The sequence below is a fragment of the Heterocephalus glaber genome, unplaced genomic scaffold (assembly GCF_053883595.1).
Source record: "Heterocephalus glaber isolate CG9 unplaced genomic scaffold, H.glaber_assembly_v1.0 deba00001608, whole genome shotgun sequence".
NCBI classification, from domain to species: Eukaryota; Metazoa; Chordata; class Mammalia; order Rodentia; family Bathyergidae; genus Heterocephalus; species Heterocephalus glaber.
In genome coordinates, this window is record NW_028258379.1 from 36839564 (window position 1) to 36970639 (window position 131076).

General features: G+C 51.2%; 1 protein-coding gene across 6 annotated transcripts; it reads right to left on the bottom strand.

Annotated features, from left to right (window-relative positions):
- Positions 1-4374: 4374 nt before the first annotated feature.
- Bcl11b (BCL11 transcription factor B) lies at positions 4375-94236 on the bottom strand. Of its 6 annotated transcripts, none has more exons than XM_004836983.3 (4): positions 93055-94226; positions 79867-80232; positions 55957-56172; positions 4375-11601 (listed from the first exon to the last, which is right to left on the bottom strand). In XM_004836983.3, the coding sequence occupies exons 1-4, from the start codon at positions 93110-93112 to the stop codon at positions 9548-9550; spliced, it is 2694 nt and encodes an 897-aa protein (XP_004837040.1). In that variant the 5' UTR covers positions 93113-94226; the 3' UTR covers positions 4375-9547. The 6 variants fall into 6 exon arrangements, with proteins under 6 accessions (XP_004837040.1, XP_004837039.1, XP_087051679.1 ...); XM_004836982.3 differs by having other exon boundaries at positions 79867-80235; positions 93055-94223; XM_087195553.1 differs by lacking the exon at positions 79867-80232 and having other exon boundaries at positions 93055-94236.
- Positions 94237-131076: the final 36840 nt, after the last annotated feature.

The window sequence follows — 131076 nt, forward strand, 5'->3', positions numbered from 1 at the left end:
CTGAGCTCTTCATACCCCTCCATCTCCGCCTCTTCCAATGTAAGTCCAAGACACTCTCCTCTCTTTGGACAGCCCCTGCTCTACTTCCTGCAATGGCGATCCATCCTCCACATGCAACCTGAGGGCTTAAATTGTCCTGAAGACCTTATTTTTTAAAACTTCGTTATTTTTGAAAACTTCATTTCATTGGATGGACATCCTCTCCATTGCTTACCTAATCCCACATTATGAGGGCATTGCTTTATTTCCAGTTTTTCCTTCTGTAAAGACTGCTACACCACACATCTCTATGGCTAATGCTTTGACTGGATTACAGCTTCCCTAGGATGATTTTCTAAAAAGGAATTGTTTCAGATTAAGAAAAAAAGACAAGATTGCTGCTCCTGTGATGAGGGCTAGGTTTGGGTGAGGAAGGCATTTCCACACGATTGAGGGGTGACTGTACAGAGTCTGCGCACCTCATCATTAGCTGCAGCAACTGGCTGTGAGAGGTGGCCAGTGTCAGAGTGAGACTCTCAGCACACACTGATTACTTTAATTGCAAAGGTGAGAGGACTAACTTCCTGTGATGCTGGGTGGGGGCGGGAGAAGCACCTTTCTGGCACTGATCTCCCATGAGCACCTGCGCCTGGGGCCCATCTAGGTCCACGTGCTGAGCCAGGTTATTCAGAATCTTAGTGAACATTTTCTATCTTTTAAAAAGTTGACATCCTCTCACAGTTTTCCTGTTCCTTCCAAAGTAGGACAGATGGACGCAAATATTCCATTAATAAGCAAGCTTTTCTTTGTTTATTCACTCTTTGATTGCTGAACAGGTGCTTCCAAAACTTTACTGTCATGTGAACCATTTACATATGAATAATAGTCAGTGTGTCTATGCTTCTTTTTCTCTTTGGCTACCAGGAAGCTTAGACTGAAATTTATGATTTAAATATAGCAAAGGCCTTCTTCCGTAGGCTATATTCCCCCCACCCTCGGTACCAGGGATTGAACTCCCATCCTTGAGCTTGCACAGCAGGCGGCAAAACCACTGAGCTAAATCCCTGGCCCTTGTAGGCTCTATTTTTGCAAAGTGTGTATCTCTTCCTTCCTCTTTTAATCCCTCTGGTCCTGATGCTTCACTGTTTACATATTTTTTTATCAGGTTTCCTATTGTTCTGCTCAGAGCCTTATAGAATGAGGAAGGGCATAATTATTACTAAAGTATTTCATGAAATGCTGAAGTAAACCTCTACTGGCATGAGCTTTTCTCCTCTCCAGGAATCACCAATTAGTACATTTGGTATAGCTTTCAAGACCTCACCAGATCAATCACTCAGAATAGCATTTGGGCCATGGGTACACTCCACCCAGAGCTTTCCAAGGAGAAGGGGGGAACATGGTTGAAACACCATGGAGGTACAAAAACTGAACTCTAAACTATACCTCCAATTATGGCCAGAAGGGCCAGGTCACACTGAGTGTGGGAGGAAGCTGTGAGTCTGAGGGTCACCTGTGGCATCTGCCTCATGATTTCCTTCCTTCACTCATCAGCCTCTGAGTTCTGCACAGTGGCCTCCTTGGACATGGACCAGGTGCCTCGGATGCTCTTAATGGTGGACAGGAGGACAAAGGGCAAAAAAAAAGAGCAGCAGGAAGGGGGCAGACTGACCCACCCTGCAGCTCCTCGCTTTGCTGAGCCTCTGGCCCAGACCCTCACCAACTGCAGTCTGCAGTGCATTTTGAGCCCCACAAGCCCCGTGTGGCCTGGCCCAGGAGTGACAAACCAGCATCATCACCATCTGCCTTGGGAACTGGGCAGTGAGTGGCCACTCACATCCTCTAGAAGGGACCCCTGGGCTCATATCCAGGGTATGTCCTAAAATGGACAGTTTCTTATTTTTAATTTTTTTCATTATAAAAGGTCACAGAAACATAATTTCATTTTTATTATGGCCTGTGAGAAATAAACCATAGTAAAAAGAGGGAAGGTGGGCTGTGGCAAAGTGCAGTGGGACATTGTTCTCCTCTGAAATGAAGGGCATGAACCTCTCCTCCAGCTTCCTGCTCCCAGTGCTCCAGTCCCACAGACTTAGCCTGGATTCTTCCCTCACTGCCTTCCCAGCTAACAGGCACCACGCCAGGCTAGGGGCTGCATCCCCAGACCAGAAATGTGGGGGTCCTCATAGGAACTCCAGGATAAGGAAGGGACTGCATGACTGATGGCTGGGGGGATGTCGTATCCTGCCCTCCTAGAAGATAAGGAAGGATCTTACTTATCTTTAGCATCCCATCAGAGTCGATGATACACTGTGGACATTTGGTAAATGTTTATTAAATGAACACATTTGTGGATGGATGGATGGATGGATGCATGCATGCGTGCATGTATGCATGCATGGATGCATGGATGCATGGATGCATGGCTGGATGGGTGGATGGGTGGATGGGTGGACGGATGGGTGGGTGGATGGGTGGATGGATGGACTTTTAAGGCTTCCAGTCAGCCCTAGGGTTCTGCTTCTCCATGGGCTTGACCGGGCTTTTCTAACCTCCCTGCCTTTTCCCATATCATATCCTCTGCAGGACACACCATGCCTCCCTTTACCCTCATCTTCCGGGTGAATCCTTACTCAGTTTTTGAAAAACAGCGCAATTTGCCTAATCCTTCTCTCTGATTGATTCATCTCTCTCTTCACTTTCACAACCTACATTACCCCCTCCTGTGGTCCTGTTTTATATCATGCTTCCCTCCTTAAGGGCAAAGGCCAGGCAGAGACTCCTTTTGTGCCCAATTCAGACACCCAGCTAAGTCTTTGCTTTGAGAATTAAATTGACTTTCAAGTTCAACCTGTTTTGACTTCTTTCAAGGATCCCTGGTGGTCTGTAATCAGAATCCTGTAAAACTGTTTTGGAGATTATCCACAGCAGGACAATAGTGACTAAGGCTTCACTTACACAGAGAAAATTAGAATTTTCACCCTCCCTGACTTGAAAGTTACATGAGATTCACTACGTATCTCCATTACATTAACATTAAAAGTTTATTCACCCAGTTTTATTTCCAAAGCAGAGAGGGACACTTTCTGGTTTAATTGCTGGACCTAGAGTTTAGAGTGGAAAGGGCAGCTGCCTCCAGAGCCCTGAACCACATTTGGGACAGCTTGGAAAATGTGGACGCCTATGACCTAAACTCACAAGGCTAATCACACTGACACTGGTGAGAGCAGAGCTGAGCCTTTCCCTACTGATGATCCCCAAATTTTGTCAGACTGTCACCATGAATGTCAAGTATCCTTGAGAGGGAACTGACTCATTTAAGCAATTTCTGGGACTCAGTCTAGGTGTTTGTTCTCCCATCCTAAAATAAAGAGTGTTTCCCAAAACAGCAGTGAATCCCAATCAGAATGTGAGCATTTCCATTCTGATATCTCCCCAGTTTTCTGGGTGGGACACACGAAGGCTCAACTGGGGAAATGACTGGAAGAGAATTTCCTCCTTGGGAAAGTTTCTTTGACCCCCTAAAAAGCAGGGCAGGTCTTCTGAATAAATGTTAACTCTACTTGCAATGTTGGAATAAAATCCCTTTCATCCTGTCCAGGGGTGAGACATGGCCTTGGGAGAATGGTGCCATATTTGGGGTGAGGATGGGACATAGAGGATTGTGCTCCCTCTGTCTCTTGGCATCTCCGTGGGCAGAATCCACAGAGCACCTTAGCAAGCATGGCTGGGTGTTTCCATTCTTTGGAGTCTCCCTGCCAGCTTGGTACCTGGTTCAAGGTCAATGCCTATGGGAACTTTTAAGAGTAGTTTTAGTAGGTTCTCTGTCCCTGTAAGAGCAGGATGGATGGATGGATGGATGCATGCATGCATGGATGGATGACTGGATGGATGGGAAGAGAACCCAGTGTGCCCTTAGTTCCTTCATACTGGGGGCGGGCTCTGGCTTTCATGCACATGGAAGAAAACAAAGGCACTTTTGTGCCTAAGTAGCCAGAACCCTACAGAACATGGCTTATTCCCATTCCCATCTTGTGGACTGCTCTGGGCCCAGCACTGGGAAGAGCCAAGGAAAAGGCCATTTTGAAAGGCCTGACTTTGATCATCCTTAAAGGAACTTCCTCAACTTTGTTAACATTCAGCACAGGAGAAAAGGAGTCTTGTGAAGTTTTGTTAAAATTCATGGATGGCCAAAGACGCTATCCTGTCCAATAACCTCATTTCATGTATGGGGAAACCATGAATGCCTGCTCAACTGCAGAGCCATGGTGACCCTTGAGGCAGAACTATATCTCACTGATTCTGATTCCTGGATGGTTTACCAGGTGTTTAGGAATCTTAGCCAAAGTAAGCTAGACCTGAGTCTAATACCTCCAGCTAGGGCCCTTTCTAAAAAAAAAAAAAAAAAAACACGATTCAGTTGAAAAATCCTCTGAATCATTTTCAAAAATGCCAGTGCTGGGACCCAGTTCAGATGCTGACAACATTGGTTCTGGTGCTGCCAGGCACAGATTTTTTAAGCTCCGAGGATATTCTAGTGTGCAAATAGGGCTGGGAACTGAGAACTGTGTTCTAAATCTCACCACTTCGCTGCGGCAGAGAACTGCTGGTGTCTGGTGGTTTATTTCCCTTCCTCTTGGATATAGGCTCAGGGCTTTGGGTCAACAGGAAAATAGAGAAAGACCTCCAGCTCACCCCTGGAAATAAGCTGTCCACTCCCCACCTTTAAAAGACACAGAGAAGGACAAGGTTTGGAGATCAAGTTAAATGTCCAATTTATTTTTATAACTTGAAACCAGAACAAACTTGGCTTTGAACAAGCGTACAAATGAAATGGTAGACACATGCTGAACTCAACATTGTGACATTAAGGGAAAAAAGAGGCCCCAAATCTTGTACAGAGAATAAAAAGAACAATAAATATTTTACTAAGCCATATTGAAATGACCTCCTGTCATCTCAACATTTTATCCATAATTAAAAAAAAAGTGCCCATTTCTTAAACAGAGCACAAATACCAAGCAATAATAAATAGTTCCAAACTTGTAGTAAAAGACAAAACCTCCAAGTAAACAACAAAAGCTCATACAATAAGTAATAGAAAAGGTAATAAAAATATTTTGCCTTGCCAGTACAAATGCAAACAACTGAAATCAATGTAACTTTGCTTTGCAGGGCTGAGATACAAAGAGCACCAAATCACAGATTTGCCTGTGTTCAACAAAACTCCCGGCTGATGGATGAGCCGGGATGCAGGGCTGATTTCCTTACTTTTCACATTTTGCTTAGAGTAATTCAGTCTCCTCTCCCCTTGAGACTCTCCAATGGCAAGTGGCAGGTTCCAATGGGGGGCAACTTTGGGCAAAGTTGTGGCAGTGTGGAACCCAGGCTGAGGTTGGTGGGGTCACCCAGGCCAGAGCCCTCTCTCTGGGTCACCTGCTTTGGGGTGCATTATTTACTTATTTTTAATACAGAAGAGAAGCAAAATTCTCTTCTCTCTGCAGTCCACAGAGACACACAAGCCTTGTGCTTTAGGATGGCTTCGTCCTGGCATTCTGGTGATTGTGTGTGAGCTGGTGAGCACTGGCTACCAGTGAAGGCCGCAGGACACCACCGTGGGGACTCCGCAGCCGCTAACACGGCAGGGGCAGGGCCCGGGGCAGGGAAGGCAGCCCTGGTGCCCAGGCTGGGCAGGTGGGGAACTCAAACTTGCCCACTCCCCTGCCCCTCTCTTTTAACCTTGCAAAGGGGAGTGGAAAGGGGAAACAGCGCAAACAGAAAAGCTCCCAGGACGATTTCTGCATTTGGTAAAGAATTGCCTAGCAGGATGCTTGGTTATACTCCCATAACCTGAAGTAATGGTTTCTTACATTTCCTGAAATTAAAAAAATGGCTTCCTGATATAGGTATTTGTTAAAAATGTATTATTCCCTCCAAAAGACCACTACTTTTATTATCTTAAAGCTACTTGGCTTTACAAAAAAAAAAAAGAGGGGCAGGGTCGGGAGGGACAGAGAGAAAGAAAAGAAATTAAATAAAAATGAAATGAACAGTTACAAGACAGACAGAGGCTGGAGGCTGGAGGCTGGAGGGGAATGGAGGGGAATGGAGGGGAATGGAGGGGAATGGAGGGGAATGGAGGGGAATGGAGGGGAATGGAGGGGAACGCAGAGGAAGGAAAGAGGCGAAAAGGCACCGAATTCATTCATCCCAGGCCCTCGGCATTCGGAAATGGACGGGAATGTAGGTTTCGGAGAGAAAAGCAGCAAAGTAGGGAAGAAAAATAGGCCAACGTCTCCATGGAACGGAAGATCCTGGTTGAAAGGCTCCCTCCCCACACCCCGCCTGCACCAGCCGCCGGGGACCTGGACCTGGCCGGCTAGCGTTTGTTTCCTGTTTTCTCAAGGAAGACAGCAGCTTGGTTTACACTTCTCTGCCACGGAGGCCAGCAGAGGTGGTGCTGACCACCACAGAGGCGACAGCAGAGAAGGAAGGGGACCTCGAGCGTCTCTCCTGAACACCTGCCGCCTCACAGATGGCCTGTGAGAGGAAGGGAGGACACTGTGGAATGTGGCCGACATCTTAACACAAACTGATTTTTCCACTCAAGACAAATAAAGCGTTTCCCATCCAGTCTGCTGCGGCCACACCAAGGTGCCCTGGGACAAAGTTCGGCCTTGAGCTCGAAGCCCACCTCGAACCCTTCTTTGTGTAGGCCAATTCCAACAAAAAATATATGCAACTGAAACGATCTGCGAACCAAAGTACTGAACTACTTCCTTCTGTCTCTTTCACAAAGGTTGTCAAACAACCCCTTTTTTTCTCCTGTACAATAGGACTTAACATACAAATTTTTTTGCAATATTTTATCCTGCCAAATTAAAAAAATATATTATGGCAGCCTGTTTGTTTTTGTTTTTTTTTTCTTTTTATTTCCAAATTCACTAACAAAAAGGTACATTAAATCCCTTTAAAAGGACAAGCTTACAGTTAAAAAATTACAAGCTCCAGTAAAAATACAGCAAGTGCCTACATCATACGAACCAACCAATATATCCATTCCAGAGGGAGGTGGGGAGAGAAAAATAAGTACAGGTCAGAAATGTGATTTTTTTTTCTGCAAAGCAATAACAATATTAAGCACTTTTTTCTACATACTTTTTCTACATGGTGTAGCAATCCCCTTTTAATCCCCAAATACAAGTTTCTATACATCTTTTTTGAAATAAAAATTCAACACCCAAGGCAGAAAAAAATTTACTAAAACTCCGACTTTACAGTTACTGTGACAAGAACAAATTGATAGACCCACCATTTAAATTTTACTGCAACATTTTCAAGGAAAAAAAAGTTTTTTTTTTCTTTCTTGTTTTGTAAAATGCCCAGGCATTCTCAATTATTACAAATACTGGTCCACTTTTACAGTAATCAAGAAATTTTAATATATATAATATATACTAAAACCCCGTCACCAAAAGAAAACAATATACACGCAGCCATTGTGGCATTTTTGTAGAATCTATTAAGCAAACTTTGAAAAAAAAAAATGATCGCGCCAACACACATACACACAATTTTTTTTACCCTTGTATGTATCCAATACTGTAAACGTATTTTTAAGACAGAGTGCACTAAATTTAACTTTAGAAAAAATTAGCCATTGCTCCTGAATTGTTTTTTGTTTTGTTTTTTCATTCAACGATATCAACTTGTGTCACTTGAGTTTTAATTCAGCAGTAAATCACCTCCACTCCAATATCTAAGCAGCGCTGTCCCAAAAACAAAAGGAGCTGAAGATAATTCAGCTAATGGATGTCCACGGTTGTGCTGGGTTTAATTCTTCATTTGATTGGGTCTTATGGCATTTCATGTCCTCTATCTTCAACCAGGATTTTTTTAAATTAAAGTAAATGTGGCTTTGTTTGTTTCTAAAGAATGTACTTTTCTTGTTTTACTTTTTTTAAAAAGTCTTTTCATTTCAAAAAAAAAGTTTTGCATTTGTCTCAAGAGACTCAAATAGGAAGATCAGTTTTCAAGGCACTCACATCAAATTGAATGGCAGTAGAAAAACTGTCCAATAAATTATTATTTTATTTTGTTCTTTATAGTGCCAGTATTGTGAATGCCACGCTTAGCAACACTGACACTCAATCTCAGCTGTCCCTTAGGGTTTAACCCACCTCTGGGCCAAAGAGCAGATGTTGCAATTTCTTGTTTAGAAGCCATTTAATTTAAATGCAAACAAAAGCTTTAAAGTGCGGGTCAACAGAATTCAAATGTCTAATCCTAACAGTCCAACGTTTTGTACCTTTCAACCTAATCAGAGAAAAAAAAATTGGGAAATAGCGCTGGGCACCTCCGGATGGAACTCTTCCCCTGCTTCTCCAGGAAAAGGGAGCAGAAATTTGCAAGGTTTTCCCTGTCTCTACAAGGTCACCAGTGTGCATCGAGCAAGAGGACACTAACTTCCCAATTTACCATCAGGGCGTCTGCCTGCTTGAGAAATAAATGGTCATTTACCAGTTGTAGCAACATACACTTGGGAATTACAACATGGGGTGAGAAAAAGGGAGAAGTCGTCGTTAAATCAGAAGCCTGGAAGAACACCAGGGGACACTTCCTTTCTGTGTCACTGCAGGCCACCACCATCTACCCAATAAAAAGTACCCTCGACCCATTTAATGCAGCCAAATCTACAGCACAGGGCAGAGCTGGCATCGGGGGCATCAGCATGCCAAGAAGTGGCCGTGTCTGCTGGTAACGCACACCTGCGGGCCGTCTACTCAGCACAGCCTGGAAGCCGTGCCTGGCTTGTGCAGTTCCTCCCGCACCCGGCCCCCTGCAAGCTTCCCTTGTCACCACTCGACAGTTGAAACCAACACAGAAAAGGCCTCTATGACTTGTCGTCAGTGCTACATCTCCATTCCAGTTCTGAAACAAAGTGCTACGATTTTAAAGATTGTTATCCGCTGTACATCCACACCCCCCCTCAAAAAAATGCATGCCACATTTTATTTTAGGACCAAAAAACAAAAAAAAAAGGGAAAAAATTAGAAAGTAAACAACTTTAAAAGTCATGTAAGTGTTGGCTTCTTCACAAGAAATTACACATGCTTAGCTTAAATTTTAAAAAAGCAGCGCCCTCCCCCCCCAAAAATTATAATTTAAAAGATATGCTTCCCATCTACATTGCTTGCGAGTCATTGCCCAGACTACTGGGTTAAAAAAAAAAAAAAAATGAAGGGATGGATACCCAACAAAATCTTTTAAAGGAACTTTAACAGAAAGAATAATAATAAAAAGTACCTGCACATGCCAAAAAAAAAAATTACAAAACCCAATAAATACAGAAATTATTGCACAGTTAAAAGGCTCCACAATTTTTACTGCCTTAATCAACCCTCGGGTTTCCGTAGGACTTCGCAGACACAGGTTAGGTTGGGGTGCCGCCTCCCTGGGCCCCGGGGACACGCAGGGGCAGGGGCTCGGTGGCGATGGCGGTGGCGGTGACGGAGACAAGTCAGGCAGGCTTTCCCTGGGGTGGCCGCGGCGCGCCAGGCCCACGCACTTAGCTCCTCTCCGCCTGCTCGATTTTGACGTCGTTAGTTAGCAAGTGCTCGCCGTGCCACTTTTTCATGTGTTTCTCCAGGGTGCTGTAGACGCTGAAGGGCATCTGGCAGATGTCGCAGCGGTACACCTCCTTGCCGATCTGCCCGTGCGTCTTCATGTGGCGCGTGAGCTTGCTGCTCTGCGCGCACGCGTAGTTGCACAGCTCGCACTTGTAAGGCCGCTCGCCGGTGTGGCTCCGCCGGTGCACCGTCAGGTTGCTGCAGTTCTTGAACACCTTGCCGCAGTACTCGCATGTATCGCTGCGCCGGCCCTCCTTGGAGCTCGGCCGACCAGGGCCCGGGCCGCCCAGGTGCGGGGTGCTGCCCCCGCTGGCCGTGCCGCTGCGCCCCGACAGCCCGCCGTCCAGCAGGTCCCCGGGCGGCGTGGAGAAGCGCAGGCTGCCGTTCTCGGACGAGTGCTCGGAGGACGTGGCGAAGGGCGACTGGCGCGCGTCCGTGAAGCCCAGGAAGGGGTCCTTCATGAAGTGCCGTGACGCCGCATAGCCCACGAGCCACTGCGAGTACACGTTCTCCGAGGGGATGAGCGCGGCGGGTGGCAGCTCCAGGTCCTTCTCCACCTTAATGCGCTTGCTGTTGTGCCCGGGGCTGGGCATGGGCGCGGGCTTGCGCGGAAACAGGCCCGGGAAGGGCTCGGTGCCCGGCGCGAAGCCGCCGCCACGCCCGTTCACCGCGCCAGTCGCGCCCGAGTCCCCACAGCCGCCCGCGTCGTCCTCGTCGCCCGCGTCCCCGCCGCCGGCTGCGCGTTTCAGGAAGGCGCCACGCTTCTGCTTGTCGGCCAGGAGGTCGCCGTACTGCGGGGGCAGCGCGCCCAGGCCCACGTTCTCCATGACCTTGCCCAGCACCAGCGCCTTCTCATCAGCCAGCGCCTTGGCCGCGCCGCCCACGCCCACGCCGCCCGCGCCCGCCACGCCGGCCACCACGCCGCCGCCATTCTCGCGATTGCGGCTCAGCTCCGAGTCCATGCTGAAGCTCGACTCGGGCCGGCTCTCGTTCTCCAGCAGCAGCTCCTCTTCCTCCTCCTCCTCCTCCTCGTCCTCCTCCTCGGGCTCATGGCCCAGCGACGGGTCGCTCTCGTGGTGGCGGAAGTCGCCGTCGGCCGCCTTGAGGCCCTCGCCGGCCAGCTCGCTGGTGCCGGGCTCGGGGGAGCTGGCGACTGACAGCCCGTCGTCGGAGCGGCCGGCCAGCGAGCCCGCCTTGTGCATGTGCGTCTTCATGTGGCGCTTGAGCTTGCTCGCCTGCGAGCACGCGTGGTCGCACAGCTGGCACTTGTAGGGCTTCTCCCCCGTGTGACTGCGACGGTGCACAATGAGATTGCTCTGGAACTTGAAGGTCTTGCCGCAGAACTCGCACGACTTGCTCTTGGTCGGCGGCTGCGGCGGGGGCGTGCCGCCGGGGGCCATGGGGGGCAGCGGCGGCGTGCTCAGGAACGGGGACTTGGGGCTGGGCTGAAACGGGTTCAGGAGCCGGTGCATAGGGTTGCCGCGGCCCGGCGACACGGGCGGCGGGGTGGCGCTGTTGCCCGCCAGCTCGCGGAGCCGCCGCGAGAAGTCCATGGCGGGCGAGTCGATGGCCAGGGGGTTCAGGCGCATGACTCGGTCGAAGGCACTGGGGTGCTGGGCCACGAGCCCCATCTCCTCGGCGCTGAGGCGGTGCGGGTCCAGGTGGTGTCGCGGCGGCGGGCTGAAGAGCGGCGGCGTGCCGGGCAGGCGGCCCTCGCCGAAGCCCGGGTGGTCTCGCAGGATGGGGCCCGTCATACGCAGCAGGTTGAAGGGGTTGCTGTCTCCGAGGAAATTCATGAGCGGGGACTGCGCCACGGCCTCGGGCCCGAGCGGCGGAGGGATGGTGAGGCGCGGCGTGAGCGAGCTGCTGGCCGGCCCAGGCTCCAGGTAGATGCGGAATCCGTGCGTGTTCTGCGCGTGCTGCAGCAGGAACCACGCGCTGTTGAAGGGCTGCTTGCATGTTGTGCAAATGTAGCTGGAAGGCTCATCTTTACCTGGGGAGACAGACACACGGACAGAAAGGCAGAGAGCGTGAGAAGGGGCAGGCGGGGCGCGGGCACGTGGGGCCGCAGACCTGCAGGCGCGGGGGCTGGGCACATGTGCGCAGGTGGCCTGGCGACAGGACCCGGGCCTTGCTTCCATTCTGCAGCCTGGCTTTGCTGCCGTAGAGGTGTCCTCTCCTTCCTATCTCAGGCCAGAGGGTCGGGCTGAGAAGGCCCGACCCTATTAACAGGAAGCAGAAAGAACAGACTGACATTTAGACCCCGGGAATTCGCAGTTGAGGTCGGGAGGGTTGCCTGGGCATTGTGGGGCCTCCACCTTCTAGAAGTCAGGAGCACCCCCTTCTCCAGTGCTGAAGACCCAGAATGTCTCCTGACATTCCCAGATGTCCCTGAGGCAGGGGGTCTCGTCCTCCCCGCTTGGGAACCAGTGTTTCAGACAATATTTGGTTCAAGGGAAACGCACATATTGTCTTGACAACTTTTTCCCCCTCTAAGAGAAATGAATGGTTCCTCTGGAACACTGGGGATTTCAGCTAGAGGAAAGCCTGTGTCATGTTCCACCACTGTGCAGAAAGCACCATCCAGCCAAACAGATATGAAGAACCAGAAACAAGGAATTTCACGCGTTGCAGAGACCCTCCGCTGTGCGACAGCTATCACACCCGGTGTCCTCTCACACACACCCAGCCGGAGTGGAATTCGGCCTCCATGCACCCCTGGTGCAGCTCAACAGGGACACTGGCCTAGTGGAGTATTTTGAAATCCTTTGTCAGAGTAGTAAGGAATGAAACACAGAATGTCAGCCGCCGACGCTGACTTGTTAAGAGTCTGGCTCTGGTGACATCGGCAGTTGTAGTGGACACTGGTGGCCCTGAGCCAAGCCATCACGGTCTTCGTCCGTCATTGGAGTAGTCACAAAATGGAGCCCGAGCCTTTCACCCGGAACCACCTCCGGGCGGCCCGCATTGACCTGCGGGTGAAGCCGGCCGCCCCGCCAGCCAGAGCCCTGCTAAGGCTTCGCACAAGAGACAGGTGCAGACAGGCCTTGTCATCTGTCAGCAGCCACACCAGCCCGGAAGGGAAGAACAGGCCCCGCAGGAAACGCCACAACTGCGAAGCCCCTTTTGTTTTCTCAGACTTCCCTGTACCTGGGAGAGTTTAATGCTGATATTAAAGGCAGCCACAGCAGACTCCCTGGTGAAGCCAAACGTGGGGAGATCAGGCTTTCGCTCTGCACCCACTAATTGTGGGGGATTGGGGCCGGGGCCTGCAAACCCCACAGTGTTGATAGCCACATTAACTGTCCTCTGGAAACCATCTATGCAAAAGCCACACAACTCGGAGACCAAGAGCCCTGAATTTCCTCTGAGGGCTTCGTCTCTAGTTTGCGTCTCTCTCAGCCAGGCTTCCCGGCTTCTGTGTGGTCAGAACCTCCCAGGACACTCCGTGTGCACTGTCACAGCAGCTGTCCAGAGGGCAGGGCGCCTCCCCCGGGACACCCGGCGCTGGAAGCCAAGGCCTATTGTTACAAGTCTGATACCACACAGGCGGACTCTGCTCCACCTTCATTTGGGGTTTGTGAGTTTGGTGGCAAGAAGACACCAGGTAGGACACAAGTAATGTGGGGGGATTCTGTCCCCCACACAAGAGCCCCTCATGGGACCCTCCAACCTGGAAAAAGGCAGGGAGGCCTTTGAGCCCTGACACCCCAGCTTCCCCTCTGCAAACCACCCCTAATAGAGAAGGGCCTGGCTTCTCAGTCACCATCTCCTGTCCCCAGCATGTTAGTTAATGAATGCCCTTGGGGACAGGACACCTTACCTCAGCTCACAGAAGAGCTGGCCAGAAGCCACCCTGAGACTCACCTTCATATCCTTTTTTTTTTTTTCTTAGCAAGACAAACTATATAAGTAATAAAAAAGATAAATACAAGTCCCTTTCAGACCCAGGAGCTAATAACACAAATGAAGTGCCATGCCCTGGGAGGTCATAGATCTTCACATTAAAGAGCATTTCTGTATCCTTCACCTGTGAGTCACTCTAATTAATCGATTAATGGCATACAGCACCCTGGTTCTGTGTGTCTTTAAGTTGGGCCCCCTCCTGTCCCCCCATCTTTACTTCCTTGGGCAGCTCCAGATCACTTCCTGTTTGTTTCTGATGCCCACATGTTTTCTAGAACGTTCTGTGGTGAGCAATATGGATACCAGAGGTAAAGGCAGAAGTCCCAGGCAGGCAGGGAAGAAGAGACTGTTCAGAGCCGAAATGGCCCATTACATTTTTCTTTCTTTCTTTTTTAAACTCAGAATGCAACTGCCAGGAAGCATGTCACTACAAGTTCTAAAGAGCTCTGATGTTTCCACTTCGTTTTGGTTTTGGTTTTTTTGGGGAAAAAAAAAGGACATTTTTAAAACTCCATCTTGAAGGTGCATAGGGAATGAGGTTACCTGTCCCATAACTCACCGTGAAGTGTCAAAGAGCTATGTGTACTCATCAGGTTAGATCTAGGAGCCATTTGTCATTCCAGGGAGAGCTCTCTCCTTGCCTGGACCCCAGAACCACTCTGGCCCAAAGAACATGATTCACTGCAGGCAGTGGCATCCCCAGGGTCTCCTAGCTACTGAGTTTTGCAACTCTCCCAGGCCTCAAAGGCCCTCCATCGACAACTGTCTATCCTGCCTCACCTTTCTTTTTTGTTGAATAAAGTGTTTATTACCACCATAGCTCGACTTTATGGTTATGTCTCGCCTAGAAGTAGCCCTGAGCATGGGGCTACTTCCCCTTAAGAACTGAACGAAGTCAGAAAGTCTTTGGCGAGCCACTTGGAACATTTTTATATTAGAAAACCCAATAATATTTTTAAAGCACAGCAAGTAGAACTGATTTTTAAATGCAGCAGAGAGAAGGCCCTTGGACAGCAGGCTGCTTCTGACTTAGGGCTGGCCTGCTCCCCTTCTGGGGCTGCGTGCTTCCTCACCATCACCCCATCCTTGAACTCGGAGCCACCTGCCCATGGGAGCTGGTGGCTGCCCTCCAGCATGGGGTGAGTGCTTCGCTGGCAAGAGACAGAATCTTCCTGCACCACAAGGCTGCTGTGGCCGCAGGGTCCCAGGTGCAGGCCTACATTACTGAGAAGCAGTAGAAATGCCAGGTGCATGCTGGGTGACTCAGAACCCGGAGCCGTGTCCTTCCTCCTTTACTTCCTTCCTTGCCCCTTCCTTTCTTGGGAGAAATATACCTGCCTCCAAAGAGGGCTGGGGGACCCGGAGAGCTCCTGTCCCTTTAAATCGCAGGACCCTGTGCAGACACTGCAGTGGAGTTAGTACGATTTGGTTTTTGTTATGCATCCTTGTACCTGGCTGTGGATGTTTCAGGATAACTCTGGCAGTAATAAAACCCTGGAGGAATTTTAATGCAGCCTGCTTCGTGTGTTAGAGGTTCCAGGAAACTAGAAACTTGCAAACATTTAGAAAACAAGATATTTTATTGTGACACTTGGGAACCGACAGGCAACTGGACCACTGCGATGAAATGCTCTCCCTCTGCTAGGAGGCTTTTTTTTAATGAGCATTTAAATAATTGTTCCTCCTTATTACATCAGCTACTCTAATAATACCAATAAAGGCACCAGGGATGTTCAATAAAAAGTACACCTTTAATTGAATTATTATCCGCCAAAAAGGCCATAACTGAGAGCACTGATCCTCCTAAGGCCAAGAAGGTGAGGGGTCTAGGCTTTGCGGGACCCTCTGCAGGCTGCAAAGCGTTTAGCAGCTGCTTTGGCATTTGCACCTGCATCCGCTCACTTCATCACTGCTCTCCGAGGGATGCTAGGTGGGGACCACACCCCTCTTGGTTCAAAAGGACCCTGAAGCTGAGCAAAGCCATGCTGCACAGCCAGGAAGTGGCAGGGTCTTGCGCCTTCTCAGATTTCCCAACCCTGGGCACCCAATCGGCAAGCACCCCTGGAGGGATTTATTGTCCTCTCCATACTTGTCATGGTGAAGCGGCCAGGACAGAGGTTCCCACACACACACATTGTGTGTGTCCTCTAAGGAGGGGCACTGTTTGTCCTTGGACGGACGGGGGACAGGTCCACCACGGGCCTTGACCCTGGAGAGGAGCTTTTCACAGAGCCAGTGAGGCCCCAGTGCCATGGCCCCCATGAGCACAGTGACATGGACACAGATGCCCAGGCGACTGCACCCAGGGTGCCCTGTGGCAAGTTCTCTGTCCTATCTGCACTTCAGGATGCACAGGACCAGCGAGGGCTGTCTTTGCTGGGTGATCAATTAATTCTCCTCCACAAGCTGACTGCCAAGGACGCCATCTCCACGCCGTCTCCAGAGTTCTCAGATGATCACAGGTATCATTGTCGTCCCTCAGCTGTGTAGATCCCTTATTCACTTAAAACCCTTTCCCCAGGCCAGGGGTGTAGCTCAGTGATAGAGCCCTTGCCTAGCGCACAAGAGGCCCTGGGTTCAATCCCTAGTGTCAAAAAATAAATAAAAATAAAATCCATCTTTCTTTTCATGATGTCAGAAAGAAAAATCTCAACTGGGCACCTTGGGGGTCTGTGCAGGTTTCATTTTTGTATCATTCCTGAGAGTGGTCATCATCGGCAAAATCAGTAAGCAGCCGTACTTGTTCTAAATGCCTCCCATCAACCCTCAGCCCTCTCCGCTGTGGAAGTGGGGAACTGGAGGAATAGGAGCAGTGGGAACAAAAACCTTAGGAAATGGGTACCACGAGCCAGGCCCTGCACCAAGCACCTGGGGGACCTCACACAACGCCCCCAGCAGCCCTGAAGTACCAACTGCCATCCCTGCCATGTTACAGGTGCAGAAACTGAGGACTGGAAGAGAGGGGATGTGTCAGCCCACCCAGCTGACAAGGGGCATGTGTCCACTGGTGATATCGAGATAAAAGCTGGATCAAGAGAAAAGTGGATAGATTTGGGGTCCATGGAACCTCCATCCAGGGTCAGATGGGTGCGGCCCACTGCATGTGGCTTAGGAACAAAAACATCGAGATGTGTTGCTTTGGGCTAGAACTGCAGTAACTCAGTGAAATCACATTGATTATTTCATGGGAAGATAATAGATGCAGTTTGTTTAGAAGAGAAAAATCTTTCAGAGCAGGCGGTCCAGAGAGGGGTGCTGGAGCTGTGGTGGTAGTGATGGCGGCTGTGCTGGTACTGACTGGTAATCCATGGTCTCCCCTGAGGATGACACACAGAGCTAGCATCCATCTAGCAGATCTCTTCCCCTACACCAGTGCCTATGGCAGGCATCACCAATCCACCCCAATACTCTCCCTCCGGGCCTGAGGATCTTTTCAACCCTATGCTGCAGACAGCAATTACCAAATGCAGCACTCTTGGGCCTTTCTGCTGTCCCTGGATTCCAGCACACATAAGCTGAGGTGGAGGGGACCTGAACAGACGGGGCTGAATAAATGTGGGCACAGTGATACACTTGCCTTTCATTCATATTCATTCCCTGGACAAACAGGCTGGACACCCAACCTGAACTAGCGACTCTGCAGACAGCCAGGGACAAGCTGCCCACCCACAGGGAGGCAGAAGTACCTGATAACCTGCTGGGTTATTTAATGAAAATTAGGAGTGGTGCTCAGGGAAGTCTGGGAAAGAAGGCAGGCACTTGGTTGAACTTTGGGGGATCAGAAGCTGCACTGTACAGAATTCTTAGCTACATGGCCTCATTCAGCCTCATGATAACTACACACTGTGTACGGACTAAAGGGGGCTCAGGAACCCATCATTGGCCTTGGAGTATTTATTTAAAATTCCTTCTCTGAGCTGGGTGTGATGGCATACACCTGCAATACCAATACTCTATGAGGCTGAGACAGGAGGGTCACATGTTCAAGTTCAAGCCCAGCCTAGACGGCTTAGTGACTCAGCAAGACCTTGTCTCAGAAAATAACAAAGAAAGCAAAATAAAAAGGGCTGGGGCCAGGGATTTAGCCCAGTGCCGCCGTGTCTGTCTGGCAAGCGAGTCCGATTCCTGGTACCAAAATAAATAAATAAAAATAAAAACAAAAGGGGCTGGTGGTGTAGGTCAGTGTGAAGGCACTGGGCTCAACCCTCAGTACTGCCCCAAAAAGCTTTTTTAATTAAAAAAATAAAAATTCCCCCTCTGGTTGGATTCCAACTGCCTGAGCACAGGTCCAAGCTGCTGTCCTCAACTCCTGGGGCTCCAGCCCCCAGCTCAGGCACTGCCACAGATGGCCCTCTGTGGTCAGTGGCCTCGGGTAATGGGGCGTCCAGCAGCCCCGGCGCTGTCTGCACGGTGAAGGCAGCACGACCTTCCTGGCGCTGTCACTGTGGGAGCAGAGGGGACACTGGAAAAGTGCCCCAAACAGGGTCCCCAAGCAGCAGGCACCAGGTACCCAGAGGCGACATGGAGAGAGGCAGCAGATGCCGACCCGAAGCCCTGAGCTTCGCGCTCTGTGTGTTTTCCGACGTCACCAGCCTCAGCACCGGGGCACCTGCCCAGACCTAGGGAACCTCTGACTCTACATGTGACCCACGCCCTCCACACTCGGCCGGCACCCCCAGCAGGGCTCCGCCCAGCAGTCACACCCACAGCCCCTTGCCCTGAGCAGAGGGTCCAAGGGGCACCACCCCTGCCTCTCGGCACCAACACACCAACGAGAGCACCTCAGGACCCCAGGGGACACTAAGCACAACCAAGATGTCCCACCACTTCGGCCCTACCCACTGTGGAACAAGGGGCAATCTCCCTAACTCGCAGGGTGGACAACAGCCTCTGCTGCCCTGAGGATGCACCAGGCGCCCATATTCAGCTGCCACACTGCCCTGGCCACTTGCCCTCCTCGCCCCTCTTTAGGGGCTGCCTAGTTTCACGCCTTCCAGCCCTGGCCAGTGCTGTTCCTACTGATCGCCATGCTGGATCCTCATCCTTGGCCTTGGCCATGACCACAGTATGTCCAACCTGCCTAGAGCCTGCCTGTGCCCAGGCTGGGACTTCTGCAGTGCTCTGAGTATCGGGTGGATGCTGCAGGCCCCTTAGGAAGGAAATTCGAATCAGACCTTCTAGAAAAGGAAACTAAGTCCCATCACAGCCAAGTAAGGGGCCCGAGGTCTCTCAGTTTAATAAATGGCAGAACCAGGATTCACACCCTGGTCCAGCTGACCCAGGGCTGGTGTCATCAGGACGCCCTGCTGGCGCCCTCACCCTGGAGCCTCCAACTCTGCAGAGCCAGCCATGCCCAATCATTCCACCTGCACCTGTGAGTGCCAGCCAGGGCGGCACAAGAGGCCAAGTGGCAGGACTAAAGGACAGGAAATGGCCGAGAAGAGACAGGCCTCACACACCAGGAAAACGCTGCTCAGCCTCAAGGTGTCTGTGACATCCAGTTACCTGGATGGGCTTGGTGCTCCTCCCGCCTGGATTAACTCCGCCTGGGAGGAAAAATCCTGGCTTGCAACCACCACGGCAGCCTCCAACAAACAGCTCAAGCCCTGGGCAGCCGGGTTTGTCCAGAGATGCCAGTAAGCCTGGTTCCCCCCGACCAGGAGGCACATGGAGGGTTAGGGAGTGGGCATACTGAGCAGTGCACACAGAGTCCTAAGGGAACAGAAGCCACTGCAGGGCCTGGCACGAGAGGAGGGCTCGGGAGGCTGGGCCTGTGAGGCTCTAGCAGGGCCAGGACTTGGGCTACATGGAGGAAGTGCAGGCTGTGCTGCAGGCCAAAAGGAGAGCAGGAGAGGGGATGGCATCAGAAGGGGTCCCGTGCGGCCCGGGCCCCCATATTCTGCAGGGCTGCCTGCCTGCCTGTCTGTCTCCATCTGACTGCCCATGCCCCCCACACACACCTGGGGTGAAGACAGAGGAATACGAGGACAACTCAAGGCTATTCCACAGCTGCTGAGACAGGTACTGACACGACAAATGGTGATGGCACCTTCCTGTTTACTCCCGCAGGTCCCAGGCACAGGGCCGTGTCCTCAGGAGGCCCACAGTCCAGGGCAGGAAGCTCATGATGAGGGGAACATCTGGGAACAGCTGGACCCACTTGGTCACTAACAGAGGCTGTACTGCATGGTGGGACCCAGGGAATGAAGAGCCTGGGGCGGCCAGGGGGCACCCTTCGTGGAGGAGCAGGTGGGTGGCACGGATTCAGAAGGAAGAGTGTGGTCACCTTGCAGAGCAGGGAGTGAAGGGCGTGGCCAGCAGAGGAAACACGAGCACAGGGTGTGCAGGTGGCAGAACTGGAGGTGGAACTGAGAAGGGGTTTGGAACCTGCCTGAGGGGGCTCTGAAAACATGTGAGGAAACTTAGCTGGACATTGAGCAAATTCCAATGGCTAGAAATCCCATCACAGGGAAAACGTTCATATTAAAAATGAAAAACAGATTTCCAAGCCCACACTCAAGGCCTGCTCGAGAAGTGTTCAGCAGAACAAAATCCCAGCAGAAAGAAAGATATTTGTTTCTAACCAGCCCTGCCCTTCCCAAATAATCAAACAAGCATGGGATATAAGCAAATGAAACTCAAAAGCCAATCTGTGAAGATCGCTAGCAAGGAGGTGGCTTCTGCATCATCCTCTTGACCAGGAGTTCAATTATCCCAGCAATCCTCTCATCTGAATACCCTAGGACTTCGAATCTACCTTCAGGAACAGGGCAGTCCAGACTCTTGACAGAATGCAAAAGGGTTAAAATGGAACTAGTGCTGCAGGCACCACATAGCCCAGATTTCCCCAGTCTTCGTGTCAAGGCTCAGTTTTGTCATCAAACCAGGGACCAGGTGTTCAGTTTCAGGCTCAGGAAACAGACACCCAGCCCCAAAGAAAATGAAATCCCTGACCAGCGGGGCCATCTTGGTGCAGGCGAGAATAGCAGTGTTTGTCAGTGCGATGGGAGAGCGATTTCACAGGTGCCAAGTCGTGTGCAGTGCTCAAAAAAAGATGGCACCTTCCCCGAGGTCATCTTTAGAGGCTGCCTGCCCCTCTCCCCCAGTCAGGGGCTCAAATGCACCGGAAGCAGTGTCAGTCTTCCAGGAAAGAGACCAATGGGCCCTCAGATTCCCCTGAACTCAGCTTTCCATAGAGGACCCTCCATTTTCCCAGTAGATTTGGAGGGGGGCTGTTAGATGGTCTCCTTTTGGTGGTATTGTCCCCCACCCCTACCCAACATGGAGGTTCCGGAGAGGATTTCAGAACTCTGGGAATGGACACCGAACAGAAAATGGGTCAGAGAAGCAAGAAGCAAACCTCCCTCATCGTTCCATGGACGAAAAGGAATGAATTAGGAAATAAGCAGGAGCCAGCTGCAAATGTGTGCGGGCACCCGAGCGTGCACACGGCTCACTCTCACGTGGCATCCAGCCTCCTCCTCTGCGTGCCACGTGGGCCTTTCTCCCTCCGCAGCGACATGACACAGGAAGTCTCCCTCCTCCATAAGTCACGACTTCCTCCACAAGCCAGCCTCCATCTTTCCTGTCCTTAAATCCTCAAAAATCTCCACTTTCCACCCCAAGAAGTATGGGAAGGGCAGTAAATCTCGTTTTAATGGAGTGTACGTTTAGCTCTGAGGAGATAATTGACGTTATGGAGAGCTTTGACGCCAAGTTATATAGGTTAGCAAATGCAGAGGGGACTCATTACCGACACACTACAAACAAGTAGTAATATATGTATATTGTTCTGAGTGGTGTTATAGCAAAAGTGTTCCGGTCCGCGGGGATTGATAAAGCACAAGAAAACAGCAGATATGCACTTGTAAATTTGTCTCATTTGTCTCTGAAGTTAAAGGTTATTCCCTTGTTCTGAATTTGTAATAAAAACAAGCTAGCCCAGGGTTTGTGGAGAATGTTTGAATATTTAAATTGTGTATAATGATAGGCAATTATAGGGTAAGAACTGGACCTTAGGAATCTCGGTGGGGTGGGGGGCGCCGTGTGGATCTACCAGTGCTTACCCCTGACGGCTCAGGACAGGTCTCAGGCCACTCCACAGGGACCAGCCCAGCTTGGGTTTTGTCTCATTAAATATGCATAACATCTCTGGGGCTGGCAGGGAGCGGGTGGCTGAGGCTGCGGCAGGGCCCCCCTTCCACAGCTGGTCAGAACGTGGGTGTCGCGGGGAGGAGTCTGCAGGCTGCAGTGTGAGTTTCCTCTGACCCCAAGCAGGGTGCCCTTCCTCCACCTCCCCATCCCCCCAGGAGCCAGGGAGGCTGGCAGGGAGCCCCAGCTGTACCGGACGCCCAGGGCGGCGGGCAGCGGCGGCACTGCAGCTCGGGCACTGGAGCCCAGGTGCCCACCCGGCCTTGGCTGCCCAGGTTAACCAACTGCAGTGTTAGAGTAACTCCAGCCAGCTTGTCACCGACACAAAAGTCATCAGCCAGTGAATGTTCTTTTCTGCACCACAATTAAGACGAATCAATACGACCTGCCACAAATGGTATTTTACTCTCAATAAGAACTCGAGCTGAGTTTATTCAGAATATTTTAGCGCTTCCCCGGGGGATTTTGGGCCGACGCAGATGGCAAATAAAGTACTCAGCCTAAGGCTACAGCACATTATGGTAATTCTAATGTCAGATGTACTTTAATATACAGCTCTATTTAATCACCCCATTATTTCACATTTCCATATGAAAAACCTGCGGCACTTCTGCAGCTCTTTGCCTCTGCCACGGTGCCAAGCTTCCTCCAGCCGCTGCCGGCAGCCAGGCCGTGGTCATCCTCGCCAGACTCAGGCTGATAGCGCGGAGGCTTCCGGGCGCCCGGATGTGCCGTTAGGGAACCGGAGGATTCAGAGGTGCCAGCAGCACCAGGGAGGTGACGGGAGAGAGACGCTGAGTACAGATTCGCACAGAAAGGCAGGGTGTGTGACACACACACAAACACACAAACACACACACACACGCATGCACGAGGGGGAGAGACGCCCATGTCAGCCGGGAGCCATCACAGCCAGGCTCACAGGCCCTCTCCAAACACCAACAGCCACCACAGCCACTGGACAGCTCAGTGGCCAGGTCCAACACGGCACTGGCTCTGGGCTGACTCATGGTGCCACAGCAGCTGGGCCTCCCCACAAGGCAGGCTACCAGCACCAGGAGCAGGTGCCAGGGGGCAGGAGGAAATGTGCACGGGCAGGGCTGGCTGGGCTGGTGACAAAGGAGGAGGAGCACTGGTGGGGAAGGGCCGGGAAACCAACCGCAGCCTGAACTGCACCTTCTGCAGCCAGGAGACCCCAGGATGGCCCTGTCTGGTCCAGCTCTGTCAAGAACCTGAAGGCCAGAAGCCCAGGCCCTGGGGAGCAAAGCCCCATGAATTCCAGGGGTCTGCAGCGCCACCAGGCTAGCTGGGCAGGCCGCCTGGTGGGACCGGCCAGCAGAAGCCTGGGTTTTGGCCAAGCCCCGGAAATCACTCTTACAAAGTCACACCGCGTTCCGAGGGAGCCCAGCACGGAACCCACCAACTGCCCCACTCTAGATTTCTCAGAGACAGTCCGCTGGGGGATCAGGGACATCTGCACCGGACTCCACCGGGGGCCCCAGAAATGAGTCAACATTTCAAGCCACAAAACAAGATTCTTGTAAATGATCACAGCCAGGTCATTAAAGTAAGGCACTTGCCTGGAGCAGGCTGAGTCCGATTCCTAACACTGAACCAACATAAAATCTCTGAGGAAGGAGGGGAGTGGATAGACAGGCGGGAGGGAGGGAAGATAAAACGGAAGGAGGGAGGGAAAAACAGAAAGCACCAGAGCAACGGCCATAAGTGCTGGGAAATTCCTCCAAAATCCATTCACTCCTGAGACTTGACTACTGAGAAGCTGGGCCGGGAGAATTCTCTAGAGAAACAGAGGGATGGGACTCCTCCGAACCTGGAGTCCTGCCTGTGACCGACAGCTCGCCACTGGACCCTGGCTGCCCACAATGGTCACATCAAGGTCAGCTTCAAATCAGGGTTGACCTTCTTTAAAACATACACTTTGGGGATAAAATTCGACATCAGAATTCATTCTCAATTTCCCAAGACTTTAGATTCCACTTTTTTGTTTTTTGGGTTTTTCTCCCCCAGTGCTGGGGATTGAACCCAGGGCCTTCACACTGAGCTAAATCCCCAGCCCTTTTCCTTTTCTTTTATAATTTTGAGACAGGTTCTTGCTAAGTCACTAAGTTGCCCAGGCTGGGCTTAAACCTGTGCTCTTCCTAATTCAGCCCCGCAGAGTGCTGAAATTACAGGTCTCTGCTTCCACGTCTAGCTATTATTGGTTTTCTGGGGGGGGGGGGGTGTGTACCGGGGATCGAGCTTGGGTCCTTGCACTTTTGAGGCAGGCGGTGAAACCACTGAGCTAAATCCCCAGCGTGGTTATTCTTAAACATAAAAATGATAGTGATATTCCCTCAGCCAGTAATGGCGAACCTTTTAGAGCTTTCAATGATACAAACAACCCACTGTGGCACGTATGCCATAGGTTTGCCACCACCGCCCCTAGGCCTTTTTCTGGTGTTGCCAGTTTGGAAAAACAGGCTAGACTGGCAGTTTTCGATAGAGGGCTATTTGTTCCACTGGGAGACATCATGACTGTCATTATTAAGGGGCTCAGTGCTCCCAGCACCTAGTGGGTAGAGGCTAGGCAGGCTGCTAAAAATCCTACTGTGCAGGCTGGGGATTCAGCTCAGTGGTTTCGCCACCTGCTGCCCAAGTGTAAGGACCTGAGTTCGATCCCCGGTGCAAAAAAAAAAAATTCCACTGTGCACAGGACACCCCACCCCCAAGAGAGATCAGGCCCCAAGAGCTGTACCCCCAAGGGTGAGCAGCCACGGGCTGGACCCTTTCACTGAACAGCGGCTTCCTGTGAGCCCAGGAATACGGACTGAAAGAGAAAACCAAGGCAAGGGCTGAGGAGGAGAGCGAAAAGGGGTGGAGACAGGAGAGAAAGAGGAGACCCGGAGGGGAGGAGGGCCCACATCATCTACTTTTGGCAGTACGCGCACTGTGGAATCCCAGTCAGTTTCATCACTGCAGAAGTCATGTGAATTCCAGAGCTGCCTGGAAGCGGAGGATCTGGAGCTCTGAGGGTCTCCGTGCCTCGGAAAGGGAAGCAATCTGGCCTGAACTGGAGGAGGGAGCAAGGCATCCATTCGTCAGCACCCTGGGACCCCTGCAGGTGGCTGCCACCAGCAATCCAATCGCCCTCTGCCTGAGGGTTCCTCCCTCCAGAGCTGGCCCAGCCACCGGGCCAGGGACGTCAGGGGCTGCCCTAGATCGGGCGGCTCAGCAGCAAGCCCTGCAACAGCAGCTGCAGGAGCTGAGAACCCAAATACACTTCCTGAAGTCAAAGAGATAAAACTACAGTTTCTGCTGTGTGTGCCACTCCTTCAGGCTGTGGCCGTTCTCGGGTGTGGTGGAGGTGGGTGATCACCAAGCCCAAGTGAGTTTTTTAAACATGACCCAGAGAGATTACATAAAAAGCACAATGAGGGGTCGCCCAGCGTCCGTCCCCGAGGCCTTTGAGAACGTGCTGCTGCTGGGATATTTTTAGGACAATCACTGGAGTGATTCTTCTTAGTTGTAGAAACACTCCAAATCAGAAAGTCAGTTTTTCCTCTATTTGCAGAAGTGAGCTGGCTGCTCTGGACGCGATGCGCGTGTTTTGCTTGGCGGCTGTTCATAATACTGTCTTGGCAGCCTTCCCTTGGAACACGCACCGTGAACCTGGCTCTCACATACAGTAGCACTTGCATTTCAAGCGCCCCAGCCACGCTTCCCTAATAACAGCCTGAGAACTGCAAAACCCCTGTAAGCCCAGCCCTTTAAATCGGGAACAGAGCAGGGCTTTTGGGCCGCTCTCACCACAATAGGGGCTGTAAACCCGGGGCTGAGGCTTTCAATCCAGAAACGTGGCTCTAGTTAAAAGCGGAAGACGAAACAATGCCGGGCACGTTCTGGGGACAGCAGCGTTTGCCAGCAGTGCTGCACCTCATCCCCGCCACGCACGGGCCAGCCCGCCAGCTCCTCCTCCCTTCCCTCTGCTCCCACAGGTACCAGGTACTGTCGCCAGTTAGGATGGGAAGGGACCAGGTGGCCTCAGAATCATCCCAGCCTGGGGCTGTGGATGCACAGACCTGGCCTGGGGCTGTGGATGCACAGACCTGGTCCCCGGCTCCCCAGGTCGAGCTGAACTTGGGGGAGTAGGGGCCACTCTGACCTCTAGTTTCCTTATCCACAAATGGGAAAGGGAGGATCCCAGAGCATGCGCATAGGAGCCTTGCATCCGGTTGGTGCCCAGGAGCTATTTAAAGCTAAGAGTGTGAATGACCAAAGGAGTCAGTGAATGACTGCATGAATGCAAGCAGGATGGGCCTCCGAGGGTCCCACCTCAGGACCACTCCTGAGCAAACCCCTCCCATTCCTGCTCAAAGCCCCCTGGGCCGTGCCCTGAATGAAGTCTGCATGCAAACAGGGGACTTCCAGGTACAGTTTCAGCTCCTCCCTGGCACCAAGAAATGTAGTTCTTCGGGCTCTTAGAACTGCTCCTCACCACTGTCTCTGTTTCACACGTCCTCCTTTCTTTCTTTCTGTGTTGTTTACAAAGGTTTCATTATGTTTTCAACTAATCAGAAAGGCCCCGCTAATACACAATTAACATGTGATTATAAAAAAAAATTAAAATAGCTTCCAGAAGAAGGAAATGTAATTAAGTAGAGAATGCTTTTCAATAAGTGCTTGCTTTAACCCATCGTCAGAACACAGTCTCGGTTCGTCCACAATGCCTGGAACAGATGCCAAGGGCAGAATGTTAAAAGCAAGTGAAAAAGGACATTATTTTCTAGGGGAATAATAACCATCACTTGGCATATTACCCTGGAGAACTCAGATTCTGGCTGCAGAGGGGTCACCTCCCCTCAATTCTCTCACCACTCTTTTCTGTAAAAATGTTTCCCTCTAAACACAAAATAAACAATTATACCCAAACCTAAGACAAAAGGAGTCAGCGTAACTAGGTGAAGAAACAATACTCAAACACACATACACTTACTAAGCCCACTGTCGACAGAAGTTCTAGTCCAGGCCCTGGGATCACCACTTTTTAATCATGTGTGTTTATTTTTTTATATCCCTCAGGGCCAAATTTCAGAAGGGACTGGTCTTTAAAAGCTCCCAATCCAAACTGAATTTTTAACCTCCGGTCTAAGAAGCCAGCAGATAAATCAGAAGGATTCTGTTACTTTTCCTCTTTCCTGAATTATCCCCAATCCATTCCCGTATTGTTTACTGGCCCCAAGGCTGGTTAGTCAACATGAATTCAGCACTGGGGTTTTGATGGCTTCTCCCCATCAATATGGCCCCAAAGCAAACTGCAAATTTAACAATCTCCCAAGGAAATGGGAATTTTACAAGAAATGTGGATGGGCTGGCCCATGAAGCATCCAGTCCTCACACTTCTCCCAAACTCAATGGAGAAGAAGCTAAACCCGGAAGCTCAGGGGCTCTGGCCGAGCTCCTGGCAGGGACCTGTCCTCCTCTGCTGACTCCTTGCCTAGCAAGCTCCTGCCCTGATGCCTCCAGCACCCTCCAGACTGGTGCCACAGCGTAGGCTGCCAAGGAGCTGGGCAGCACCAGGAAGAGGCCCGGCGGCAAAGCTGGCACTCAGTCCTTCTGCCTCTGGGCCACTCAGGACCCTGCCACTGCTGCTCCATGTGCCTCGGGTAAAGGCTGTGGCACTACAGGTTTCAGCCCCAGCTGGGGGACCCTTAGCAGACCCCTCACCCCTGAGTCTGTCCCTCAGAGTGAAGTTCCTTTGCTGTACAGTGGCCCCATCATACTGGGGAGAGTCCGGGGGTTTGCATGGCTGGTCATAGACAACGTGGAGGGGCCTTGAGCCTAGGGAATTATTTGTCTTCTCCTTCACCATGGACCAATGACCTTCCGTCACCACACGCAGGGTGGAAGCTTCGCACTGCCTCGTGCGCATCTTCTCACAGCTCCCAAATACAAAATGAAGGGCAGCCCACCAGCAGAGGCTTACAGAGCACTCTCCCCAGAGAGCACAGCAGGGGAAACTGAGGCTGTCCAAAGCAGGAAAGGACTTCCCAACCTGGAGGACCCAGGTCTTTGGACGCCTTTTCTGCCCACTGATAAGACTGAAAATCACCAAGCCAAAGCCAAGCTGGACCCTCGGGGAACATGTGCTGGTTTCCTGACCTGCTCTTCTGAGTCCTCAGTCAGCACATCCACCCCAGGCGCCAACAGTGGTCCACCCTGACCCACAGCTCCTCTGGAAACAAGATGGGCCACCAGGGCTGGGCACCCAGAAGCAACAGCCTGCCCTGGTTGAGCACTCGCTGTGTCTCACTGTGTTCTCCGTAACCCCTATGAAGTCTGTCCACCACGGATTTCAAACAGAGGAGCTAAAGCTCATAGAGGTAAAAGCAACCTTCCTGTGGCCACACCGCTCCCTCTACCCTCGGCCCAGTAACAAGCAAAATCCAACATAAACGGGTTGCAGGAGACAGACACCACCCTGGGACAACATGCCATGTCCAGTTCGTTCCTCCCTATGCAGCGAGGCCTGACACACAGTGGGTGCTCTGCCCACACTCGCAGGACCCAACTGAGCAGCCCTCCTGCCCGCCGCCCGGTGGAGCCATTGAAATCCTAAAGTTGGCGCCCACCCCGCACGTCTGCACGGTGCAGCGAGAACTGACAATTCTTCCTAGATAAATATCTGGAAAGAAGTCGGGAAACAATTAAAACTAGAAGCTAATAAATGATGAAGAAGCCCAGGAGCCAAGTTCTGGCCCACTTCCCAGTCTTCATTCATGCATCAAAAAAGCCCCAGCAGTCCGAGGCTCTGAGGGCAGCTGGGCAGTGGGGCTGTCCGGCGCGATATAAATGGGGATTTGATATGATCGAATGTACTCGCCGCGTTCCCGACAGCAGACACTGTATCTCCCGGCGCCCCGCCACCGCCTGCATCTCCCCAGCCAAGTCCTCTTCTCGGGGGACACATGACAGATGATCGTGTAACCAGGCAACCAGGGGAGGAAAGGTTCCAAAGTTCCTCCACAGGAGCCAGCCAGAACCATCACACTCTGCTTCCTGGTGGCCACTGGCCCTGATACCCTCATCTGCACCTCAAAACACTGAGGGTTGGGGGTGTGCCAGCCACATCTCCAACACCACCATCTAAATGCCCTGGTTTCCTTTCCTCCCCACCTGTGCCAGGTGGCCCAGCACGCTGTGCAGGAGGAAGACAGTCCCACGCCCTCTCCAATGACCACCAGGGTCGCAGCGGGCCCTGGCAGTGTCCACGGGAGGTCCCAGGCCCCAGTCTTCTCAGAGTGGCTCTCAGCTTGTGGTGGCTCATCTTCCCCGGCCATCCCCAGGCCCCAGCCACAGGGAGGCACACAGGTGGCTCTGCAACACTCTGGCAGGGTCTCCCGACCGTGGCAGTGCCCGTGTCCAGGGGGAGGGGTGGGAGAAGAGGACTGGCAGCTCTTGCAAATGACACAGGAGCCAGTGCAGTGCGCAGTGGAACTGTGCAGCCGCCCGCTCTGAAAACCCACAGTGCTTTGCAGGCCGCCTGAGACACCTGGAAAGCCATGTTCCTGGAGGGGGCACCTCACAGGCCAGGTGATCCCAGGCGTTTCTGCATCCTCCCCAGGGAGGAGGGCCTTGGGGTTATCATGCTAATCCGGGCTGGAAGGGGCAAAGGGAACTTTCACCAAGAACCTACTATGTGCTGGAAGGTTCCACACACAGTCTCAGGAGTTTTACTCATACCTGGGAGTCTACTGGATTTTTTCTTTTTTAAACAAGCGAAAGGACTGAGGTCCAGGCCCAGAATCAGAATCAAAAACCTGTCTTTCTGCCTGCCTAGCCTGGGCCCATCTCAGGCAGCACAGTGGACCATTTTGCCAACTGCCACCTGGTTCAGGGACACTGTCTGGGGATAGGGAGAGTGAAAGAGAAAGGCCACGGGGAAGGCATCTCCACAAGGGCTGGGCATGCACCAGCTCTCACCAGCCAGCTGAAGTCAGTATGCAAAGCAGGGTCCCCGCTCTGAATTCAGGGCACAACTGTCATTTTCTCTCTCTCTCTCTCCAATATCCACAGCACACTTAATAAAGAAAATGAGTGAAGTTGGGAAATTGAAAATTGGAAAGAGTATTTTTTTTTTCACCAGGCGAGCCTCCGGTCCCTCTGGGTGGTGAGGGACCCTCCAGGGAGGAAATGAAGAACTTGCCGGGGGACATGGGTGGGGGAGATGATCCACGTGTCTCATAAGGTTCTTCTGACAACACCGAGATACACACTCGCTGCCACTCTTCCTAGCTGCATGAATAGAATATGACTGCTCCTCACATCTCTATCTGAATGGAAATGACCACAACCAGAGACTGCTGGGCTGCAGGGTGGAGGAGGCCAGGAGACAGAGCTGCAGTTCAACAGCAGGCAGGAGGGGCCCAAGACACGTGCCCTCAGTCCCAGGTGAGGAGGCTCTGCCCCCACCCCCGAGGCCCCCTGACTCCCAAGACAAAGCCCCCGGCAGAGTGTGGAAGTGACAGCAATAAACTGAGCCGCCTCTCAGGGCACAGGGCGCCAGCGGTATCGGGAAGCCATCCGTCACCGCCTGACACCAGCATCTTCTGCATGTATCCCCCTGTTGCAGCTGAGGGCTGAATGGTTTTCTGGGAAGTGGAGGGAGGAGCTAATGAAGCCACAGGCTTGGCAGAGGCTGCCCGGCTAGAAACCTCTTTCCCATCAGAGAAGGCACGGCAACTTCTGAGGTCACTGTCCCTGCGTTTTCTGGTTTTTCAAGAGCTACTTTCTTCTTGTAGAAGATGTAGAAGATACGGACAAGGATGGGGAAGGAAATGTAAGCCGCCAACATCACTTCTTTTGAAATGCTCCAGTTTCTTTCGGGTCCCTTTCCTTGGGATTGAGACACACCAGCACACCCAGGCCTCTACCAATTGTGTGCCGACTGTGGACAGTTTCGCTTGGTATCCTTCTCGCTGGACATTTCCTTCAACACTAGAAACGTCAGGAAACATCAATTTGGGTTTTTCTGGCATTGGCAAAGGAACCCAGGTCCTTTACACTAAACTACATCCTCAGCCTTCTTTCTTTGATTATTCTATTTTGAGCCAGGGTCTCACTAAGTCACTAAGTTACCCAGGCTAGGGTCTAACTCGTGATCCTCCTGTCTCAGCCTCCCAGAGTGCTGGGATCACAGGTGTGTGCCACCACTCCCAGCTCATCGGTATGTTTAACTGCTGTGTAATGCTCCCTCCATTGGCTGGCACCACGTTTATCTTATCATGTTCTTCCTTTGTGAATCTACTGGCTTCCAGTTCTGCACTGTCACAGGCTGCCCCTGTGGGTACACGTTTTTATGTGTATAGTCTTCACAGCATCCCGGAAGCACAATTCCTGGGTCCCTGCCATTCTATACTTACCCGAAGAGCCCACGGGAGCTACCCCGACAGCATGCTTCACCCAACTCTCAATCAGAACATCAAGAAAATTTTCCATGTGATCAATCATTTTGGAACAACGGTGCCCAGCTGAGGCTGACAGGATATCAGCTGTCCTCATCCCTCCCGGCCAGACTACAACGCCGGCCCACAACGCCGGCCCAGGTGACATAGCTGAGCGCCTCACCAGACTCCCAAGCCACGGAAGATGCTTTCCACGGGACACTGTCCACAAACAATCGTGAAACACAAAACAAACAGAAAGAGCACTGTGATACTTTGTGCAATACTTGTCCGCTTGCTGAAAATGTGAGATAATGAATAAAAATGTTCATTACTGAATTATTCACTTTTCCTCCCTGATTCACGTCCTGGTAATTACCATGACCAGCCTAATAAAAACTGCTACAAACCGAAGGTCAACTGGCAGTTAGAAGTGTTCATTTTCATTTCAATGTATTCATCTCTGGTTCCTAATGGCCTCATTTTCTCCCATGCTCCTTAATAAATACCACTGAATTACAGGTTAAATAGCTAAATTAAATTATTGCAATTATAGCGTGCAGAGCCCTGAATCTGGGTTTACCTTTCCCAGTTCAATTAGAGGCGAAGTTTCAACAGCCACAGAATTCTGATTGCTGTCAATATTCTCAATGGCTCAGAGTCTCGCCCAGATATTTGGTGAGGGGTTTTCCCCCCTTCTTGTTTCCAAGGGGCTGACTGGAGCACTCTTGAGCAAGAAAATCGCACAACCCAAAGTGGTTTTTGGAAATCGACCACAAGGCATAATTGATTCTTTTCCACTGAAAAGGGAGAAGACTTAGCAGGGTTCTGGCTACATGCTGCGTCTGTGTGTGTGTGTGTGTGTGCGCGCGCGCGCGTGCGTGCACACACACAGAGGAAAACCCCCACCTTCTGCAGGGGAAATGTACATTTCAATAAATACAGACCCTCTCTTTCTCATGCCACAGCCCACAGTTGTTTTACGGGTCCACATTAAAGAACTTCCTCATTATTTAAATCTATTCGAATGCTTGTTGCTCTTGCCCTGCCACAGGATTCATTACCCAACATCTCTTACAAGACAGAGTGTCTTAATAACGCGCAGAGCCTGGGCAGGGGAGAGAAAAGCCCTCTCCAGTTCTGCGTCCCCAAATCCCCAGATAGAGTCTATTTCTTGTGGAAGAGCTCCCCCTGACTTCTCCATCCCGCGGCTTTGAAAGGCACCAAATTCTAGCACCGACAGAGACTCCCTGATTTTTTTTTTTTAGCAATCTATTAACTCACAGCACGGGTGAGCAGTGAAAGCACATAAGGCCCACGGCCAGTGAGTGTGCAGAAATGAGGGCGCCACAGGCTCAGGAGTGGGGAGCTGAGTCTGCTGCCCTGGCCTGCAAGGCCTGGGCCTGGCCCGAGATCCCGGGCACAGGCGTCACCAGCCCTGTGGGGCAAAGGGTCCCCCTGATTTGCTTTTGGGGACACCAACATCAGGAAGTCCTCCAACCAGGACAAGCCTCTTCCCAGAGCCAGGCGTCTGTTCCCCAAAGAGAAGGGAAATCTCTGCCCTGGCCCACGTTCACCAAGGCAATGAGAAATGGGGTGAGGGAAGAAGTCAGACACTGATGCAGACCCAAGTGGACACCCACTGCCCTGAAGTCCCAGGCTCCACACTTTCCCAACAGCAGGATAAACCCAAAGAGCAGCCAGATCCCTAACAGAAGTGGCTGGCAGTCCATGCAAATGTTCCTGCTGGGGAAAAGCAGCATTATTGGGGGGTTCCTAGCCCTAAAACAAAGCCAAGCTCACAGAGCAGAGTGCCTGGAGCACATGGACCTCTTCTGCTATAACCGCTCGGCAGCTGCAAAGTGGAATGCTGTTTGACACAAACGGCGACAGAGCAACCCTCCTGCAGACCAGCCACACTCACACCCAGAGTCAGGCCTTGCAACAGCTGAGACAGGCACGCTACTTTCATTGGCACCACCCTCACTGGATGCCTCCTCAGTTTACAGATGAGAGGTGAAGTGACCGATCCAGGGTCACACGGCTGGACGCCCCATTGTCACTACCATGCCACTCCCTGGGGAATCGGCAGACCTCCTCCTACCCTGGTCCTGAGCCAACGCTGCTTGCTGAAGGGTCCCAAACAGTATCCCCCACGACCCCATGCATGGAGCTTTCGTCAGCAAATTCACTGGGGTGGAAGAGAACAGCCCAGGTTGGGCAGGAAAGGACCCACACAGCAGCGCCCAGGCTGGGCTATGGGCTCAGGGAGCTGTCCCAGGGCTGGAAGGGACTAGCACAGCCCCTTCTGGCCCACACTGCTCTAGCACCCCAGAAGAAGGAGAGCCTGGTTCCTGGCCACCAGAGCCCAAGTCCAGCAGCCTTCCCATCTGCAGCCGCTGGAGCTCCCAGACAACCTCAGCCAGACCAGCTCAGGCTGGACAGAAAGGCGGCCCGGAGCCATTTGGAATAAGCCTGGGCCTCAGGCAGTCCAGCTCGAGCTGAGTGACCAGGAAGGGTCCCTCCTAGTCAGGGAGAGAGGAGGCCGAGGGCTCTAAAGCATATCCCGCAACAGAAACCCAAGGCCTCGAAGCCAGAGCACTCTGGGGAAGGGCAGCCCCTGAAAAGCAGTTTCCCCTGGGTCATGTGACCCCAACCTGCCTCACCATGATGAAAGCAGCTGCCTTTTCCAGGCCCCAGCCATGCTAGGTCCTTCCACACCTCATCCCCATTAACCCCACTTGGGAGAGGAAACTGAGGCTGGAGACAGGAAGGAGCCTCCAGCCACAGAGTGGAGCGAGCAGGAAAGCACAGGCCCCTCCACTGCCCCGCCTGGCTCTGTTTCCGTCCTCTGGGGACAGAGCAGGTCACAAAGGCCACACAAGAGCCAGGGCCTAACCGAAGTCTCCACTGGGCTCAGGTCCACACTGTGAATCCCACCATCAAGGGCAGAGAGCAGCTTCCAAGGAGAGATCTCCTGACCCGCCAGACCTTTAGAGTAGCAAATGATGACGGGGGGGGGGGGGGGTGTCAGCCACCGAACGGGCGCTGTTTAAGCCTCTACTCTATGGGGGCACATATGGGGGCCCTCTATGAGGGCCCTGCCCTCCAAAACCTCCTTCCTCACTCAAGTCTTTGTTCTTCCACCGCCCACACAGATCTAGGCAGTGTCTTCCGGCCCGAGCTCTGTGTGGGCTAAGAAGATGCCCAAGGGAAGGGGACCTCTGATCTGGACCCCTCAGGGTCACTTTGGCCCCGAAGGGCCTTTAACACAGCAGGGACAGAGCCTTAGCCTAATAAACCCCATCACAGCACCTCGAGGCCCTGGGCCCTGCCCAGAGCCACTGGGCATCTGTAGGTGGTGGGCAGAAGCAGCCCGTCCCCCACCCGGCCACCATGGCAGCTGGAAAGGCTCTCTGATATCTCCAGCTGTGCCCCTGCCAGACCTTCCCAGCTCTGCCCAGCCCCCCAGGGCCAGTGCCCTGCCCAGCCTGAGCCTGGCTGTCTCCTGTGCCAGTCACAGGGCACAGTCGCTGGCTGAGTCGGGCAGCCCAGACTCAGGCACAAGCTGAGCACTGAGGGCCTCAGCGGCTGCCTTTCCTGGGTGGCCTCGGCCCTTTCCTAGGGTGGGGCAGGGAGACTGAGCCACCGATGACCACCACCCGTGCAGGCCTCTACCTGACCACATTTCACACGGACGGCGCACTGGGCTGGGGGTCGGGGTGCACTGACACCCCCAGCTGTCACCGCTCCGGCAGCATCGTGCTGATCTGATACCCAACACAGCCTCCCTTCCTTCCCACAGCCAGGCAGAGTGGGAGAAGGAACATTCTAGACCAGTGGTGGCGAACCTACGGCACGTGTGCCACAGCAGGCTGTTTTCTCCACTGAAAGCTCTAAAAGACTCACCATCACTGCTCTAGACAAACCGAGCCCCAGAGTCCTAGTTGCATCCTGGGGCCTCAAAGACCTGGCCTCCATCTCTTCTTCAAAAGCATAAAAACAGGCTGGGGATTTAGCTCAGTGGTTTCGTCGCCTCCTGCGAAAGCTCAAGGACCCGAGTTCGATCCCTGGTACCAAAAGAAGAAGGACCACTTGGGCCGGGGATTTAGCTCGGTGGTTCCACAGCCTGCCTTGCAAGCGTAAGGACCTGAGTTCGATCCCCAGTACCAAAAAAAAAAGAAAGAAAAAAGAAAAGTACAAAAGCGTAAAAATCACATCAGATGCGGTGGTGCACACCTGTAATTCCAGCAGTCTGGGAGGCTGAGCCAGGAGGATTGCAGGTTTGAGCCCAGCCTGCATAACTTAACAAGACCTTGTCTGAAAATAAAAATAAAAAGGGCTGGGGCTGTAGCTCAGTGTGAAGGCACAGAGTTCAATCCCTAGTACTTAAAAAAAAAAAAAAAAAAAAAGGTAAAAACCTGAAGTGACAGGTGAAGTCACCCACAATAAGACCACACGGCAAAGCCAAACAGTTTCCTGGCATGGGGCTCAGATGAAGCCCATCTAGTGTGCCAATGCGTTCCAGCTGCAGCCCTGCCCTCCAACTTGCCACTCGGCACCAAGGGGTCCCTGGTACTGAACAGGCAGTTGGGAGAGAGCTCTAGGGCAGACAGTGACAGCTTGACCCCCCTTGACTATTTCTCTTCTCTTCCTTTTGTTGTTTCAGGGTTTTGCAGTACTGGGCTGGAACCTAGCCGCCCCATCCTGGGCAGGTCCTCACCCCGAGCTGCGCCTCAGCCTCTCCTTGGCCATTTCTTCATGGCCAGAGGGTCTCGGACCCCCAAACATGTGAGACATCCGGGGAGAGGAGGTCCCCTCCACTCGCAGCACCCGATTTGTGCCACAGTTTGGGGGGCCCGGGGTTCTCCCAAACTCTGCAGTCACACTTGGCGAGTGACAGCTACACGCAGCTGACAACCAGGCATGGCCACACCACACCTGGGGAGCGGGACGGTTGATGCCCAGGCCCTCTTCCGTGTCCCTGTACAAACACCACCCGAACTAAGCAATGGGCTCCTCGTCCCTGGGGAAGACGCAGCTCAGCCTGGATGGGGCCCGCCGAGGGGATGAGATCAGGGAGCAGGCAGCACAAGACCGAAAGCGGACGCGGGACACAGAGCAGAATTCACACACACTTCCACCCCGCCTCCATCTCCACCAGTGCAAAGGAAGCAGCAGCATGGGCGTCCCCAGAGCAGCCCAGGTCTCAGCAGAGCGGAGCCGAGTTTCTGACTGTCCTCGTGTCTCCGCCACCCCACCACACACTTCCCTGCACCTCTTGCAAATCCTCCCATCAAGGGGAAGAACTACCACGACAGCTTAATCCCTAAGAGGCAGCCTTTAAAATAAGGGCTCCCGCCAGGGATTTAGCTCAGTGGTTCCATCGCCTGACTCAAAAGCGCAAGGTCCTGAGCTCGATCCCTGGTACCAAAAAAAAATAAAATAAAATAAAATAAAACAAGGGCTCCCGTCAGGCATGCTGGCACACCTGTCACCCCAGCACCGGCTCAACTCCAGGCTGACACAGGAGGACCGAAGCAAATTCAAGGCCAACTAAGCCTTGTCTCAAAGAAACCAAAAAATTAAATACATAAAAATAAAATAACAATTACCACAGGAAGAGACCTAACCCACCTCCCTCAGCCTCCAGAGAGGACGGGGCTTGGGGAAGGAACACCTGAACAGGTGAGGCTCACCTGGTGGACCCCGGGCCAGCAGCCTCCTTGACACCAGATTCAGGCTCTCCAGGGACAAATGCAGACGGAGGCTGAGGAACGCCAGGCCAAACCCTCTGCTTCAGCTTCCTTCTCAAGTTCTGCCTGGTCCACATGTGTGATAATCCACTGTCATCTGTCCATGTGACATTCACTATTCTTTACCCAGCGGGTCAAGAAGACACGCAGGCCATGGACTGGCTGCTTGTTTCTATAAATAAAATTTTATCCAAACAACAGCCACACCCATTCTTTAACTGTCTATGATGCTCTTACCCTACAATGAATGCAGAGACCATTTGGCCCTAGCACCTCAAGCAAAGCTCTGCTTTATCGAAAACAACCAGACGATGACATCACCCAAGCTCTCAGCTGATCCAGAAACCTTTCTACCCTGAACTCTTTCACAAGTACATCAGAATTCGCAACGCTACCCTTGTTGCCAAGGCTGCCAGGAAGCTCAGAGCTCAATGTTCCCCTGGTGCAGGGACAATCCTCACCATCCCTCAACTGTGTGACTGACCCCCATCCTTTCACCATCATTTTAATCCTGCTGCTGCTGGCTTACCCAGAGCTAGAATTCTAAGCAGGGATGGAGAGCTGGCTCCAGCTCAGGGGGCTCTGCAGACCCAGTCTCAGAACTCACCTGGCCGAGGGCCCCTTGCCCTGCCTGTCCCATCTGTGCTCCTCTTGCTGAGTCCTCTGGGTTTGGAAGTCCTGCACAGCCTAGAGGGGCTTCGGGCACTCACTCCAGTCCCTTCCGGTCCCTTTCCATTCTGGTGAGCAAGAGGGCTCCAGAGTTGCCCCTCATCCACCAGGCCCTCACTGACCCCTAGAGCACCGAGCCTGCCTGGGGCTGGGGCTCGGGACAGAAGCCACAAGGTTCAAGCCCGGCCCTTCCATGCCCATTCCAGGGCAAGGCAGAGGTGACAGCTCAGCCCAGCACAGCGTGCTCAGAGCTGCCTGCCAGTGTCTCCCCAGAGACGCCCAGGGCCGGGCTCAGCCCCACAGTGGCCCAACTGCACCCTCTGCCAGCTGGGAGGCCCAGACGCAGAACTGAGGCTGTAGAGTCTGCCGAGTCCCAGAACCTGGCATACCCAGGCTGCACTGAAGGCCGGAGCAGGAGCATCACCCACAGAAGCTGTCCCTGGCCACCTGGCCAGTGTCCGGAGTCCTAGAGGCCATGAATGCACGGTGAGAAGCCTCCCTTCCCAGGGCACTGAGACCCGGACGTTGCTGGCCCCTTGTTCTTCTGGGCAGCACCATGTGGACCGGCATGTGCCCATCAGGCCTGGCACTCCGTCCTGCATGGAAGCCGGCGTGGTCTGCATGGGCTGCAGCCACAAGCCTCAGACTCCCCTGGGCCCTGGATTCCAGGCGCAGACGGGGCCACGGGCATCAACGTGGGATTTATTATGCATTGCTGCCACACACCCAGCTTCCTCCTGCTGTTCCTTCCAGCTACAGGCAGGGGCGTTAACCCAAGCAGGACCAGCTGTGGAACTGTGTTTAGCAAGAGGAAGGCTCTCGGGGTCCCTTCGGCACAGGACTGCACAACTCTGGCTCAGAAGGCTCACTTAAGAGGAGACCCCCCAGCCACTCCGTCCTGGGGGGGGGGGTATTCTAACTGGCTTTGGTTAACCCTTCATCTGCCAGCAGGCACGACCAGGCCTTGGGTGGTCCAGGCCCAAAGCTAACACAGGGACGCAGGGGGCTCTGCTAGGGTGGGGCACATACATGCACTGCAGCTGGGACCACCTCAGCTCTGGCCTGGGAACCTCAGGCCCCCAGGGGGCTTGAGCCAGGACACCTCAGGGAGCAGACAGCAGATTCGGACCTGCTACCTGTTATGGTGGGAAGCACCGTGCTATAAAATGAATCTAGGCGACAGAACGGCTGGCGTCTGAGCCCGGTCACAGCCTGCCACCCTCCTACAGGAGGGTCCTGGCCCTGCTGAGCCTCACTTTCCTCATCTGTAAGATGGGAGTAGCCCCATCAGCAATCTCAGTGAGGATCAGGAGGCCAAAGGGAAAGGACTCTGCCCCTGGTGGTGGCAGAGGAGACTCCCTCTCTCTCCCCGCCTCTCTCTCCACTTCCACTCCTACTGGGCTTCAAATCCTTGCTTCTTGTTGATCAAAACACACAGCCTCTGCTGACATCAGCAGGGAATTGTCGGGCGACCGGAGAGCAGGTCCTGGCCCGGGGGTGGAGACCCACGGGGACCACAGAGCCCATGTGACAGAAAAAGCCGAGTTGGGGCCGAGTCCAGCACGAGGCCCAACCCAGCCAGGGCTCTGAGCACAAGAGCTGCCAAGGACACCTGGGGACCCAGGGAGGAGACGCAGGCATCAACACAGCCTCACTGGCCCAGCGACACTGCCCCAGGCCACCAAGAACAGCCCCGAGGGGGAGGGGCCCGAGCCCTAACAAGCACAGCAGGGATGGCAGACCCGAGTGTGGGGCCGGAAGGCCAGATGCCCTGTCCTCCCTGCCCTCCTCTAGGTCTGGGGTCTCAGACCAAGGGTCCCTCTTCCCTGCACCCTGACTGCAAAACCATGAGCTGAGTCCACCCTGGACAGTCGGCCAACCCCAGCACAGGCCTGCCTTCACCAGCGAAGCCACGTTAACCCCAAGCCTCTGGCAAGATCCCCGGAATGGTCCAAAGACCAGCAAAGACTCCCGAGTCCCCAGAGGTGCCCTGAAGGCTAAGAAGGTGGTGCCAGGTCATGTTCCCTCCCACCACTCCCTCAGAGGACAGTCCTGCCAGGGTAGAAGTAAAGTTCCAACTCCTGGCCCTGCGTGATTGATTCGCACTGCCTGCCTACGACCTTAAAGCATCCAGGAAGGAGGAGATGCCATGATCGGCAGGTGATGTTTGCCATGGTGCAGGAGGGAGCAGGGAGGCGCATCTGCTTAGTCTTGCACACCTGACTCGAATGCAGCTCCAGACAGCAGCATCCAGTTTCTTTCTGGAAACATGACAAGCAGATTCAGAAGAAGGACTGTAGGAAGTGGGAAGGTTGGTTCCAAAAGAGTGGCCAAAACCAGGGAAGGGAGGAAGAAGAATTGCTAGAATGCCCTAAATCCAAGGGTGTCCTGGCTCTCGTGCCTTCAGAAATGTTTACACAGCGATGCTTCTCCGGGCACAGAGCCCGTGGATGGATCTTTCTGCCCACCTGGCTCCGGCCCCTTATCAGGGAGCCCAAGCAGCTTACAGTGAGGGCTGAGACGCTGACGGCCTAAGATCTGGTCCCCACAAGGACTGTCCCTCCTGTGACGTGGAGGGCCAGTCACAGAAAGACAGCCCAGCAAAGCCAGGAATTCAGCTGCGGGGGGGGGGGGGGGGGGCTCGCCCCAGCCCAGGAGGAGAGACAGAGGACAGGGCTTCCCCCTGGGCATAAGCAAGTCCACGAAGCTGGGTCCAGGCGAGCAGTACAGCTCCACAGAGCAGCTCACTGGCCTAAGGGGGCAGCTTGGATGCCCCAAGTCCACGGTCTCCACCTCTAGGCCATGCCCAGGACCCCCAGGTGGCCCAGCCTTCTCCGTCACCGCTCAGCTCGGCTGCCGACCCTGAGTCACCACGGACAGCACACTTACCTCCACCCACAGTGACAATTATCACGACAGTGAATTCATAACCAGCCCACCTTGCGGAGGCCTACCATGCAGGGAGCCCTGTAAACATGCGGGCACCTCGGTAACACCAGTGCCTCCTGCACGCAAGAGAGGAAACTGAGGCTGGAAAGTGGGAGTGAAGACACCCAGTTAAGAGAGGGCAGAGCTAGGTCAAGCCCAGCCCAGCACCCCTCGGGCTCTCCCACCCAGCTCTGCCTCAGAAGACACCGAGAAGGCAGCAGAAATGTGGTGCCCCAGGCCCAGTGTGGGCGTGCAGCTGGGGTCCCTGTGCTCAGGGCACAGTTGTGCACTTGGGCACTGTTTCTGCACCTCCCTCCTCCCGCCCCTGTGCTTTCTGGGGCTCTGTCCTCTTCTCAAAGCATCACAGAGCATGGTCCTCAGAGCACGAGCCCTTCACACACACACACAAACACATGTATACATACATGTATGGGCCTGCACACACAGGCATGCTCACACGGGCTATGTGCGCATGTCAATGCACAGAAACACCTTTGTGCACACTGGTGCACATCTACACACATGCACCAAGAGCATGCACACATGTGGCACGTGCATGCACAGCCTCCCTCACTTGAACCAGCCGCCCTCACTTCCAGCCCATACCTGGCCTCTTCACACTAACGCCTAGCCGGAGCCTGCTGGCCCACTTCCCATCCAAAGATATGCATCCAGCTCTTCCTCACCCTCCACACCTGGGATCCTCCTTTCTATCTGCGTTTATTTTAGTTATGGGAAATTCAATGAGTAAACAAACCTGTGTCTCTCATCATCTCCATGGACTTTTTCTTCTTACAAAAAGAGGAAACTCCAACTTAATACGAGTAAATGAACGTGGACCCTGCCCATCCCCGCTCCCCTACGCATCCCGAAAGAGAAGTGTTAATTCCAAACTCAGAAACCACACTGCCTCTCACCCCAAACCCAAAGCCTCTGGCATCCTGGTCTCGGACCTCCGCTCATTCTCACCTCCCGCACACCCGTCATCTCCCCGAGAGGGACCCCTGGATGCACCTGAGCAGCAGGTGGGCTGCAGCAGTGTGTGTGATAAAGACAAGCAAAAGCAAAACAGACGCCCCTCTCCCACTCCAAATCTCAAACAGTGCGCACACACCCACACAGACCCAACACTGGCGAGTCTGACAGCTCTGCTTCCCCGAGCTCAACCCCGTATTTCTCAAATGTGCAAACTGGCAGCTTCCCCTGGGCAGAGCAGGGAGCCCGCATGGCAAGAACCAAGCGAGCTCCAGAATGCACCTGGGTTCTCCTTTACCTGGGCTCACCAAGTACTCAGACACTGCCTCCTGGGGTGCTAGACCTCAGCCTGGGTGTAGGGTGACAGCAAGACCCAGCCGACCCATAGCCCGGTCTCCCAGGGTGTGAGGGGTGGACCCACAACTGGTGTCGCTGTGGGAAAGTACAGGGACCCGCAGGGGAGGGCACAGGTGAAACCAACCTCAGCCACGAGTCAGTGGAGAAGTCCATGGCGGGCTGGGGAGGCTGGTCCCAGCCCACTAGGCGCACCTGCCTGCCTGGTTCCCCCATGCAGGTCCCTGGGCCCTCCAACCTCCAGTGACCCTTCCTTGCCCCATTCCTATCTCGACCCCCGGGGGTCTCTGGGAAGACTGGACACCAATCTACAGATCAGCTCCTCCTCACCTGACCGCAAACCCACCTGGGAAGTCGGGACCCCAGGTTCTGTGGCAGAGCCAAGCTCAGAGCGGGCACCCACTCCCATCTGCGTGGAATTTACATGAGCAGCCACACATGGCACCTTCTCAACCGGACATTAATCACTCACAGCAATTAGATGCCCGAGAGCCTGCAGAGACAATCCCACGAGCCCACAAAGCAGGGAAACCCCAAAGCGCTGCACAGAAAGGCTCAGCCGGCCAGTGTGCAACAGCAAGGAAATGAAGGTGCTGAACTGGCTCCCCGTCAGGTGCACTGCGAAGCCCGACAATATTCAGATGGTGGAGGGCTGCGATACCACATGATCATTCAGCAGTGAGGTATAATTGAAAGGATTAACATGAACGCAATGTTTCCCTTCCAAAAATTCGAGGAACGCCAAAACGACTCTCATCTGGGCTGGTGTGACTCATGTTTTTAATAGAAGAACTTAATTTTCACTTGTGAGGAATTTGGGCTCAGGGAAACGTTGTCTAAGAAATGTTCATTTTACCCCTCAGACAACAGGAAGTGCCACCACCCCAAAAGTAAAAATAAAGGTTCCCCAGCCAATGCTCCGTGTCCCAGACCACGCAGCAAGCCCTGGGGTGTGTCCCCCATCGGCTGGGACAGAGCTCAGAGTTCACAGGGAAAGTGAGGGGCAGAAATCAGCAGGCAGGTCAAGCACGGCTCGGTGGGCCACGGCAAGCCCTCTGGGAACCTGGGCAGAGCTGGGACAGGCACTTCCTTCCGCTCCTGAAGGCCCCAGATGCTGCTGCTCTTGGCTGCCTACTGGAAAGCGACAGTCTCAGCCTCTCAGCAGTGCTGGCCGGAGAGGGACCTGGGAACAGAACTCAGGACTTCAGCACTTCCCTCTCCAAGGCCTGGGCCTCAGGCCTCACAGAGGCAGATGGAGGCACGCTAGGGAGTCGCCACCTGGTTATCAACTTGGAAGGTGGAAGGTCACAGAAGCTGCCCAGCCTCTGCCTGTCCCTAGCTGGAGTCCCTGAGGTGACCCCTCCAGGAACATCCGGACCACCTCCCTGCGCTCAGGTTCCAATGAGGGGCGAGTTTTACATAAAAACTGAGCCCAAGGTGGGCACCTGGGGTGGGGGCTACTTGCAACTCTTGCTTCTGGCAAGACAGTATTCCCTTGCCTCTTTGCCTTCTTACTTACAACATGGCTGGCTGGCAGGGGCTTCAGGCCACCCGCAAAGGGTAGGGCCCGGGGAAGAGCAAGGATGGCTTCAGCCTGAGTCCCCGTACCCCACCACAAGCCTGAGGAACTCCACTTCAGAGGTGCACTTTGCATGGCTCTGCAGGGATGCGGGGTGCTCCAAGGTACCTGTGTGCCGACAACCACAGCACGAAGTCCCTTCTGAGCAAGGGCTGCAGACCCCTCCACCCCCAGCACAGCCCCACCCTGCCCTTAGGAACAGATTACCAAACTCCCCTCCCGGGCCAGCCCAGGGAGAGGCACTAATTTATAAGTTGCAGATAAAGACACCCACCATTCATCCAAATGTGTCACTAACATCCCATTAGACTGTAATTATTTTTTAATTAAAACTAAGAAAACTGGCATGCCTGAGCCGACTTTATGCATCTGTTATGGGTTAAAATAGCTTTTAAAAAATGTTTCAGAGACCGCAGTCTATTGTGGCCGCGGCCTCTGCCAAAGAAAATGCAAGCTTGCTTATTTTCTCCATGGGGCGCAACAGTGCCTATGTGTGCCGGCACAGAACCGGCTGGCCGTGAAAAGAATTCTAAATAAAACACAAACATGGAATTTGGCAACGCCACAGAAGCAAGCTTAAGACTAATTCCAGCATGCGGACGGCTCTCACATAGTAAGTCTGGCTCCAGCATAAATGAAACCAGGCACTGTAAAATACCACGGCACGGTGCAGTTTCAGCTTAAAGAGACAGAACCTTGATTTCAGGTATCAAAACTTATTAAGCCGCCTCACGCTGGCCCCATAAATCCATAGGTTATTAGCTGTTTGCCTTCAGCCAATCCCTTCTTAAAGAGATGTATATTAAGATGGGGGGGCGGGGGGAGAGAGAAGAGAACAGCAAATGAAAACCATCACTTTGCACTTGACTTTTAGTAGGGTGGTTCTGGAAAAATCGTGTTCATTATCTCAATTAGGGAAGAAAGATTCTGAGACCTCAAATATACATACACAAACCCAAAACAGAGGAGAAGGCCAGGCAGCAGGGCCGAGAGATGGAGGGCAAAAATGCCCACAGAAGGGTAGATATCCCCCTCAACCCAGCCCTTTGGGACGGATGGGGATGCCCATCCCTACACCAGGTAGCAGCAATGACAACAAGTACAATAATAATTATGCTTATGACATCAATACAAACAAGAGAAATACCTGCTCCTAGTCATAGATCAGCTGCTGCAGGCAGTGAAAAATAGCAGGGGAAGGTTCTCAAAGACAGCAGAGCAGCTAATGCTCTGAATTCACAGGGTCTCAGTCTCCTCGTCTGTAAAGTGGGGATCACAACGCTGGGGTGTGGGATGTTGAAGATGAAGGCCGCAATACACACTCAGAAAGCTGTCCCATTGTCACTGCTAAGCATCCCTCTGAGGTGGGACCAAGAGCATTTCTCAGAGGAGGAAACTGAGGCTCATTAAGGCCAGGTCACCTGCCAAGGTCAAAGGACTCATGAATGTCACAGCTGAGGGCAGAAGGGAAGCTGGCTGTCCATCTCCCAAGGCCTCATCCTGCCTGCACACACTGCTCACAATTTCCAAGACTGGGGCCTCACGTATGCATGTGCCCACTCACATACATATGCACACACACACACACACACCTGTACACACATATGCACAAATACCTCCTCACACTGATACACACACTCACTCATGTGAAACAAATACACACACACATATATGCACACACACATACTCGCACACTCACATAAAACACCCCCTACGCACACACGCACATCCACACGGATAACACACAAATCCACACACTCGCATACAATCACAGGTAGACCCACACACACAGGCCCTGTTATGACAGGGTCTGACCAGCCCCAAGGACCCTGGCAGAGCCACTGGGAAAAACCAGGAGCAAATTACATGAGGCAATGTTTGGCTGCCAATGAAAAAGCTGTGGAATGTTCGCTCCAGTCTTGGTTATTTCTTGCAGGTCCACTCAGACCCGGCACATCCTGGGGTACTCAGGCCGGCCTTGCACAGGGGTGGGGTGGACCCCACAGCCCAGGGCCGGCCGCCACCCGGTGTGACCAGGACACTGCCAGTGCCCGCGAGGCCACAGGCAGGCGACTCACGGACTCAGCAAACACGAGCTCCCTACCCGGGACCCCAGGCCCCGCAGGCCTCGGTGGACTCCAGGACGCTCTTCTTGAAAAGATGCACATCTTAGAAGATGCAGACTAAAAATACTCCTGGCTTCTCAGAGCCAGTTTACAAAAATAATTATGTTTTCTGTAAAAAAAAAAAAAAAAAAAAAGATTATAGGCAAGTATGTGTCCAGCTATTTTTAGCTCCTATTCAACTCTTAATTTTTTCTCATAATAATCACTGCAGAATTTGTTAAAAATCCATCCCCCTCTCTTATTGATAACTGCATTCTGACTTGGCATAGGGGTGGGGCGTGGGCCCAGATGTGACCACCAGCCGTCCACAGCCCTGGGGTTGAGGGCTGGGCTGGGGGCCAGGCGTTGGAGAATCACCACCTCCAAAGGGAAAGGAATCACATGGGACCCGCTCATCAGGGCCCCCAAGTGCTGAGCCAGACCCGGGCCTCAGCTGTTCTCCAAGGAGACCAGTCCGGAGTTTTGGTCCCGGAGTATAACCCAGAATGGCAGAGGCCAGTGTGTGGGGTTGGTGGCCCTGAAATGTACATCCACAACCAAAGCAGTGGAACCTGTCAATATGGCCTTATTTGGAAAAATGGTCTTTGTGGATATAACTAAGTTCTGCAGATGTGAGCCACTGAGATGGTGGTCATTTCATAGGAGTGGGCCTCGGACACCTTGCAGGCCAAAAGAGAGAAATCACAGCCCAAATAAGAATCCCCGTAACTGCCTCAGGATTACGGTCCCCAGTCTACAAAAGTCCCCTGGCCACTCACTGCAGATCCTCTCCCCAGTCCCTGCACTCCAGCCAAGGAAGCAACAGCGCCAGCATGACAATTCCCATGAGACACGGAGACCCCCCCACGAGGCTCAGAGAGGGCAGAGTGTGCCCCAGGACACCCAGGGAGCTGACCCTGCTGGAAAGGACAGTGGAATCGTCCGACCATCTGCAGGATGATCCTCCCCCATCCTCACACCAGCTAAAAACAACCTGTCCTAGGAGGAGGCGTGTAATTGGCTTCCATAGTGAGTTCAAGGCTGGCCTGAACTCCATAGCAAGATCTTGTCTCAAAAAAAAAAAAAAGAAACACAGAATGGCCCCAGACTCCAGCCTTCCCAGTGCTGGGTCTGTATCCAAAATATCGGAAAGCAGGGTCTTGAGGAGATTTCTGTACACCCAGGTTCACAGCATCCAGGAGGAGGAGCTGGGAGCAACCCAAGTGCCCGCTGCAGGATGAGGGAGGACAGGCAAAGTGCGGTCCATCCTACAATGGGACGGCTCCAGCCTCAGAGAGGAAGGAAGTGCTGGCATCAACGCGGACAAGCCCGAGGACATCAGACTGAGTGGAATAGGGCACACCGGAGAGAACTGTATAATCCCACTTAGGGGAGGCTCTGCACAAACAGGAAGGAGAACGGTGGGCACTGGGGACAGGAATTTCACAGGGGCAGTTTTGTTTGGGATGGTGAAAACTTCAGGAAATGGCCGTTGTGATGATCACACAATAATCATCATGTACTCAATGCCGCTGAACTGTACACTTAAAAATGACTAAGACTCAGTATGGAGTTTCCTCAAAAACCAAAAACTAGAAATTCCATTCAACCCAGCTATTCCCCTACTAGGTATCTTCCCCCAGTGAGTTAAAGGCAACATATTACAGTGATCCATGCATACCCATGTTTATAGCACCACAACTCAGAATAGCTAAATCTTGAAAGTGACCTATACATCCATCAACAGATGGACGGATTAAGAAAATGTGGTATTTGCATACCATGGAGTACTACTCAGCCATAAAGAGGGACACACTTTACAGTCATCTGTAGGAAAATGGAGACCACAATGTTAAGTGAAATGAATCAGGCTTAAATGTCACATGGTATCTCTTATATGAGAAACACAAAATATAAATAAAGAGCAAAATAAAAGAGAGATAATAGGAAGATAAATCTTTTGCAAATGGGAAGGAGACCAAGTGAGGGGGGGGAAGGAAACGGATGAAAAAGGAATTAAGAGGTGCTGTGTACGCATGCCACCTCCCCGTGAAGAATGCAATCACGATATACCTCAAGCATGTACTAATAAAAGTAAAAATTTTAAAAATGGTTGCAACCATAAATCTTATGTACATCTTACCACAATTTATTTTATTGTATTTTATTTTTTTGGTACCAGGGATCGAACTCGGGTCCTTGCGCTTGCGAGGCAGGCAGCAGAACCACTGAGCTAAATCCCCAGCCCCACCACAATTTTTTTTTTAAATGCTTGTATCTTTGTATTAGGTGAGACGCAACAGAGACAATGCACAGAAAGCCTGTGGCACATGCTAGCCCCTCCATCGACGGTTCCTTTTATGACTAAATCAAGAATACATGAGCTTTAATAAAACACAAGGAAAGCCAGAGCAGAACAAGTTGGGAAGAATCGGTTATGCACAGCACGGACAGAGCCCAGACCGGTGCGCGGGAGGCCTTCCCCACCCGCTGTTCCTCACCTCTTACTAACAGAAGCAATCATTAAAAATGTCCGGTTTTATGAAAAGAGCCCAGCCGTACCTGTTTCTGCACACAAGGTCTCTGATTCTGCACTAACCTCTCTGGAGAAGTCCCAGCCCTCTGACCCTTTCAGCTGATATCATTCAATACAGTTCTTAATTCCCCAGGCCCGGCCAGCCCTGTGGCAGCCTCGTGATTCATTACCTCACACCTGGCCTTTCCCTCGCTGGGCCTAGGTGTGCAGGCCAGCTCCGAGCTCAGGGTGGGGCCCAGACTCACAGAGGCCTGGGTTCAAGTCCCACCTCTGCCAACCACCATGTGCACAATTTTTAGGTGGGGCTCCACATTTGACAGTGACCTGGTGCCCCCACTGCTAAGCATGAGGACCCCGATGGGACAGAAATCAAGGCTGATGCTCTCACGGCCCCTGACCACACACTGAGACCACACGCGGCCCTCTGGCTCTTGGCTACTATTAAATAATGTTGGGGGAAGGGCGCAGTAGGGGACAGGTTCCAGTTCCACAGGGGCTGCGGAACCCCACATAGAGGGTCCCTTGCCCACCAAAGATGGATTGAATCTGGTGAATCAAATTGGCCAGGCCTGATTATGTTTGGATAAACTCTATTGCATGGTTTAGACTGTTTGGATTTGTTTGTGAAATATGTACAGTACACAGCCGGCCCAGACCTACCTACCCTGCCCGCAGGTTTGAAAAGTCAAGTACATTTTGTTCCCGAAACACACACAGAACACCTCAAGCTTTCTGAAGAACAAACTGGGTTTCTCCCAAGCACAGAGGCTGATTCTACAGGACTGTGTGCGAATCTCAGCCCAAGCCCTGCCTCGGATGCTGGACAGACAGATGGCCTAGAACCAATCTGGTATAGGCTGGGCTGGAACCTGTGGCCCAGGCCCTAGCTCCCACTCGGATCCCAGAAACCCAGTTTGAGGGCGATTTGATGGGAACATCTTGTACATGCCTCAGCCCTCTTCAACAGCCAAACCTCCTGGTGGTCCAAGAGTCAGTGACTCTGTGTCCCCATATGTCTCACCAGGGATGGAGGGGGCCTGGTGAGCCACAGGGACCCTGCCTCGAAGACCGCCCTGTCCACACCTGCCACTGACCATGCTGGGCTGGGAGAAGCCCTCCCCACCCCGCCTCAGCCTGCAGCGCCTACAAGCTCTGTTTATTTTTTTAAATAAAGGCACCATGAAGCAAGCATCTCAATCCACTGTTCAAGTAGGCTTCCATGGGGCGCCCTACCCTCTGTGGGCTCCTCCAGGGCAAGCACCCTGCCTGGTTCAACTCTGCACCCCAGCCTCTAGCCCACGGTCAGGCCTAAGCATGAGCAGTGAAATCAAGGAAGCCCTTGGGATCCTTCCAGGGAAGACATCCAAGTGTGACTGTTTCTACCGGACCCTCTGGGGGCTCACATCCAAGCAACCGCTGCAGCCCAGAGGGAGCGGACAGGGACGGCCAGGGCCACAGCTTCTGAGTCCAAATCTCAGTTCTGTGGTCTGTGCACTGTGACCCAAGTGGGCTGTGTGGCCCCTCTGAGCCCTGTATCCTCACGGGCAGAAAGAGGGGCAGCCCCTTCTCAGAGGTGAGATGGGAGAGGAGCCACACAGGAGGGTCTTTGGCAAACAGCAGCCGAAGCCCAGGAATACTAAGAATGAAGTGGCCCTTCCTCTTCCTCCATTCGTGCTAACAGACTCCAGGCAAGGGACTTCTACAGACAGCACTCAAGTCGCCATCAGGGGTAGTACCCAGGCCACGCCCCCATGGAGGGATGCCCAGCAGGTGCTTCTGTGGCCTCTACTTTGCAGGGAAGAAACTGAGGCTCACAGAGAGCACGTGGCTCACAGAGAGCACGTGGCTCACCTGGGGTCCAACACTTACACCCCTTCACTGAGAACCAGGCCCAAAGACACCCCATTTCTGGAGCTGACTAGTGCCTGCAGGGCTCCCACCTATACCATGCACCACACAAATCCAGGCCACCGAGCCCCGAGGAAACTGGGCAGTGGCCAACAAGACACAACCATGGGACACACACCTTGGAGAGTCCCATCGCAATGGCAAAGCTGAGGGTCCAAGGGCCACGCATGCAGCTCTGCATGTAAAACATCTCTCCACTGCCAAGTCTGGCTGCACAATTCATACTGGGCCTGGCGGTAACTCGGATACTGAAGCAGCTTCCACTAGCTGACAGATTTCTGGTTTTCAGTGTGAACGAAGAGGGGCAGGATGGTCGAGCAGGCAGAGCCCAAGGGACCCAGATCTGAGTCAGCCCTGCCACTCATGTCTTGCGGCAGCTTGTTTCCCCACCCATATATGAAGATGTCCCATAGATGACCGAACCCATGACCTGGGATCCTCAGAGACTGACTGGAACCTCTGCTCACCCGGGTGAGCCCAGGAGGACAGCGGCCTCTGCCTCCCCACCACTTCCACGCTCCCTTTAAGGAACATGGCTGCCCGGCCGAGGTCTCTGATGTCGGTGGCCGGCGAGTTCTTCACATCCACTAACTGCTTGAAAGCGCTGCATCCCGCGTTGCATTAAAAATTAATTACACATGCTATTTTATTGCCAGTGCATAATGTAATGAGCACCAGCTGTGCTAAACAGCCAAACTCCTTTTTAAGACAGTTATTTTAAAAAAACGGAAGAAAGAAAGAAAGAAACTGCACTTCCAAATGCCTCTCCTGTCAGAGCAGAAAAACAGCAACATCTTGTACAGATTTGAACAGAATTCTTTGATTTAGCTCTGCCTTCAGCACGTCTGAAGGGCCAGCACGCTCGGAGAGTGAAATGCGTTCTGGTGAGGAGGCTGCGGCGGGGTCCGCTCCGGGACGTCACTGCACCCCTTCATCGCACTGCTGGGTGTCCCATCCCTGACAAGCCACGGCCCTACTGCTGGCCCCAGCCCAGCCCCTCTGGCCGCCGTCAGTGCTGAAGATGTGATTTCCGCTACACAGACAGGAGGCATTTCTGGAGTCCACCAAAGCCCTGGCACCCTCGGCCACCTATGCTGCCCGCAAGAATCCGCTTCCTGGACTCTGGGGCCGGGCTGCACTCCATGGCTCCTCCTGACACCTCCTCCAACCGCAGGAGGGGCCGTGTAGGTCACGGGCAGCAGAGGCCAGTACAAAATCCAGAAGCTGGCATTCAGTGTTCACCAACTACCGTAAGGCTAGGTCCTGAGAGCTGAGACCACCAGCCCTTTCGCAGTGTAGACACTGCAAGAGTACAGATGACTCCCAATTTGTAATAGCTCCCCTGAAAGCCCTCTGACACAGGACCTTGACAAGCCCAGACAGACACTGGCAACAAGGGGACCCCGGGAGCATGTCCCCCACCTTGCCCCAAAGGCATTGTCCATGCAGCTCTTTCTTCTTCACCCCATACTCACCCCTCCCTCCAGAGTCTGCATGGAGGCTCTACAGCCCCCCGGGCGCCTCTGGCACGGCCCGCCCCAGAAGGTGGCGCATCACAACTGGAGGGGCCGCCATCGCTGTCCACAGTGCCGTTTTCCTGCCCACTGATCCTCTGCCGCTAATCAAACCCAGTCCAGAAAGAAATTACAGCCCGCTTCTTGTTCTGGTATGAAATGTGCAAAGCACAGACCATATCATTAACATAAAACTTCCAGAAATAAGGCCACTTTCCAGACAGACTGTATTAATTGTATCAAGCCTCACAGCTAGGGTGGTCTAATCCATGGCATCTCATTGGACAGCGCCAGCTATAAAACCAACACAGAGTGAACACTGGGATATAATTGAAGGAGGAGAAAACGACAGATTCTACTGTTAAACCCTACTATTTACTTACAGGTATTCTTTTATCTTTATTGTCCCTTTAACCCATGCCAAGAAACCCCAGACTAGTTAAATAACACAGCAAGCACAATTTCAGTAGAAAAGTAAATTGAATTTAACTTTACAAGATTGCCCTGTGATTTCAGTATATACTAATGGCTGCAACTGACTCCCTCTACTAAACCCAAACACTTCTACCTCCCTAGGCCGGAATCCTGTATGTTCTTGTGTGAGACCCTGAACTTCACTGCAGCCGATGAGGCCCGAAGCTCTTCAATGTGCAACGAAGAGCCTCAGTTTCCCCTCCACCTCCTGACGCTGGTGCACCATCTGGGACAGCCAACAGGCTCACTGCCTTTAAGCACGGACCAGGAAGCAGCTCAAAGGAAGATACTTGGCAATGCCGGACTTGCAGCACTAGGGTCACCACACCCATTTGGCTCCTGCGCGAATCATCAAGTCTCCAGAGCATTGTTCCCGGCACCTGGCCTGTGAGACCTCATGCAATCCTCAGAAGGACCCTTGGGAACATGGTCAATCATCACCCCATTTTACAGATGGGAAAACTGAGGAAGAGAGGGGGAAATGACTCGTCCAAGGCCACACAGCTACATGCTTCATCCCCTAGCCATCTGCCACACACGGATGACCCCTTTCCAGTCATGGAGGCCTCAAAACGCAGATTGGCAGGGGCAAGGGGGGTGCAGTGGCTCTCAGCTGTCCTCTGCGTACCCCAGCCCTGCCTTGGGACCCCCATCCGTCCCTTGCCCAATCCATCCTGGCAGCCCCACCTTGATTTGCTTCAGAGAGCAACATGAGGAGCCTCATTTTTAAATCTTACACATAAGCCATACTTGACAGTGCACGCCTGTAATCCCAGCGCTCCGGAAGGCTGAGGCAGGAGAATTACAAGTCTGAGCCCAGCCTGGGCAACTCAGCAACTTAGTTAAGACCTTGTCTCAAAATAAAAAATTTTTAAAAACCAGGGCTGGAGATGTAGCTCAGTGCAAAGGACCTGGGTTGAAGCCCCAGTGCCACAAGACAGACAGACAGATCTAGACAGACAGATGTTACACACATGTACACACCTGTACACATATGTATTTCTTCCAGAAGGGGAAACTGAGGCTCCAAGACACCAGCCACGTATTCAAGGCCACCAGCCAGACACACTTAAGGGCCAGGCCACAGCCCAGGGTCAAGACCCACAGCCCCCTGGGAAGATCCTCCAGGGGAATTTCTCATGGGAGATGTTTTAGTCCCCAGGCTGGCCTGGACTCAGTCCATGTGACAGCAGCAGAGTCCAGAGCAGGAGGCCTTGCATTCATTCTTCCCACGCTGGCCTGATCATGGGGAGGCCTGGGGTGGGGTCCCGGGGGACAGCACCATTCGGGACACTGGATATACGCAAGCACACAAACTGTGCCATTTTCTCTTCCCTAAAAACACACCCTTCTATAAACAACTTGGAGCACGTTCGCCGGCATGCAATTAACCTGTGTGAAACACGTTTACACTGGGGATTTCCATATTAATTTGAAGAGATAGGTTCAACGCTTCCTGATCGGAAAAGGCACAAAACAAAGTAAGGGCAGCGGCCCTTTTGCACCCCCATGGTGGACTGCCTCTTCCTAACGGGTTACTGGGAATTGAATGACTCCATTCCAGCTACTAATTAAACAGGCACTAAAAACACTTCAGCAAACAGCCCCGTGCCAGGGACAGAAACCACAAAGGGACAAAAACCACTGAAACAGGAGATTTTCAGGATTGAAATTGAACCAAAACACGGTGGCACAACCTGGTACCGGCTAATTAACAGGGACCAGATCCAGAAGAACATAGATGCGAAGGAGGCATCAGGGCAGAAGGTGGGAAGCAAAAGCAGACTCCACGGAGGGGCTCTGAAGAGGTCCCCACCCCAGAAGGGGGCGTGGCCCTTCCTCGCTCCCCCAGGCCCTGTGGTCAAGCTACTCAGGGACCCTGGGGTCCTGGGAGCTCCCAAGCCCTAAAACCAAGAAAGCCTCAAAGCCAGAAGTCTAGGCAATGCAGAAGACAAGCAGGTGCTGGAGGAGGGCCACTTCCTCTCTGCCTGCCCAGCAATCGCCTCCCGGGCCACACCCCAAACAGGTCCCCATGGCCTCTCGTCCCCACCAGACTGCCAGCCACAGCCTGCCAGGACCCACATACCCACCTCCACCTGACTTCACACAGGCCCCAGGAAACAGCTTTGGGCCGAGAGCGAGCAGGGGAATGAATGTGCACTTCCAGACTGTCTCCGAGGCTCAGGGGTAAGGTGGGGAGAGGAAGGCCTCAGGGTACCAAGGAGACGCTCATCATAAAGACCAGGGAAGAGTGTGCGAGGACAGACTGACACTCCATGCACTGGGAGCCAGGGCAGGTGAACCTTCTCGGTGGCCACGGGCACAGGCAGTGTGGCTCAGTGGGAAGGCATAGCACCTTGTCAGGAAGCATTCCAAGGACAAATTCCAGTTCTGCAACCTTGGCCCAGCCGCTCAGCCTCCTGGAGCCTTGGTCCCCGCCCCCTTTTGCAAACCGGGCATGGTAACACCTCCTGCCTGGCAGGACACACAGCTGCCAGGAGGCCTAGCCCGTGAGGGAGGCGCAAGGTCCCCTGGCCAAGTCTGCTTTGGCAGCCTCTAAGGAGGGCCAGAGCCAGCAGAGGGTTAAGCAAACCCCAGCGGTGCGCCGCTGGCGAGGAGATCATGTTTCTACACGCAGAACTTGACCAAGTCCAGTCGTAAACACTCAGGCTGATCTTTGATAGCGTGGCCCCCCGAGTGGCCACAGGGCTGCAGCACTAATTACAGGAAGCCAAGAGCACAGGGCCGCCACCCAGACGGGGCAGGCAGCCCTCACTCAGCAAGAGAGGTCCCCCACCAGGCACAGAGCAGAGCCACAGAGCAGAGCCACCGAGCCGGCATGTGAGCCCCAACCACCTGGAGACCCAGCAGCCCAGGACAGGAGGCATGGGCTGCTGGTGGCTCCAACTCCTTCCCGGGTGGCTATGGCTCTGCTTTGAGCATTTAAGGCACAAGCCCAGTAAGAACCCAGAATTCCCGGTTGAGAGCTAGATCCCCTTATGTCACCACCTGTCCAGCAAGGGAGTACTGAAGGGTGCAGGCCACCCCACCAGCAGGAAGGCCCAGGGAGCTCATCCCCCGGGACAGGGGCTACCTGTGGCCTTTCTTTCAGTGGCTCCATCAGAGATTGTCCTTTAGGACAGCGTCAATGAAAAGCAAAACCTACCCAATAAAAATAGTTTTCCTTTCACAAGTTGAGTCAAGAGAAAGGCTGCAACGTGCCTGGTGACAAAGCAGAGACAAGTTGGCTCTGCCCTAGCTCTGCAGCCGCCCTCTCCCTTCCTGGCCCCTGCCACGAAACCAGGCGACAGCCACTGGCCACGTGAGCCTGTGTCAGCATCCTGGCTCGGCCGGCCACAATGCCGCACTGCACACCCTGCCGTGCCCAGGGGCTGTGAGGAGGCCTTCTGCCCGCGAGCCCAGGGACCCCAGGCCACAGCGGCCTGGGCTTCGTGCAGAGTCAGAGTGGGGAGTGGCAGAGATGTGCGGGTCCGGAGTCTGAGCCCCGCTCCCACACACACCCATAGTGTTTCGCTCCCGCCCCGTGGCCACAGCTTTTTAAAAATCTCCTTTGGAACGACTTTTTTTTTCTCCTCTAAGTTAATGGGCAACACATTGTCCCAAAGAGAAACTCAGCATTTTGGAGGGCTCCCGCGATGCACCCAGACAACCGAGGAATCCTCTCCTAGCCTAGTCTGGGAGGGCGGGGGCGGGGCAAGGGCAGAAGGAAACCTCAGATGTTAAGCGTTATCCAATTAAGCTTTAGCTAAACAGCCCAGAGATGAAATTCGGGGGTGGGCAGTGCACTCTGGGGCAGACTCTCAGAACGGGCGGGGCATGGGGACCTGGGGAACCTCCTGACCCAAGGGGACCAGGCACGGGGCAGCGGTTCTGCTCACATCCTTCACCACTTCCCCTGCGCCCCAAAAAAATGCCTTCTGGGCAAAGGCTGCATTTTTCTCTGTGGGTCCCCACCTTGGGTCCCCAGCTGTGCCCTGGGCCACGTCCCGCCATCCCGGGAGCCCGACCCCCCACCGCGGCGGCGTCTGTTACCTGACAACTGACATTGGCATCCAAAGGGAACCTCCGTCTGACCCTCACCCTGAGTCCCGTCGCCCGACACGGGGCGCGCACTGCAGCAGGGCAGCGGGAAGCAGGGCGGGAGTGTGCCCAGGGCCCGCAGAGGTGAAGCGATCACTGATGTGTGAGGGAGGGAGGAGGAGGCAGCTATAGGGGCCATCGCTGGCAGCTGGGCAGGCCTGCACGGCCCTGGAGAAAAACAATAGAAAAGACTGGTCAGTCGGGCCCTGGACTGCAGAAGGGACTTGGGGCGCGGCAAGGGCCCAGGGTGCAGGGCTGCAGGCCAGCCTTCAAGGGCAGGAGGCCCAGGGGTGCCCAGCCCTGCAAGGAGGCTGAGCAGGGTGCAGGCAGGGGAGAAGGGATCAGAGAAGCGATCGGAGGGCACTGGGGAGAGTCCTGCATCCACAGCTGCCAGGTGGGACTGTCTGGGGCTGGGATCCCTGCTCTGGGGGCCTCATGCAGGTGCCTGGGGCACACGGGTACTGTCGGGCACAAGGGGACTGTCAGGGCCCAGCTCCCAGGAAAGGCCCCCACCCCATGAAGGGTCTTCTGGAGAGAACTGGAGCCGGCTCCAGTTGAGGATCTGTTCTCAAAACTCTGGTCCACCCCTTTCTGGGGCAGCTCAGAGCCATCACTGTCTGCTACAGGAAGATGGGCTCTTTGGACAAATCGGCCTCCGGGGTCTGGACACTGACGCCAGCCTCCTGCCTGGATGAAGACCAGCCGGGGGCCCTCCAGGCCCAGCCAGCGGTACCCACCCCCCAGTAACTCTTAGGCTTCCACATCCTCCTCTCTCCACCGCCCCAGGGAAACTGGGCACTGCCCAGATCCCTCTACTCCGCCCAAGCTGTGAGTCCCGCTCCCCCATGTGACAGCAACAGCAGGGACCAGAGCCAGGCCAGGGCCCCAAGGCTCGCCTGGGCTTCGGGCAAGGCCTGCGTTTGATTTGGCCGTTTATCTTACATGGCTAAGAGACCACCAGGGCAAAACATTTGTGTGAAGCCCTTGCCAAAACCACAAGTGAAGAAGCCCAAATTCCCTGGGTAAATAATTGAGCAGGGAAGCATCAGAGAGACAAAAAGAAAACATCAACAAGGTGATGGGCAGCTGAGCCCAGCAGGCTCCGCCAAGGAGGCTTTGGCCTTCGCCTCCTGACACAGGTCTTCATGGGTGGGGATCTCCCCACTCCACGTCACTGTGCAGGTCCCCCCCCCCCCCCGGGAAGAGCCACAGGGCCTGCACACCCACTCCGAGCCAGGAGCTGTCAGTCTTCCACAGCTGAGCTTCCCAACACATCCCTGGGGGCAGGAACTTAGGATGCCCCATGCACGGACCAGGAAACTGGGGCCCGGGCTGCACCAGACTGCAGATCCCAGCAGCCGGCCCCATCAAAACCCCACTACCTGGCTACAAATCCAGGCTCTTTTGTCTGTATCCCTGCTTCTCCAAAATGGGAATCCAGCATCAGGGACATCAGGGCATTTGAGAAGTCTCCCAGCTTGCAGTTTGGGGGCTGTCGATGTCCTGCCAAGATGTCCAACAAAGCGAACCCCAACACTGCTCAGGCCCCTCTATGCCAATGGAGACTTTGTACTCAGCCAGCACAGGCACCCAGGTGTTTCCCAGATGGCCACAGCCCCAGACAGAGTGTGGCCCCAAGCAAGGTCAGCATCGGAGGCCACCACATCACCGGCCACCTCCCATAAGCCTGCCCTGGCCAGTCCTTGCTAAGGCCCTGGCCCTGGGCACTGTGCATTTGGCTCTGTCCATCCCTGGCCTCAAAACGCTACATGGTCCTCCTTTCAGACCACAGAGGGTTCTGGATCTGAATGGCTTTGCCCTGAGTACACCATACCCCCATGCTCATCAGGGATGACCATCCCCATTCCTCAAGGGGAAACTGAGGCACAGGTGCTCTGGGATGTGACCCCAGCTGTGTCTCCAAAGCCTGGCCATGCTCTGCCTCCCTCGACAGCTACAGCTGGGTGGAAGGACCAGGGCACCTCAGGGTCCTGAGCACAAGGACCACAGACCTTGGATAGAGGAGCCTGTGTCCTTGCCTCAGGCCAGCCATTGGTGGCTGCAAAAGGCCAAGTCCAGACTCTGGCTCCTGGGTTTTGCATGAGGCCACAGCCAAATCGCCAGCACTGCACATTACAGCTAAGAAGCCACCAGGAGCCATTCACAGCCTAGCACTGGATGTCCCTACATTCACAGGGAGCTGCTCTGTCCCCGGTGGGAGGAAGGAACTGGCCTCCCACCACAGCCTTGTCCTGGAAAGGGCAGCAATGGGGCCAGGCAGCGTCTGTGAAGGCAAGTCCCACACCACACAGTGAGTGCTGCGCTGCGGGAAGAGGGGGTCTGTGACAGGCACCTGCAGTGGGAACGCAGACCTTGAAGATTCCTGGTCCCGTGGCCAACACAAAGCAGGCAGGGGAGGAGCCACAGGGGGAGGGGCCTCATGCAGAGGTTTCCTCTGGGGGGAGCTCCCTCCACAGGTGGGCTCCACAAACCCTCTTCTGCAGCAACTGCAAAAGCCAAGAGTGATCAGAGAAGCCGCCCAGGGTCTGATTCCACAGACAGGAAACATCTACAACAGGCAAATCCATAGACACAGACAGTGGGGGCTGCCAGGGCCTAGGGGCAGCAGGGAGCAAGGGCCCATGGGAACGGGGTTTCCTTGGGGCTGATGAGTTGGAATTAGACAGTGCTGATGGCTGTGTAACATTGTGAATATACTCAAAACCACTGATGGTAGAGTTTAAAAGGGGGAAAATTTATATCATGCATACCTTAATTAAAAAAAAAAATCAAGAGCCAGGTATGGTGGTTCACAACCATAATCCCAGCATTCTGGGAGGCTGAGGCAGACTGCAAATTCAATTCCAGTCTGAGCAATTTATTGACTTGGTGAGACTGTCTCAAAATAAATAATTAAAATGATAAGGCCGGGGGCCGGGGATTTAGCTCAGTGGTTTCACCGCCTGCTGTGCAAGCACAAGGACCAGAGTTTGATCCCTGGTACCAAAAAAAAAAAAAAATGATAGGGCTGGGAATGTCAATCAGGAAAAAGGCCCTGGTTTCCGTCTCCTAGTACCACGATAGGTAGATAGGCAAGTAGACAGACAGACAGGCAGACAAGCAGACTGAATAATAAAAAGTGAGGACTTTGTCTAGAGGCCACAGTACACCTCCCAGGCCACCTCCCAGCTACACCCTTCACCTGGAGGGTGTGTTTCCCTTTAAAAGTGGAGCAGAAAATCTAGAATACAAGTGAGGAGCACCTGAGCCCCCCAGGTAGACAGTGTGTCCAGACATGCATGAGGGGCCAGCAGAGCTCAGAGGCAACATGGCCACGGGGAGGGGGGAGATTCGGGACAGACACAAAGCCCTCCGGTGCCATTTCCCAAGGCAATCAATAGTCTCCTCGGAGCCCCAGCCCCTCACTTTTTAAACGGTCAGGGTCACCCCTAGCCAGAACCAGACATCTAGTAAACACGGATTCGATCCTTCACTTAATCTCAATTCTGGAACTTTTCCTACAGGCCACAGGTCCTTCACATCATGGTCACTGCCTGGCAGGAGAGGCGCTCTCTAACAAAAGCTTGCTGGGCTGGTGTGGTGCTCGCCTGACAAGTTGGAGGCCCAAGATTCCCGCCCCAACCCCACAGAAATAAATAAAAATTAAAAATGCTTTCTGTTGAAAGCACTGATGACCCCTGGAACGTTTTCCCCTTTTCTGTATTAGTATAAGTTTGCGACACGTGACAAGTATATTCATCATGGGAAATGGGCGCATATTCGCGTTGCATCTTAATCTACAATGACTGCTGTGCAGCAAGGTGCGTGGCGGAGGGACAAAGAGACCCTCCAGGCTGTAAGTGAAACCCTGGCTGGCTCGATTTCTTAGCACTAAAGTTCATTAATTAGGGAAAAAGAAATAAACAACTGACACCTGTATATCTCCTGTAAGCCCAGCGCCTTTCAGAGAGCTAGGCATAATGATCCCCCTCCCAGACGGGGAAACTGAGGCTCGGGCTGGAGAAGCGGCCCAAGCCAAGCGGGTCAGGTCGTCAGAAAGTGACTCCTTGCTGTATTTCTCTTAAAGGAAGTTCCCAAAGAAAGTCTCCAAATAAGTCCCCGTGTGTCTGCAGGGCCCCAACAGGGACGCGCTCATTGTCACCGCCTCCGCGGGGGCGCAGCTTTTGCGGGGCTCCGCCGCCCACCTCCCTTCCTGGCCTGACAGATGCTCGGTGCTGGGCTCCGGCCTGACGCATGCGCACTGCCCAGCGACACGCCCACCGCCCCTCGCGGGGACACAAAACCGCCGCGCACGCCCCGCCCAGCTCGGGGACCGCGCGCCCTGCCCGCCGCCGCGTCCCAGCTGGGAGGGCTGCAGACTCCGTGTTCTCAGCCGGAGAGGTGGCCCGGAATACACTGTACGGGAGAGCTCTATTTTTCTCCCTACTGGTGCCTTTCAACGGATACATTTTTTTAAGGCGAGAACTCCTACTGATAGTGCAGAAATGAGTCATAGATCAAGGCAGGAGACAGACAGGGAGCCAGCGCGTGTGAGCGAGGGACACTGGCAGGGGAACCTGACAGTCCCCGCGCCCCCTCCCCCCATGCCAAGACATTAATTCTCACAAGTCGGAGAAAATTACTATGCATGAATGCAAAAAGCATGATCAGGAGTAATTAACATGGCTTCATATGCAAATTTTATTAATGCAGAAGTACAAAGTCATTATGCAAATGAAACTTACGTCAACTCTCTTGACAAATATTCATCTCTGAGGCTCAAGTTTCTCCCTTTTTTATTTATTTAATTTTCTCTCCTGTCCCTCCCCCTTCTGTAGGAGTTTTTTGGGGGAGGGTTGTAGGGGGCGAGAAAGACCCAGGGAAAGGGTGGTGCCGGCGGCCTCTGAGGTGACAGCGAGGCACAAGGACTGTTTGACAAGTTTGCAAAGTTGTTTTTCAACCAGAGAAATTTACTCTTGCATTGTTGATTTTTGGGGGAGTGGAGGGAGGCGTCGTTGGCAGGTACAAGACAGCTCATAGGAGAAGGGGAAAAAATTTAAAAAATAGAAAGCTCTAGGCCGCAGCAGCCAATCAAAACGCCAGAGCCTGTAATGAGGGCGATTGATGGTTGTTTGGCTTTTACTGCAGGCTAATGAACTAGAATCCAGTCTGAGGAGGGGGGAAAATATGAATATTCATGAGACTGTGCTCCTGCCTTTGATGATTAAAGAAATTTTTAATATTCAAATAAGCGCTTGCCAAGTGATTAACAAAGAACAAGCACGCAGAAATATGGAAATGGGAGCCGGGGAAGATTTGAGAGGCGAACATACTGTGCGGGAAAGGCAGCCCCAAATTTCATAAACAAGATAAGCAGATAACCCAATTCACACGCGGGCAAATAAAAACATTCCTTTCTGATCACTTAAATATTTTGCCAGCTACTTTGTCTTAAGGATGATAAAAATGCTGTGTGTCGAGGGAGGGGGAGAAATAGCATGAAGTCAAATGCATTGCTCATATTTAAGAATCATTATCCTTATCCTAGCCCGCCTCCTCCCACCCGACGGAAAATTAGGATTCTTTTTCCGGTTTGCTAGAGAGAGAAGATGGAGGTGCAGCCAGCTCAGTCTTGAAAACCCAGGGCTTGAGACCTCGGCCTGGCTTGGCTTGGATTGGCAAGGCTGTAACACCACACAGGGTCACACGCTGCTCCTGGACTGCCCTGTACGGCCAGAACCAGGGGACCAGGACATCTAGAAGAGGATAAGTGACCACTAGTGCCTACAATATGGAGATTCCAGGGCCGCCTCGGACTCAGGCCTGGTCTAAACACAGATTATAAAGTCAGCATAGGGAAAACGGGGGGCATGAGAGGCCTGAGACCCTCAGCACTAGGCTGGCGTGGGCATCTTCAGGAACGAGACTACCCTGGGACCAGCTGCCACCGAGGGGAGGCGCCTCCACGGGCACTGCAGCCTCCATGAGCTGTCTGCTAAGGCAATCTCTCAGATTGTAACAGCTCCACCACCAGTTCACACTGAAGCACATAATAACAGTATTAGCTGGTAAAATGATCCTGCAGTTAAAATACATCTAATTAGCAGCCGATGACATCCATTTTGGCAATTTCCTATTTAAAAGAAGTGGAATGCCACCCTAAATGAGACAGGCACTGGGCACACAGGGTGCTCGCCCAACAAGACCCAGCCTTCCCATCATTTGTCTCTTTCTCTCTCTTTTTTGGGGGGAATGGAGGGGTTGGCTGAGACGGCGGGCTGGAGAGTGAGCCTAAAGAACCTTCTTTGTTGCTCAATATCAGAGCTACACAAGCCTTAGGTAGGGGAGGCTCAAAAAAGAAATTCCTCCACTCCACAGGTGAAATTTGAATTCTTTTCTTAGATTTTAATTACCAAGCTGTTGGAACCCACAATGACTGAAACTTGCTTTTCATTTCATAATCAAAAATAACAAGGGTAAAACAAAACTGAAAGGGAACTCGAAGCATTCACATGAATGCCATCAGATGCCCTGAACACTGGCAGGCCTGCGCGGGGTGTTCAGGACAGGCCGGGGCCCAGGTGGGTGTGTGCCAGGCAAAGCGCACTGCCATCGTGGTGACGGTGGGGGGCCCGCAGAGGATTTCTATGCAGGCAGCTGGGGCTCCCCGAATCCCAGCCCCCATTTCTGGAGCCTTGTTCTAAGTCAGACACTGCTGTTTTCTCTGAGCACACAATGACCCTCACAGGTCTCTGGTACCCCCTTTCAGGGACTTAGGTTTGGGGGTGACTACATAAGTGCCCTTTGGAAGAGCCACAAAAATGACAAAGGAGGTTGCAGGAGGGTTTGCACATCCGGGCTTACAGGGCTCCTTTGGGGTCAGGGTCATGACATGAGGGACGCAGGAACATAGTTCATATCCAGTTTGGCCTTTGGGATGCAGGTGAAAGAACCCACCTCGAGTTGCTCATCAGCCCCCTGAGCCCTGTGGACTTAGGACTGACACGGGGTGAGGAGCCCCAGGACAGGGGATGGCTGGCTGCAGCCTCTCTGGGCTTGAGCTCACCTCTACTGCCACGCCCCTGTTACCACCCAGAGACCCCCCCACACTGCCTGCCCACCACCCTGTGTGGGCAGCTGGGCATCTTCCCGCACCCATCCCCAGAAGGCCTGCCCACCCAGAAGGGGCAAGAAGCACAGCTCTTGGACCCTGAGCCTGGCTGATCCCCTCCACAGTCCTCCCTCCTCCAGCATCCTGAAATCTGTCACAGTGACGCACTGCTCAAAACTATTTTCGCTCCTCAACATGCTGCCCATTTCATGCATCCCAGAAAGGGGACAGGCAAGGCAAAGGCAGGATGGTGGCCCCCAAAAGCATGAAAACATGTTTTCCTCCTTCTCCTGGGCTTGGGAAGAAGAAGGTCCTCCCCTCCCCAGCAGTTGCCCTGCATCTAGCAATTAGAAGCAGGCAAGTGGCCACACCTCTTCCCTGGGGTACAGAAGCACCTGTTTCAATGGCTACCAATCCCAATTTCCTCAAGATGCAAGGCATGAAGTCCTTCGGGGCAGCAGATCCCCTTTTAGCACCACGAGGCAAGGATCATCGAGGTTACATCACCAGTTCAACACCTTCCGTGGCCCTTCCCAAAGCCCTCCAGCCCAGGAGAAAGCTGGTGAGATGGAACGAAGGGTGTCCTCGAATCAGCTTCTTCTCAGAACTATTCAGGCCAGAGAGGAGGCTGACCAACCAGGGCTCACCATTCCAGCCCTGAAGTGGCCACCTGAAGCCCAGCCTGGACTTTTGCTTTTGCTTCCCTCTTGGGGAAACCCTGGAGCTCTCCAAACTGCTGGAATGCAAATAAACCACAACCACCTGAGGCTGAAGCCAGGGCATCCCCAGGACACACACAGGAAGACGAATACTACCCCCTGGGTGTGACTCTGGCAGGCAGGGTCCCAACAAACTAGGGCCGAGGATCCTGGAATGGGCAGCCCTGGGGACAGCAGAAGCTGAGGATGTGTGTTTGACAGTTACAAAAATGTGTACATGCATATCCACAACATAGAAATTGTATACATATGCATACACACACACACACAAGCACATCCCCATCAGCAAGGCAGACATGTTAAAATGTCTGCCTGCCTCGCCTGGTGTCTATGGAGGCCAAGGACAAAACTGAGGTGGACAAGTTCTCTGATTCTCACCAGCAAAAACAACAGGCCAATACCTAGCCGAGCAACGGCCCCCCCCAGCCCTGCCTCCATTCTGGCCCTCTGATCAGAAGCTGTGGAGCTGCTTCACCCCTTAGCAGCCTCTGCCCGCACAAGTCCCCCAAGATCTTCCAATAATTTCATCTTTGGCTGCACCCAGAGCAACAAACAGTACATTAACATATCCACAAGAAGCACAGTTGGGTGAAAGGCACAAAATGTACAAACTGAAGTAAAAAACTGGGACTTGGGATAGGACCCTACAGCCTTTTCCCCGACAGAACTGAAGGGCCAGGCTCCGGGGACAAGGATGGCCAGGATCCCTCAGAGCTGTTCCCACGTTTCCGTTCATTCAGAACTGGAGGGGAGAAAAATCCACAGTGAAGACAGACATCACACGTCACAGGAAGAAAACAAACCAGGAAAAGGATTTTCAGAGTGGGTGCCTACGGTAGGGACAGCCTTCTCTTCCCCTCACCATCCACTGTGCCTGGTGCGAACAACCTGGAAATAGACACTGAGCTCACTCCGGTTACAAACCTAGCCCTCCAGAAAGCAGGCTTACAAACCAGGGCTCTCAGGAAGTCGTTGTGGTTCGGAGGTCCCACAAACTCCCTCCCTGGCTTCTGCTCAAGTGCCATGCACAGACAAGGCAAGAGAATAAATAGAAGGGGGAAGGAAGTCGGCACGGTGAGAATCCTGAAGAATTAAGAATGAAAATAACGCAGCAGAGCCAATAAAAAGAACATAAAGGGTGCCGGAAAGGGAGTGACTGATGATTCACTCCCAGCACAGCCCCGGGTGGGGGTGGGGGGGGCTGAAATTCAGGTGCAGAGGGACTTGTGCCTGTGAGGAATGCAGCCCCCAGAGACCTTTTTAAGATCGGCCATAAACTTCTACCTGGCCAGGACAGGGCCAGCAGGGTGTCTCGTTTGACATGGAATCGAAATAAACTTAGTGAACAGAAAGTTAAAAGAGAGAGGAAAAACCAAATCGTAACAACAGGGATCCTGCTATAGTTTAAATGCATATTTTGTTTTTACATGCATGTTTTAGAGTTATGAGCAATTGATCTCCACTCCTGTAATAAAATAAGCCTCCTCTCCCTGGATTTTGATGATTGAGTCTTTTTCCTTTTATTTTGGTTTTACCTTTTTCTAATGGACACACAGAACACTGAGGTTCAATGCATTGCATCACGTAAGAACAAAAATCTTTCTATGGCCTCTTTATGTTTCTAAGCCAAGTCTGAAATGTCAGTGACTAAAAAATTGAACAGACCTGTAATTACTTTCAACCAAGTAGCTCCTTTAACTGAGTTTTCTGTATGTAGATGGCATTTAATATACATATTGTGAGCCTTCTTTTCAGCACAGTAGCATTTGACGGCAAAAAATCACAAATTCCCTTCCAAGGGAGCAGCAGTCTGACAGCCGCCCCTTTTACTTATTTTTTGACGTGAAATCCATTTCCATCTCCTAACACACCAGAGGTGCCGTGCGGTGTGTGCACAACAAAATTTGTAAAAATTAACACTTCGCGGGATTAATTTAATAAAGATTGTTAGCACATTAACACCAGTAGCACTGCTCCTCACGATTCAATCTAGCCTCACTGGTGATGCCGCTGTAACAGAGGTTTATGTTCATCTGAGGTTTATACCGCTATTTAATGTAATTAAAGAAGCCGGCATCGCAGCCCTCAATGGAAATATCATTTCTATTGCAGAGTATTCCCATTAGAAATTGGGGGAGATGGCACATGCAGACTTTGATTTTGCTGTAATTCTTTTCCCTTGGCTGTCTTTGACAGAGTGATGTGCAGGACCTCAGACGGAATGACCCCAGACACGTGGCAAGGTCAGGTGAGTCCCCTCTGCCCTACAGGAGTGCCGGGGTCTATTTACCACTTACTTGTTTTGGAAATTGTTGTAGAATTTCGTTTCAATCTGTAAGTCTGTCTGTGACTGTAATTACCCAGGAAGTCACATGCCCAGCAAAGAGCACCGCGTCAGGCAAATGATTTTTTTTCAAATGCTCCCAAAACAACATCGCCAATGTGGCTGCATCGCGTGGACAAACAAGGACAGAACAGCAAGGATCCCAACAGGCTCCAAACCCAGATCCGGGCAAGAATCTTCACTGGAACCTTGGAGGAAAGCAGCAAGGAGTGCTCCGGAGGCCTCAAACACCAAACAGAAAAAGAAGAAGAAAAAAAAAAAATCCCTGCACCACATCACCAAAATGGCAGAGAAAATGAAGTCTTGGGGCTGAAACGAAGGGAACCTGACTCAGCTCTCTGGGACCAGAGCAGCCTGTCCGTCTCCGGCGGCCGCCAGCTGCCCTTGGAGAGCCCAAGTGAACATAATAAAAATGAGACTTTCCCTTCACACCTGCTTGCTGTGGACCCTGAGTGGTGGGGGTGACTTGGTAGCTGCTTCCTTTTTTTCTTTCCCTAAGTGCATTTTAATACCCTTATTCTACATCCTAATTTCTTTGAAAAAAACATCAGTGTCACTAAAAAAACGTCACTGTTTTGCAAAATCCAGCAGCTTCTTTGGCAGCAAGAAAGGCTGGCTGGCATTATCCCCTCATTTGACAAAACTACTATTTCTGGGCATGTGCTCAAAAACAGGTAGGAAGCAAATGCTGAGAAATAAGGAAGTCGAAACAGCCAACAGATTTTTCACTACCAAGAACGCCAAGTGTAAACATGATTTATTTAGCTGTGTTTAACGTGCCTGTCCGCCGCTCCACTACAGGCCCACTTGGGCTGAAGGGGAGAAGGGTAGCTAGGAGGGGACAGGAAGGGGGACAGGGGACAATCGGGAGAGAACAGGCAGCAGTGGCACTGTAAAGAGACTTCCTGAATAGTTAGGGTCAGAGTTTTGGGAGAACAACAATGCTCTACCCCAAAATATACGTGTGTGTCAGAAGAAGGTAGCGCTCCTCTTCTGGTTAATTAACGAGCCACCACTAACAAAAGATGGAAGAGCCAGTTCATACATGAATTTACACAGGCGTGGCATGATCTTGCCCTGCGCTTCCCTACCTTTCTTGCAAACCCTATGGGCTGGACGGAGGGGTTGGGGACATGGATGCGGCTGGGAGGTTACAAGCTCCCAGGTCCAGCCGGGGAGACAGGAGCATCGCTGCCTCCCTTGCCCATCCTTGCATGCCCACATGGAATTTACTCAGATCTGTATTCAATTAAGGAGCACCAGACACCTCTGGCTGCAAGCCCACAGCGACGCAGACTCAGATCTGCAGCCCCCCCCCATCCCACTCCAGCTCAAAAGCCTGGAACAAGGGCTCATCAAGCGCCCCTGGGGGGGAACACTCACCCCTCCCAACCCCAAAACTCACGCCGGAGACCTGGGCCCTGTCAACTGTGGCAGCCGTAGGCGTACAGCAGCATCTGTACTCCTGAACAGCAAGATTAACCCAGAGGTTTAGGACCGAGGTTATTCTTACTACAAATCGAATTCAGGTCATTCAGCTTTTGCTGGAAAAAAGAAACCAAGCCTCTTTGAAGGAAAAACAACCAAAACGTAAAACGGACCCCCCAACATTCCACTGGAGGCCTGCTTTTCCCTAGTGAAGGTACCATTTCGTAGCAGCCAGCTGTGTACTCTGTGGGAATAACGCCAATTTTTGTTAGCTTTGAGAGGCGGCAGTGAGAGAAAAAGGAGAATTTCCTCACCAGTCTGCATCGATTTCCGTCCTCACCTGTACCAGGCAAGACTATGCACTTAAAGGCTGTCTGCTGTATCCTGTTCTCCAACCCAAATCATGATCCTGCTCCCCTCTTTCTGGGGTTAGAAACCAAAACTTGGGAAAATACCTTTGCTGGGATTTTCAGGTCAAGGACAACTAGTACTGGCATTAGGATTCTTGATCACGTGGCAGTCCCCAACAATAATAGGGAGCCCCCCCACCACCACCAAGCCCTCTAAAATGAATGAGGATGGGAGCTGAGTGTTTCCTATGGGCATTAGGTTACTATATTGAAAATCCAAGTTCTCCCTCCCTAAACCCCTCCCCAAAGCCCCTAACTCTTCCTCCTTGCATTAAAAATGACACCCTACACAAGCAGCTATTTGATTCCTTTCCCCTTTGCAAATTAGTCACCCCGCCCCCACAGCCTGAACAATAACCGTCTACACTTTTATGATGTCTTTGAAATCACCGATTGCTTCACTCCTGCCGACTGATTTGTGTTCATATCTTCACGGTGACAGGCAGTAAACACCTGCACACCCCCATTTTATAGATGAAGACACTAACCAGGAACTGTCCTGCCTCAGGCTGTTTAGGAAGTAAATACCTGTGAGGCTGTGCATGCCCTAAGCCAGGGTCTGAATTCTGAGCTTTAACCCGAGCTGGCCCATGACGTCCCAGTGACAACAAATATTCATCAAACATCTAACCAGGACTCAGGAACCACACTGGGAAGCCACACTTGTAGGAAATTCTAGAAGAAAATCTAGATTTCTCAAAGCAATAAAACTGAAGATGTTTACCAGCCCCTTCCAGAGGCTTCCTTCCTCTGATCTCTTTGGCTACCAGTTCAACTGAATGAATTTCAACAAGATCTAGGGGACAAAATTCCCCATTTCCAAGCAAATCCCCGACACAGAGTTGCTGAACAAAGCCAGGCAAAATTACCTGTATCCTGCAGACTGCAGACACTCAGGACTGGAGTGTGGGCCACCAACCCTGGGAAAGAAAGCACCCTGGGGACTCGAGGCTGTCCTGGAGGGAGATTCTAGATAGAACTTTCCTCGACTCTGCCCCTCACCTTAATCCAAACCCAGAAAGAAAAACTGCCTAATTTTTGCCACTGTTGGGTCGTCAAAGCAAGGAAAACACGTTAAGCTGGTAGCTGCCTCAGTGTAATATCCATCAAGTCAGTCAACCACAGGATACCTGTCTTTCAAACCAAACATGAACAAGTACTCCCAGACAGACACCTGGTCTCCAAAAATCCAAAACTGTGCATTGCCCTAAATGAACCAGAGACCTAGGGTGAGGCCACACACACACACACACACACACACACACACGCGCGCGCGCGCACACATAATTAGTGTTTCATCTTTCTTTCTGTAAAGGAATCCAGTAACATAAATATTAATCAAACATGAGAATCTGCCTTTTCGTCTCAGCCCATTATGAGCACCGGATTGTGATCTTTACCCGTATTTACAGATATTCAAAGGCAGATTCTATCTTGTTGGAACTGCTATAAATGGACGTCTGAGAAATCGACCAGCAAGTTCAGGCAGATAATGAAAACCTTCCTGTCCAGGACTGGCAATACCTTTGAGTTCCCACGTGTTGAATTGGTTACTTTTTCCTTAGGCCCTTTCAACAAAGAAATTGACAAATACCTTCAGACTCCTCCAACTGAAAAAGCTAGCTGCTCAAAATTCAGATGAGCTAAATCTGGGATTTTTTTTTTTTTAAGAGCAACTCTTACTCAAAATGTCAGGAAGGCATTGTTTACACAGCTTCCAGACAGCACAAAAATGCAATATACCGTTTCTGACCCAAATCATGAATATATATATACGTACACACGTATTTTTAAAACTACCTTGACTGTTACAGCACATCTATTCTGTCTGACTCAAACTTATTTCTAAATAATAAAGAATAGAGATGTGGATCCAATCCTAGGCTGGAAACGCTGCCTCAGTGAAGGTAAACTTTTAATCTTCCATAGACAAACGGCATAGATTTTTATGTATGTTCCGGAGGAACAGCTTTGGGGAAATGTTTGAGCATTTTCTTAGGAGCTGTGTGGTAGGCACACTGGAGGTCCAACCGCTGCTTTCCCCGGCCTTTAAGGGCCTGTTGAAATGCTTCAAACCATTGGAGGCCAATTTTTAAGAAGCAAAATAAAGAGAGGCTCCTAGAGCAAGGTGACCATTTGCATACAAATTCTCTTTGGGGGGCTCTGGTAAGAGAAATACGGCCGGAGGGAGGCCTGTCATTTAACTCCCTCTAATTCCCCAGGCTTTGTGCCCCACACCAATGGAGGGTTCCATTCCCACACAATTGGGAAAACACTTTTGTCCCTAAGGGCTTGATAGTCTGGCCCCAGGATTCCCCTGCATAAGAGCAGGCTCCCTCTCTGCCCCACGGGAAAAATGTTCCAAGGAAAAGCGCTTTGGGACAAGCCCGTTTCCCCGCATAACCAAACTGCACAAGGACTCTCTGAGGCTCCTTCATCTCCAGGCCTCACCTGGATCTGCTGGGCCCTCCCAAGCAACGGCGGCGGCCGGAGAGGGGATCCCTGGGACGCCCCAGGACCGGGGCAGAAGCCACTAGAGCGAGCAGGCCCGGCGAGGTCGGGAAGGGGGCCACTGGCAGTTTCCAGGGGTCGTGAAATGCAATTCCCCAGGCCCGGGAAGGTCACGCGCCTAGGAGCGCTCCCAGCGGCTGGGAGGGGGCGACGGGTGGAGGAGGGGCGCCCCACACGTACAAAGGGGCCCGGGACGGCCGACTCCCCGCCCTTGACCTTGGGTCTCCACCTCCATCCATCTCCTCCTGCAGCCCGGGAAAGGGGCTGGCCCGGGGCCAGGGGCGTGCTCCCAGGGCCGCGGCCAGGCTGGGGGCCACCGCGGGGCTGGGGGAAGGGAGAGGAAGAAGGACTCCAGGGCAGCGGGGCGCTCGGAGGAAACCTGCATTCCAACCCCAACGGGAGCCGGCCCGAGGCGGCTGGGATTCACTGCACGCCCCCCGCACCCCCCAAAGCAGAAGTTGCACCGACGCGAAGGGCGCCCCCTCCCCACGCCTGCCCCGCCCCGCCCCGCCCCGCCTCCTCCGACCGAGCCGAGGGGGAGGGGAGCCAGCCGGGAGGAAGAAAGGAGCGCGCCTTCCCAGTGGGGCCAGACGCGGGCAGGGTCAGCTGCTTCCTCCCGCCCCGGGCGCCCCGCTCGGGCAGCTGGCCCATTAAACCCCCGAATTATGCATGGGCCTGGAGCCCCTCGGCGCTCCGCTCCCGCCCAAGAAGGCACAATCGGCGGGCGCGGCAGGCCGAAGTCGAAGGCTGGAAAGGGGCGGCCCCGGGGTGCACACCCGCGCGCCCTGGGCGCAGGCTGGAAGCCACGGCAAGGCCGCCGGGGTGCACCCCAACGTTGGGGAGCAGCGCCTCGGAAACCCCCATCAGGACCCGGGCCGGCTGGGAAAGGGGCACCACCCTCCGGGGAGGCCCTCAGTGCGATCTCGAAGTTTTCAGGGTGCGGGAGGCGCGAGCCACCTTCCCCCGCCCCCGCCAGCCTCGAAGGAGCGATTGTGTGCCCCAGTTGGGCGACGACGGGACGCTAATGAACCCCAACCCCGGAGCCCCGAGACGGCAGGGCTGAGGTCCCACGACGGAGGGCTGGGGAAGGACCGCTGTCCCTGACCCCTCTTTCTGCCGGCGGGGTGCGCACGGTCATGGGGAGGAAAGAGGCCGAGGAGAGGTTGCAGGAGGTCGGAGGCGAGACGAGTCTGGCGAGAAGCGGTCGTAGGGGCACACGGGAAAGGGCACTGGTGGCGCCTGGCTTCCAGGGAGCCACCCGGAGCGGGTCAGTCGTGGGGTCTAGAGGATTTTGATGCCCCCCTCCCCCGTGGCCGCAGAGCGTCCCGTCCCCCCCCCCCACGCGCCGCGCTCCCGGCCACAATACTGCGGTACCCATGCCCGACCCCAGTGTGGACCTGGGCTGCGACCTCGGCACTGGTGTGTTTATGGAAATGACTTCTCTCATTCCCCTTCTCCCCAAAGTACCCTCAAAGTAAAGGCCAGGTCAGGAAAATTACATAGTTCTTTCTCCCAGCGCATAGAGTCGCCTTGCTTGCAGGGAAAGTTTTACAAGCCCGCGATGCAAGAAGACCACAGTTTAGGTTTCTTAATTGGCTGGCTTTGAACTCCGGTGGGAGGGAGAAGAACCCTTTCCAGCCCCAAGGGAGAACTTAGTTTTTGCGGGTCTGCAACCCCAAGGATTTGAGCCAGTTGTTGGAGGTGGGAAGAGCTCACTGGAGGTTTGTTCTGTTTCCTCCATGAGGGAAAAGCGTCCAAACTGCTGGCATACCAAGCACAAGACAGGCTAGGCCATCTTGCACCAGGGCTCCCAGCACCAAGTGAGAACCCCTGTATATCGGGAAGAAGAGTGGGACACACTGTGAGCTTCAAGGGCGACTTTTGGTTCAGAGCTCAGAGGTGGCCCTGTGTGTTCTGGACACTGGGATGGGCAGACGTCCTACTTGGGGGACAGTCCAAACCCCAGGCCTGCCAGCTTGCAGGCTTTGCACATGTAGGATCCTCCTGGGTGGATGCAGACCCACACACCTGTTCACCCACACCTCAGCTGTGTCCATACTGGCACCCCAAAAGCCACTGAAGCCTCCCTGACTCAGGACAACAGCCCAGACCCCAAACATCTTCAGCCTAGAGGAGGGGCTGCCTTGGGCTGGGGCAGCCGAGGAGCTGCCTTCTTGCTATGCCAGCAGTGGGGAGTCTGACTTTCCACCTCCAACGAAAGGCCTTTTGGTTGCTGTTTTCCGCCTACAGGAACCTGGGTACCAGTTTCCACACTGCCTGGGCAGCGAGGGGCAGGCGCTTTCTGCAGAGGTCTCCAGGGACTCCAAGGAAACCCGGGTAAAACAAAACGAGCCTCTAAAGGCCCAAGCCTCCTCTGCTGGCCCATCTGCCCTGACCAGCCCCGCCTCTGGAGTGGCCAGGGGCTGCTGGCCACTGCCTAGCGGTTTCTGAGCCAGGGTGGCCCAGGGTTTGTGGGGCTCGAGTTTATGCAATCAGGGACCCTTTTCACAAATGAACCACACAGCTGTAACAAGAGGGCAGGCCTGGCCTCAGAACAGTCCTGAGAGAGGCCGCCAACCACCCGGTGAGTGCAGAAATCTCCCAGTGACTTCACTGTGGAGCAGGACCCCGTCACCCTTCTGTCTGAGTTTTCACTGTCAGCCACCCTTCTCCAGAGAAGACTTCCTTCCTAAGCCCCAGATGCACAAAATGAGTTAGGTCGGGGCTGCCTCGTGGGAAGGAGTTTGAGGTGGGAAGCCAGAGTCTTCCCAACCCTGCCGCCTTGGCCTGGCTCTTGCAGCTGTTGGAAACCACTAGTGGTTCTTCTCAGATTTCAGCTCAGAAGGCTCAGGCCCAGAGAGGGAGAGGGCCCACACAGGCGCACACAGCATGTCAGCCTCGGGGTGAGGATGCTGTCCCGGTCCCTCTCACCCCCTGACCCCCCTGGACAGAGGCAGCTCCACAGAAGAAACAGCCACTCGACACATAATCCACAGAAGTGTGGGACAGGACGGGGGGCTGCCACCACCCAACTGTAGACCCAAGTCAAAAGGACCTGCACCAGGCCCAGGTGAAGATCCTGTGGGGCCTGGCCAGCTGGGAGACCACTCAGGAAGAGCCAGCGCCTCTCCAGTGGCCAGGCAGGGCGCTCCTCCTCCCTATGACTCAGTTACCTTGCCTACAAAATGAAAGTAAGTCTGATTTCCTGCCTCTGTGGGGTGGAGATGGTGGACAGGAGCACAGGACATAATGTGCCCCTGGCGGCCCCAGCTCACCACCCTGCAGAGGGCCCCACGGAGGAGTGTGACTGCCCTCGTTGACACCCTGGGCCTCCGCTCACCACTGTGTGACCTTGGGCAAATAACATCTCTGCTTCAGCTGCGTCTTCTGCAAGCACCTACCTCCTAAGGTTGTGGGGTTTGCAAAGTCATCGAGCCGCGAACGGCACATAGTAAACACCAATGGGTATGTGCTGAGTTAAATTCAGTCTCTGTTCTCCACCAGTGACAAGGTGACCCCAATGGCAAGGGTGACAGCCAGACTGCCTTATTTTTATGCATAACCACACAGAGCCCACTCCTATGAGATTCTAGAGCTGGTAGCTATGCATTAGTCAGACATGAAAATTAACAACAACCAAAAACAAAAAAAAACTCTGTCAAATGCCTAATAAAAAACTAAAGTCAGCTGCTATTTACTGTCAAATAGAAAACCTAACAATGACTGAGGCCGGAAGCTGGTGTTAAGTTTTCCCCTTGGGAACCTGGTGTCTTTGTTACTCTCTTTCCTAGCTCCCCTTCCTCTTTTGTGAGCTGCTCCTGCACATCTGGAAACAAGGTCCAATACCTAAAAAGAAAAAGAAAAACAAGCAGGCCTTGGTGGTGCTCACCTGCAATCCCAGCGCTCAGGAGGCTGAGACAGGAGGACTGCTACAAGTTCCCAGCCTGGGCTACACAGTGAGATCAAGGCCACTCTGAACTACTTATATATCAAGACCTTGTCTCAAAAACAAAACACGACCCTTCTAGCTGACCAGTATTTTTTTTGCCCTTTTTTTTTGCCTAAATACAATAAACACCACGGAGCTAGCACCTTAGTGTGGCTTGGACAAGCTGTGCTCTGGCTTGTACTGTCTGTGCCCCTCCTCGGGACCCCATGAGCCACCCCCCAGGACTAACAACAGGGACTGCTGTGCACACACACCATCTACCCCAAACCTCCAGGCACACAAGTTTGCAGAGATCACAGGAAGCCGAGGCTAGGGGAGGTGAACCATGGCTGGCGACAGTCACACAGCAAATCAACGGTAAAAGCAAAGTTCCACAAAAGAAAACAAGCAATTTGTATGTACGGGAAGAAAACTGCACAACAAATAATTTGTTTGGATAAAAGGAAAAATTCCAGCCCAGGCCCATACGAGTTCACATTTCATTCGCTTACTTTGCTGCCACCTGCCTCTGCAAATGCTTCACCAGGAGAAGCAGGCGGGCACCGGAGGATGCGCTGGGTGGTGGGTCAAGGTTTCCAGGGCCCTGAGGATTCCCGGCTGTACTCACAAAGGGTCGCGTCTGGGGTGGGCTTCCAAGGCACCCAGAGGAAGCACCTGCCACAGCTAGCTGCCACCCAGGGAGACAGGATTCCTGTTCCTCAAAGCCTCCCATCCCTCACTACCCAAGGAAGCCAGGTGGACCCGTATGTGCTTCCTGCTGCTGTGTGACCTTGGCCAAGCCCCTTACCTCTCTGAGCCCAAATCACACTGAGATTAGAAGCATCTATTTCTGGGTTGAATCATTAAGTGAGAGAACCAAAGAAACCCACCCAGGACAATGAGGTACAGCAGGTGGAACCCCTCTTCCACACCGCCTTGCCCGAGCCCTAAGGTCACTCCCAATGCCCAGCCTCCGGCGGAGCCCAGGGCCACATCTCTGACAGACCACTGCCTATTCCTCAGTGCAGACAGCTAATAATTAGCTGTCACGACTTAATAATGGACATAATCCATACCACGATGCACATGGATTTAACTAATCTTAATTTAGAGGGAAAATAACAACTCCAAATAGATCAAATGCAACTTTTGAAAGACAACCTGCCAGTGGAGTTTATCTCCGTTTTCCAGCACAAGCAAGTTATTGAGCTTCTCCCACTGGCCAAGCCAGTGTATTTTTTTTCACATTTATTTTATTTCTAAGTCTGAAGCCAGCATTCGCAGAGCAGCGTGACAATCCTGGGGCTCCTCTGAAACACTTTCCTGCAACACATCTTGCTCAGCAATGGGCCACTGGGACCCCCAAAGCAAACTCCGACTGTACCCCACCTGCTCTGAGAACCCCAGGCTCCTCCCGGCCCCTTCCCACAGACAGGCAGGGATGTGGCGGCAGGGCCAGTCTGCCGCCTGCTGTCACCTGCTACCTGTCTCCCCACTGCAGAAACTGACATTCGGGGTGTGGGGAGGGGGAGTCAAACCTATGAGTGGCAGCTGACAGCTAGTTCCTCCCTGGTGCTGCTTCTTTGGGTCATGGAAGGGGTGAAAACAGACAGGACCCACGAAACGGTGACCAGGCACATGCCCCCCAGTGGCTTCCAAATGGCAACTGAGGCGTCATCTGGAAGCAGTGACCTAGAGAGAGGTCCCAGATCGGTTTCCAGGTCTTGAGAAAAGCAAGCAAGCACCCCAGATGCCACCTAGCACGGCCCCTGCGTTCCTCAGCTTGGCTTTCTAGAAGTTTCCACGGCTCGGTCCTCCTCCTGCTTAACCCTGTGGAGGCTGGGTGTTTTTCATGCCTCTGCTCATTCAGTCCTCTGCAGAATGCTAAAAAGCAGGCACAGACCAGGAAACGGTGCAGGAAAGGGAAGCAACTGGCCTCGGCCACCAGCAGGAGGAGGGCGCTGGGATTCCACCCCAGAGACACCGAGACCCCAGCCCACCAGCGAATGCGACGGGAATGTGACAAGTCACGGAGGGCTGGACACGAGCCAGTCTGACATGTTCTGATGTCGTTTCTGAGAGTGGAATTCCAAGAACTCCATGGAAGTTTCTCCTCCACACTAACGCGGAGCCCCCATGCCAAAGAGACCTCCATTGGCCAAGCCTAGAAAGGGCACCAGAGCCGAGACAGTGAAGGAGAAGCTCACGTGTCCACCACAAGCCAGGCACACATCACAAAGCCCCGATCATCAGAGGTGCAGGCGAGGAAACTGAGGTTCAGGAGGCCAAGTCCCAGGCCGGCAGGGCGCTGCGTGGGATCACGCTGCATCCTTCCCCACAGCTGCACATGGCCTTCAAACCGCAACATTCCAAGCCCCTTCCTCCTCCAGCAGGGCCTGATGGAGACAGAGGCCGCAGGGAGGGATCTAGGAAGCGCACCCAAGGTCCTGTCAGACCTCCAGGCCCCACGCACAGCCTCTGGCCAGCTCCACCCTAGCCCCCAGGTTAGGCTGCCCAGGACCTCGGCCCATGCAGAGAACAGGGCGGCTGACAAAGCACAGGACAAAGTCAGGGCTGGCCCAGCTCACGCCGGGCCGAGCTCCCCACCAGGGACATCTTCACCCTCCCCTGGGGGATCTCATCTCAGGAGTCGGAGGGCCCAAGACAGGGAAGGGCCACAGGTGCTCAGCTGCTGAATGACTGAGCTAACAAATGAATGAGATGACCTCCAAGACACAAGAGCGGCAGAAACTTCTTCCTTCTACCTTCCTATTCCTCTGCACTCCTTCCATGCCCGCCTCCAGAACAACTGTCCCTAGGAAAGGGCTGCTATGGGATCCACAGCCTGGTGGGACAACTGACCAAATTCCAAACCTGTCTTCACCCTACAGACACACTGGAGGCTGGGACGGAATTTCCACACATTTCCAGGCCAGCATTCCCATCCATTCCTGGAGCCCCTCCCCCGGCACCCACCCTCTAGGAGCCGCTGCTAGAGGAGAGGTGGGGACTGTCTGGGGAAACCGAGGATCACTGGCCCAGGGCAGGCGGGACCCTCCGACCAAGCCAGGTGGCCAAAGCCGGACACCCCCAAAGGAACGGTCACTTGCTTGCTGGCCAGCTGCTGGCTGGGGCCAGCAAAGCCACGGAGACAGCAGCGGGGCCTGGAGGGTCTGAGGAGCCCTGTGGAGCCATGGTGAGGAAGCTGGAGCTGAGGGTCCCAGCGAAGCCAGTGGTGGCAGGGGCATGGGCGACAGCTGTGTGGATTTCCGGAAGCCTGGGCAGAGAAGCACCCAAGACTTCTAGGCCCCTCTTAAAATATAAAGACTCAATTATCTTTGAGCAGCTTGCTTTACACATGAATTGACACATTTATTTTACAATAAATAACTGAAAGTTATCTGTGTTTCCTTTACTGTTAATCTACACAGAGAAATAATAAACAGGGCTTGTCTACAAAACAGCAAGGGCTGCAGTCCTCAGAATTCAATTAAGCTAAAATAATTAATGCTCCCACCATATTAAATTACTTTATACATTTGAGCCACTGAAGTTTTATTCTTTAATCTTTCCTTTTTTATTAAATTTTTTTAAAAAGACAAGAAAAGAAAAGTTGGTACCAAAGCAGGGAGGGAAACAGGAAAACTGGGCTAGAAAGGAAGCACATGACGGTTTGTTAAATGGAATGGTCGGCTGCAGCTGACACAGCATGTAGACTGTTTTGTGCCTTTGATTAAAATAACATTTTAAATGCTTTGAACAAACATATCTCCTTAGACTTCTAAGGGATTATTTTACATATTTCTTCAAGAATGAAGAAATCCATTCGTCTTGTTGCTGAACAGAAAGGCCAAGAATATCTTTCGTTACACATAAAATAAAAATACTGTAGGCTGCTATAATATTACTATCCAAAAAGAAAAAAGAAAAAAACAGAGGGCAGGAGGCAGCAAAAGGATGAGGACAAAGCTGCCCAGAGAACTAACTTTGCCTTTTATGAAATCACATTGAGTCACTTTCTTAAGCAAACCGCCCCTCGGTGACCCACAGTGGCTGGGTGACCCATAGCCTCTCGCTGGGAAACACCTAAACGTGCAAAGAGGATGCAAGAGGACCAGGGCAAAAGCTGCAAGTCAGGCAATGAAACACAAAGGGCCTGACTGTCCTTGGCAGAGGCCACACCGAAAGGGGTCCGTGCACCCACCCCGGGCAGGGCGACATCTCTCGTGAATCAGGAAACACAGACAAGGGACCCCGTACCCTTCTCGCCTGCTGGCTTGGCCCTGCTGAGGGAAGTGTCGCACAGAGGTGCACATCTCAAGAAGCCAGTGGGGCCTCCCCACTGCCCAGCGTGCTACCCCATTAACCCCATGTACAGGTGGGCAAAGTGAGGCCCAGAGCCGCAGAGTGGTGGAGACGGGCGAGCTGCAGGACCCTGACTGCCTCGAAGGTGATGGGGATCCCCGCCCATGCCCATCTGTCTCCCCTCCCAGGAGCATCCAAAGCCTCAGTCCCCACCGGTACCCTTAACAGGTTCCACGGCCAGAACCCATGGAGATCTAGCCACACATTTTCCCAACCAGATACCTACGTGCCTGCTGCAGAGACAAAGGAGACCCTGGAGAGAAAAGTTCCACTGGCAAAGCTTTTATAGAATCCCTCCTGGGATTCACACTCCTCTTGACAAAAGGGGAAACTGAGGCTCGGGCTCACAGAATGCTTAGCCCAAAGTCAACCAGCAGGATTCAAACCCTCATCTGCATGAGCTCTGATGCCTCCCTTGCTCCAGGACAGGCTGCCATTTTTAGGGAACACAAGCAGGCCAGGGCTCCCTGGTTGCCCAAGCTGTCTGGGCTCAGAAGTATAAACCAGAAGCAAGCACTCAGGTTTGGGCAGAGCAGCAGCTCCCGGGGGTGGCGGGGAAGGTGAAGTCCCCGTGATAAGCACACTCTGCAGGGGACAAGGGGAGGCCCGCACCTGCTGAGCTCCATTTTGCAAACAGGGAAACTGACGCCACTAGACTGTAAAGAACAGATTCTAATACAAGTCTGTCTGGCTCCAAAGCCAGGACGGAGCAAGCGGATCCAAGATCACCAACAAAGAGAAGGCCAAGCAGACTTCCAAATTTCCATCCTGTGCCCCTCTGGGAGGAAGCCCCAAGATAGAATCCTCTTGGCCAAACCAAAGCACCTAGCAGAGCCCAGCTGGGCCTCTCCGAGCCCCAGGCCTGTCTCCTCCAGAGGGTCACCTGAACGGTGGGCCCTCAGAAAGGGGGAGGCCCAGCCAGTGCCCCAGAGGCCAGCCTGGAACCCCTCGGACCTGGACCTCCCCAGCACCAGTGCTGCCAGACCAAGGGTGCAGGGCCCGGGAGGTGGCTTCCACAGCAGCCAGGTGAGTGCAGTGTTCCATACCTGCAATGTTCTCCTGCTTGGGGCAGATGCCTTTCGTGGGTGAGAGCAGGTGGTCATCTTCGTCCGGGGTGACCTGGATTCCGATCTCTACCGGCTCGGACACTTTCCTGAGCTCAGAGCGCGAGGAGGGCGGCGGGCTGCCTTTGTCCAGGCCTTTGTCATAGCAGGCACCCAGGCTACCGCCACACTGCTTCTTCTTGTGCTCTATAAAAACCAGGATGTCCCCCAGGGGGAAGTTCATCTGACACTGGCCACAGGTGAGCAGGTCAGGGTCGGGGCCACCCACCATCAGCCCCAGGCCGCTGGGCTCCTCTATCTCCAGACCCTCGTCTTCCTCGAGGATGGCAGCCTCCACATGGTCAGCCTCTGCTGGAGACAGAAAGGAGACAGGGAGGGGCAGAGAAGACAGATGGGCTTAGGCGGTCACAAGCACCCGGCACGCCTTCCACCCCGTCCTTCCCCACCGAGAAGCAGGTGCCCTCCGCTGCCGGCCGCTGGACCTTAGCAGGTCCGCCCAGAATTGGCTCACGACAGACAAGCACACTGAGGCTGTAGGAGCAACAGCATGGCTCCCGGGAGTTAGCACTTCAGTAGAGCTGGTCTTAGTGCTTCCTAGTGTCCTTGCTACCAACATCCCCCCACACAGCATAAGAACACACGTACGTGTCCACATGCATCCTGGCTGCTCACAGTATCAGCTGACTTCGAAGAATCAGAGCATCACCTGGCATCTCCGAAAAACCCCAATGCCCAGGTAGCAGCACCCAGGATCAACTGCATTGGGAACCAAACGTGATCATTTTCCAAGATACTGTAGATGATCTCAGCGGGCAGCCCGGGCTGAGAACCAGTGAGCTAGAGCAGGTCACCCCCTCCCCCAGGCCTTCATTCAAGTTTCGTCCTCCCCATTCATGTCCATCCCACTCACATTCCTCTACCTGGCCCCTGGCCCCCACACTGGACTAGAAAACAGAAACCCAGACGGGTACGTCAAAGGGCCAGTATTCAGGGAGGGAAAAAAAAGCCCACATGCTCAGAAAGCAACAAGTGAGTGTCAGGTTCCAAAAAATATGGAAAGGAAAAACAAAGCCACAGAAGGAACTCAAAGTGGGCTTGCTTGCAGAGGGGAGCTGCTCTGGCTGCCAAACACTCCTCTCCCGGTCACACTGCCATTGCTTTGTAAATTTCCCAGCACTCCTCAACCCCCCACTGCCCCTTTTCATAGGTTGGCCTTATTTTCAGCACCACCATCACCCCGAAAAACAATAGAAAAAAAAATCTTCAGACTCCAAAAGCGTGTCTTGGCACATTTTCAGTAGGCTATATGCTTTTATATCACTTTAGCAGTCAAAGTATTTCCTTTTGTTATTGTTGAGGGTTTTTTTTGGGGGGGGGGGTTGTTTTATTTTGCTTTGTGGAGGGCATAGGACCTAAATATTTGGAAGCTACAAATGCTTCAAAAATCAGCCACCCGCTTAAGGGAAAACTGAAAAATTCAGCAGCGAAAGTGTCATCGATAAAGGGAAGTGGACAGTAAGGTTTCATATTCCCCTCGGGACCTGCACACACTTGGCTTGGAATTTTTCTAGAGCAAATGTCAGTAATGGAGTAGAAAACACAACCGTTGAGGTCTTCAGAGAAGCCAAGGGCAATCAAAGGTCTGAAAAGGAGGAGACAGGTAAATCTTAAGCTGTGTGGTTATTTGGGAAAGGATAATGAAAACCACAGGAGGAGGAGGAGGGATGGAAAGAAGGAAAATACATTCCGGGGCAGTGAAGTTATTGACGGGCCAGAGCCAAAGAACAGATAATTTAAGGAAAAAATTCTGTGGCATCTTCCATCTTACATATAAATCACTGCTCTGCATTTTCTGAACCCAAGCCTGCTCAGGGCCTGGGACAGCCGGGTGTAAACCCAACTGCAGAATCCACGACTCGTGACGTAGGAGGAGCACGTACGGACCAAGCCGGTGCGGGGAGGACGCAGGTCCTTCCGAGAAGGGAAATCACAACTGGAGATCCTGCCCGTGGTTCCGGAAAAGCAGAATTAGGCGTAGAAATGCATCAGCAACGTGGCAGGACCAAAACACTCCGAGAGGAGGAAAAGCGTAAATGTGCTCTGTGCAGACCTCGAACACAAAGATCCAACAAGGTAAAGAAACAGCCCTTACAAACTCACTCCCGGAAACCATTAATTACACTTTAAAAAGAAATCGGAGTTTACTTAAAAAGGAGTTCGAAGACAATGCTACATAATTAATTTACCAATTTATTTTATGAAAAGATGCTTTGCTACGGTTAAAATGTAATCACAACCTTCATGCTGAACAGCGGTTCGAGGGAGAGGCTGGATTCCTGCGAGAGGTTTGTCAGAACGTAAAAGGTAATTATTCGGTGCCTCCTTCCCTTTAACGATCTAACATTGAGCAATACTGTTTATATTGAAAAGCTCGCACCTTTAATTACCAATTACATATACATAATTTCAGAGCCAAAGGAGAGGACTAGGCAAACAGTTCTTTAGAAATATAAGGATGTATTGTGCACCATTTCTAGAAAAGGAGCTCTAATAAATGGGAGGAGGATGTCAAAATATTGTTTGGTTAAAAAAAAAAAAAAAAAGAAGCACAAAGGAAGTGAGCTGAAAAGCAAAAAAGGACAAAATGAAATTGAGAATTCAAATGAAATAAGGGTGAGGTGCAGTACCTGGTAGGGTTTAAATGCCACCCCTGAGCAGGCTGGCAAGCCGCCTGCTTCACAGAGCCCTGGATCAAAACAACAACAAAGCCACACTCCCGACCTGGTCATCCTTCCCGAGGAGGTCCCTTTTGTCTGTTCACTGAATCTTCAGTTGACTTTTTATTGTTTTTTATTAAACTTTTTCAGCTATCTCTGGCCCCCCGGGTAGGCGTTCTAACAAGCATGAGCATCTAGCTCCTCTCTGCTAGGAGTTGGAAGCTTCGAAACTTGAAATGCATTTTGTAATTCAAAAGAAACACAGACTAATTTTAAAAATTAGCAAAGGTCCCCTCCACCTATTGCCAAGCATCCTCTCCGTCTCCGGTCCCTCTCTTCTGCCAAGACTGTACCAGCGCTTCTTTTGGCACTTTTTTTTTTTTTTTGGTAACATCTGGTATTCTTCCCTTTCTCTGGCAGTCTCTGCCTTTTCACTCCCCTCGTGCAGCAGGCCCTGGGAGCCCTGGTAATTGAGTCTGGACATCCCAGTGCTGGTTACTGTGCTGCAGGTGTGATTTCACCACCAAGGCTGCTCACAGCCACCCAGCCTGGGGGCCAAGCCTGCCGGGTCCCGGGACAGCCTGGGACCGTCCAGGTTCAGCTCTGAACTCTGGCCTCCGCCTCCCCACACTGAGCTCCAACTCAGGGGTTCTAAGGGAGTTGGGAGGAAAAGGAATCAGACCCCCTCCCAAAAAAAAGCTTCCTTCCCCTCCCACTTTCAGCACTGAGAGTAAAACTCCCAAAGATGACAGTGTGTTCACCCTGCCAACTCCTAAGAACGGGTTTCCTCTCCACCCCCCACCCAGGCTGTGGGGCTCTAAGCTTTGACCTGCTGTGTGTGACACTTCCAAAGAAGGTGGCAAGGTCGGCCCCCGTGTTCAGGCAGCAGGCAACCCTAAAATCACCCAACTTCTGGGTCACAGCAGGTGGACCAGCTCTGGGCCTGCAAGCTCAGGCTGGAGGCCTCCAGAGACGCCCGGAACACTGGTTTCATTTCCGCTGACAGGCGGATACTGGGCTTGGTGTGTAGGGTGTGTGTGTGTTTGTGTGTGTGTGTGTGTGTGTGTGCGCGCGTGCACCCATGTGTGCTGTAGGGTGTGTGTGTGGCCCTTTCTGGAACTGTATCAATAAGAAAAGGAGAAAGTGCCGAATGCCCACACCCTGAAAGACACACGAGTCTGGGTGCCTCCAAGGACCAGGCCTCGGCTAGGACAGGCAGAGTCAGACCTGCCTCCCAAAGAGGAGAAAGCTCCAGGAAAAAGGCAAATCCCCCAGTCCCTCCTGCAGCCTCCTCCAGCAAACCCCAGCTTTCAAAGCAGGCAGAGATGGGGTCTTCCCCTGAGATGCTGTGTGCTTCCTTGAGCAGCTCCCCAAGTGCCAGGCAGCCCTGCAAAACATTCCTGTTCTCCACATACTACCAGCTGAATAAAGTAGAGCAGTCACTAAAACGTTGACTCATTAGGAGGAAAAATGAATGGATACAGCAGGCGACCTGCTCAAATGTCAGATATCAGACAACTAGGGAGAGCTCTGAAATGTTAAATCCTAAAGTGCAAGAACAAATATATATTTACACATACACACACGCATGCACACGAGTTAGATTTTCTTTTACAACAAAACCACATTTTATTTACAAGGCTGGGCCTCCTCCCAGCTGGTAAACGCATTTAGAAGCAATGAAATCAGGCTTCACAAATAATAATGGGCATCATGGTTAAGTGGAAGGGGAAGCACTTGATCCTAAGACAAACTTCCCCGTGTCTCAGTTCTGCTGAGAAGGAATTTGGGGCAGAAGACAGAAATGGAAAGATACCCAAATGCTGGTAGCTAGCAAGCTCCCAGCTGCTTCCAGGGTTCAGCAAGGCCTTACCCAGCCAGAGAGTCCCTCACACGCAGGGCTCCAAGCACCTGCCTGCCCTGGTCCATCTCTACAAATGCCCCTGCACCTTCCTTCCGGGCATTCCAGCCAAGAGGTCAGCCACCTGCTGTCCCCAGACCCAGGGTGTGTACCCTGCTGCAAACACAGCACATGAGCCCCTCCTGTTCCCCTTCGCCTGCATCGACTCAAATCCAAATGTCTGTCTATAACCGCTAACCCACAATCCGGGAGAAATACATGCAGAATTATTGTTTCCGTGATGGGGGAGGGGACGGGGAGGGTGGGGGAGGGGTGCCGGGCTCTTAAAATGCTGTGCCACCAACGTCACAGCCGCCATCATGATGTGTACGCGTGTTTACAAGAAACGTTCCGCATCCATCCGCCCAGCTCTGCATCCGACTGGCGACTTTACACCTGCTTCCTACAAAGACAGAGCCTTTGCCAGCAAGCCCATGCTTACCAATAATCCGAAGAGGAATCTTTTCATTCTCCTCCCCGTGAGCATGAACATTCGGGGAGGGGCTGGGACTCCGGCTGACACTGAACCGGCACCAACCCGCGCACCCGTCGGAGCACAACACTTTCTGAGCTGCCATCAATTTTTAATTTATTGGATCCAAGGGAAAATAACAAGCATGGAGAGGGGAAGGAGAGGGGAGGCTGGGAGAGAGCAGGAATCAATTCTTGGTGGAGAAAATAATCTACGGCTAGATGACGCTTAAAGGTACGACAAGAGATTTTATGAAGTGCTCCCCACTGAGGGAATAATGAAGTGCCCGGCAGAGCAGAGGAGAGGGAGGTGTGGGCGAGGCCTGTGTTAAGAGGAATGTCTACACAGGGCCAGGAAGGGTTAGGAGGGCACAGCCCGGAAGGTGTCACACAGACGAGCCCCCTCTGCCCTGGCCCTGCTTGCTGGGCGAGTCTGAGTCCAGCCTGATCCGGTGTCACAGCTCTGCACCTCCTGAGACCCCCCCCAAAGGCCACCTCCATGGAGGGACGGGCGCACCTCAAGGCCACCACCACACTGTGCACTCCAAACCGGCCCCACGGCACATGCCTCCAAACAAAACTGTCACCATTTCTGACATCTAGGGGAAAGACAGAGAAGGCAGCTGGTGCAAAACATGATATCCAATGTGGACTTCTCCTCCTGGGAAGGTGACCACGATTCCGGCTGGCTTGGCCAGGCCCACATTCCAGGAAGGTGGGGATTCCTGAGCAGCCGCAGAGGTTTCAGGGAGAACCCCACTTGCTCAGCCCTGTTGGATGGAGTCCAGATGGGCAAATCAGACAGTGGTGGGGGATACCCCCCATGTATAGACTGTCCTGTAAAACTCCAGCTTGGTTCTGGTAAAACTTGGGCAGACAGAGAACAGCTCCCTACAAAATGAATTCAGTGGCCAGCCCCTCTCCTGCACAGTACATTCTCCTCTAGAACCCCAAAACCTGAGTTTAGCAATCTGGATCTCACCAACCCAAGAGTTAGAAAAAGGAGTAAAAGAGTATGGAAATCCACACCCAGGTGGATTCACAAATCTTGGCCATTACCAAAAGGTTACAAACAGAAAGCTAAGTCCACAACAACAGAAATGAAGTGACCTATGTTTTGATAAATAAAATAGCTGCCAGAAAGAAAGAAAGAGAGAGAGAGAGAGAGAGAGAGAAAGAAAAGACAGATTTACAACTACAGGAAATCTTCTAAACACATTCTTCTATAAAACTGCAAATGCCTTAAATCTTCAGAGCCACAACAGGGCTCGTAATGATATGATATAAAAGCATTCTTTTTGGCCAAATGAAGAGATTTGCTTTTATTTAACGTTATGCTTTTTCAAAGGTACAGGAGGAAAGGGTTTCCATAGGGTATGCGGACCACAGCTTTAGCCGGAGGAATTCAGATTCTCAGATCCCGACTGTAAGACCGCAAGGGCAAGAGCTGCTCCCCAAATCTTGTTTTCAAGGGAGAGATTTAAACATAACCCCATTTTTGAAAATTCTTAGCAGGGCATCCATTTGAGACACGTTAATCACAATAACATTGGCATTCAACTTTCTTGAGTCATTTCTGCATGTTGTTTTAATGGACTCATTAGAATGGTTCACAAATGTATTTGTATTTCAGCAGTTCAGTGCAAGGGGGTCATAAAAAAGTTATGTAAAAACAGAGAGGTTTTTTTTTTTTTCCTCTTTTTACTTTGAAGTTACTTAATTTTGTGTGGTCTGGGGTTTCATTACAATCAAATAGCTTGGGCTGGTTAATTCAACACCCAAGCAAATTATCAGCTGCCACCAAGAGAGGAAAAAGAAGGAATTTCTTGAATTTCAGCAACTACACAAAAGACTTGCATGTGTCAAAATGCCAGACGCAAGTCCTGAATGTAACACCATTCATCAATCCTCCAACTAGTGTCACTATGGCCAGTCAAAGTGAGGCTGCCCTGCTGGCCCCCTCGCCAGCTCGTGTGTGTGTGTGTGTGTGTGTGTGTGTGTGTGTGTGTGTGTGTGTCCCCGCTATCCCCCGTCTCCCAACAGCCTACTCCTGGCACTTCTACACACATCCCAGGGAAACCTACCACTCCAGGGAGGCAGTGAACAGCCAGCCCTTCTTGGGAGGGGTGGGACAGACATGCAAGTAGGGCCCACGACATGGGCTCCCTGGGACTGGAAAGCAAACTTGTGCGAGAGGAGAAGGACAGAACACACAAGACCCCGGGACAGATCCTGGGAGTACACAGAGTGTTTCCAAGCGACAAAGCCATGCCCAGAGCAGCTGGATGACAGGGACGTTTATCCCTGGCCTTCTCCTGTGTCCCCTCCCTATTAAAACCTGTGTAAGTGTGTCTACAGCTGGTACCGTCTTCAGGGAAGACTGCCGAGGCGGCATCAATAACCCGGCTGCCTGGTGCACAGAACCTTCATGTTCCTCTCATCCTTCCCCGATGTGGCACCAGCGTTAACCTAGAAGCCGAAGTCTTTGGAGAGTGTGAGGCCTAACCAGGCAGTCGGAAGGTCCGTCCTTCAGCCAGTGGCGATGAAAGACCACTTCCGAAGGACAAGAAGAGCCCAACCCCACCTTTCCCCTCCCCCATATATATACTCGCCTGCATTCCACGCCTGTGCTGTGTTTAGTCACAGCTTGCTAAGCAACCCCCAGTTCCAAAGTCAAAAAAAAAAAAAAAAAATTGGAGGTTTCTAAACTGAATTTTTAAAAACCATTTTCTGCAAGCCAAATGCCACTCCCTGGCCCAAGCCTTCGAGGTGACGGGGCCTCCTCAGCTCTGAGTTGTCCAGGAGAGCTCGCTGACTGCATGGCTCAGTTCGAACATTAAATGAAGTAGAGAAATCATCAGATAAATGGCTGGCCCTCTTTCTCCAGCTGATGACAGCGCAAGGCTTTTGTCTGACCTAATTTATTTCTCTTTCAGATTAGAATAAAGCACTCCTTCCTGTCACAGGGCAACCTCTTCTGCTCATATACTGAGCTCAAGCCTACGACTCAGGCTTACTGTGCTTTCTACAGATTTCTTGAACTTGGAAAAGAAGACATTATGGATCTAGAAACAGTGTGATCAAAGTACCCATACTCTCCACACCAAATGACAATGTTTAGGAGAGAAATGGTCTCTTTAAATGTCATCCACGAAGGGTACCGTCCTGGGCCAAAGGCATTACCAAGTCCGACTCTAGCAAGCACACACTCCTTGCAGACAAAGTTTTACAGGTTATTTGAGTTAGCATTTTATATCTTTAGGGAACACTGCTGTTTCCCTTAGCACAGTGGGAACATTACCTAATATGAGGGATTGAGAAGCCAAGTGTTATAAAATCTGAGCTCAAAGGATTTCCATTCATCAAGCTGCTCTGGTATACAGCTCCCCGAAGCAGTGATTCTCGATGTTCCCTAGGTCTACGACATGCGACACACGGAGGGACAGTTGCCTTACCCTCAGGACACACATTCCTCCAGACCCCAGGCCGGGGCTCACACGTGCTTTCACAGCAGAAGGTAATTTTCAGAAGGCCAAGACCACAGACAAATCGGAGAGAACACACTCATTCCAAACGAACCATTTTAATTGTTAAAAAAACAAAAATAGGAAGAAGAGAAAGAGGAAATTAAAAAAAAAGAAAATGCCCCCCACCCCCCGTCTGCCAAGTGAGGGCTTGTAAATCAATGGCGATGGCTTGAAAATAGATTTCTCAAACTTATATTCTCATTCTGTCCGGCACGAATCTCTGCAGGAAAATCAATATTACAACTTCACACTTAAGACATTTTGCAGCACCGTAAACTGCCGCGCGGCTGATGGACGCGGCTCCCAGCCACCGAGCCAGGCGCCGGCTCGCAAGACACGGGCACCGAGCTCCCCCTAGCGCCCGGCGCGCCCGGCGCGCTGCGCTGCAGGCTGGCCAGCCACCCCAGCCAAGGCCACGGAAAGTTTATTTTGGAAAGTATTTTATCACAGCTAGCAGCCGCCGGGGAACATAAAGCCATCGAGATAGGAGATGCAAAGGGTGTGCGTGAAGGCAGGCTCAAGCCGATTCCAAACCACCAGACGGTGCAGGAGCTCGGTTCTGGTTCGGCTCTAGCAAGGACAGCAGTTGGAACCTGGGATTTGGGACCGAACTGCATCCCCGCGTCACCTGAGACATCCTTCTAATTATTGTCAGATGCACCCAAGGTTGGCCTTCCCTTTGGTCAGCCCGGCACGGTGAACACCTGGGCATCTCCCCCAGCACTTTAACCCCGGCCCCACCCCATGGTTCTAAGAAGCAACTGAATTCACCCAGGACCGTTGAAATCATTTTCTATCACTAAATATTTTGACAGCCAGACAAAAATCGCCAAGGCCGTGACACAGGCAGATAGCAACCTCCTCCCCTCTCCAAAAAACAAATATGCATATGTACAAATCTTCAGGTAGGGAAAAAATACCCTTTAAAAATATTAGGGGTTGTGAAAATATGCTTGCGGCTGTTTTCTCTCAGGTGTGAATTACAAATGAATAAAATCAGCCTGGCATAACACCTTTGATGAACACATTTTTATTCTCCCGTGGAATCGGAGCAGCTGACATATCACACTTCTAATGATATGGGGTTCCCTTCCGTGCAGAAGGGAGTCAAACTTCACTGCCCCCACCAACTACCAGAAAGAGAAAGAAAGAAAAAGAGGGCCTATGCCTTATGAAATTTATCGGAGGCCTAATTCTGAAAGATAAGTGGACCATTGGAGATACACTAGACCCTGGGGAGTTAAGGTAATTGTGAGCACAGCCACCTTGGAAACACACAGCAACTACAAAACCTAATTTGAGAAGCAACCATGGAATCAACACAGTTACCCTAACTTCCACATCCAACCCTAGGTCTCCGGCTGCTTTTGCAAAATCATGAATTCATACAGGAAATCCACTGATCTCCCAAGGAAACCTGTTGGTGGGTTGTTGAAAAATCGCCTCCATTTGGGTGTTATGTCATGTACCATGGGCATCTTATTTTCCCGGGGAACCTCAATTCCTGCCATGGGCTGGACAGCACTTCCCCTTCTCCCGGCCCCATCTGGTCCTGGAGCTGGTGGTTCTCCCTCTGCCTGGTCAGCCACTGCCCGCCTTGCCTTCCCTTTCATGATTACCACTGTGTTGTTTTGTGCTTGTTTTTATTAATAGCTGTATCTGTCCTTTGGTTTTAGAAGCCACATCCAGCTGGGTCAAACATTTTGAAACAAACCAGCAGCCCAGGTTTTCTGTCTCCTACTTTCTACCTCACTCCTCTTCTCCCAGGCCGGGTCTGTAAATGTAACTAGCTCACTATGGAGCAGCGACCCCCACCCCCACCCCCCAGTTCACAGCTGCTATTTGTGTCCTCTCCTGGTTTCCCAGGTCTTGCTGATTGTAAGTTGCATCATCCCTAAGAACCCAAGACTGCTGCCCCACAGGCCCGCAGGCTGCCACCCAACTGATAAAGATGCTGCCACCATTTAGGTGGCTTCATCCACATGTAAACTCTCCAATGTGAACCCCGCATGGGGCCTGTGACAGGCAGCACTTGTTTTGCTAGCCAGGGCTCCACAGCACCCCAAATCCAAGGCTGCTGCCTCATTTGTAGACAGGCGCATTCCCAGGCCCTGTGGCCTCAACTGCAGCCCCCTCCTGCCTTGTCCCTCCACCTCCTGGGGTTCACAGGACAGACTGAAGAGCCAGCAGCCTGGGGACAAGAAGTAGCCTAGTCTGAGAACTGGTTCAACCACCTTCCCTGCTTAACCCCCTGCACAAACCCAGGCTCCCTGTTCCCCTGGAAGACCCGCAGGATTACTGTTCTCCCCACCACCCTTCCTGCATCTCTCTCCGTCCCTCCTTGCCACTTCTCCAGTATCAGCTGGCTTTCCCAGCGGCTCAGAGCGAGGCTGAGAGGCAGGGAACAAACGCAGCATGGAAGGAGATTGCAGCAGGCACCCCTCGCCCCCATGCCCAGCTGCCACCAGTGCTTCTGGCCAGAGCTTTCTCCTGATGTCCTAGGGATGCCAGGAGAGGGGACTGCTAAGGCTGATCAAACCTACCTGCCTCCTTCCTCTTACAACTGCAGCCGCTCCCGGCTCCTGTCACAGCTGCCACCTTGGCAATGCACCCCCAACATCTCCCCCTTCCCCGACCCCTCCACTGTCCCCTCCTCAAAAACAACCCTTGCAATTATAAAGAGGCTCCATGAGGCAAATCGCCTGCTGGAGAAATTAGGCGTCTGCAAGTATAGACGCTTTCACAGCCACCCCATCTAAGAGTGGCATGAGCGGTCTCTGGCTGTGGCTTGGTAAAGGAACAAAATGTCAACTGGTGAAAGGGACCTTAATCAAACCAGGCTCAAATCTGGTTGCAAAACATTGTTTTAAATGCAACCAGCGAGTCTCCTTTGATGTTACAATATCACAAAATAAAAGTGCACTCCCCTCGCTCCAAAAAGGCCTCTCTCACTCCTAGAACCCCACTTTAATATCTATTCCTCCCTCCCCAAATAATAAGAAGAAACCCACAAATTCTTACTAATGTATCTGCCGTAACAAAGGAGAGAGGTGGTAACTGCGATTGCTCCCAAGCAGATGGCTCCTATACTGTGTTTTCAGGGGAGGAGAGAACCCCTTTATATATTTATTTATTTATTTAAATTTTTAAAAATATAACATAAATATTCGGCTCTCGGGCCGCCCGGCAGCCAGTCCTCGGCGGCGGCTGGGCGCGCAGCCTTCTCTCCAGCTCCAGCGCTGGGAGCCGGCCCCAGCCCTACGAGGTGCGTGGAGGATTGCAGGATACGATCAGCCTGCGGTCTGGAAGGCACTGAGAATGTTTTATTTCTATTGCAGTTTTTAAAAAGAAAGAAAGAAAAAAGAAAAAATACAACGGCGACCCAGGTACTGGCGGCAGAAAGAACGGCGAGGACGAGTCCGCGCGCGGCGAGGAAGCGGCGAGCCAACCTCCCCGTGCAACAGCGCGGGGACCTGGGCGGGCGGCCCCGCGAACACCGTACCTGGGCCGGGCGCGCTCGCTTTTGCTTTGCGAAATAAACCCAGCCGGGGCGTTGGAAGCTGCTGCGTGTCTGCCCCGCTGCCGGACTGCACGCCCTGCCGCTTGCCTGAAACCCACACGGTTTCATCCAGTGGATTTCCACTGCGCCCTGCCTTGTTTATTCAGACAGGGAAGATGAGATGCCGAGAGAGAAGGATAAAAGATCGATAGGTCGCGCTTTTTTTCTTTTTTAGGTTTTTTTACTATTTTACAAGCGCATCCTTCTGTTCCCACTTTGGTCAACCTCTTTATTCTCTTTTTTCACCCGTGGCGTGGATTTCTCACCAACTCCAATCCCACCACCACCCCCCCTTTTGGCGTGGGGGAAAAAAAGACAAGATGGTCCCAGGAGACGGAGGTGGGGAAATGAGGGGAGGGGGTGCTGGAAGCCGGCAAGCAGCCGCGCAGCTGGATTCTTTTGCAAATAGCCAGAGGAGGGGAGCGAAAGGCGGCTTCGGAATCCCAGGACCGGCGTGGCCGGCGCCCTGCCGGGCTGGGCGCAGCGACCGGGAGCCGGCGGCCCGCGGCCACCCCTCGACCTCGGCTCCCCCAGCTCGGAGCGCACCCGGTCCCCTCCGCCCGCGCCGTCAGCGCGGACCCACGCGCTCGCCAACTTTTCCCCACTTCCCGGCTCCCCCTCCCCCTCGCTCCCAGCCCCCTCCCCCGCCCCTCCACTCCCCGCCACCAGCGCCGCCGCCGCCACACACGCCGCTCGGAGGGGCGAGCGTCCAGCCGGGCTCGGCGCGCACACCCACACCTCCAGCAGCCCGCGCCCTCCCCGGCCCGGGCCGGCTCCGCAGGCCCCCGGGCCCGAGGCGCGAACGGCCGCGCCGCGTCGCGACTCCCCGGCTGCGGAGAAACTTTGCCAGGGCCCTTCGCCCCCCGCCACGCTCCGGGCCGGCTCCGCCGCCGCCGCCGCCGCCGGCCACGCCGCGCCCGGCTCGGTGTCCCCAGCCCCAGGCGGGCGCCCGGAGCCCCGACCTCGGCCCCTCGCGCGCACGCCGCAGACACTTACGCGTGATGAGCTCCCTCTGGGACAAGTGCTGCGGGTTGCCCTGTTTGCGGCGGGACATTGCCCCGGCATCTATTCTGGCATCGCCCGGAGAGCTGCACTGATGGGGCCGGGAAGGGGTCCGAGCCGCCGCCGCCGCGCGCCTCCTCCTCGGCCCGGGTTGGTGCTTTCTCCCCCCTTTCCTCTCTTGCCCTCTCTTCCTCCTCTTCTTCTTTATTTTGCTTTTTCTTCTATGCTGCTTTTTGTTTTGTTTGCAAAAAGAAAAAGGAAAGGGAAAAAAAGAAAAAGACTCTCGGTCTAAAATAAAAGGCAAAAAAAAAACTGTCGTCGCTTGCCGTGGACTGCCTGGCTTCTTTAAAAATATATTCTTTGAAGGAAAAAAAAATCTTAAGACTTCTTCAAACTGCTTGGCCTCTTGGACTTCTAAATGTCTTCTTTAACTTAAACCGGATTTGCACCGGCTCCTGACACTTTCTTTCAGGGTCTTGAAGGTGGAAGGCTCACTTCCACCAGAAGGGGGGAAAGAGAAAAAAATGCAAACAAAAAAAAAAAAAAGAAGAGGAAAAAAGAAAAAGCAAAGGGAAAAAAACCAAAGCAAACTTGGGGACTTGTCTCGTACCCCCCTCACCCCGCCCCCTCAAAAACCCCAAAGCAATGGAAAACTGCCGCGGCTCGCTTGTTTCTGGGTATTCTGCGGGCTGCCTGCTTTTTCCTCGGAGACTGACCCTTCCGAGGCTCGGGGGGACTCCCAGGGCCGCTGCTTCCCAGGTCACCTGGCGGGCTGGCGCCGGCCGGAGGCTGCCGAGTCCCCGAGCGCTCCCCGCGCTCCCCCGGCGCCGCGGGCCCAGGGCGAGCGGGGCTCAGGGGCCGTTGCCCAGTGCGCCTGGGTCGGAGCGGGCGCGGACTGGGAGCTATAGATTGCACCGTGAAGATGGCGGAGTCGGGGTTCTCCGGGAGCTCTCGGTCTCTCTATGGCTGGGGCTGCCTCTGTACAATGGGATAAAATTCAAGTTCAAGTGCGGACGTGACGTTTAATCTGCACTAGAGACAAAAAGACCCAGAGAGTCGGAGCACTGGGGGCGACTAGCGGTGGCTTTTTAACATTGTACCCTGGAAGAGAACAAGAAAGCACACACAGAGACACGCGCGCGCGCACACACACACACACACTCGCCGTGCGCACACCCGCAGCCCAAGCCGGCCACACGTGCAAACCGCGTTTTTGTGCGCTCGTCTCGTTCCCCAAGCACCGGATGCGCGGGGGGGGGGCGGGGGGGCCTGGCAGGATATTTTTAAATAAAAGAAAATCCTCCCCAAGCCTCCTTCCCTCCTGGGAGCAGGACCCCCTGAGAAGGGGGCGGGGTGCCGTGAGTGAAGTAAACTAAATCAGTGCCAGTCTCCACCCCCATCCCTCACCCCCCCAAAAAACTTGTGTACTTGGTGGGGCGTAGGTGGAAAGGGTTAGGCTGAATCTAGGCACCAGGGGATGAGATCAAGTGCTTGCCTTTCTTGGAAAAGCGGTTGCTTTTACTTTTGTTTTACTGGGGAGTCAGGGCCAAACTTCCAAAAAGTGTCTCCATACAAATTCTGGTGTTACTCACCGGGAGATGGGGGTGGACGAAAATAAGAGGACACCATCAGAAGCAGGAGGTCTGGGGAGACTGGAACCTGAGACCTTTTAAAATCTCATCCCACAAGGGATTTTCACGCAAACCCCTGTCCTCCCTCACCCCGTTAACTCCTAAGGGGTCAAACAAGGCCCCACCCCCAAACGCCAGGGTCCCCCGGAAAGCGTGGGGCGAAGGGGCGGGGGCGCTCCACGTGGGAGAGGGCCTGGGTCTCGCGGACCACGAGGAGGTATGGCCCGATCTCTGCAGAAGGTTGACTCCATGAGGTCCCCCAGTTCCCTCCCCGCCTCCCCGACAATCACTACAACCCGGGAGTCACCTCCCCCCTGCTCCTCTGCCCAGGAGAGGACTGAAATTGCCTGTCAGACGGGGAAGGACACAGCTGCCCTGTCAGCGTTTGATCTCCAGCCGGCGAGGCCGAGGGGAGTTGTGGGGGCCTGTCTCTGGCCCGGGGACAAGGCCGCTTCGTGTCTGACGACCCAGCCTCCTGGCGGGCGCGCGGGTCCTCCAGACCCCTCTCGGGCCTCGCGGGGAGCCCGGCCTGGGCGGGGCGCGGTGGGTGCAGCCGAGCTCCCCGCGAGGCCCCGAGGGCCCGGGGCGCGCCGCCTCCTTGGGGGCCAGCTCCTTGGAGACACCTGGGCTTTTTGTTCGTCCTGGAGGCCTTGGGTGGGGCGGTGGCACCGGCAATTTAGCGCGCAGCGCCCACAAGCCAAGACCGAAGCGGCTCTGGCCCCGGCCCACCTTCTCCAGGTCACCACACGCGGCGCCCCAGCAGCAGTTCCGCGGGTGGAGGCGGCCAGCGCCCCCCGCCCCGGGGCCGGACAGGCAGCACCCCCTCCACATGGTCCAAAGTGTAGAAGCGCTTCCTTCCCTCCCACCCTGCCCCACCGAGACAAGTCTTTCCAGGAAATTGGCCAAAACAAAAAGAGAAAAAATGCCTACAACCACCTTTAATAAACTTAAGAAATCCCTAAAGTGGCCATCTCGACTCGCCTGCACGCTTAAATGCGAGCGCTCGGTTAGCCCTCTCTCTGAGACCTGGCCGTGAGCGCGGAGCCCAGAGAGGGTTAGTACTTTGCCCAAGGACACACAACGAAACACGGACAGATCTAGACGCCAAACGCCGCGGCGTGCCAGCTGTCCCGCGCCGCCTGTGGCCCCGGCGCGAAATCGCGACACGTGACTCTCGGGATGGACTGCAGCAAAGGGGACCCGGCCCTGGGAGGACCCCCTCGGGGAAGAGGGCCCCTCAGCGGGCAGGCGGGCGGCGCGAGGGGGCTCAGGGGTCCCAACTGCAGCTGCCAACCCGCGCGCGCCGGGTCGCGGGGGCCGGGGAGGGGGCGCACCTGCCCCGCCCCGGCAGGAAGTGCGGGCAGGGGCGGCTCGGGCCCCGGGCGACCAGGGGAGCACGCACTTCCTCCTCGACCCCGCGCTGCCCCGACGGCGGGAAGAGGGACGCGCGGGCGCAGGCGGGCGCAGGGCCGGACACGCGGCGCACTCCACCCCGCGGCGGCCGGGCAGAGGCTGCCCTGCCGGGCCCCTTCGCCCCGCGCCTCCGCCTTCCCCTCCGCTTCCTCCCCTCCTCCTCCTCCTCTCCCGGGAGGCGGCCGGGCGCAGGCACGAGCGATCCCCGCCGCCGCTCCAGTCTCCTCCTTTTGCCTCTGCCCGTCTGGCACGGGCATCATTAGCGCTGAAAGCTGTTAATGTCTGGTCTCACAGCTCCCCCTTTAGTCTTGCTGCGCTCCCTGTCTCGCGTTCCAAGCCGGATCAATAGCCGCCTCCCGGCCGACCTTGACCTTTCGCTCGACCCCGCCTGGCTCGGCAGCTGGCCCACGCTAATGTTTCCCGCTGTCCCCCTCGGTGCCCAGACTGCAGGCCGGCGCGGCAGGAGAGGGGGGATGTAGGACTCGCAGGCCACCGCAGCCCCCCAGCCTTTGTTTACAGTGACATCAGGCCCACTACCCCCCAAAAGGGGTGCCGGGGCTAGCCTATGAAAACACCAGAGGGAAAAGTGCAGGTGCAAACGTGGGCCTGAGCTAATATGAAACTTCAGATTCATTTCTCCAGCACCTGCTGCGGGCCTACTGTGCGCTCGGCCCAAGACTGAGGCTTTGCACAGACTATGACGTCAGATGGAAATAAGTATCACACTTTCCGCGCTGTCTTTAAACACACACATAGCAGATGTCAAAAAGCTTTTTGAACTTCCACATATTCCCCTGCTATTTTTTTTTTTTTCCTAGCTTCCCATGCATTCCAGCGGATAAAACCCCACGGTCACAGTCCCTTGAAGAGGGATAGAGGGATAGTTCAGAAATCAAAATTCATTTCATCCAATCAGAGTGCATTTTATTAGCCTTGCGTGGGATTCTCCTTCTCTGTACCCTGTAACTTCTCACCCATGGGGGCAGACTGAACAGACCTGTGATCCCCAAATCGTGCTTTTTGTTTGAAATGCCTTGAATGATTCTCAATATTTAACTCCGCTGTAGGTTGGGCCCTCATTGAGATTCTGCAATGTTATCTTTGCCTTCTGAGCTGTTACATTTTATCTTATGTCTTTACAAAAATCTGGAAAGAATCGAGATAAAAAGTATCAGTAGAAATGGGAGCTCTTCCGCAGAAGGAAAACTGACATTTCATTTGTTTTTGTTTTCTTTTTAACAAGGATCCTCCCTCTGACAGTAGTCAGATAACTTTGTAGCAAGATAAAGATCCAACAACACATCTTACCAAATTAGTTTGGGTTTCATTTCTGGAGCTTTAAAAAAATAATCCATACGAAGAGAAGGCAAATCTTTTCATTTTCACAGGTATAAGGCAGACTCAGAAGAAAACCACGTCTGCTAATTTCTGGTCCTCTGGATCTATAATAAACACCATTGACTGGGAAGGTGAAGATGAATACAACTCACTGAGCTGATTAGTAGATCGACTTTCTGTAGTTTGCATTGATAGGCAAGGGAGGTACCAAGCCGATCATCTGTATGTGCATTTGATAAGGCCTCGGTTAGTCTTTTTCTCTTTCCTTACACTTCTAGAATCTTTAGGAGCTATCAAACCCAGAAGCATAAAGAGACGAGAGGCCTTTGAGCCTGGCATATCTTCCTGGCATATCTTCTAGAATTATTTTATGTCATTTCTGAAAATTGCTGTAAATTTCTAGGTGCTGTAAGCACTCAATTAAGACTTCGCTGGATACAGAGGCCTTTTGTGTTATCACCTGGTAGCGGAGGAGGCAGGACCACAAAACTTGCCTCTCAATAATTGTTTGGTTGGTTCTTTCCATGTACTGAGTTTAAGAACAATGCTTTTGTTAAAACATGAGTCATTTGCATCTTTTTTTTTTTTCTGCGAGTAATACTTGGGCTTGAGACAGTAGTAGACTTGTGACTATTGTTTAGCTTCTCGAGGCATAAATAGGCTCCAGGAAAGCCAAGCAGCAGCATTGCCTGCTGTTTTTATATCTACAGCCTGCAAGAGGTTAAACCAAATGCGCTGGTCCTGATTCATGCATTATTTTCCTCAAAAAATACTTACCCGGTTCCCTGTGTATGAAAAAGACTCACACCCACATTGAATGTTCCTAACTCTGTCCCTGTCATCAGAAATGATATTGAATGGCTCGGTACTAGAGGATCTGGAACTATTTCTACAGCTTTCTCACCTCATTTGGAATTTTCTTGCCTTGCTAATTTTAATTCTTTAGTTGAGTCATCAATTCAAATTTGGTAGGGACTGGCATTACCCAGTTGGTCGACTTGGGAAAAATATTGTTCGTGAAGATGAACAGACTCCGACAAATCTCACCCTTGACCCTCACATCCCGTGATCACAATGTGTGTGTGGTGTGCGAAAGGGGTCTCTCCGCTGCATTCCTTCATGTCATTGTGTCTCCAAGTTGTGTAACTGAAAGTGCAAAGGGAACGTTTTCCCAGCAAGGGTGAAGGCTCTGTTTTGAACACAGGTGCACACACGCGCACACACGGGTGTGAATTCAGTGGTATGGTGACCATCAACCTCCTCTATTTACAGAGCATAGACAAGCAAGAGAAAGACAGTTTAAATGGCTCATTTAGGGAGAGGGCTGGGACTCAGAGGGAATTTTCAGTTCTGAGTCTGGTTGACAGTCTCTGTCGCTGAGACTGTGTGACAATGAGCTGTCTGGCCATAGGAAATGGGGAGGGGCTTGGGAAGGGAGCAATACTGATCACCCTCCTAACAAGGGTTTTATGAGGCTATGAGGATTAATTATTTTGTATCCTTAAGCAGTTTGAGAAAGTGAAAGTTTCGGGAAACGCTAGGCCAGAGTTGTAGACAAGCCTGACTCAGTTGTGAGTTTCCCTCACTCCCAACCCCAGGCTCCCAGAAAACTCCTATGTGCTGAGATGCATTGCAGAGGAAGTGAGGGGGAAGCACAGCTTCTGGAAGAACAGAGGGAGAGAAGCACGAGCCAGGCCAGCATCCCTCCGAAAGGCAGGCGCAGCTAAGGAGAAAGCTGCAAGGGGGCGCTTTCCAAAAAAATAAAAATAAAAATAAGCCAGGCAACACCTTGTTAAAGATATGGCTTCCAGAGCTAGAAAACAAAAGGGCTCTGGGAGATCTCATCTGTCGTTTTGTAGTTTTAGAAACAGCCATGTATGCTTTCGAGTGAGTTTGACAAAGGTAGTTCAGATCCTAGAAAACACGGAAGTGGCTTCCCCTCGACTTCATAGGGAAGGGTTAGGGCTGCAGACTGACTAACAAACAACACTGGGCTTGCAGTTTTCACCACTGGTTTAAACTGCAGAAGATGGAATGATGTTCCTGCAGTGCCTGCAAGTTTAAAAAGTTACTCTGTTCCATATGTATTTAAAGCATGTATCGGTTTGAAGATGCTCTTTCGGCTCAATTTACAAGGCAGACAATTTGCTACAAAAGATAATTAACGCCACCCAGGGAAAACTGAGACTTTGGATTGCTGCTCATTCTGGTATTAGTTTAGCTGAGACCTTTTTTAAAAAAAATGATTTCACTGTGATTTTAAGCCTTTGGGGATCTTCGAAACAACAATGGCTTCTAAAATATGGATGTGGTAATAACATCACCCATTTGAACTTGCAACAAAACCTTGTGCTTCTCTCCCTCCCTCCCACAAGTGTGGTGAAATGGAACACTGAGGCAGAGGACCAGAAGATCTTCTCCGACCTGGGTCCAGGCCATGCCGATGATCTGGATTCTAAATAGGGCAGATTTATGGTCAACTGTTAAAAAAATCTGTATTTGGACCTCCGGATGCAAACGGCAGATTCATCAGCTGCTGGGATTTAACACAGGCATCTGCAGTTTCATTATTTGTATCTGCTTAACAGGAACAATTAGAGAACTGAAGAGTGAGGATGCCTGTTTGGGGACCGGTTCGGTATTGTACCCAGTCCACACATTCCGTCAGGGAAGGAACAGAGTAATGTATAAAGCATTAGTGGATTTAACGCTCTGCGTTTTGCTTGGGGAATCGAATTGTTGATGTTTCTGGCAAGAACTCATCCTCCAGTTGAAATCTATCAAACACCTTAATTAGCTCCGGGTACCTAAATGCACCAAACCCAGAGACGAGTTGGAAAGCAGGAGGAGAGAAGGCCAGGAGCTGGCTCTGAACACCATGGGCCTCCTCAATACCCCGAGGGCCCTGCCCCCCCCCCTTTCCAGACCACGATGCTCAGGCCACCATGAAAAGTGTGACAAGCGTGGCTCTCACTGTGGCAGCCACAGAACGTGGCTGAGGGCATTTGGATGGGTTGACCAGGGTTGGCAAAGGGCAGGGGAAGTGGCCCTGGTGACACAAAGCTACTGCCGACAGTAACAGGAGCCTTTTTCTGAGCCAACCGTTCCACCTGGACCTCAGTGCAAATTATTGTTTTCAATTACCACCTGTGTATTCCTTCCCATGCAACTTATTGATGTAAAATTACAGCTACACCGGTATAAATAAGTTATGCCGCAGTTGTAAAATGGAAGAAATTTTGTTGTAGCAATTATGTTCAGCAAGATGACAAAATAAATTTCCAGAGCTGTGCCTGCAGTAACCTGGGGAATTTAAACCTCATAATTTCCATTCATTTCAGATAATTTGGAGTAATTTCTATATGTAATAACTTTGTAATGAAAAACACAGCGGTACTGAAGTGATTTTGCTCCGTTTTTTTCCTCCTATGGTATACATGGCACAAAATAAATGATAAAAATAATATTTCCTTTTTATATGTGTGTGTGTTGAGTAATTCCTTCAGTAAAAATCATAAACTAATACCCGGACTAAATCTCTGTCCACAAAATGAAAAATAAATTGAGTTAAAGAAAGTGAAAAAGTATGAAAGGCTTTGGATGTTTTATTGTGACTTTATTGAGTTGTCTGATTCTCAGGCTCCCTGATCTCCTAAGGTTACAGTTCCCAAGTAAGGGGCAGAGCAGGGGAGCCCCAGACTGCCAAAGGGAGCTGCGGGGAGACCCCAAAGGCTGGATCACCTCTCTGCATGGTGATCTCACCCCAGAAACCTCAGCGCATGAATGCCCTCTCTTTCTCCTCCCAAGGTGCACGATTCCCATCAAAGTCCTTAACAGCCACTTCCACTGCCTCCGGAAACACCCTGTTGGGCTGGACAGTGGCCATGTAGGTTGTGACATATTTCCTCCTTTAATTAAAGACTTGGCGAGGTGACACTTCGCTCCCCCCGACGCTCAGGTGCCCTGCCCGACCTCTGCCAGTGACACATGCGACTGATGTACCCAGCCCCTGAAAGCTGCACGTTATTCATCGGAAGCTCCCACTGAGTTGTTAGGAGGTGACAGGAATTACGGCAGCTGCATTAGCTCACAGCTCGGTGCAATTAGCCTCCGCCACCACCACAGCGTCCATCAAGGGTTCCGCAGAATGAGAAATGGAGGCTGGGTCTGGAGGAAGCACCCGCTCCCCCAAAGCCTGCCTGTCTGTCTGCAGGGGTGAAGGCCAGGCCGGGTGTGGACCCCCTGCACCAGCTGGAAGGGGTGCCTGCTCCCTGGAGCCAGAACCGCTCCCCATCCTGAGGAACCTGGCCCCCTGAATGCTCTGCAGCACAGAGCTGCAGGCTGAGGCTGGGGAAAGGCATCAGGTCACTGGCTCAGGGGCCTCCTGTCAGGCTGGCACTCTTGGGCTGACTGTGCACAAGCAGAGCTGAGTGGACCCATGTAAAGCATCTGGCCTGGTCTCTACCACCCAGCGCTCACACTGTAGGCATCACTGAGATTCATTCCTTGAACACACACTGACAAGAGGCCTGTTAAATGCCAAGCACACCACAGGGTGTGGGCCTAAAGTGGCAATTTTGTGTAGTGGTTAGTACCCAGATGAACCTGAACTTGACAAATCGCTCCAGAGAGGTAAGGCAAAAGGTCACCACATGGTTGTTTATGGTATGGATACAACAGCTCCCAAATGTACTCATGATCGTGTGTCCCAAGTGCCACTGGAGGAAGGAGGAGGGGTAGGGGTCCTAATCACAGGTTACAGAAGTTGGTGACAGCCAGCCAGAGGATGTCAATAGCTGAGCCAGCTAGATCTCAGTACAAAGGCCTAATGCATTAGCTGGGCGTGGAGGCACACACCTGCAACTGCAGCTTTCTGGAAGGCTGAGGCAGGATGGTGGCAAATTTGAGCCTAGTTTGGCTAACTTAGAAACTTAGTGAGACCCTATCTCAAAATAAAAAATAAAAACAAGAGCTGATGATGTAGCTCAGTATGAAAACCCTGGTTTCAATGCCCAGTAATACACACACACACACACACACACACACAGAGTTGTAGAAACACCATAGCCAGGGGACAAGGACAGGGAAGAACCCCCTAGGTGGGCTGCACACGTCCCTGTGGAGATGGGGAACGGGCGGATCCTCACAGCTTGTTTTCTTCTCTTGGTCTCCACATTTTCTATTGTCCCCATTTAAGGTTTTTATGATCAACACCCAAAATTAAAAATTAAAATCTGTATCAGCTGAACAGTTTGGCTAATTATTCAGGGGGAGGAAAATAAACAGACTCCTGGGGTGGGGGATTCAGAAAGAAGAGTGGCTATTGTGCCGGGGTTGCGGAGTGACAGGGGCTTTTAGAAGGACTTTATTTCCCAAACTTCCTGACATGCCATTAAAGACTTGCTGTACGTTTTTACAAATAGTTTTGAAAAAATACTCTTTGTGAAGGAATCGGGGGAGCAAGAGTTTGCTAGGAAGCAGAGTCCTGTGAGGGAGTTGAGCTCCGGGATTGGGTGTGAAGAGGTCTGCCCTGGAAGAGGGGGTACCGTCCTAGGTGCAGGGCGACCTGGGGACGCGGCTGGGTGGGACCCTTTTTTCAGAAACTGCCTCTTTTCTCTCCTCCCTTCCCTTCTGCACCGGGGGCTCCATCACCTGAGACTGCAGTCTCCCCAGCTGTCTAACTGAGTCTAGACAGGCTGGTTTTAAAGGCCACTTCTCCTTGCTGTGCTGGGGAAGCTCGGCAGAGCCTGGTGGCTTTGGGCTTTCAGAGGGTGCGGGAAGCATCCTCGCTGGCTCCACTGAGTGCAGAGGACTTAGAGACGCACAGTGAAGAATGTCCTCCAGCAGCTGCCTCCTCCTTCCCACCTTCTGTCATCCGGGGAGATAATTCATTTATGCAGCTTTCGCACAAGACTGACATTTTCGACTTTTTTAGCAGAATACATTTATAAGGTAAATTAGGGGGTGGGAGCCCGAGTGTCCTAGGCAGACTCAAGCTGATAATTACAGGGGGCCTAATTATGTATTCACCACGGAGCCTTCTGGAGCAGGGAAGGCTACAGGATGGCTTGGGCTCATCCCAAAGAGGGTGTTCTCCCCAGAACCCCAGAACCCCGGAACTATGACCACCCTGCAAGGCACTTTGCTTCCAGCCAGGAGCAGGCTCAGGTGAGCCCTCTTGTCTTAAGCACCTGCCCTGAGATAGCAGAGAAAGTCCTGACCCTATTCACGGAGTCTGGATTTTCCCTAATGGCTGTGAGGTCAAGTATTCTTGGGGTGGGGGTCTTGACTTATGTAAAAGAAAACCCAAAAATATAAGACAGGTTTTTAAAAAATCTCACCTTGCCTCATTTTTCCCAAATCTCTCGGAGTTTGAGATCTACACCTGCCAGGCTGTAGCATCAAAGCATCCTGGTCCTCACCTTCCCCTCCGGTGGGCTGGAAGCTTCTTGGAGATGCATTTTACTTCTCCATCTCATCAGAATCTGGCCTGGGATCTGGCCCCAGAACAAGGAAGGAAGGAAGGAAGGAAGGAAGGAAAGAAGGGGACTAGCAAAAGTGCAGTGGCCCTAGGAAGAGAAAGACCCAGCAACATGATGAGCTGGGGAAAAGCCAGGCCTTTCTCACCCCACACAGTGCACTACAATGTTTGGAGAAAAACACAATTTAAATGCAAAGCCCTCCTTTTGGTGGCCTGTCCTCCCACATTCTCCCCTACTCACTTTGCTCCCTGGGCAGCTCAACATTCCCTTGCCAACTATATATCTTGATCTCTTGTGGGATGGATTGTGTCCCCTTAAACCTATGCTGAAGTCCTAAGACCCTGTACCTGGAAATGTGACCACATATGGAAATAGGGTCTTGGCAGATATAATTAGCTGTAATGGATTCAAATGGGTCTGAAAGCCAAAGACGAGTGTCCATGCTAGATGTGAACACAAAGACACACAGGGAGAATGTCAAGTGACAAGGGAGGCGGAGACTGGGCCCAGACATCTGCCAGCAACCACTGCGACCTAGGAAAAGGCAGGGAAGGAGCCTTCGGAGGGGCTCAGCCTGCCAACACCTAGAGTCAGACCTCTGGCCTCCAGGTCTGCCAGACAATACATTGCTGTTGCTTTCAGCCACCCAGGGTGCAGTGGTTTGTCATCACAGCTGTAGGAGACTGACCCATGCTCCTGTGATGTGGACAATAAGCGACACCCAAGGAAGCCAATTTGAAGGACAGACACCCATGATGCCCTCCAGTGCCTTTGCTAGAAGATGTTCTAACATCCAGGCAAGTTTCTCCTACACTTCATGTTTGCAAAGAGACTGTCGACCCGAACTGCTGGGCCTCGTTGTGAGCTGCAGGAGAGCAATGACAGCCAGATTATCAACATCCCGAGGCTGCGGCTGTGGCAGGTTCATCCTGAGTTCTGAGCCCTATGTCCACAGCCTCCTGACCTCCCCTGGCTCTGCACCTTGTCCAAGGCCGATCGATAATGGCAGGATCTGGTTAAAAGTAACACTTCCATGGGGGAAATATGTGGGAGCTGCGGGTCATTCACGAAGGCTTCAGATCACACCTTCCGGTAGCCACAGAGCATCTCCATGAGACTGGCCCTAAATAAGCCAGAGGTCCTCAAACCTCCTCAGCCACTCGAGGCAAGGGGTTGCTTGGCGTGTGTGTGTGTGTGTGTTTCGTTTTCATCACTGCATCTCAAAAGACAAAATCTAAACACCAAGAACCAACCACTTCTCCATGGCAGGAGTCAATCACCATGCAGTGCCGGGGAAAATGGGATTGGATAAGTCACATCTCCAGTTTTTACTGAGGGCCGCTTGGTGGTGTTGGGGTGAAGAAGAACTGCTCTCTCTCCCTGCTAAAATGCTGAACTCATTTGGGCAAATCGCCCCCCCCCACTTGTGGAAGATCAGCAGGGAACCTCTTTGCGTCGCTGTCCCTTGGCCTTCTTGGCCTGTCTCCTCTGTGAGAGCGCAGGCCTGGGGCAGGGCCAGCTGCTCCTATGTGCAGCTGCGAGGGAGGCAAATGGAGAATTCACACTTCCGAGAGGTGCCGGCTTCACACCCAGCCACGGCCTTCTGCAGCTCTGACCAAACACATGTATGGCTGGTCCATCAGGCGCTGTGACCTCGCTGTTAGACCGAGAGCCTTCCCTGGCCTGGAGCCAGGAGGCCAGGGTCACAGACAGGAGCTGACATGGTCTGACCCCTGTTATATGCAGGCACCGGTCGGACATTTGACATTGGCTCATCCAACACAGTCACCCTGCCAGTTAGACATCAGCATCGCTGTACAGGAAGGAAGCCCAGCTGTACAACCTGCCTAAGGCTGTGTGGCCACAGGAGGCAGAGATGGGACCCAAGGACATGGGCCCTTTTCAAATCTACATCTCATATTTGTCAGGATAAGCCAGGCCATGCTGCTGTAACACATTATCTCACAGGTTTATACAAGGCAAGTTATATTTTCACTTATGCCTCATGTTTGTTGGCAGCCTTCCTTCCTCATGAGCCACACTGGTGGCCTCCAGGACCACCATAACATGGGAAGGAAATAGGGGAGTCACACTGGCTCTTCATTGCCTTGTTCGGGAAGTAACAATGAGCTCTTCTACCCACAGCCTATTGGCCAGAGCTAGTCACATGACCTCCCTAAACTGCAAGGGAAGCTGGGAAGTGTAGTTGGTCCCTGAGTACTGGAGGGGTCTGCCTGCCCTCCTCCATAAGGGGCAAGTGAGCCTTTATCAGCCATAAAGCCATAAGCCAGGGGAAGCAGGACCACGGCTCAAAGACAGTGATAACATACCTGGACTTGTCACCCCACTGCCTTTAGGGTTCTTATTCTGACAAGATAGGGATAGTTGTCTTTCCGTCCTCTGATATTTACCACTGGCACAATTTTTCTTTCTCCATTACTTGCTGTGCTTTTCCCTATCTCAGGGGAGAAAGAGGCCACTCTAAGAGACTCCACTCTTCTTTGCCATCTGCCATGAGGCCCAAACACACCTGCAGGATTTAGGGGTGCCTAGTTAGCAACTTAGAAAAAGACTCACGAATGGGGCCCCTCTGGTTCAGAAATGTCCACTTGACCTGTCAATCAAGAGAGACTCGGGAACTTTGGAAGGTGTGAGGTAGGTGTGTGGGATAATGGAAAAACACCCAGGTTTCACTTCAAAGCCTTCAAAATTGTGTTTGATGGATGGATTTAGAACATGGAATTTTTAAGATGGAAAGAACCAAAAGATAATGCAGTCCACCTACCTGAGGAGGGAGTCTGAGGCCCAGGGGAGGCCAAGGCAGCACATGCCCAGGGCAGAGCCTGAGACACAGGCTGGGGTGGGCCTCATGCCCTGACTTCCAGGACAGTGATAGGTGCCCCAGCCCCCTTCCCAACCCCCTTCTCCATGTGTCAAGTGACAGAAAGGAAGCTGGGAAGCCATGGAACTTTGTCTCTAGTTGCCTGACAAAGGCTTGAGGAAGGCTCGAAAATCCCAGTCACCTAAGATGATGCTGGCTGACAGGAAAATGGTGGAAAAGAGGGGATCTTCAATCCCTGGAGAAGGAAAGAGGGGCCATCGGGCTTCTCCCCTTCGGTCTTCTTTCAGGATCTAACTAATACCGTAAACTGGGTGATTTGGTAGCAGGTATTTAAGCAGTCATGTATTCCTGGGAGTTCTGGAGGCCTGAAGCATGACCAAGGTGTCCGGGGAGCGCTGACACTACCTCCAGGCTGTCTTCTTGTTGTGTCCTCACATAGCAGAGAGATCGTCTCTCTCCTGTCTCCTCCTCTGAGGACACTAGTCCACTCGTAAGCTCCACCCCACAAACTAATCACCTCCCAAAACCCACCTCTGAACGCCATTGTGTCAGGGCTTAGGCTTCAACATGCGAATTTGGGAGACACACACACATTCAGTCCATGGCATCTTCCATGCCATCCCTCCTACTCACCCTCTGTCATGGCCATGTGAGTTCCTGCTGTGACTTCGTGGGGCCTGAGAGGCCTGCCCTTTCCCCAGACAAGGTGTCTCCCTACAGGGACACTACCATGTCCTCAAAGACTTACTCTCAAGGGAAGTAAGTGGGTCTCCAGGCAGCAGAGAGCACACAGCATTGGCACGTGTTGGGGTCCCACTCAGGGGAGAGGTGTCTCCTGTGCCTAGCCAGGACAAGTGCAACACCGATGCTTTCCAGCTGCTCTGCTGTGCCCATGGGCACTGTGAGCCTCCACCCCATGCTAAGTACTGAGTACTAATGTCCAGGGATGCAAGAATTATTTGAAGGAAGCTCGTTGTCCAGTGAGTCAGGACAGACGTTACTCCATGATGCACACTTAGAGCTGGACACGGCCTGGGGACCAGCATTTCCCCATCAGGTTATGACTGGGGAGATGAAGCCCCCCAAGGGCAGGTTCTGCCCCAGGCACTGCAGTGTGGAGCCAGGGGCCAGCAGAGCAGGAACGCGGCCCACCCACTATGCAGGGCAGATCTGCACATGGCTCACTGGGCTGTGCTCCCTGGGGCTCCATCACTGTCACTGAAATAGAGACTGAGAGATGAAGGGAGCCATGGAAGAGACTGGTGGCTAGTGAGATGGGGGGAAACTTGGGGCATATGGCCACCTTGAAGGCTGGTGACAAGGAAGGAAAGACTTGCCTCAGGGTGCTGATGGGCCTGGTAAGATGAGGCTTGGGCACTGACCACTGGATTTAGCCACACGGAGGTCACTGGTGACCTTGGAGAGCCAGGCCTCTCCGAACATGGGCTGGGGCTTATCAGTTGGACTTCTAAATTCACACCCACCCTGTTGGTGACACCAAACCCTTTCATGGCTTTAAATGCCAGCTACACACTAGGGATGCTAATATGTATATTCCCATCCCCTAATGTATCCAGCCACCTGATCGCTTCCTCATGCATCTCGCTCTTCATCTCTCCAAGACTAAGTTCTGAACAAACACCCCCAAATCTGCTCATAATGCAATCAAAGGTCATTTCTCTGGCGTGCCTGGCTTTTCTCTTTTTCCCATATCCAGCATCCAATCTATCATCTCATCCTATTAATTCTACCTTTAAAGTCTTTCCAGAGCACAGTCTGTTCTCACTACCTCTAGCCATCTGCCTGGACCAAGAGCCTTCTATCTTCTCTGTCCATTTCCATCCTTGATTCTTGTTATGGTTTATATCTAGATGTCCCCCAAATGCCCTATGCTATCATAGGCAGGGCTTTTGGAAGTGATTGGGTTACGGAGGCCTATATATAGCTACCTTGCTGTTAGGAAGTGGGACCTGGTTGAAAGAGTCAGATCACTGGAAGAGTGATCTGGAAGGGTTTATCTCCTTCCCCGGATCCTCCCTTCACTCTCTGGTTCCTGGCCACCAAGACATGAGCAGCTTTCTTCCACACACCTTCCTGCCAGGGAGCCAGCCAACTGTGGACTAAAACCATGAGCCAAAATTAAGCTCTCTTCCTTTAAGTTGTGGGTGTCAGCTATTGTGTCCCAGCAATGAGAAAGTGACTAAGACAGATTTGGGCACCAGAGAAGTGGGGTTGTTGCTGTGACTCCACCTGACCAAGTGACTTAGAAGCCTTTGGAACTGAGTCCTAGGAGGAGTTTGAAAAGGTTTGGAGATGCCAGTGAGAGAAGCTCTAGAATGCTGTGAGCTGAACTTGACGGGCAGTACCAGTCAGAGTTCAGAAGAACCGAATGCAGATAAAAATGCTGAGAGTAAAGACCAGGCTCGGGAGGTTTCAGATGGGAGCAAGGACTCCAGGACTCCACTGGCAATTGGACTAAAAACTATATGTGCTATGCTCTGGCAAAAAGAAAAAAAAAAGTCTGCATTTTGCCTGTATCCTGAGACTTTGTACAACACTGAGATTAAGGGTGATGGACTAATTAATCTGTCACAGGAAATTTCAAGGCAGCTCAGCCTTCAGGCTATGGCATGAGTACCTCTGTCAGCTTTTAGTCAGATTTACAGAGAGAATCAGGAGCAAAAGTCCATTTCAAAAAAATTCAATTTTGCTAGAAAGTAAGCACCTGCAAAGTTGGAGCAAAGGAGGGTATGGTTGTTGAAAACATTAGCATAAAAAAAGCCAAATACTTTGTATGAGGATGCAAATGGAATGGATGGCTTGAGGGCACCTCAGGATTAAGCAAGACCCCACCTTTCACTGACTCGAAGGTGTAAAAGAGAAAAGATAAAATCCTTTTAAAGACTTTGCTTTGAGAAGAGAGCCCTATAACACCCTACTCCAGAAGGGCCATCCAGGATTTGTTTCATAGTGCTCAGCCATCCTGGCACTTAGAGGCCTCTGCAACCATGGTCCAAGAGGGGTCAGTTACTGCTTGAGCTGGCACCAGACCTTGGAATCATCCACATTGTGTTGGTTTTCCAGGCATGCAGAATGCATGAGTTATGAGGTCTTAAAGGTTCCCACCTAGATTTCAGGAGAAGGTCTGAGATACTAGAGAGTGTGCCTCTGAGAGGGCAATGTGTGAAACTGTGAGAGTGAAGCTAAAAGTGCAGTGGAGACCCCAGGAAGTAGGAGGTGCCAAGAATGTGGCACCCCTGCTGAGAAAAGCCACAGGAAGTTAGTGGAGCTTCCCTGAGAGAGGCCATGAGGGCTACCAACAATGCCATAGAGGTGGGGCTACCCAAGCCTTTTGGAAATCACATCTTGCCACAGTTTGTCCCAGGCACTGGACATGAAGCCACAGGATTTAATGTTTGCCTTGTGGGGTTTCAAATTTGCTTTGATCTCATTCCTTTCTATCTCTCTATCCCCCCCCCTTTGGTACCGGGGATCGAACTTGGGACCTTGCACTTGCAAGACAGGAAGCAGAACCACTGAGCTAAATTCCCAGGCCTTATTCCTCCTTTTTGGAATGGGAGTGTTTACTCTGTCCCACAGCATGTTGGCAGCTTAACTTTCTTTTCTATTTTTACAAGGCCTCACAGCTAAGAGTTTGCCTTGAGTCTCAGAGGAGACTGTGGATTTGGACTTTTCAGCAATCCTGAAACTGTTAAGACTTGGAGGCTCTTAAATATGGACCAAATGTATTTTGCATAAGGGGAAGGACCTTACTCTTTTCAGGGCCAGGAAAGGAATGTTATGGTTTAGATTTAGAAAATTCCTCCAAGGTCCTCCCTTCACTCTCTGCTTTCTGGCCGCCATGACATGAGCAGCTTTCCTCCTCCACCACACCCTTCCTACCTTACAGCCAGCTGACCATGGACTAAAACCATGAGCCAAAATAAACCTCTCTTCCTTTAAACTATGGGTGTCAGGTATTGGAACCCAGCAATGAGAAAGTGACTAAGGCAACTTTATTCTCAATTACCAGACTAATCTTTTTATCAGAAACATAAGTTAGTTTATACTTGCTATGCTGAAAACTCTATCAGGGTAAAAGACACAGACCATGGAATGATCTAGAGGGACCTAAGTGACCTGGCCTCCTTCTCTGTCCACTACTGACTGACTTATTGTCCTGCAGCACACCAGGTATGTGCCTGACTCCAGGACTTTGTACCTGCTATATCCTCTTCCTGCTGTTGTCTTCCTCTACATGGCTTCATGCCCTGCTCCCCCTCATCCTTTGGGTATCGGATCACATATTACTTTCTCAGCAGCAAGGCCTTCCTGGACCAGTCTACTTTTCACTGAAACACTGACAACTTAGGTGAAAAGGATTAATCCCTTGAAAAACACCACTTATCACAACTGATATAAGAAGATGCAGAAAAATTTGAATCATATTTGTTAAAGACTGGATCTATAATTTGAAACCTTTCTGTCTTCCTTTCTCTTTCTCTGTCTGGCCCCCACCCCAAAAAATTTTAGGCCCAAATGACTTCACTGGTAAATTCTTCTGAACATGTAAGGAAGAAATGGCACTTTTACACACTCTTCTAGAAATTTTAAAATGAGAAAACACTTCTCAACTCATTTGATGAGAACAAATAACTATGATATCAAAACCTGACAAAGACATTCAAAGGAAAAAAATTAGACATTTATCCCTCATGAACATAGATGTGAAAATCCCAAACAAATTATTAGAAAACTGAATCCTGTAACAGAATAAAAGGATAATACATTAAGACCAAATGGGACTTATTCCAGGGAGGTGCAATCAACTTATTATCAGCAATGAATGTACTTACATGGAGTGGTCTCTGGAATAGTGTAAGTAAAATGGTGTAAGACTGCCCATAGTACACCACATTTGGTACAAGACCAAAAGAGAAATAAAAATATATTTATATTTGCTCATTTGAACAAAAAGACACAGGAAAGATATGACAGGGAGTAGTGAGTTGGTTGCTATCTTCCTGTCCTCAGGCTGCCATAGAAAACTACCTCAAACCAAATGATCTAAACAGCAAGAACTCATTTTCTCGCAGTTCTAGAAGCTGACAGGCTGAGAGCTAGGTGTGGGAAAGGGTGGCTTCTCTGAGACTTCTCTCCTCAGCTTCCCGATGGTGTCCCCTACCTGCTTCTGCACATGGGGTTCCTCTGGGTCTGTCCATGTCCTACATTGCATACATCATACGAGATTAAGGTCTACCCACATGACCTCATTTTACCCTAATCACCTCTTTGAAAGCTGTCTTTCTAAATATAGTCACACCCAGAGTTCTGGAGTCAGGAATTTATCATGAGTGTTTGAAGGGGATACAACTCGGTCCCTTCACAACACAACAGGGCCCTCCAGAGCTTGGTGGGAAAGAGGAGGAAGGAAGAGGAACGCAAGGCCATGGAATGACACTTCTTTGGTTATGTTTCAGGTGACCCTGGCCATGCTCACAGTTCACATATGAAGGAGAGAGGGAGAGAGAGATCAACAATTAGTGGAGAAGGGCTTAAATTAGAGCACAAATGTAACACAAAGCTTAACTTCAAATGAATAGCATAACTACACTGAAGGAGGAGAGGAAAACAACTTTGAACAAAGGATTTGGATTTTATGCTTTCATATAACAGACAAAAAAACTAAACAAATATTGAATTCCAAGTTATAGGAAGGAATCCTCTGTGCAGACAAATGGTTCAGCAATTCTGCAACTGCCTCTGTACATTCTAGGATTGAACAAGTAAGTGAAGACATTATTGATAATAAAGGCTAACTCTTTATTGTGAGAAGGGAGCTAAAAATATGAAAAAAATGAACCATGAAGTTTTGTCTGTAATTGGAGAGACCAGTGTGAACTTGTAAGTTTCAATGGAGAGGCATAGATACACAGATATAGATAGATGATTGATTGATAGATAGATGGATAGATGAATATGCTGATGTATGTATCTGTATGTGTAAAATTTCCTAGTTCTGTGTGCTGACAGGCTAGAGGCAATGAGCACAGTATAGACAAGATCATAGTTTATAAATACCATTTCCACTCAAAGAAATTGTTGGCTGATTCGAGGCTAAGGCAAGGAAAGTTCAAGATGAGCTCAGAGCATCTTTTTGTGGCAAAAAAGGACTTTGAAAATAATGGAGAAGACAGGGCCGGGGATTTAGCTCAGTGGTTCCTGCGCCTGCCTGGCAAGCGCAAGGTCCCAAGTTCGATCCCCGGTACCAAAAAAAAATAATAATAATAATGGAGAAGAGTCAAAGGCACAAGAGCCAAAGCAAAGAGGCCTCCACCGGCCAAATCTGGGACAATTTGAGCTTCAGAATAAATAATTCCAGTGAATAAGTACAGATTACAGAACAAAGTAAGAATCCGAGTCCATGGCAATGTAAGTAAAGGAAGTGATGAGAAGAAAAACTCTCTCTCACACTAGAAAGCTAATTAATAAAAACAGAATGAATGATCAAATTCAAAGATCACCATTTGGCAACCATAACAATAGTGATAATTAATGTAGGCAAGAGTCATCAGTGGATATTAAAACTAGTGGATGAAACTTTGAGGGACAGGATAGTTACATAGTCTCAAAGTGATACTTTTTTATTAAAAAGGGTAAAATAGTAACTGCACTAGAGAAATCTGGTAGAGGGCAACCCCATCGAGCAATGAAAACTCACGTCACCAAGACAAGACTAAAACGCAAGACAGGTGTCCTGACACAGGGCCCTGAGAAGACACAGCCCATTTCTAGGGTACCCTACCCCAAGTGCCCACCCTGAACTTAAACACAAGGAGCTACCAACAGTCCATTCTGCAAGATACCTGAACTGTGCTCCCCAACAGCGTCACTGTCACAAACAGAGCACTAGGGTCATGGCCAAGGAACACAGTAAACACGATGGCATGAGAATGCTGTGTTCCCCAAAAGGCTCATTGTGTTGGAGACTTCGTTGTTGGTCAACTTTGAGGAAAGATTGGATGGCAAGGCCACTAACTCCATCCAGTGGATTCTATTCCATTGATGAGGTCATAACTTGATGGCCGTATTGGGAGGAGTTAGAAGCAGGAGACAGGGCTAGATGAAGAGAGTGGATCATGGGAACACATACTCGGAAACCAAACCTGATCCCCAGCCCTTCCCTCTGGTTCTATTGCTCTCTCCCTGCTTCCTGGCTACCAGGAAGTGAGTCACTCTCCTCTGCTATGCCCTTTCGCCAGGATGTTTCCGTCTTGGAACCAGCCAATCATGGACTGAAACCTACAAAACTGAGAGCAAAAACAAACCTCTTCTTGTTTAAATTGTTTTTATTTAGGCATTTGGTCACTGCAACCGACAGCTAGCTAATAAACAGATGACTTGAGATTTTCTTAAAGTACATCTTGGCGTACAAAGGATATTTTTGGAACAGTTTGTGCGATCTAAATGAGGAACATAGTTTATAATAGCTTTTATTGAAGTTAATGACTTGATTTTCATCACTGTAGTGTGGTTATATAAGAGAAATCCATGTTTTCAGGACGTATACACACTGAAATATTTGAGGAAAAAGAGGCAGCATAGAAAATGTCTCTTCCCTTCCTCTTCCTTCCTCTGCTTCTCCCCAGAAAACCTGTAATGAGGCATTAAAAATGTGTGCTTTGGCAACTCTGGTCAATGTATCATAATCATCCTTTATCTTAGGGTATCCTCCAACTTGTAGGATCCTGAAAGTTACCTAAGAAACTGACTCAATAGAGCTGGAGTAAAGTCCATCATTAATCTATATCCTTAACAAGAGAGAAGATCAGTACTTAAGCCCAGAAATTCACTTGTGGCCCCAACTACTCCAGAGGCTGAGGGAGGAGGAATTCCTGAGTCCAGGAGTTTGAGTCCAGTAGAGCAGCATGTCCTCAACCACCATGCCATCCTCCTCTGCTTTTCTGGAAAAATCATACAAGTGCACAAGTAATAAACACAAGGTGACCCACTGCAGCATTTTTCAATGAAATAAGAAAATGAACTTAATATTTACCAGTACAAGTGATTAAATTATGATACTGTGGAAATTCTGCTTTCCACTATGGTGGAGCAGTTTCTAGCAGATCAATATGGCTATTAAGAACAGTCAAGAATCCAAATAAAGTTTAAAAATGTAATTTTTAAAAAATCAGGACCAAAGACTAGTCATAAAGAGATTACAATAAATTCCAAAAGATTAAAATAATTTAGTCTGTACTGGGACCATGGTGGAATTAGGTCAGAAATCAATAACAGAAACAGAACAAAACCCCCAGATGCTTGGAAATGAACCAAAACAGTTCTAAATAACTAGCTGGACAAAGATTCAATAAAAATAGAAATTAGAAAATATTTTGAAATAAAATATGTCATGTAATATTGGCAAACATGATACATAGCTAAACTTATGATTAGAGGGAAATATAGTCTTATAAGCAGCTATTACAAAATTAGAAAGACTGAGTTTAGATGAGATAAGTGTCCATGCCCAATTAAAAAAATAAGAGCAGGGCCAGGGATTTAGCTCATTGGTGCCCCTGCCTGCCTCGCAAGCGCAAGGTCCCAAGTTCAATCCCCAGTACCAAAAAAAAAAAAAAAAAAAGAGTAAACTAAACACAAAGACAAAAATAGGCAATTATAAAGAACAGAACAAGCCAGGCGTGGTGGCACACACCTGTAATCCCAGCACTCAGGAGGCTGAGGCAGGAGGATAGCCATGAGTTCAAGGCCAGCCTGGGCTACATAGTGGGATCCTGTCTCAAAAAACCAAAACGAAAATAGAGAACAGAACAGAAATAAATGAAGTGAGCAGGAAACAATCACATAATAGAGAAAATAAGCAAAGGTAAAAATTATTCCTTGGAAAAAGATGATCAATTGATAAACATCAAAAAAACCCAGTCCAGACTTTGAAGAGGAGAAATTGCCAATATTAGAAATAAAATGTAGGCATCACTACAGACCCTACAAACACAGTATGAGCAGTGTTTCCCGAAATATCAGAGCATTCACATGCCATGCTCAAGGTTCTGGAAAGCTGCTTTTCAAACCAGACTTAAGAAGATATAGGAAGGCCCAGGGATGTAACTCAGTGGTGCTGCACCTGCCTGGCAAGTACAAGGTCCTGAGTTCAATCCCCAGTACTGAAAAAAAAAGATATAGGAAGTCTGACTAGCATATAAATTTAGAAATTTTTAAATTATTTTGTAATTTTAAATGTTCTCAAAAAGAAATATCCAGACACAGATGGTTTTCCTGGTGAATGCTTTCAAATATTTAAGAAAGAAGAAATGCCAATAATAAACAAACTTCCAGAGAATAAGAAAAGGATATACATTCTTACTAATTTTAGGATACGAGCACAACTATGATGTCAAAATTCTGATAAATATATTACAAGCTTATATTCCCAGCACTTAGGAGGCTGAGGCAGGAGGATCATACATTGGAATGCTGCCTGGGCAACCTAGTGAAACTCCATCTCAAAATAAAAAGCAATGGGTCGGAGATATAGCTCAGTGGTTCTGCCACCTGCCTGGCAAGCACAAACTCCTGAGTTCGATCCCCGGTACCAAAAAAAAAAAAGGGGGAGAGGCTGGAGATAAAGCTCAGAGAGAAGGCAAGGATTTCCACAATCACCATTTTAATAAACACTGTTCTGAAGATCCTAGACAGCACAATAAAGAAAAATAAATAATTCAAAGATATAAGAATTGAAAAAAGATGAAATGATACTGTTATATTCTCAGACAACATATTGGCATATGTAAAAACATCCAAACTAATCCACAAATGCTTAGAATTAATAAGTGAAGTTAGGTGTAATGCTAGGTAATAAATCAATACAAAAATGTCATTCTCATTTTTATATAACAACAACAAAAAAGCAAATTATAAAAATGATACATTTAGATGTCTGGCTGATTGTAACTGCAGAACCAGACAGTCATATACTCTCAAAGACAACAACTGTAAAACCTGAGTGACATTCATTACAGGAGAAAAGTACTTGAAGGAGTTGTGAAGACACTAGAAGCCGGAAGACACCAAAGGCTTTTTATCCTAAGGCAACCACTGCAATGAAGAAGAGTCGAGATCTTGCGGCTTTTTCCTTCAGGGGACAGAAAATGATCACCAATCCTCAAAAATGTTATGGTCAAAAAAACAAATTAATTCCTAGAGACTTGAGGAAGAATTAGAGGTAGTTCAAAGTTAACAGAGTAGCCAGAAACTGCGGGTGAGAGGCATTCCTGGAAGCAAGAGAGCAACAGAAGGAACAAGATTCAAAAATTTGAATGGAATTAAGTGTCAGTAAGGAAATTATCACCGTCACCATCACCATCTCCATCATCACCATCGTCATCATCTGAGTGTAAACTCTGCCCATCTCACTGGCTGACTGCTAATTTGTATATCAGCAACCCAGGAATCCTGGTGAAGGAGCAGGCCAAAGTCATAGAACAATCAACCTTCAAAGACAGAATATCACTGGGAGAGAGTTGCAGACTTGCTACAGGTTTTGGTAAGAGTGCTCGCTGGCATGCTCAAGTCAGACAGCAGAAAGTTGACTCCTAGTGGCTCAAAGCGATAGAGATCAGAGCACAGGAGTAGCAGAGCAGCAAGAAATTTAAGAGAGAAACCACAGAAGCAAGAAATTCATAGAAAAGGTGGGTGACAAATGTAGGTACAAACTGTCCAAATCCCTGGCCCATCACCAAACTATGCTGTTACAGGGGGAGACTTCAGGAAGTCAAAGCTCAAAATGCAGAAGCTAGACGTTGCAAAACATAAGCATGGAACAGGTGATATTTGAAGATTGAGTACTGACAAATTAACTGCCTGCTGGAACGAAAACAAAATAACAGTCCTTAGAAGAACATAACACAATCCAGAGTCACCACAATGTACTGGCAATGGTGTCTAGTTTACAATAAAAAATACCACACCTGTAAATAAACAGAAAAATATAACATACACTCAACGTAAACAGCAGTCAATAGGAGCTGACTCCAAATGGCACAAGTGTTGGGTTACTAAACACAGTCTTCAAAGCAGCTATTATAATATTCAAAAAAATAAAGGTAAGTGTGGTATTTTAAAAGATTAAATGAAAATGTAGTCCTAATAAGTGAACCAATAGGAAATTTTAACAGGGAAGCTGAAATTCTGACAGAGCTAAAGGAATACACTATTGCTGAAAGTACCTAACTTTTCATTTTTCATCTGAAATGGAAAATGAACAATTTACTGCAAGTGCTTGAAGACAAATTAGAGATGCTTCAAGGAACTTGGAGATAAATGAATCTTAAGTGAATTGGAAGATAAATGAATACAAATTATCCAACCCAAAGAGGAAGAAAGCAGATTGAATCGGGAAATGAACATCAGAGAACTATGGCAAAATATCAAGGAGTCCAACAGAGATGTAATTAGAGTTCAAGGATGAGAAAAGAACTGGAAAATTTGAAGAAAAGTTTCCATTTCAGTTAAAAAATATTAAGTCATACAGCAAAGAAGCTAAAAACCCCTAAGCAGCACAAATACAAAGAAAATGATACATGGACACCCATAGTCACAAGGCTAAAAGGAAAATAGAAAAAAATTCTGGAAATAGCCAAGAAAAATGAAAGGACACTGGATTAAATTAACCACTGACTTCTCTCAGAAACAGCAAGACCAGAATTATTGAAATTACATATTCAGACTACTCAAAGAAAAATAAAACTGTCAACTAAGAACTCCATATTCAGCAAAAACAGTCCTTCAAAAATGAAAGCCAAGTAGAGTCCAAAAGAATGAAATAATTAGGTCCATATTACAACAAGTACTAAAAAGCTGGCTGAAAAAAAATGACACCAGGTAATGATTTGGATCTGGAGGGAAAGAGTAATGTGCACAAGAAATGGCAAATAACAAGTCAATAGTTTGATTAAATATAAACACATTACACATTAAATAAAAAGGCAGATTATTTGACTAGATCAAAATGCAAAACATAGGTAAATGAGATACACTAGAGATACACTTTCAATGCAAAAAGATATGAATAGCTTGAAAGCAAAATGATATAGAAAAATGTACCACAGAAGCAGTGAGCATAAAAAGGGAGAAATGATGTGATTGTTAATTTTTTAGTGTGAACTTGACTGGGCTGAGAGATGCTTAGAGAATTGGCAAAACACACCACCATCCATGTAGACAGAACTGTCCTGTCGGCTGGGGCCCTAATGGAACAGAAATCTCAATATCTCTCTCCCTCTCCCTTCCTCTGTCTCTCTCTCTTCCTCCTTCCCTTCTCCCTTCTCTCCTTCGCTGAGTAGGATATGTTTTTCTCTTGCTGCTGCTCTAGAACATTGGACTCCAGGTTCTTTGCCTTGGACACTGAGACTTCAGCCTTGACAATGGCTGTACGATAGGTCTCCGTGGTTCCTCTTCTCCAGCTTCTACATGGCCATACTGGTATCTTTCAACTTCTGTGTGAAGCAAATGGGTCATTTCATAATGATAAAGGAATCAATAGAGAAGGAAGACATAAAAATTAGAAGTAGATGTACACTGAAAAACAGAAACTCAAAACGCACAGAGCAAAAGCTGGCAGAACAAAAGGGAGAAGGAGACTAATCACCAATCTTGGTCAAAGATTTGAAGGTGCATTTTTAAAAATCATTGATAGAAGAGCTAGGGGAAAAGCAGTGAGGCTAAAAAAGATACAAGGACACCATCAATCACACTACCTAACTGATACCTGTGGGATAGCACAGCCAACATCCACAAACATAAACTCTCTTCCAGTGCATATGGAATGTTCTTCAAAACAGATCATCTCTGAACCCTAAAATAAGTCTAACTGACTTCAAAAGGTTGGAGTCAAACAGAGTATGTTCTTTGACTAAACTGGAAGTAAGTTAGTGATCAGTAACAAAGAGAAACCTAGAAAAGCCCCATGTTTTTGAAAATTAAAGAACACGCTTCTAAATAACCCATGGGCCCAAAACAATTACAATTAAAAGATATTATTAATAGATTACTACCTGAACTACAACAAAAATATAACACATGAAAATCCATGAGTTACAGAGGAAGTGATGCTATAAAGGAAAGTTACAGTTTTTAAAGCACACAGTCAAAAAGAAAAAAGGCCTAAGATCTATGTCAGCTACTTTATAAAGAAACCTTTAAAAACCAAAATAAAAGTAGGCAGAAGCAAAGAAATAATAAAGAACAGAAATCAGTGAAATAACAATAGAGAAAATACATGAGACTAAAAGGTGGTTCTGTGGGGATAATCAATAAAGCTAGTGAACTTCTAGCTGGAGTATTCAGAAATGAATAACCAATGTCAAGAATAAAAGAGAGGACACAACCACAGATCCTACAGACGTGAAAACAACAGCAGGCATTTTGGGGCTGGGACAGGGGAAAGGGGTCTGATTTGTAGTGTCTGCCAGTGGGACTGTTGTGGCAAACCAGAACAGCTCAGTGTTACAGCCAAGTGTTACAGCTCTGTGTTACAGCCACAGCAACTTGAAGACCCGAGAATCTGAAAGTTACTTGAAGAAATGGAGAAAACCTTTTATTAGCCAGTTGGCTCAGAGGAGTTTTCCCACTCTGAATTCTGAGCTCCGAGTTGCAGTGAGAATCTGTTTATATACAGCTGGGGAAAAGATGTTGAGAGGAAGCTTTTAGGGCAGAGACATAGCTAGAAGTGGGAAACTTAGATAAAAACATCAGGTACTAACAGTTACATTGGGTTTTTTTTTTTTTTGGTACTGGGGATCGAACTCAGGTCCTTGTGCTTACACAGCAGGCCGTGAAACCACTGAGCTAAATCCAGGCCCCAGTTACATTGTTTAACAAAACACTTTTGATACATTGAACAGGTACATCCTGCAGCACAAGTAGTCACAGAACATTTTGATACATTGGGCAGGAACAGTGTGCAGCCCAAACAGTTACATCTCTGGGACACAGCATCTTATGGAGGAAACATCATGGGGGCAAGGCAAAGGCCTGTCCTATTGTGCATCTTTGCTTCATCAGGACTAGAAGGAAGATTCTGGAGTGTAGATAATTTCTATATATGATGGCCATGTAAGTTCAATAAATTCATCAGGTTATGTAGTATGGATTGTATGTTTTTCTGTGTTTGTGACACTTCAATTTTTAAAATTGCAGTCATGGACTACAGTACACCATCTTTGTCATCAATGGATCAATCACATATTTATGCAACAGTGGTCCCCTAAGATGATATCATCCAGTGACATCACAGCTACCTTAGCTTATGCAAGAATACTCTATGATGTTTACACAATGGTGGCCTCACTTAGTAGTGCATTTCTCAAACTGTATCCCTGCTATTGAGCAACATGTCTGTGCTTTAAAAATTATGGTGCATCTACACTTTAAAATGGCAGGTAATTTTTTTTTTTTTGGTACCAGGGATCAAACTTGGGACCTTGGGCTTGTGAGGCAGGCGCCAGAACCACTGAGCTAAATCCCCAGCCAGGGTTAACTACTTTTTAATGAGGCATTCTCCCTATATGTACTAATTTGAACATTTCTTCAAGTCATTTTAAGGGAATATACTGATCAGCTTTCTATCACTTTGACAAAATATCTAAGAAATCAGCTTAAAGGAGGGAAGATTTATTTTGGCTTATGCTTTCAGTCCACGGTCACCTTGTGACTTTTGAGCCTATAGGGAGGCAGTTGTCATGGAGGAAACCAGGGAAGAGGAAAGCTGCTCACCTCATGTCTTACGGAAGTGGGAAGCAGAAAGAGCCAGGGCGTCCTTACAGTCCCCCTCAAGGACACAACCCCTGTGACCTACTTCCTCCAACTAGGTCCACCTCCTGAAGTCTCCACCATCTCCTAATTCGACTACCACCACCTGGACCCAAGTATTCAACATATGAGCCTTGGGTGGACAGTGAAGATCCAAACCCGTAACAGGAGAAATGGCCTGATACATATTGTAATATTAAATAATGATACTAAGTTTTAAAATGGAATATTTATTGTACGTTTAAGAGCGAATAGAATGCACATTCTGGTTAGATACATAGAAATAGATATTGATAGTTTCAAATGAAACATCAAGATATAAGAAATTTGGCACTCAAAAGTGAGATCTGGCCAGCTTGAAAATCTGCAGTATATCACAGTGTACCAAGGGTGGGCTGCACCCTGTATGCAGGTAATTATCTACACGATTCTAAATAATAATTATTATTTTAATAATTGTAATAATAAAACTGACTGGAAGTTGATTTGCTTTTTATTAATACTATGCATTGACAATCCTAAATAATGCCACTGATAAAAGACTCCTCCTAGAAAAATACAATTTGTTGGTCTAAGTTCTAAATAATTATTGCTATTATGTTCAGTTCTAGTAATATGCATGTAAGCTTTACATTGGCACATTTTTATTACTTATCCTTTGCAAAATATTGTATTCTATGTGAAAAATTAATTCAAGGAATATGCAGTTAAATGGTTTGCATCCAACACAAACTCAGTTACCCAAGCTCATTTAGAAAGTATGTTCACAAAGGTAGAAATTGCTCAAGCTTGCAAACTGAAAGGCACAGTACTGCAAATTTTATATCCTAGGCACAATATTCTACTGAATGAAAACATCCTTAACATGAAATTTTCTTTTTGCAATTAATTTTTAGAACCAAACAATTGATAAAATAATTATTATTAATTATTGCATGATTGTTACTAAGAATAATTTTGTCATATCGAGGAGAGAAAGTATTAAAAATGATCTAGCTCAAGTGTTAATTATACTAGGTATAATCCACAAAGATACTGTAAGGATTAAATAAGAAAATGTACATAAATTCCATGGCATGGTGTCTACTGTCTAGTAGAAGCTCAATGCTAGGAGACTTATTTTAGGATCTGTAAGAGATTTGGCCCCTACCTACCTTCTGCAGTTCTTGTCTTTCTATTTCTAGACTTTATCTCTCCTCTTCTGTTCTTTTTTAGTCCCTTTTCTTCTTAAAAATTTGAGCTTCTCCTTTAAAACATTTGAACTTCTCACTCGGTCCTTTAGGTCTCTCAGCTTCTTGTCTATATTTTCCATATCATTTTATCTCTGGGATTATTTCCAATAGTTTCCTCAATTTTATCTTCACATTAATTGTCTCTAAAACTTTGTCTAAACTGTTATTAAGTCTGCTGAATGTTTAACTTCTATTAATATATATTTTTTCATTTCTAGGAGTTCATTTTTTAATCAACTTATTTTCTTACCATTTTAAACCTCTGTTTCTTAAATATAATAAATATAATTGTTCCTCTAGTGGTATAGTAATCCTAATATCTGATTTTGTGTTATCTCATTCTCTCTCTCTCTCTCTCTCTTTCATTTTCTTGTTTATCTAGTTGTTTTTTGTAGGAATTGCTCATATTCTATGGGCTTTAACTGTGAAAAGTTTTTCAAGCCTGGGGTGGAAGTCAGTTTCTCCAAAGAGAATCTGTATTCTCCTGTGGCAGCACCTGGGATTGAAAGTAGTATGTGGCCACTTTAAGCTAATGTCTTGGCCTGAAGTTGTCTGGGCCTCCAGCTTGTAGGAATTCAGCTCCAAACTGGCCTTGGTTATGAATTCTCAGAGGTTTTATTTTACCTTCACCAGCACCAAGCTTCAGACAGACAGCTTTCCTTGCAGTCTTGGCAGGGCTGTTGGCTTCTGGCCCACTCACACCAAGCCTGCACCCCTTTCTACCTCCACACTGAGCACCCCCGTCCCGGGCCCTGCACTCTGTCTTCTCACTCCCTCCCCACCCTCAGGACGTTCAAAGGCAATGCTCAAGATCACCTGATTCAATAAAGGCCTCTAGTCAACAGCCAGCTCAGTCTTCTGCCACTGCCTGAGCCTCTCTCTGCCTTCACTTGTTTTCTGGCCCAAGCGGTCTCATCAGTTTATGGGTGCATTTAAGGTTTTCTTCAACCCAAGATTTTTTGTTGTTTCCAGTAAGATGATCATCTGCTTGGTCCTCAGTCTTGCCAGGAACAGAATGTCCTGGGCCTCAGTTTTCCTGTCTTCAAATGGATTTCTATCTCTGCCCCCAGGATTCTTTGGGGGGTCAAAAGACCTAATAGGTCTTAAAGTAAGCAGTAAAGTCGATGTTTCCATCATAAAAAACAAGCTTCAAGTGCTTTCAGGAAGCAGCGGGGAAGGACACAGAAGTCCAGAATCCAGGGCTCCAGGTGGACCCAACTCCCGGGAAGGGTAGTCACCTGTCAGTACCACAAAGGCCCTGGTGGCATCCACCGGACTCCCAGCCTCTTGCTGCCCTGACAGCACCTTCTGCTCAAGCATGGAGCTGCGGAGCAGACATCAGAGACAAGGCGGGTAGAAGCTGGGCCTGGAAGGTGGATCCAGATGGAGCTCGGAAGGGGGGACGGTGTGAACAAAAGCAGAAGCCTGCAAGCAGGATGAGCTCAGGGAACTGTGAGTCTCCCGGAGCGGGTGAGTGGTGAGAGCAGAAGGGGACTGGTGGGGACGCAGGTGCTCAGATGCCAAGCTGAGCAGTCTCCGTGCTCCCTCTGAGCACTGGGGAGCCCCTGTGACAGTTTGTGAGCAAGGAAGTGACACAATCAGGGAAACTGAGGCAGAGACTATGCCTGTTTTACTCATCAATTTATATCCCACGCCTACCCTGGAGGCACTCAGCAAACATTTGATGGATGAATGAAAGAACCCTATTGGCCTGGTTCCTTTAACTTGAAGAATCCAGACACAATGTCATTTTTGGTCTAGGTTTGTAACTATGCATTTTGACAGGACATTGAATAATTTCATTAAAAATTTCCAAGTATGCCCTGGGGGAATTTATTGAGTCACTCATGTGGACATCGGCTACTTACTGACTGTCCCAGAATCCCCTTCCTGTCCTCAAAGAGCCACTCCGGAGCTTCCTGTGCCATTCCCTGAACTTCGGCTGCCTTCTTAAGAAGTCTGGTCTTGGTGCTGTCTCCTTCAGGCCAACACAGCTCTCCCCCTATTGTGTTTGAGGCGCAGACCCCCTCTCTACCTGAGGGAGGGGCTCAGGGTCCGGGAAGAGCCTCCTTGTCATGGTAATTGGTCCAGATGTGGCCACAGGAAGTGAGCCAGCCAGAGGTCTTGAGGCAGGAGTCACTTTGGGTTCTCTGTAAATTCCAGATATTAGCCCTCTGTCCGAGGAGTAGCTAACGAAAGTGTCTTCTCATTCAATAGGCTGTCTCCTCATTCAAGATAAATTTGAAAAACAAAATAAAGATCAATAGTAGGACAGGGAGATAGATCTTTTGCTAATGGGACAGGGATCTAGAGATGGGGGCCAGTGGGAGAAGAGGGAAAGAGAAATAAAAGGAATTGAGATGAGCTAGGTACACACGCCCACTCCCTGAAATGAATGTAAGCATCGTGCCCTGCAAACGGGTAGTAATAAAATTCTTTTTTAAAAACTTGCTAAGGGGCCGGAGATTTAGCTCAGTGGTTCTGCTGCCTGCCATGCAAGCGCAAGGTCCCGAGTTCAATCCCCGGTACCAAAAAAAAAAAAAAAAACTTGCTAAGAATTCCTTGTACCTATAGATCAACTTGGGGAATATTAGCACGTTAATATAAAGACTTTCAATCTGTGAACATAATATTTTTTGCCATTTATTTAGGTGTCTTTTAATTTCTCTCAATAGCATTCTGTAGTTTTCAATGTGACACTTCGGGACTCATTTTTGTTAACTTTATTCTTATTTATATTAGGGTTTTTGTCTTGTAATAAATGACCCCCCCATAAGAAAAGATGGAAGAGTAGGAGTCCAGAGCTGCCTCCGCCTAAGCCTTCATCCTCAGCTTGGTCTGCACACAAAGGCAGCACGGGGAGATGGAGAAAGAGACAGACAGAGACAGAGAGAGACAGAGCGAGAGATAGAGGTTGTAGTTGTGGCCCCTGCCCCGTGTCCGCATGTCTGCAGGTCACCTCTAGCCTTACCCAGGGGATGCTCTGCACTCTTTTCCCCACGTGAGCCGACTGAAGTTTCAATTCTGTTATTTGCAATAAAAAAGATCCCAGCGAACTCAGAAAACTCTTGCATGGCGTGTTGCTTTGAGGATATTTATTTTCTTTCTTTTACTCATTTAATCAATCGTGGGCTAAACACCAAGGTTTTGCAGCAGTTCCCCAGGTGCCCGACGGTACAGTCTTCCCAGGTGTCACCCCACCTGCCCTTCTGCAGCTGCCTGTGGCTGCTGGGACCTGGCCAGGTGCTCTGGCCCCCAAGGAACGTGTAAGATGATGCTAAAGTGCAGACACTGTCGAGTGCGAGGGACCCCTGAGGCTTTCCAGGGCACGGAGGCTCTGAAAGCCCACCAGCCCCGGGCAGGGCAAGTCAGGACAGGGCAGGGCAGGGCAGGGGAGCTCCATCCAAGGAGACGCCTGGGGCCCCTGGAGCTCCAGTATGAGGCAGCCCTCCCCAAGTGCACCCCCAAAGCGTCTTCATCCAAATGGGCTCAGCACTTTCCCCTGTGTCTTACAGATGACAACACCAAGGCTCAGAGAGGTTCAGGATATACCCCATGTCACACAGCTAGCAGGTGCTGGTGCTAGAAAAGGAGCCCCGGTTTTTGAGTTCAAACCTGGGATCGTTGCTTGTTCATGGGCAAAGCCACCCAGAGAAGCCCTGAGTGCTGCGGCAGCCACGCTGCCACTGATGGCTGGGTGACCCCAGGGAACTGCCCTGCCTCTCCGAGCCTCAGTTTTTACCTCTTTAGACCACAAGAATGTGCTTGGTGGGTGGGCAGGACATGTTAACTGCCCCTGTATGTACAGACTGGGGTGGAGGAAGAGAGGGGGCCAGCACAGAGGGCAGTGTGAGGCAATCCTCCCTCCTGAGGGCAGAGCTGTGCACCTTGATCACAGTGGGAATCTGTGATAAATGGCACAGAATTGCACACAAAGACGCCACCAAAGGAAGTACAAGCAAAAAGTGTGAACTCCAGGTCAGGGCTTGGTCTAGTGGGGGAAGCTCTACTCTTCTGGCAACTTCTTCTGCATCTATAGTTAGAGCAAATAAATGTTCTGCTTTGCTTTTTGTTTGTTTTTTGTTTTGTGATGTGTGCGATTTGTTTTGCAGCACTGGGTATTAAACCCAGGGAGCACTGATCTGCATTCTCAGCCTTTTATTTTTATTTATTTTGGTTCTGATTTTGATACAGGACCTCACTAAGTTGCCCAGACTGGCCTCAAACTTGCTTGTGTTCCTCCTGCCTCAGCCTCTAGAGTAGCTGGGATTACAGGTGTGTGCCACTGTGCCCAACTCAAATAAAAATTGAATACCCCTTAGAAATGCAGATCGTACTGAAACTTTGCTGTTGTAGATCTATCTTGCAATATAATTTTCCATTCTCACTCCTTTGAGATGATGGGAGCCAATAGGTTTGTGGCTGAAATGTATTATTGGTCACATTCATAAAGCAATGTATGCACTATCACCAATTTTTTTAAAAATATTTTGATTACTGTGTTTCACTATCCTCAGTTTCCTGTGTATCTCCTGATTCCATCTGGGCGAGAGAAAAGCATCAGTGCTGGATGCGAGGTCCTCCCAGGTCCTCAGGTCCAGAGAACAGAGAAGACTGGGAGGCCCAGGTGGGAAACTGAGGCCCACAAAGGATTCACAAGGCCTTGAGGCCTCTGCCTCTAAGACTCAGTCAGAAGAAAGCACCTTCTGGAGGAAGGAGCCTCTGGGCCCCACTGCTAGTGGCAACCCCGGAGTGGGTGTTTACTCTACCAGGTGGGGTCCGTCCCGGGTCCACTCTGGGGCCCACGGTGACCTTTGAGATGAAGAACAAAGCCACACTGTGGCCCTGGCTGCAGATAAAAGAGCAACTTGGCCCAATCGTCCCAGCAAGAGCGACTGTCCTCTTAATATTAATACCAGGAGGGTGTGGCCCGCCCACACCTGGCCACTTTCTCCAGGTGGCCGTTTGCAGTGCTCGGTCCCTCTGCATCCTCATGGGTGGTCAAAGGCCAGCGCACCGGGCACTTTTATTGTCAGCTGCCTCAGTAATCTTTAACCTCCGCTGGCCAAAGGGCTGAAACCCAGAAAGACAAAACAAACATGGGTTGGGCACCAGAGGAGAGTGATTCAAAGGAGCTGGGCTGGAGAGAACCAGTTTGTGCCCCAACACCACCCATGCTCTCCCACAAAGGGTATTTGAATGCAGGGAAAAGAAGCCCGAGCTCCCCACCCAGACACCATCGAAATCCCTCCCTTGGTGGTGGTGGTGGAACAGAGGACCCCAGGGTGGTGGCTTCTAGCTTATCACTCAGATTCAGGGAAAGAGGCAGATGCCACATCAGCCATACCCACTACTGGCCTGTGGCTGAGGGCAGACCACTCTGGGAGCAAACCCTTCTGCATGGGTCAGTCAAGCAGAGTGGAAGCTGAGTCCAGCACCCCACAAGCCCAGAGCTGAGGTGGACCCAGTCCACCATGCATCCATCTGCCCTCTCGGAGCCTTGATGTCCTCCCCTGCAAAATGGGGGCCTCTCAGCAGCAGCAGCAGCCACTATCACATGTTGTGCACTTCCACCAGGAAGAACATACCTTGCTTCCAAACTCCCAACACCCAGGCTGGGGCTGCACAAAAGGTCTTCTGCAAAAGGGAAACTGGGACACAGAGAGGTGGACTTGCCCAATGGCGATGCTGAGTTCTGAACCCAAGTCCTCAGTGCTGATGCCAGTCATGGTGACTGTGAGACAGGGATCGTGCCTACGATCGTGCCATTTGGAAGATGGGGATATTGAGGCTCAACCCCCATACCAGGAAGGAGTGGGGTCACATTCTGTAAAGTTTTCAGCATGTCCTACTTCCTCTTAAACTGAGGAGGGCTATCACACATCCCTAGATGACTATCATCACCATCACAAGAGAGTTGAAATACAACATCAGGACCTGAATCTGTTTGAAGCTGCAAAGACAAAACTCTAGGAGTCCCTAAGGGTTCCTGGTGACTTGGGAGTGCCTGTCCCCATCAGCTACCTTACTCTCTGATCACCATATGGAGAAAGAAAAGAAAAGACAAGGAAAAATGGGCAGAATCCACCCCCATGTCGCTCCCCATTGGACAGGGGCTTGCAGACAGGGAACGTGCCAGAGGTCAACACGGATGTTCTCAGTCTGGATCTGATTCCTTACAACCCCGTTTCTCCACACAGCGGGGCAGCTCTGGGTCTCTGCTATGCTGGCAGGATGTCCCTCCTCTCTGGCCACCTGGGGCTGGGCCTGCCAAGCCCTCCCCATCCCTGCTGATAAAGTTTCCTTCCTCACCTGGGGCAGAAGGTCAGGAAAAGGCAGCAACAGTTGAAGAGGTTATGGTCTTGGGGATCTGCTCAGGGTGCGGTGGGGAGGGAGAAAGATAAGAGTGGACAATAAAAGATAGGCACAAGGAGACTGGGCTGGGGGGTTGGCATGGGAGTGCGGCCCCCACCGGTGCCTTCTCTTTATGACCCATAAAGGGCACACAAACAGGCAGCGACAGAGAGCCTTATCTCCCCCTCCGGATCTGTAAATGATCACCCAGAGCCCACCACTGGCCTCAGAAACAACAGCTGTGCTGGCCACACAGTGGGAGCAGAACCCTGGGACACTGGCAAGCCCTGGATAGAGAGGCAGGAAGGAGGGGTGCTGGATTCCTGCTTGTTCTGTTCAGTTCTGCCCCAGGGCTAGGGGGCTGCTGAGCGCCAGGACCCTGGGTGCTTCCTGAGAAAGGTGGCAGCCCCTTGCCCGTACCGAGGGCTCTCTCCTGTGCAGGTGAGAGACCAGGCTCCCGTGGGTGACTCTTGATGGCGTGCATGCCTCTGGGCTCCTGGGATCATGCTGAAGGGCAGGCTTTCTCGCATGCCCTGCGACCTGTGCTTTGTACGCCTTGATGGATGCCTGGGCTACTGGCGCACAGTAGGTGCATGATGCATGGCGAATGCGTGCTTATCTCTTGCGACCCTTGCCGTGGGCCCAGGAGGTGTCATGCTGTCTGGGGCACTGTGAGAATGTGGGACCTGAGGTCCTGAGCCCTGCCATGCTCTGAAAATCATCCCTGCATTTTTGACAGTCCGGGGCTGAGCACCTTCTCACCAGGGCCTCACCTTCTGTCCAAGGCCTTCTGAATTATGGGGGGCATCACACTCAGGACACCCCGGAATCGGCCTTGTCCACGTGTCCCCACTCCCCACCCCACAGTCGGTTCTCTGCCCTCCTCAGTCTCAGTCACATCACCTCGGCCACTCTGCCCTTTGACTTCCTGTCGGGTTCAGCCCAGGAAGCCCGGACCGGAGATGGGCAGCTGGAGAGAGGCTGGGCCATTTCTTCCGGGCTCTGTCCTTTGGTGGGCACCAAGCTGCTGCCAGTGGCTTTGTCCCCCTGTGGTGTCAGAGTCTCCCACACCTGTCGTCCCCGGCTGTGGCAACCTTGCTGTGGGTTCCTTTAGTCCTGCTCACCCCGTGGTGAGAAGTCCTGCAAAAACTGCCGTGAGCTGCTGGTGGAAATGGAGATCAGATCAGCCATGGGGGAAAGCAGTATGGCAGTGCCTCAAAGTCCAGAAAAAGCATGGCCACAGGACCCGGCAATCCCGCTGCTGGGTGTGGATCCAAAGGAGAGGAATTCAGCAGGGCACGAGACATCTGCCCTCCCGTGTTCACTGCAGTGCTGCTCCCAGAGGCCCAGATACGGAATCAACACAGGTGTCCACCCACAGGGGAAGGGATAAAGAAAATGTGGTCTATCCACATGATGGGATATTATTCAGCCATAAAAATTTTAAAAAACCAGAATCCTGACTTCTGCATCAATATGGAGAGAGCTGAAGGACATCACCTAGGAGAAATAAGCCAGGCACAGAGAGACAAATCTCACACATTCAAGTTGATCTCACAGAAGCAGAGTACAGAACAGTGGTGGTTGCCAGAGGCTGGGATAGGTGTGGGCCCAGTGGAGGGAGGATTGTTAGCGGCCTAGGAGGAATAACTTCTACTTCCTATGGCACGGCAGCCAACTGTGCTCGGCAGCAATTGTTTACTGCAGGATAGCTGGTGGTGAGGGTTTCCAGCGCCCCGGGACAAGGAAACGATACGTATCTGAGGTCATGGCACCGTGCACATGTGTACGAATGTCGCACTGCACCCCACACATATGTACACTTACTGTGTCTGTTAAAACTGAAGAAGTGTTTTAAAGGTCCCTGCAATCCACACTGGCCTGGGACTGGACAT

What these genes read in the sequence shown, in the direction of transcription:
- Bcl11b (XM_004836982.3), bottom strand. Translation starts at nt 93,112, where the DNA reads ATGTCCCGCCGCAAACAGGGCAACCCGCAGCACTTGTCCCAGAGGGAG. An exon ending in CCAGAGGGAGCTCATCACGC is followed by an intron (nt 80,236 to 93,054) that starts GTAAGTGTCTGC and finishes TTCTGTCTCCAG; the next exon opens with CAGAGGCTGACCATGTGGAG. An exon ending in CAAGCAGGAGAACATTGCAG is followed by an intron (nt 56,173 to 79,866) that starts GTATGGAACACT and finishes GTTTTTCTCCAG; the next exon opens with GGCCGTGCAGGCCTGCCCAG.